This window comes from Patiria miniata, unplaced genomic scaffold (genome assembly GCF_015706575.1).
Source record: "Patiria miniata isolate m_02_andy unplaced genomic scaffold, ASM1570657v1 HiC_scaffold_22, whole genome shotgun sequence".
Lineage (NCBI taxonomy): Eukaryota > Metazoa > Echinodermata > Asteroidea > Valvatida > Asterinidae > Patiria > Patiria miniata.
In genome coordinates this window covers 4,412,243-4,552,167 of record NW_024037061.1, presented here as the reverse complement: position 1 = coordinate 4,552,167, position 139,925 = coordinate 4,412,243, and the positions used below count along the sequence as shown (strand labels likewise).

At 40.3% G+C, this 139,925-nt stretch overlaps 6 protein-coding genes across 8 annotated transcripts in view; 4 read left to right on the top strand and 2 right to left on the bottom strand.

Annotated features, from left to right (window-relative positions):
• Positions 1–21,341: 21,341 nt before the first annotated feature.
• Positions 21,342–22,574, top strand: LOC119730644 (fibrinogen-like protein A). The gene has a single exon (XM_038203634.1). The coding sequence runs from the start codon at positions 21,546–21,548 to the stop codon at positions 22,572–22,574; it is 1,029 nt and encodes a 342-aa protein (XP_038059562.1). The 5' UTR covers positions 21,342–21,545.
• A 6,436-nt stretch (positions 22,575–29,010) lies between these two features.
• Positions 29,011–30,234, bottom strand: LOC119730217 (galanin receptor 2a-like). Its single transcript, XM_038203008.1, has one exon. The coding sequence runs from the start codon at positions 30,000–30,002 to the stop codon at positions 29,535–29,537; it is 468 nt and encodes a 155-aa protein (XP_038058936.1). The 5' UTR covers positions 30,003–30,234; the 3' UTR covers positions 29,011–29,534.
• Positions 30,235–32,093: 1,859 nt separating this feature from the next.
• LOC119730476 (dual specificity protein kinase TTK-like) lies at positions 32,094–63,619 on the top strand. Of its 3 annotated transcripts, XM_038203403.1 has the most exons (20): positions 32,096–32,248; positions 35,512–35,556; positions 35,655–35,880; positions 36,794–36,900; positions 38,525–38,729; positions 39,738–39,998; positions 41,318–41,536; positions 42,456–42,896; positions 43,376–43,496; positions 44,386–44,493; positions 45,150–45,307; positions 46,393–46,544; positions 48,662–48,882; positions 51,486–51,607; positions 53,067–53,212; positions 55,328–55,434; positions 56,171–56,269; positions 57,351–57,557; positions 59,171–59,264; positions 62,532–63,619. In XM_038203403.1, exons 1-20 carry the CDS (start codon positions 32,245–32,247, stop codon positions 62,561–62,563), a joined length of 3,075 nt encoding a protein of 1,024 aa, XP_038059331.1. In that variant the 5' UTR covers positions 32,096–32,244; the 3' UTR covers positions 62,564–63,619. The 3 variants fall into 3 exon arrangements, with proteins under 3 accessions (XP_038059332.1, XP_038059331.1, XP_038059333.1); XM_038203404.1 differs by lacking the exon at positions 35,512–35,556 and having other exon boundaries at positions 32,094–32,248; XM_038203405.1 differs by lacking the exon at positions 59,171–59,264.
• A 3,547-nt stretch (positions 63,620–67,166) lies between these two features.
• Positions 67,167–94,171, top strand: LOC119730755. The gene is made up of 12 exons (XM_038203780.1): positions 67,167–67,615; positions 75,334–76,960; positions 78,755–79,416; positions 80,852–80,944; positions 82,495–82,643; positions 83,939–84,059; positions 84,822–84,971; positions 86,661–86,796; positions 88,805–88,936; positions 91,128–91,285; positions 92,215–92,346; positions 93,873–94,171. The coding sequence occupies exons 2-12, from the start codon at positions 75,514–75,516 to the stop codon at positions 94,041–94,043; spliced, it is 3,351 nt and encodes a 1,116-aa protein (XP_038059708.1). The 5' UTR covers positions 67,167–67,615; positions 75,334–75,513; the 3' UTR covers positions 94,044–94,171.
• A 5,379-nt stretch (positions 94,172–99,550) lies between these two features.
• On the top strand, positions 99,551–114,954 carry LOC119730554 (serine/threonine-protein kinase MARK2-like). Its single transcript, XM_038203529.1, has 8 exons — positions 99,551–100,075; positions 102,768–102,923; positions 103,387–103,526; positions 103,653–103,708; positions 104,523–104,661; positions 108,922–109,049; positions 110,608–111,005; positions 112,031–114,954. Exons 1-8 carry the CDS (start codon positions 99,815–99,817, stop codon positions 113,354–113,356), a joined length of 2,604 nt encoding a protein of 867 aa, XP_038059457.1. The 5' UTR covers positions 99,551–99,814; the 3' UTR covers positions 113,357–114,954.
• A 24,338-nt stretch (positions 114,955–139,292) lies between these two features.
• Positions 139,293–139,925, bottom strand: part of LOC119730855 (cholecystokinin receptor type A-like) — a 1,718-nt gene continuing 1,085 nt past the window's right edge. The window contains exon 1 of the mRNA XM_038203909.1: positions 139,293–139,925. This exon is cut by the window's right edge and continues 1,085 nt beyond it. Within this exon, the coding sequence (XP_038059837.1) occupies positions 139,525–139,925 (401 nt within the window). The 3' untranslated portion in view covers positions 139,293–139,524.

The following is a 139,925-nucleotide window of genomic DNA, read 5'->3' as shown; positions in this document are numbered from 1 at the left end:
CCAGCACTGGAACCGGTGTTAGCGACCATAGGGGCACGATCACTTGAACCATCACTTTCTTGGTCGTTTGGCTCGTCAGTAAGATTAGATAGTTCTGCACTTTGCGATCCGGCACTTGAACCGGATTCTGCATCTTTATCAGGGACACAGGGCGAGTCGCAGTTCTTTTCTGTTCTCACTGAGTCAGGAGAGTTTTTAGCACGTTTTGGTCGTGTTGCCCGAATGGCGGCGGACGTGGGGTGTCCGGGAGTTTCTCCAATAGGGATGGCTGTGTGCGTAAAACGACTATTGAACTGTCCATCGTCAAAGACGCCGGTACACTCACTGCACGAGCGCAAAATGAGTTTACCTAAGCTGCACACAGGAACCAGTAGGAGGGTTACCATCGTTGCCATCAGCACGAGGACTGTCGCAAAGGATACGGGCTTGACCGTGTCGGAGATGACGTCACTGCACGGGGGCGGAACGTCAGTCGGCTAGGTCGGAGGGGTTTGAACTTCAGCAGAGTCAGTTTTGATGGTTCGGGTTGATAGGGGGATTACGTTGTCGACTCGGAAGGACATGGTCCGCCGTAGAGCACTATGGGCGGTGCGTACTCCCCGGTGACACGCCGGTTGACGACTGGGGTGTTCCTGGCGATGGCATAGAGGGTGTGCTTGCCTTAAGCAGTGATGCTGTCCATTGCTCTGCCTCAACAGCACGCTTTTCTGCCTTCTTAAGTTCTCGTTTCAGAGTGTCCAGCTGGTCTGCTTCATCAGGCCGCAACGATACGGAGCCGAATGACAGCTCAAGGTCATCTGCTTCTGCAGAGGCATTAAGCCTACGCGACTTACGAATTTTTTTTGGCATGGTGTATACAGGGGTATGGTATGGCACCACGAAGATAACGTGTAAAACCTCGGTCGAGCTGTAATGGCTGGCTGAGTCGAAGTTACTAAAGGTGTAACTCAGAGTTCAGTGTTCAAAGGTTTGAAAAATATCAGATAGACGATTTTTCATAAATTGGCAGAGTGTATAAGTCTGTATCCCACCGCTAGCCACCAGTGTTGCGTTCCCTAATAGCAGTTCATGAAACATTTATTAGAGTCAACAATAATTCAATAAGTTGGAGGGAAACAGAGCATTGGGATGACGGTCACACATGTCAATACACTGATTTATTCATCTCTTCACTTTACATAACTTTGTTAGATTTCATCAACCTATAGGGTTTCTCCTTTTGGTAGTCTTTGGTAGCGTTATAGAGAATAGAGATAACAGGTTGGTGTCTACAAAGTCTATACATGTACTATGTACTATGGCAAAACCATGTCAACCAATACGAACTGAGTGGGCACCAACACGGTACGGGTTATCGACGGTCAGACCGAAGCGGGAGCGGTCCGCTACGGTGACCGGGGAGGCAACGGCAACTGGACGGGGCCAGCAAGTGTACCAGGCCGCACTACAGTTCGAACAAAGTGTGCATGTGGTGTATCGGGTATCCAAGGTCAATCGAGCCACTATGCACCAAGGATAGTGTTTATGACAAGACCGGGCTAGCATAGCTGAACTACGGGGGGAATGGCTACGGGGAGCCGGCTGGCCACAGCGGGAGCGGTCCGCTGTGGTGACGGGGATGAACTAGCTCTGGCTGGGCTAGAACACCAGACAACCGCACAACATGTTCAAGCTAAGACTAGCAGTCCAATGGCCATTCGAAACCGCACAGCACCATTGGGACTAGTGTATTACTATTTCACCAGCTTCTACACACTCCTCGAGGGATCTAGGAGAAGGATGCTTCATAATAACACTAGTACTAGTGATTGCACTATTACTTCACCGCGCCTCAACCACCGAGGGAGGCTGATGCTTCGTAGTGACTAGAGTCGCACAACAATCGGTCTGTCAGAGTCGAGTTCGTCGCACACGAGTTACCGCACAACATATAAGTTCGCCGCACAACTTTGGGTTTAGGGTTCGTTCGCAATACATTGGTTTCGTGGTTCGCCGCACTGCCGAAAGTGAGGAAAAGCTCCGGTATTTATAGGCAGTAGAAGTCTCGGGATTAAATAATGCAGGAGCACTGATTTAGGAATTAACCAATAGTAATCTTCCATGTCTAAGGGTCACATGACTAGTCACATGATTTACTAAGAGTGCCTAGTGCAAGAGACTAGAAACGTGTGCATTTACATGAGGGAAAACATGGAGAGAGAAGTGTGCAAATACAGATAGAGATGTGTGCAAATAGTTAGATCAGAGTGCAAAAGTGTTTACACAACATCTCGAGCAACCTTGATGGAGTGAGTGACAAGCTAAAAGGTTACTGTGTCACAGGTTATTGACACCGCAGGATGTCTTACCACGCCCAGCTACGTGACCACTCAACGGTAACATTCCATTCCCTCGAGCTAAGTACAGGACTAGAAAACTGGACCGAGAACTCCAGTTAGTGTTCATGGGTAACACACGGGGTAGAGAAATGCTCCGTGCCACTGAGCAGTCTCTCGGAGAACGCCAAAGCACGCATGCTATGGGGAAAGGAACTTAGCTCGCTGGGGCGAAGGGAGGTGTGGTCAGTCGCGCACATGTACATCGCTACATGAATAATGCATATAGTAGCGCGCGTGGTATTGCATCATGCGCTGTGCTTGGTAAGAGACCCTGGGAATAAAAGTGCAAGTTGGCAATTTACGATAAATGGGTAAAAATACAGGAACTATAAAAGACAACAAGAAGATTGTGTACTTCATGGACAGAGTGAATCCAGAGGGCGCTAGATTTCCATAATCAAGCATTCTGGGTTCATAACAGTATATATTTGCGACCACGCCTAATCTCTACGTTTGTGGGGATTGAGGGATAGAGGAGACAGTATTCAAAGAATGCAACCACAGTATGATTTAAATCTTACTTTGACCTTTGACCCCAAACCAGCATGAACTTGTGCACTCTGCGTGGATTTAATAACGCAACACATAAATGCGTATTTACTGCGCGTATTGTACAGCATTTACACGCGATGTTGCGATCAATCGGACATGCAATGACATGCACCGTTTAAGAAATTATTGTGGTGACAATAATAATTCTACATCCTACCCTGCACACATGTAATGTGTTAGGGCCTAAAAATGTTTCCGTTTTAATTTGTCGAGTTCAATTTATTGTGAAAGTCCTTTAAACTAAAACAAATAAGCATAATGTGCTAACCTTGTGTCAAGGCCATCATGTCAAGTCTGCTGGTCATGAACTGGTCTTCAGTTATAGATCGATAACAGGGGCTGCCGTTGCCGAGTTTGCAGGCACATGTGAAGTGCTGAACTTTCTGTCGCTCACTCTCTATAAAATTAACAGCATCAGGCCCTTCTGCATCTGGCATTTCTGGGTAGGGATGGGGCTGATTTGGAACTTGTTCGCCGTATGCATGTTCGCCATCTTCGCCATCGCTCTCGTCATGCCCGTCGCTTTCGATGTCGATAGGGACACTGTTGTTTGAATCACCAGATGCATCCACTTCTGGTGCATTGTCACGATCATTGTCATTGTCTTCTTCCTCTTCCCAATCGCTATCAGTATCACTGTCATTTCCGTTGGCCGGCTCAGTAAAATAGTCATTTATAAGGTCTTGGAATTCATTTCCAACTACATGTATATCGTTGTCAAAACCTAGCAAAACTGCCACAATTTCCCCTGGCGAATATGCCATGTCGCACTAGTCTCGCGGGGCGATCTCCGCTTCCACGCATCGCGAGTTGTTTACTAGTGTACTGAGTTTGCGCAGTAGTCATGTGATCAATATTGACGAATCAAAAGCAGGATTGATCTTTTTCTGATCCTTCGGGTACACCGTGGATCACAATGTTGCTTCTCCTGCTCCGGTTCTGTAGATCAAGTTGGTCCTCCAGTTTGCTGATTTCTAAGTGGTGTGCGATGGAATGGTTGTTGAGGGTCGATGTTAGTGTTCTATCTTTATTCTCAAGCATTTCGATGGCTGTTTTCAGGTCATCTATGTCCTTGGAGTTACCACTGACACAATGATCGGTGTCACGAAGACTGACTTCCAGTCTGGACAGCCTGGCATCCATGGTCTCGATGGCACTCAGGATTTTGTCCAGCTTGGTATTGACAGTGGTCAGGACGCAACATATTTCCATAGTATTCATATTTAATCCTTGTGAAACAAATTTGTCGTTCGTGTTAACTCATTCACCAATTTTCGCCTGTGTAACTCGTGTCACTTGTCGTTTCTGTTGTTAATGCCTTCTGAAAACTTCATTGAAGGTTATACATTTGTTTGAAAGCTGATTTTTATGTGTGTGTAAAAACAGTAACAACTGCAAACAAAGCCACTGACAAGATGGTGGGTTTAAAATCTTTAAATTAGTCGTGAAAAGAAAAGACAAAATCATTGATCATTTACAGTGAGGCATTGTCAATCCGCATGGAAACCGTAAACTGTTGATTCCCCATATTCCGTCTCAGTCAAACCATGCTTTAACTTTCAAGGGATTTGTTACTTTCGATTTGTTTCACTTATTAAAATTATACTCCAAGCAAAACTTCATCGAACTGAGGTAACGTAAGTTTTAATGGGAGTAACGTATGTTTCTCTTTTGAAGATCAAATTTTCGTTCGATAAATTGTCATTTTGTTACCTTTAGTGTGAACATGCCAGCATATTTAACATAGTTCTTCTGTAAACTTGCTAAAGTGACCAGAGAACAAAGCACCAAACACGTTAATGGAGGCAGTTATCACTTCCTAGCCCAAAATGGCGCAATATTTAGTTTGTACACATAACATTAAAAGCCAGATTTCAATTAAAGTGTTTTCAAGAGTAACCTTGCAGTAACTAAAGATGCTTAACATTCACCAACAAGCTGTGTAATAGATTTATGTCTTAGGCCTGTTAACCATTTGGAACATTATTGCATAACAATGGTAACGTATGTTTCAATGTGATGTCTACACAACACCTACTATACTCTCATTTAGTTTTTGTGGCTTTGCACTGGTCATACATTTCCACAATCCTTTTCCTGTCCTGATCCGATAACCGAAATAAGCGCTTCGACATCGTGTTACACCCGTGTAATTGCCAGAGATGGCACTTACGACAGTTACATTAAAATGATGAAGTTGGTGACCCTGTAAGAAATAATGGAGAGTTGTCAGCCAAAGATACAGAAATACATCAGGACAACTTTATTACAGATGTTGGCAGGGTCATTGCTTGTAAGAATAATGAAGCCAACTTCCTGTCCCTTGCTTGTTGTGCACTGCTAAGTGTTATTGAGGCTTCACATTGGGAGGTTGTGGAGCCTCTGTCCAAACAGGAATATGCATCCCGGTGTTCTTCTGCTGTTGCACCTTTGGTAGGGATTGTACACCCGACCACAAAGTCATCAAGTTGACCTGGAATTTGTGTTTCGCGAGTGGGTCTCTGATTGTCGATGGGAATTGACTCAGCTGTGTGCAGAAGGATGGTCAATGTTCTCTTGCTCCATTCCGTAGGTCACTGTGTGATATCCGGTTGATGCAACAGTCTGGTGGTGTGCTCAAAACATCATCTCATAAGGGACAGCTTTCCCTCCACCAGGGCAAACTTTTTGACTTCTCCTCGGATGGTAATTGTATCACTTGCAGACATCTTGACTTGCGGCATGCAACTTGCAGCATGTTTAACAAAAACTGCTCCCCCTAAGTCCCCAAGCTGCAAGTCCACCACCCGCTAATTGGAGTATCCCACTTCTGACACTTGTGAGGGCCGGCTGGAGTGTGATGTGTGAAGCAGACTTGTATGGCTTATGACTCGGACTCCAATTTCGATATATATGAATTTCGTCACCAACACGTCCTTACACATTTGTCAATGGAATCAAGCCCCAAACCACCTTACCGTCCTCCACGCCATGATCAAGGCCAAACCTTTTTCAGCTATGGCAATCGCCATTACTGCGTTATCCCGATACAGAACTGCCAAACCAATGTATGGGCTATTCCAATTTTTTCCTTGACAGCTACGCTAACATCTATACCCAGAATTAGTGGAGCAGACAAATCTGTACTGAGGCCAGGCACTACCAAGCCATGGGTGTTTTTGTAATACGTGATATGACACTATTAACCCCAGCAGAATCAATGGTATCACTAATCTGACTGACATTTGTCTGATTAGTCTAGTGCCTCCAAAATCCAGTGTGTGGAGTAGGTCGCTCCTTGTCCTTATTGTCTTGAGATCATTCTTGGCTTGCTGGCGCAGCCAAGCCAGCCAAGAAACCTTGTAAGATTGGGGTGTTCTATCCTGCCCCTTGGTAAACAGTCTGAGGTCCACCGCAGTCATCTGGTTTTTGGTTGGAGATAGGCACGCTGCAAATTGTTTTCCTCCATTGGGGTGTCCTGTTGCATGGGGCGTTGGCTTGCCTCCACCTTGAGAAGGGGGAAGTCGATGACTTGGCATCAAAGTTAATGCCACAAAGTTTATACGACGGGGTCACAGCCGGGACACATCAGCGGACAACAACAAAACACCGTGAGGTATGTGAGCATGGTTTGCTTCACCGTGTCACTGAAACCAAAGTCTCAATCATGTCTTGAAAAGATACCATCATAATTCTTCAAGAGCCCCTCAAACTTCACTTTTTCCTCGGCTGTGAACCTGTCTCAAAGTCGCTTGCCTGTGGACCCGCAGGATTTGGGGTCATCGTGCAATGAGCAAAAGGCGGTTTGGGTGCAAGGGGGTCAGGCTGATTCTGTCGCTCTCTGCCTGATAGGATCAACTCTCCATGATACAAGGTTCCTATGCAAGTGTGACTAGGCCGCGACTAGTTGCGATAAATAGTCACGACACGTGGACTAGTCGCGACTAGTAACACATTATTTATTTATCAAGAAATACCTGTATCAGTGGAGCAGTACACATGTACATCTAACATATGGGTCTGCGCATGTGCAATGAATATGTGGGGCAGAAAAAACATCAAGGAGGTCAGTTTGTCATGAGGCAGTTTCATATTGTTTAGGGGTATTTTGACAGAATTGATTATTATAATTACCTATCGTGTAAAGTAAAGGTCTGCGTACTACAAAAGCATAAATCCTTTGATACGCTTGCAAAGTAATGACAGAATGACATGTGTCATGTGAGTGCTACATCATTCATTGTAGGGATAACCCCGATTTACTCAGTTGAGAGTGATCACATTAGAAAATATACACTGCCTCTGAAATTGGCATTCATGCTCTGTCATTGTTACTATTAAATCTTTCTTCCTTAAAACATCTTTATTGGGCCGTTTTTTAATTACTTGGATCATTAATTTTCAGGTGTTGGTGACTAGTGAATTTCAATAGTCACGCCTAATTTCAGTAGTCGCGACTAGTCACGTCACACGACTAGTCGACTATTCAGAAACTGATAGTCCCGACTACCAATACGTTTTAGTATTGGCGACTAGTCGACTAGTCACACTAGTCGCACAGGCCTAATGTGACTAGAGACGAGAGCGTCCTGCTCACTGTCATATGTCAAAGCTACCGGCACAGTGCCGTTTGATACTGAAACCAAACACCGCCCAATTTGCAGTGAGGAAGGTAAGTTTTACTTCTCATCTGATTCCAGGACCACCTCGTACTTCATACCATTAGGTCCTGGTCGAGCATTTCCTTGAAGCGTGACTGCCTCATGTTGGGGAACGTATGCACGACTTTATATATCATCCCATTGATTGCTGAAAATTTGACTCTCTTCTCTGTTGCTGTCAAAGGTCTCTTCCACGCTGGCCCTCCTCTGTCAGTATGAAGCTGCTTCATGTACCCTTGACCTCAGTCTCGAACCCCAAGACTCCAACACTCCCCCAAAACATTCATTTCTAAAATGCCTGGTGGGCTAGCAGTTGTTGGTGTTGTTTCTCAACAGTTGAGATGCAACACAAAATTTGTTGGTGTTGTAGGACCTCAATCACTTGTTGGAGCTTCCCTACCTTCATTTCTAGTTGGGTAAGGGAATTATCTTCTATGGTGCATGGATGCCATTGCCCCTTGCTTAGGCATCTGCAGTCCAGTGCCCCCTCCCTTTCAGCATTCTTGAGCGCCAAGTTTTTAAGCTCCGTGAACATCATAGCTGGACAGTGATCTTGGAGGTCATGACATGAGCGTCGTAACCCCTCCCCCTCGAGGCCTTCAACAAATTGCTCTTTCAACATCTGGTCCGGATCCTGATAGGTCTTCTCCTTCTTTTGAAACTGCAGGAAGCGACGTTGAAGGGCTACAGAAAACTCACGCACACTTTCCCCGGGTTGTTGCTGGCGGGCAAGCAGTTGGTATTGGAGTTCGCCACTGGTCAGTCCTTCCCTATAAGAGTCTTTTAGGTAGGCAATTAAGCACCTTCTTGGCTGACATTCTGCTATTGAGCAGTGCCTTGGCCTCCACCCTCGGGCTGCCCTTGAAAAAGTCCAAGAGGAACTGCCCCCTCTGACGCAGTTGCACTGCATATTGGTGGAATGACTGGATGCAGGATTGTTATTTGGTATTTTGTGCCCTGGGGCCAGCACCACATGAGCTTGACTGGGCAGTACTGTCATTCCCTGCGACGATGTCGTCTCCCCAGTCAACTTGAACTCTATTCTCCACCCATCCTTTGAACGGGATAATCGTTCCATTTTTTGCTGCAAGATTGAATTGCTTGCCTGTTTCCAACAGCTCCTCTATAGCACTTAACTGCAGGTCTGGAAGATTCCGTTCCATCCATCCATCCTAGGGGTACAATTGAAACCCAGTGTCCCATAACACTCCTTGGAGGCAGCAAGTTACTGTATATCTCCTACCGACAAGTCTGACGACTTTGTGACGTTGCTTTGGTGTCAGATGACAGACTCACACCTGGTTTCTGGACAAAAGCACAATTTTGGCTTTTCTGTACCGTACCCTTACAGAAATGCCTACAAGCTTGCGGCAAACTTGCCCACAAGCTTGCGTGCAAGCTTGCCCGCAATATCTTGCAAGCGGCAAGCATGCGGGCAAGCATGCGGGCAAGCTTGCGGGCAAGTTGGCGGGTAAGCTTGCCGCAAACTTGCTGGTGAGCTTGCCTGCAAGCTTGCCTTAATTTAAATGTACATATTTGGGCCCTTGCAGGCTTGCTGGCAGACAAGCTTGCAGACAGACAAGCTTGTGGCAAGCTTGCAGGCAGGCAAGCTTGCAGGAAGGCAGGCAAGCAGGCAAGCTTGCAGGGAGCAGCAAGCTTGCCTTACATTGTAGCAATATAATGCAGCTGTTATATCCTTGCAGCAAGCTTGCCGACTGCAAGCTTGCAGTCAGCTTCCTGGCAGGCTCACAGAATGCTTACTGGAATCTTGCGGCATGCTTCTTTCTGACTTGCGGCTTATGGACATTCTGGAAAGCTAGTTTAAAAGGTGACATACCTTGAAGGGTTGCTAAGCTGAAGAAAATGCATGCCACATATTTAACACTGTAATGAAACTACATAAATGCAATTTTGTCAAAATTATATTTCTAAAAAATGATTTATTGATTTCCAGTTAATGTTCACCTTTTTTATGAGCTGTATTTAAAACCATTCACACATATTAGAAAAAAAGTTGTGCTTACATGTTTTCCCATCAATTAAAGCCAAAATGTTATGGTAAGATTGTTCTATCAAAAGCTATAAGACATTATCATGAAACTCTAAACAAAAACACAACACTTAGTTTCAAGGATTTTCTTTAAACTCTAACTCCCTAGACCCTACTGTCTTTTACTAAGTACTGAACCAACTCTGCCAAAATCCATCAATCACACTGCTTCCAACTAACGCTTTGCTTCAGGCCTCCAGGCCCAAGTCCATCATACTTCATGAATATTTAGTTTATCCAGGCCTGCACGACCGAGTCTCCCAAAAACCACCGAAAGGGGGGATGGGTTTTGATGGAGTTGGCGAGGTTATATTAGGGTTAACAGTAAACAGTGCCTATAACAATTAATTTTGATTTGCCTGGGTTTTTTTCAATGCACGTCTAGCAGTGGCACACTTCTGATTGATTTTGTCGTTAAACTCCCTTGGTGAAAAACATGGCTGTCCACTTGAAAGTCTGAATCGACGAAGCACACATTCTGAATGACAAAAAAAAGAAAGAAAGGATGTCATCAGTTTTTGACTCCGTTTCAATCACTGACAGTGAGTAGAGATGGGTCATAACACAAAAAGGGCAGTCTCCACTGTCCTGACTTTGGTTTTAAAATCACAGGCATGTGAAAAAAGGCACACTTGGATTTTTCTTGTCGTGTGAATCTGTGGTTCAAACTGGGGCTGGACAATGAGGTATCTTTTTATGATAGTCATCTCAGTTAACAGTTAACCCATTTCAAGATCTCACAAAAGTATAATTATGCCATAAATGTATGTGGAGTTCTGCTGTACAGAGGGATTCAGGCGTGCGATTATTCACACTTCTGGGAAGCTTTTATGCATGTGATCGCACACCTCAAATCAGAAAGACTATCATCAACACCAAAAAAAATTTTAAAATTAAATAGAAAAAAACATAAAAACGAAAAAAATACCTTTGATTGCATTCAGCATGTCAGCATCAAGGGGTACGGTTGCTTCCTCGCTTTTAATATTGTGGGCTTGCCGAAGCCCACATGCCTTGCCCTTTGCGAGGCGCTCCTCCCCAAACACCACAGTCAGCAGGGAGAACAAGAGGGCCTCCTTGTTCGTGCCTTTGGTAGGTGAAGGGGGCCCTCTTCTCCCGCTCCGTTAGAACAAGGAGTCCACTGGGGTAAAGTGGAGTTAACGACTGTCAAAAATGAAAGAGAAGGATAGACAATAAGTTTTTTTGGCATGTCTAAATACCCCTGCTTCAACCTTTCCTTCCTTTTTTTTACCTGCCCCTCCCCCCCCCCCCCAAAGTTATTGACAAAATGTCCAAGAAAATCCATTGCTATGATTTATAGTCTTGTTTAAATCTCAGCGTAAAGGTATTATTTTAAAGACACCAATTTCAGTAAATGGAAATCAGTGAAATTTCTATCAGTTGGATAACACATGTTGGTTTATCCATGGATAATTGTAATTGCATAATGTACATACCAAGATCAATGATAAATGTTCGGTTTTTGGACAAATTGCATGTACTTGAGAACAGTTAGACAAGTTCACATATGTTAACGTTGCAAAAATTAGCAAAGGAAATAATAGAAAAAAGAGACTGTAAAAAGCAGCTCTGAGTCTAGAATGTCTAAGATCTAACACATATTTGAATGTCTTACCTCGTCTGTGAGGGAGACATTTTGGCTTGTGCTGGCTGTGGTGTTTGATGGCGACGTGGGCGTGGCACTGGTTTCCCTAGCTGCCAGCTGCGGTGGTGTTGGAATTAACCTTGTGTTGTGGGAGGTTGGCGGGCTATCTGCAGCAGCACAGTTACCTCCTGCATCAGCTTAATTTTCTTTGGTGTTATTGCTGCGAAACATGAAACACATGTACATGTAGCATTGGTGAGTTAAATTTAGATTCTATTTTCTAGAAGAAAGGTAAGTATATTTTTACATCAACATGGAAACAAATTAGATTTCATGTTTTTTCCTCTCATTTTTGATAACTATGCTGCAACCTTTAAGTACAAGTTTGTGATATGAGCTCTGAAAAGATTCAATTTTTATATTTGAGATGCACATATACTTATGTACAGCATTTTGCTTCAATGTAAATTAACTATTTTCATTTGTTTCTCTTCAGTAACCATTGATTTTTAATCATTTAGCTGATTCCTGTTCTCAATTTCTTAATGATGCTTCATATCTGTCCTTGATTTACACCATAAACAGATGCAAACATGCACGTGTATGGGTAATGAGTGCCTTGAATCTCCTCAGAAGCATTACCACTATTTCAGTCAAGCAAGCTGTTTTGATAAGAATTAAGCTTCTATGCATGGACTTTGACAAGAAAGGAAACAAAACATTCGTACAACTTACCAACACTGAAAGGGTGCGGTGCAATCCACTGCGGCAGTGGATCGGAGGCGTAGAATCTCCTGGTCTCTTTTCTGCAGTTTATTCTGAAGCTCCGTTATCTTGCCTTTCAGGGATGAAATTTCACCCTCTAAAGCCTCAGTCTGGGGACAGGAATGAGGAGTTCAGCTCCTCAGACAAGTCGTCCATGAGCACATCACTGTCCCAATTGGTGATGTCTTCATTTGAAGACTGTGCTGGCGTCGGCCGTTAAAAAAATAATTAAAAAATATGTATACTTTACACAAATGCTAATCAGTAAAAAAAAAAAAGGCAGAACAAATAAGATAAGGCCTTTCTTTAATTTTTATTACAAGCTATAAACAAGGAAAAACCCAGCACATTTCAGTGACATACCTTACAGGTGAGCATTTCTCTGCACATGGCTTGCTGCACCTTGGCCTCGTCGGCCACTTCCTTCAGCTTTGTGGCCCGGCTGTCGGCCTTCTTGACCTTCTTTTTGGCAGGCATGGCAGGTTTGGAAGACTGTGCTGAAGCTACCATCTTGGATGTCCCCGGCTCCTCCTCTGGTTCACTGACAAAGTCCACAAGTTTAGAAGGTTTTTTCTGCTTCTTTTGCCATGTTTGCTTGGATGATCGTCTTGTACATCTCCAGAATGGTTTTCGAAGGACTCCACCACTTCGTTCCGTTCCTCCTGGAGCTTCTTCTTGTCTTCTGCAAATTTTTAAGAAAACATGTCTATGATAAGTATGAATGAATGAATACACAAAAAAAATCCTCCTAATCCTATCAACATGATACAACTGTAATTGGAAAGAACTCCATATATACGTACGTCACTAGTTCCCTGCAATGATCCATCAGCAAACAGAAAGCAATAACATGTTCAAAAAAGTTAAATTTAGCAGGGAAAATATTATTATTGAAGCAATTTTTTAGACGTAAGACCCCTGAACTTCTTTGACAACTGCTTGTCCCGCAGCAGTAGTCCACTGTTATTTCCCGGATGTGCTGTCCTCTGGAGGCACCCCCTTGCGAAGTGCTCTGATGAGCCACACTTTAAACTGTGTGAGCAGGATGGCTCATTACTACTCTGCCTACACGGCAGGCATCACGGTAGGGTTGGGGTGGAGGGCTGGGACGGCTTGGGGCTTGACTGGGTTTCGGACTCATCGCAGCCTCCCGTATCTCTGCAATCTGGACCTTAAGCAGATTTATGTCAGCTGCACTGTCCTGGACCTCCTGGACAAGGGGATAAGACTTCTTGGGGGAACTCTTCTTTTCACTTTCTACTTCAACAGCATCGACACGGGCATCCTGAGAAACACTTTCTTTGCAGAGTTTCGACTGGCTTTCTTCCTCGTTTGTAGCTGCAATGTGAAGACGCTGGAACAGGTCCTCATCGGAGATGCTCTTGTCAGCAAGATGAGGACGCATCTTTGCCTTAACACTGCTATCCTGCAGGCCTGAAAGCACGGAGTGGAGAAAAACACCCAGAACCAGTGCTGGCGCGTTGGACAAACCCGCTTCTTGAGAGGTAAATACATGTATCACTCTTTAGCGCAGCTGCAGAGCGTGAATCAAAAAGTCTAGGTCCAGACTCCCTTTACTCCTGTGCCAGGCGACACAGCTGGTTAAAGAGCTCTGTCGCCTCCTTTTCCTTGAAGTGGGCCCTCAGCAGCCGACAGCGAGTGGGGAGAGTCCGATCAGACTTTCCCTCCAGGTAGCTCCGAAGCTTGGCTCCTGGAACAATACTCTTAATAAGTGCTGCAAAGATTTCCTTCCGCAGGTACTTCTTCTCAACGCCGACTTGAGTCTGATGAATTAAACTCAGGAAAGACAGTTTATCTCTCTAGCCGGGTTCCCCAATCTGATCGGCAATCTTGAACTCCCGGCGCTGCCTCATGGCATCCAATACAACCCTTCCAGCTCGTTGCCTTCTCCTCAAGTAGCCATCAGTTTTGTCACTCTCCTCAGAAGCTTTCGACCTGTCTGTCTCGAGCATTCTCCTGTTTCCTGTTTACCTCAATAGGCATTGCAGGCTCTGTCGAATTTGCAGAACTAGACTGCTCTCTCTCCAGTTGCTTGTCTTGGCCTTCATTTTCCTCAAATTCCACTGCCGCTATTTGCATGCAGCCAATCTGCTGGTGGGTGTTCTCCGATCCGCAGTAGTGTTTTAACCTGTTGCTGTGTATCATTTTCGGCTTTGATGTACTGGTCATCTGTATTCGGTAGGTGACATCACTCAATTGTTTTGTGATGAGGTGTGGGCCTTCCCATAGCCTTGGTCAAGGCGCTAGTTGTTATTCATCCCGGCCGTAGCGCGGTAAACGATATCTTCGCTAGCGCTATGCATGCAATGCATTAAAAATACAGTGCGAACAGCGACCTCACGCGGCCACCATTTCTATGCAAATCAGTTGGACCCAATCTAGCGCCTTGGTTCAATCATCTGCAAAAGCTTATGTTTTTCTTTATTTTGCGCTGGATTTCTAGCGCACGACCTCGTATGCGAAAACAGATAAGTGTAGGCGGGGCTAATATGTGGAGTGTCCAATCACACCTTGGTAAATCCAGACGTCATCAAATTATTCGAAGCTATTCGCCTTTTGCGGACGTGACAGGAACCACAGTTTTTGTGCATTGGTGCCGTGTGCAGAGACACACAACGTACGCGTATGTGTATGGATTATGTACGGTGCCACGTTTCACTATGCAAGTTTCCACGCAACGATCGACCAATAAGAAAACGACATTTAAGGTCAGCTAGGGCTATTAACATAATGAGCACCACCCCCAAAACCTCACATGGACGATTGAACCAAGGCGCTAGATTGGGTCTAACTGATTTGCATAAAAATAGTGGCCGCGTGAGGTCGCTGTTCGCGCTGTATTTTTAATGCACTGCATGCATAGACATATGACTGCATGCATAGCGCTAGCGAAGATATCGTTTACCGCGCTACGGCCGGATGAATAACAACTAGCGCCTTGACCAAGGCTAGCCTTCCCATGGCCGTTGTAACTTCGGACTTACTCCTTTCTTCTTTTTCGGGCTGTAAAGCCATACTGCATCTCCTCGTTGGAATCCTCCTTGTTTGGCTTACTGGTCATAATTCTTTTTCTGTCTTGAGATGGTCATGGGCAAATCTGTGTACTTGCTCTAGCCTTTTCTTCAGTTCGAAGGTGAAATCTTGAGATCTTGAATCTGGGTCGCAGTAAGTGTGCACGTTCTCTTAGGCTAAGAGTGCGCATATATAGCAGTCTTTTTATGCAAAATGAGTCACAAACCCTGATGATGAAATCACAGCTGCATTATTCATAAGATGGAATTTGCGTTGGGGTGATGTTATATCAATATTAGGTTTTGCCCTTCACTGATCTATAAACACAGTCATCGTCGATATGTTGGGCAAAACCTATTGATTTACAGCTGCATTAGTAAAGTACATCATTAACTTGTGTAAAAAGTCAGTAACAGTCAAACAATGGGTGCATTCAGTAACATTGTGTGCATGTTACGTCAGATGCCTTGAATATTATGAAAATTGGCCATAAGTACCTGAAAGAAACAACGGTGTAGAGCATTTGCAAAAAAAGTTAATGTCTTCTTCACATCATTATGGAATTATTGTATAAATACTACAAATCTTTGGTAAGTCTAGTCAGTGAATAGAGTTTGATTTGAGAATTGCAAATTGCCTAAAATCAACAAGTTTCATTTCCATTCTGTCGTACGAGAGACATGATCAGGAAGCCAGACTACTCTCTAGTACAGAAAATTATTCACAAGAAAAAGGTGATATTTTGTCACATTATTATTATTTTTTTGCTGAAGAGTTAATTTTACAGTCAATTAAAAGAATTGATAAAAGCATTTTATACTTTCTACTCTTTATTTTTGAGACTTTGCAATAATAATGACTATCAGGAGTTCTTTGTAAGTACTTGACTTTGTACTAATTAATGAGGAAATGTAATATAAATATCAAATAGATATTTTAAACTAAAATACTTCCACAAAGAATTTCAATATATGAGTTTAAAGGCCAAAGTAAAATACTTTCATGGAAAATTTGTTTCTAGGAAAAGTCAAACATTATAAAACCTTAAGGAAGGCCCCGAAGATTATTATGTAACTTCATAAGCATAATTTTTAAATGCCATCAATTCTAAAGGTGGTATGTCAGGTATATTAACCTGTATCCTGTCTGCAATTTGCCCATTTTTTTTAACAACGGCAGGATTAGTTTTTATGATTTATAGTAACAACACTATGGACTTTTCAGTTGTGAACTGCAAAAAAGGGTGAATTATCAATTGAATAAAATTATAAATAAAAAAATAAAATTACAGTGCATATTTTGTGAATTTTTATTTTGTAACACATGGCGTTTGCAATATCTGTCAGCTTTCCAAGCCTCATGAATATTAATAAGGTTCCTATCCATTATGAATTGTAGTCTGAGCATCACCCGTTATGCACGGAGCCCACTCCTGTATAACGGTCTGATGTCTAGAAATGCAGATATATGCAAGCCGCGCGCCAGCCAATCAGAGTCGACTTTACAAATCGTGACGTCATTTCATTCCCAAATCAGGACTAAAACTGTGATTGGTCAATTTGAATGCAGTGTTTTGTAATTCAACAACAGCCGAACGCGCATTCGCGTAACATGATACAGACCGCCGTGACACAGTTTTTTTTATCTATGTCTAGACACGCAGCGGGTGACTGACCGAAGACCCGACATAGAAAGCGCCCGCTGATTGGTCAAAATCTAGGAGGTCAAGAGGCGGGGTCTTGCCTAATTAATCAGCAAATCTGTTCACGCATAAAAGACCATGGCTTTCGCCATGGTATTGTAGCGTGATCCTACTGGGCTCTTGTCCGCCAAATCCGGCCAAACGCAAGAAAAGGGGACAGACAGACGGGATTTCTAACTCTGAAGGAAGATCTCATTTATTTCGCCAAGCGGAGTCTGCGGGCAACTTGCCGCACCGCTACCAGAACTGCAACTGATCAATTCCCAGCATAGACATGCACACAGTTAATGTATACAATTGTAGCAACTTTATACCCAACCCTGGAATCAAGCCAAGCCATACCCGCGAAAGTGAACAAAAGAACCCCAATTAGCCAACCTATTTGTAGAGCCTATTTCCGGAGCGCGCGCTAGCCAGACCCTAAACCAGGTCAGGTGCGCGCCGCCGGAGCCCCTCCGCCGGAGCACTAGTGGTTAAAAGCAATGACAACAAAAGTGTGCATAGACTGTCCGTTACAGTATATTACATAGACTATCCATTATGGTGTGCAGGCTGCAGTAAAAGTTTTCAATAAGCCCTCTTCCACTCCAAGAGTTATTAATTAATTAATAAATATCACCATTTTTGACATGCCGGCTTCAATTCATTTGGTCGATACCGAGACCCACGCCAAGTCACGCAGAGTGACGCTAATGAATATGCCAATAATTATGCGCTTCGTCTTTGTGCGCCGAAATCGGATAACGCGTTCGCTCTTACCCCCCGCCCGGCAAACAGGACGCTGGGATACTCTGATGAATTCACGCTCAGATTGGTTGGATTCTGCGTGACCTGTGACCTGTGACCTGCGCGTCATCACGGTCATGACTCTGCAAGGTTTGAAACGGCCGTTAAGACTGATTCATTACTCTGTTATTCAGGTTTAGAGATTTTTTTTCATTGAAAAACGTAATAATGTAGGGAATTTTGTAAAACTTATCTGTGTTGTAAATTTACAATTCCCGTCACTTGCTCAGGCTCCGTTTCGAATCACGAACGGTCGGATTGCATTATGCGACGCTCAAAATTTTGTCCACATGGTCCGCAATGAAACAGAAATCACATCTGGTATGGAACGTGTGCATTTCTATGGGACGTTTTCGGATAGCATTTGCGCACATTGTCTAACTGCGGTCTTGAACAGCTGCAGCCAGATGCTTTATACATAGGTCATAGGCCATTTCCTTCACAAGATTCTGTGAAGCTCAGAGTATCCCAGCGTCCTGTTTGCAGGGCGGGGGTTACGAGCGAACCAACCACGGCGCTAAGATCTTTGCTGAAAACCTAGTCTTCGCCAAGTTCATCGTGGCTGAACTTGCCGGTGTCATATGAAAATCGGACTCGTATGAAAATCGGACTCTTTTTCCCTTATATTGGTTAAATCCTCTCATGTGACCAGTCCCCTCCTAATTATCTATGTAAGAGCATGCGCAATATCACCAATGAGTCCATATTTAATAAAACCTAAATTTATGCTACACCGGCATTAGACAAAGTGGCGAAACCGCGAAGCGACTGGAGCGGGAGACTGACACACGCGAGTGGCGAACCACGAGGCTTTTTCCAACTTGTCAAAAATTTCTTACGTATTTCTTTATAATCTCCATTTTTGCTACCCTAAAACTAAAAGGGGTAGCAAAATTCCAACCAATCATTAGCCTTCGGTGCGCGTGGCTTCTACCCGGACGGACGCGGGCACCCCGGTGCTGGCACAAAATAAAAAAACAATTAAAAAATGCGAGTCTAGTTCTAATTCACCACGAGATCGTGATTGCGTAATTGTCCTTTTTTTTAATCTTATTATAATTTTACTAAGAAAATATTTGAGTGTATGAACTTCTCTTTTTATCTGAACTAAAGCCCGGTTCATACTTCACGCGAAAGCGAAAGCGAAGCGAAATTCGTGACGTCAACAATACGTTAGAAGCGCGTCCACCATTGTTGACGACATGAATTTCGCTTCGCACTTGCTTTCGCGTGAAGTATGAACCGGGCTTTACAGTTATTTCCTCTGTTGTTTTCCATAACTCACCCTTCTTTCACAAATGGACGCAACTATGCAACATCCGCGTTAACCCTTCGTCAGCACTCTACTTATTTGTTATTTGCATAAAAAATATGAATAATTCAACAAAATCAAGTTAGAAAAGGTCTCGTGGATTCGCCACTCGTTCGCGCTGAGTTAGTCTTCGCTCTAGTCGCTCGCAGCTTTGCAGCTATAACCCAACGATGGCCTTGGCGGAAGGCTACTGAAAACAATGCACGTGGGTTTGGTCGGCAAGAGAATCCTCGTCGAAATGTTCCTTGTAGGGTGATGAGCACATGGGCGTCAATCCACACTTTTTGAAGGGTGGGGGACACAATATCAAATGTCCCCCCCCCCCCCAATTTTTTAACTCGTGCCTCATTTACAGGGCCCTATTATGTACTACAATGTATGTTTTGCTAAGAAAATATTGGTTAAAGTGGTCAGAAATTGCCTCAGATCGCACCACAGAGCATTTAGAATCCAAAAATTTTCGCCCCACGCCTTAGCTTAGAATATAATAGCTTATTCAATGACTTCAAGCTCAGAAAATGATTTTCAAAATATTATCTTATGCTGGGAAAATATTGGTTAAAGTGGTCAGAAATTGCCTCAGATCACACGACATGAGCATCTAGAATCCGAATTTTTAAGGGCTTCGCACTTCGCACTTGCATTATTTCTGATCAAGGTATGTCCCCCCCCCCCACTTTTGAGACGCGATTGACGCCCCTGCTTGAGCACCGTGTTTGTAACAACAGATTAATCTGAAATTTGGAATATACTTAGATGATATAAGTGCTCAACTCGTGAAGTAACAACTTTCAGAAATTCCTAGAAATGGATATAAATACACGTGTACACATAGATTTGGAGACGTCGAACGATTTTTTTCCGTTTTAAAGGTCATGCTTTACCAGTAAGCAGTATTGAGCTAGTTTTGGCATCGATGACGGCGATTTTTTTCACTGACATATGAAGCTTAGATAATTTCTTCTTTCGTTCAAATTTCAATCACAGTGAGCATATTTTCTGAGAAACAACACGTTCAAATGCCATGTTTTTGGGGTGCATGAATTTCACTGCAGCACTGCTCTGAGTACAGCGTCTAAGTTACGTAATCGGATTAAATTTGCATATCAACGGGTCACGGTTCGCCCTAACGGCTGTTTATGTAAACGCTCGATGATTTGGGACATTAGAACAACATCCATATAATAGAAGTAAGATATTCCGATGGGTACACGCATCAGTCATTCCTATTAACTTTTGCCCATAATGATAAAAATGTGCGTTTTCCAAAGGAAGGTTATTATTGCGCCCTGTATTGCTTGCGCCGTACATTACGGTGATTTGGCCGGCGTAGGCAATTTCGGACCGATTTACTGGTCTGCACCCTTAAACATGACTCATAAATTCTCACTTTTTTGCAGAAACCAAAATGACTTTTCATTCTGGCCTATACTGTCACTTCCGTTTGATTTTGTAAAGTTTTACTTCACCGTTTTTACCAAGATATTGGGTAAATTTACATACCTATTTTCAAAGTAAAACCTTACCAAACAGTTGTGATAAACCTTACCCAACACCTGTTATGTAAAATTTTACCTAACTATAGCAGGTTCGTATAGCACATTGCAATTATGTAAAATTTTACACAACTGTGTATTTTTTTCTGTGTGTGATGCACGTGCCGCCCTAATGAAAAGTTTTGGACATTTGCTCATCGCAACACTGCGTGTACACGCTCAGTATGTGTGCGCGTGCGTTGTTGAGACACCAAAACAGGCATATCTTTAAAACTGGGCAACGTACAAATCTGGGGTGATCAGAACATGAAAGAAGACATCTTCAGCTTTCTATAGGGATGAAATTTGTCAATGACAATGCTTGGCACATAACGACCATTTTAGTTTGAAAAGACACATCCACGCTTTGTGCTCCCATTCAATAGTGCACATCCACGAAGCGTATAGTTTTTTAGCACGCATGTCCTTGTGTTTTTTACCACAGCGTCAAAACGAAAAGTTCAACAACCTTGGGGTGACGACATTCATAAAGTTGATAAAATTCTCTAAATGCTGATATAAGAAACATGCTAATTGGACAATAAATTCCGACGACCATTTTGGCTTGAAAAAAAATAGCCCGTCAGTGTTTTGATTAGTTAGCCCATGGTTAGCCCACAGTTTAGCCACCCACACACGCGCGCGCGCGTATTATATACATTACTAATGCACGTGCCTATTGTGTAACGTGTGTTCTGTAGTGTGTGTATGCAGCACCCCGCGTATTTGAGCTTACAGGTGTATGTCCGTTTGCCTATATCAACTTTTCATTATATTGCAATTTCTCGTCAAGTACGCCTGATAAGCGAGGCTCAGGAGAATAGTGCACCGACCGGCCTCCCTCTATGATGCAACTATATACAGTTGCAACTTATCAGGCGTACTTGACGAGAAATTGCAATCACGTGCATCGAATTTATTCTTCCTTTAGAAAAAAGACAGATTCTGTCTAGGGCTAAGCAATCGAAAGTAATTTACCAGATATGTTGCTCATTTGTGGACAAAAACAAAATGAGATTTCATTCTGGCATACTGTCACTTCAGTGGAGCTCCAGCAATCGCGAGCAGGCGGTCGTTCCACTGTTTTACGATTTGATCAGTATCACCACTTCGGTTGACGTTTGGCTGAGACTGTCACAGTTTTCACACAAGACAGAAATTTGAAGAAAGCATCTTACTAGCAAAAATGGCTACGTTTGCTCCACAACTGCAAGTCCCTTGCTTTCTTCAATGTGTGATTCTTGCCTTTGCTGCTGTAGCGGTCACTACCATATCTGCAATTGGGACATTGTCTTGTAGTCATCAGGTGAAAAAAGAATTCCTACCAGCGGTTAACAGACGCCTGCATGTAGCTCCATACCGACAAACTCTTGCAAAATCTCACGTGTTGTGTGTGAGAGATTGCCATGCTGATTCTGGCTGCTTGTCGGTCAATTATCTCCCAATCCGTCACATCTGTCACCTCAATAACAGCTCTAGAGAGGAGCATCCAGGAAGCTTTGGCATCTCGTGCGACAGCGTGCACTTCGATGCGGATGCACTAACACCTTCCTTCTCTGTGTGGAGGTGTTACTGTAGCTGCAAGGAGTTTCTTCAAGCGGGCCATGATGCGAGCGGTATCTACACCATATTCCCGGCTAGTGTCCGCAATGATGGCTTACAGGTCTACTGTGACATGGAGACTGACGCTGGAGGATGGATCGTCATCCAGAGGCGTCAAGATGGCAGCGTTAACTTCTACCGCGACTGGGCTGACTACCAGGTAGGCTTTGGCAACTTCTCTGGTGAGTTCTGGATCGGAAACGACATCTTACGCAATTTGACGGCCTTGGGAACATGGCAGCTTCGGGTCGATCTGGTGGACTGGGACAATGTAATGACGTACGCGGAATATGGACAGTTTGGAGTTTCTGGAACCAACTATCAGCTCACGGTCGGCTCTTATAATGACATCAGCACGGCAAAAGACGCACTGACAAGCAAGCACAATGGCATGTTGTTCTCAACCTGGGATAAGGACAATGACAATTATCAAGCCGGTAGCTGTGCCCAAGACAACTACGGGGCGTGGTGGTATGACTATTGCTACCTGTCAAATCTTAATGGTAAGTTTTATGCTAAGCGTGCTCCGTTCAGTGGTCTCCCATGGAATGACCAGCAGGGGCAATATGAATGGTTCAAAAAAGCGAGCATGAAAATTCGTCAATATCCATAAAGGCAAAACAAAATTAAAATCGAACCATACGCCATTTATTATAGTCTGCATCAGTTATTGAATCATTTCGAATTATGTAATTAATTTTTCAACGATCATTTTGATGCTCGAAAGTACTTGGCGAAGATAGTTTACATTGTTCGTACATAATCACGTTGCAGTCACATGCGCACTGCACGAACAACTTATTTCATTCCTAAAACTATCAAATTTGCATTTCAGAAAATTTGCATTTGCATTTCAGTATTTTTGAAGGTTACATGCGGTTACTTTTAAAGGCACGTAGGTGCATTTGTATTACTCTGAAACGTACCTACCGATTTAACGAGAAAAAAATCGCTCCCTCAAATTGAAGATAGGACTGGTACCAAATACGATGTGAAATTATTCCACATGAACTGGTATCATTCGGAAGAAAACAACTATTTAACTGGTTTAAGAAAATGTGCTCGCGGGCACATGTTTTTACATGCATTTGCAACGAAATGTAGTTGCCATACCCCAATAATTGTGAATTCTTTTTCTCTGATTTCTCAAATTGTTAAGTATCCACTAACAAGTTAGTGGCAATGCACCCGTCTTAAGATTTTGAGAGATTTTGTTGCTTCAAATGAAACAAAAAATTCCACCAAAAGCAAATGTACTATAATTTTAAATCTTTAATTTTGTTGGAGTAATCGCTGATGGATGAATGTTAAAGTTAAAATGGTATCGCGTACTGAAACGTACAAAAATGCTGAATTTCAGCACTAAGGATTCGGACAAATTTGAGAATATTTAAGATTAATTATCATTATCATAACTTTTAAATAAGAGATTTACTGGAGCGGGGTTTGAACCTGCGACCTCCGGATAGCCGTTCCGGTGCTCTACCAACTGAGCTATCCATGCAGCCCTATGTCGGCGGCTCCTCATTTTATCATATGTCTTTGTTCATAATTTATTAGTTGAACAAATGAAGTTAGCGCGGAGTTGGATTTGAACCTCTACCAGTTAATCGACCGGTCGCAAGTTCTAATTCCGCTACAGTCAATGTATTTGGTCAGCGTTATAATGACTCTATGATGGCTTCTTACGCACCTAGTTAGTGTCCCTTTTTTCTTTTTTCTTTTAAAATTTTAACTAACCTAATTGTTTGATTTTGGTACACTTTTTTGAAACCGCAACATTAGCGTTGATTTGGCCGGTGTGAAATTGTGTCAGCTGGTTTTTTTAAATTTCATAATCTTATTATTATTTAAACACTTTATGCACTTTGTGTGAAATAATTAAGCTCACCATTTGTCGAGATCAGTGATAGATTAATGCCATACATTGTTGAAATTATAACGCGCACTGAAAGTTAGAAAAATAATGCTAAATATCTTTTACCAACAGAGTTTAGGGAACGATAACAACAAAGACACTAACTTAGTTATTATTATAGCTATTATTGAACGATTAGGGCGACACACCTTTTGCTCTAATAGGGCGACACACCTTATTAGGGCAACACATAATGTGTCGCCCTATAAACCGCAAAACTTATTTTTGACCGCAAAACTAGCGTTGATTTGACCGGTGTGAAATGTGTCAGCTGTAATTTTTCATAATCTTTTATTATTATTAAAACACTTTATGCACTTTGTGTGAAATCATTAAGCTCACCTTTTGTCGAAATCAGTGATATATTAATGTCATATATAGTTAAAGTTGTAACGCGCACTAAAAGTCAAGAAAATAATGCTAAAAATCTTTTATCAACAGAGTTTAGAGAACGATATCAACAAGGACACTATAAACCTAGTTATTATTATAGTTATTATTGAACGAAGAAACTGATAGGAGCGTGAATCGAACCTGTAACCGCCGGAATTTAGCACTCCGAATTACCGGTAAGGTAATGTGGAGGTTGCGGATTCAACTCCCTCTCATGTCAATCTTTTCGCCCCACTTTATAGCTATATTATGCATGCACCTAGTCGGACGCCCTTTATGGCATATCTGATTATCACTTTGAAACTTTCTATTAGCGTTTATATGTTCGGTGTAAAGAGCTTGCATGTCAGCTTTAATTCAACTTTGCAGTCATTTTCAATATTTACGTTATGCACCTATGTGCTACCAAAAGAGGCACTTATCTATTTAAGCGTTGATTTGTTGATGCGACAGCTCTAATTTTATTCTCATTATCGTATTAATGAAACCCTTCGTGTGTTGTTTTGTAAACAATTCAGCTTACCTTTCAGTTACAGAGAAAAACCAAGTGTGGTGTAGCCTTCACCAAGGCTGTCAAGCTTGTTCTCCAAGTAACTTGTTCCCAATACTGTACAGCTTAGGCTGATTAATTTTGTCCGGTATCCCTGTACATGTAGTTGTACTATTGGCACACCGCCACGCACACTAATGGTACTAGCGCCAGCCTTAACGATCAGGCATGTACTTGTGTACTACATGTACTTGTGCAGGCAAAGCACAAGCAGAAGAATTTCAGGGGACCGTTGAGGCTAGTGTGCGCTGCGTTGAGCCTTGGACTTGTACAGGTACGGTGTGCGGTAGCGGGAACAAGCTCGTCCGGGGAACAAGCTTGACAGCCTTGGTCAAGGCTACGTGTGGTGTCACGATTATTCGGTTTTTGTTAGATTTACAAAAGGGCGTGTCCGAACTACCGGGCTGCGGCTTGAAATTACACCTGTCCATGGTTGTAATTTGCAGCCGCAGCCACGTATAATTCGGCACGACCTATTTATCATATCATGCACATTATCTGTCTACATTTATCTTTTTTTTAATATATATAATAAGCCTATTGCTTCATCTGGAAAGATGAAGTGAACGATGAAAATGTCATTTGGTGTGTTGACGAAAATGATACATACTTGCTCGCTGCTTGACGTAATGCGCCTGTCAAATGTCCCCCCCCCCCCCCACACTGCCCCACGGTCCTATGTTGGGACTTGGTCACGTTTTTCAAGACCCAGGGTGAGGATTTTGGTCACTCAAAATACATTGTTACCATTGGCGTGCTACATGGTAAGGCAGTCACTACTGCTCCCCACGTATGTATGTCGGAGCACGGTCGGAGATTGTCACATACATTTTGCCCGAGGGGTGTTGATTTTGTAACTTCAAAAGTGACAGTCCCCACGTCTTGGGTGTGGCAGTCCCTGGTGGGGGAGCAGTGGGGTAAACAACGTCACCGTCACCACGAAGCGACTTTAATCCCCGCTAAGTGGAAAATATGTGTTTTTCGAGATACTAGTGATTTCAGTTGACGATGTTTTGAAACGGTGATCTAAATATCGTTTTAGCCTCAAGTCATATTTTGTTGCATTGTCTGAAAGCTTGGATCTGGAATGGCACGTTTATGTGTGATTTTTATTGAACAAAATGTTATTAATGAGTAATCAAACTAATTAACCATAAGTACTCTTCGTGTAAACTCCAAAATCGATCACGCTGTATTGGAGTTTTCGCGAAATGACGCCAAGCATGTGTATTTTCTATGGGCTTAGCGTTACTTCGTGAAAACGCCCAAATTGGGTTGGGCATATCGCGTGGCATTTATGTTACTTCGTGAAAACGCAAAACCCGTTTTTGACACGTAGTGTGCAGGCAGTTTGCACGCGAAAGACTGGTACTATAGTACACTTCGTAAAAACGCATTTTCTGGTTTTTACCTGTTAAGTTACAAACGTTAATTAATGTCAATTAATATTTTGACAAAACTAATTAACTCTGTGTATAGTAACTTCTTAAAAGGTGATACATTATGTGTCAGTAATCACAAATTAGGAAAATATCAAAATCGCAAAATATCGATTTTTCGATGTTAGTGTCACTTCGTGGTGACGGTGACGAATTGACAGTCGCATATTGTATGGGTTTTTTTCCGGATGATCAGATTTACGAAAAATTAAAGTAACTGGATGGAAACACTATTCGCTTTTAATTGCTAATAAAACAGTTTAGTTGATGTCACATAGTGAAGCAGTCTCAGTAATTAACTTTGAATCCCCTTTAAAAGGTGTAGCTCCACTGATCTTCATGTGTAAAAACGTGGATAGCTCATCGACCATTGCGCGCTGTACATGCATTTGAAGCTACGCGCTGGTTCCAAATCTCTCCATTTGGATATGCTACGGGAACCAGTACGAACCACTCCCATCGAACATTGATGGAAAAAAAATTGTATAGTCAAACATTATTTTTAACTATTTAAAATATGACTACATTTCCCGACTGAAAAAAAAAAACATTTTTCATTCATATTCATTAAATTTAACATTCAATTTTGTCCGAGAAAAATTCCACACGCTTTTAACAAACCCAATTTAGTCATTTACCATTCAATTTCAAAATGTGGTCACCCTCTTTAAAATAAGTCACAGGGTCGCGAATATTCGTCATTACAGATTTAATTCAGTAAGCTGTTGACAAATGGCAGCATTCAGGGATCGAACTCGTCTTATATAAATCAATAAGACGAATTTGATTTCTGAATAACAAGTTTTGGCATTGACGAGACCATGGGCGTCGCAAGGATTTTTTCTAGAGGGGGGCAAAAAAAATTTTTGCCAAAAAATGCTTGTATTTCTCAACACTTTCTCGATTTATCAGTTTAAGAGGGGGGCAGGGACATTTTGCCCCCCCCCCCAACTCATTAAATTTACACCACTTTGTCTTCGCGCCTCTTTTTCTTTTCTTTTTTTCTTTTTTTATCTTCCTTTTTTTTTTTTTTTTTTTTTGTTGCTTTTCCAGGGGGGGGGGGGGGGCAAGTGCCCCCCCTTGCCCCCCCCCCTCGCGACGCCCATGGACGAGACGAAATCGAATACCCAAGTATAGGAAAACGTGTGCTCATTGTTTGAATATGCTTGAAATGAATTTGAAATTGTCTGACAAAAGATGAAATAAACATCTGAAGTGGACTAAATCGATGTTCATGGACGAATTTGAATATAAGGAATGGTGAATTCGAATGATAAACGTTTTAAAATAGCCGGGAAAGCCTAACAAAAAAAGATGAAGAATTTAAGATGTTATATTATAATAGATTTCTTTGCACGTTTATTGTTATGGGAGTTGTAATATGGTGGCCTGTGACTGCCCTTCTAACAGCTAATGGGTTATCCAGAGTTATAGGTTGGCGCGGACATCAAGGAACTTCTGAGAACTGCTGATCGCGTTCCTAGACCCATTTTCGTAAAACTGAATGGTTCTTGAGTCGAGTCTGGTCTGGAGTGCTGAATGGTAACATTAGCTACCGACGAAAACTCACGTGCTAGTGCAACGATGTTTTCATTGGCTCGACTGAATGCCGCACCGCCCTGTGGGCGTGGGAGGTATTACGTCATGGTCAGCTGAACCTAGGCTAAAACCTCTTTTCATTAGCACGTGCTTTTTCGTCGGTTTCTATGTGTTACAATCAAGCACTTCTGACTTAAGAATCATTCAGTTTTAAGTAAATACGTCTGGGAACTAGACTAAGGCAATGTAAAAAATTCTCCCGACGACGGGCAGAGCTTACTGTTCGAAACGTTGAGTCCCTCCAGTTCTTTTCAGAACCACACATACTCACAATAGAGATTTATTCACATGGTGTCACCGCAAACTTATCTTGTCTTAGTATTTTTGCACCATGCAAACCTTCAAATCTTAAAAATATCCCCTATTAATGCTTGGTCTCTCACAGCATGTACGGTTTGATTGATAATTTCCAAAACTAGCCTTTACAAAAAGCTAGTCTTCGAATTCTACCTATGTATTTCCAATATTTAAGTATAATTCGCATCAGTCACGTAGCTGATATTTCAAACGTGAATAAAACGGTGCCGTGCTTGCGATTGGCATTTGTGCTTCATCAAGTTTGACCTCACATTACGTTGACAACAACACTCCAAATCAATAGGCCTTGGAGATTGGCACGAAGCGATATAATAGAACGAGACTCTCTTTTATGAATCCCAAGCGTATAATTAACAACTGAAGAAGCTTTAATAGAGCCCATTCATCGAATCAAACGGCATTTGGCTTCAGAATTCACCACTACAGGTCGCTATTTCCAGCCTTTTAGGAATAAATCTTCAGTGTTTATCTCGGAATCCCTCTTAAAATTTAGGCCGGTCCATGACGTCTGCTCAAGTAACAAGTTGCGTAAAGTACATTGTATACGTTCTTTTAAAGGGGAATACAGAGGTGACGTGGATGTTCATGGCATAATTTTATGGTTTATCTGTTGTCCCAACGTTGTCCTGACAACAGCGTTGTAATCAGCTGGCCTCGGCAATTGACACGACGCGATGTAATTAACAAAACGAGTCACTCTTTTGTGATAGTACTCCCAAGCGTACAATCGTTACTCAAGAAGCTTCCTTTGTATTTTAAAGGCTTCGAGGGAGCTTGGTAGTCAGCGGCATCTTGCAAAACTGTGTTCGCACTTCCTTTGCGATATTTTGACATTTGTGAAAACTGAAACAGCGCAAGCTATAAACTACAGACAATTTAATTTTTCATATTTCAAATAACTGCATAAGTGTACAATAAATTGCTCAATGTTATGCTATCTAGTCGAATAAAAATATAATTAACTTTATTTATTGGTCGACAGTGGTGATAGTTATGGTGATTCCAGATGCTTCTTATGGTACACACCTTATGTAGATTGTTACACAAATGAATACTGACGTAGCAGCGATATAAATACACAATTACTTGTATATTCAAGAAATCGTGATTAGACAAAAGTACTGCACAGGCCCTTTAAAAAGCGATTGCGTGGTTTTCATTGTGCACAAAGTACTGTGCAAAGCAAGTTTCAAATCACAAGTGCATGTTCATGATGTTTCGACTTTAAATATAAAAATAAAAACACTTCAGTTTTTCCAATGTGGTCTTTTGCGCTAGCTCTGCTTCTTTACGGTGTATCATACAGGCGAACCAAGCTCCATGTGGTTTGTCAGCCACAAATGATTATTAATTGTTTCACCTGGGCCTGATGTAGTCCTCCGGCCGTTGGTCTTCCGGACAGCCTCTTATCTCTGCGGTACCACCAAAAGTTGTGATGCTACATAACATATTTGCGCGAGCCCCGACTTTGTTTCTACAGCCAAGTGCCTTCTTGAGCGCTCCACGATATTGCTTGCTCTTAAATCCATAAATGATCGGGTTCATGCACGAGTTACCGTACGCAAGCAGTACGCTGGCGTGGTAATACCAGGCAGAGAAGTTCAGGTTCCAGCCGCACATGTAGGCGAAGAACATGAACTGGTTTAGAGCCCAGCAGACGGCGAAAGTCACCACGACCGTGAGCAGCATCTTGACGACTTTCTTGCGCGCGGTGAGGAGATCCCTCGACAGCTGGTTCTCTGTACCATTTGACGACGTTGATTGGCGCATATTCATGATGCTCTTATGCAAATTACGCATGATCCGCCAATAGGAGAAGCCCATCAGGCTCAGCGGGAAGATGTAAATGACCGAGAAGTTGGCCGCGCCCACAGACGTCCGCCAGGCCGTGCTCTGCCACTAGATGATGCATCGGCCGCCGTCGCTGTAAAATATGTAGAAGAAATAACTATTCATGAGCACGGCCATGGCCCATATGCAAATGATCATGCCGATGGCTTTCCGGGGGGTGAAGAGCGCCTCGTAGCGGAAGGGGTGCACGATGCTTGAGTACCTCTCTAAGGGGCCATTCAGAATTTTCAATTGTGCGGGTTGCGTGTCCTTTCGGAAAAAATCCATTGCTGCTGAGTGCTGGGCGGAGGCAAAAGTTGTCTCTTTGCAACTTTTCGACAACAAACAAAAGTCAAAAGACTTGGATCTTTTTTTCCATGAAGAGTGAATTTCGATTTTCAATTATTTAGCTTGACCCACCCACCCACAATTTGGAAAAATAGTCGAAATTTTAAAACATTGAAAATTCTGAATGGCCCTTAATATATATATTACAATGTACATCCTTATTTCCCCGGTATGTTATTGCATGGCGTTTCTTACGTCAATTGGAAATAGAGCCATGAATAATGGTATAGTCATAGTGATCGAACGAAACTTCGTTTTGATTAGGCCAATAGTCAATTGCTAAATATTTATTGATTGATGACACAGACCTTGGTTTAGTTTTTGATACTACCGTAGACCTGCCGAGCGGCTGTAAATATCAAACTAAACCAAAGTTGAAAAAAAAATAGAGGATAAAAAAAATCAAAAAGTTATGTGCTAGCCAAGCTTTCAGGGGTCGGTCTGAGCCATAACAATGCCCCAGCCCGCCCCTTAGTTCTCTTCTGGGCTCTCGGGTGTCCCGGCCAATACACACCTTCCATGTCCATCCATATAACCCCGGAGGGCCAGGCACCATGTAAAAGCGAAGAGCTAAGGGAGGAACAGGGCGGCCCCTAAGCCCTGATCCTCCGAGTGGACCACATGCCCTGAACCTGTACGAAGGCGCCAACCTGGAGCTCACGGACAGTACCAGCCGCAGAGCTTACCGATTAAGCTAAGGTACCGTTGGTATTTTACGACGGGAAATTAAACATCTTATAATGACTGAATAGAACGCGTGCGTTGAAAAGCAAAAAGACACCGACGGGATTCGATAACGGGCTCGGCGATTCGTGGACGACGAATCTAACCACTCGGCCATCAGGCTTCCTTGGAATTCTCCTCAAAAACAATTTGTCTGAATAATAGGCGGAGAAACCCGGAGCATATGCTGTGTGCATCTGTTTTGGCTCCATGGGCGAACAGAATCGAAGTCGATATTTCGGGCAATAATGAATCAACTGTTTTGTTTGGAAAATTGTATACGGCAGCCTCATTAGCCGTAGGCCGTGTGCTAAACATGTATTGTCGTTACGCGACAATGAACACTATTATTATGTAGCCTGAAACAGGTATTAGGGGCGGATCAAGAAATTTTGGCGGACGGGGGGGGGGGGGGGGGGGGGTCAGGCCCGTTAGATGTTTATATCTGATCTTATCATTTTTCATAATTGTATAGCCTATACATTATTCTGTGTGTGTCAGACCCACCCACCCACAATTTGGAAAAATAGTCGAAATTTTAAAACATTGAAAATTCTGAATGGCCCCTAAGGTGAAGCAGGTCAAAGTGAGCACCGAGGCGATGAAGCTGGTCCAGAGGGGGAACTTGGACAGAAGTAGACGGCACAGCAGGTCGCCTGCAAGACCTGGTGGCACAGAAATTGCGAATCCTATGGAGGATAAAAAGAAAAGCAAGTTATGAATCTGATATTAATCTTCAGAATATTATTAATCGAATCGCAAAAATAACCAAAGAGGTTAATAAATTTAGCTTATATAGGACAAAATTCCTGACTAAGTTTCAGGGCGAAATGGTCAGTCTGCACATTTTGTGTACCCCTCCCCCACACCTCAGCAAATTGGTCTGGCCACGCCCGTGAATCGGTGATTGAAAGAAAAAGTATAGTCCGTTAATTGGACTTGCGCCCTCTATTGACAAAAAAATATTTCGCCATCCATAGATTGTGACATGCGCCCTCTATAGACTAACGAAATTTGGGTAACACTGTCCAATCAAAACACGAAGCAAGGTCATGTGACTAGCGGGGCTTTTAAAGCTCGTTTGACGGCCAAAACACCGACAAAACTGACAGTTATTTTGGCATCATATTCTTAAGTTTTGAAAGGGCTCTGTGTTTGTTTCACAATGGGTAAGTATTACAGAATAGTTATGAAAAAATTAAAGAAGGAGTGAATCGCGATTATTTGGTATAGGCCTAACTATAATTATAAAATAAAATATCGGAGTAAAAAAAAACAACGAAAACGATCGTTCACTTTTCACTGTCATGACTGTTGCACGGACATGACGGAACGTACACTCGTCACGGGTGTCGGTCACTTCGCCCCGTTTCCACTTCGCCCCATATCATCACTTCGCCCCTAACCACTTTGCCCGGCCCCATCCTCACTTCGCCCCATTCGCCCCGTCGCCACTTTGCCCCGTCCCCACTTTGCCCCATCATGCCCATCCCAACTTTGCCCCATCCAACTTACTTCGCCCTACATGCATAACATGCCCTAGCCCCATAAATGTGGCCTATTTACTGGACTGCCTCCGTAAACATAGGCCACACATCCACATGTACAAAAATCGTGTCGACGGAGCCAAATTTTGATTTTCACATTTAGGCTTAGTTTGTAGGTTTTTTTTGCTTTAGAAGCATACTCACCCTCTTTATAGGCTAATCAGAAAGTGCTGCCTTTTTCAGATGTATATTTTTCGTGAAATTTCCAGATTCATTTTTACACGTTTGCGTATCAAAATTTCAACATAAAATTTCACAAAAATTAGACATCTGAAAAAGGCAGCACTTTCTGATTAGCCTGTAAAGAGGGTGAGTATGCTTCTTAAGCAAAAAAATCCTACAAACTAAGCCTAAATGTGAAAATCAAAATTTGGCTCCGTCGACACGATTTTTGTACATGTGGATGTGTGGCCTATGTTTACGGAGGCAGTCCAGTAAATAGGCCACATTTATGGGGCTAAACATGCCCTATCCTACCCTAGCCCCATAAATGTGGCGATCGTGTACAGTGTACATGGTGTAGGGCCCGGAACAAAATCCACTTTAAAATTATCGACATACCAAACTAGTTAGTTGGTGTGTTTTCAATAAACAGGTATGTCATAGATAGAAGGCAAGGTTTTGATTTTTTTAAGGGAAATTTGGGGGTAAAATGATGATGACAGCGCAGCGAAAACACGCAACCCGAAAATAAACAACATGATAAAGGTGGCGATCACCGCGCAATGAACCATGAGCATGCATGGTGCGCTGAATCGCAAGGCACAAACCGTGCAAGAAAATTGTGATTTCTACCCCAAGAATCTGTCATGTCTGTTCACAAAATTTTGCAAAACGGGTGTCATTAGAATTGAGAAAAGTATGCTTTTGATTGTAAACATGGTGAAGGTGATTTTTGATAAATAAAAAACATTGGTGACTCTAATTTGATCTAAACAAAACAGGGGCCCTACACTTCACGATCGCCATAAATGTGGCCAATTTACTGGACTACCTCCATAAATTAAGGCCACACTTCCACCATCATGACCATACTGTACAAAAACATGTCGAACTTTGTCAAATTTTGACATGTTTGATTTTCACATTTGGGCTTAGTTTGTTGTTTATTTTTGCTTTTGAAGCATACTCACCGTCTTTATAGGCTAATCAGAAAGTGCTGTCTTTTTCAGATGTCTAATTTTCGTGAAATTTCATGTTGAAATTTTGATACGCAAACGTGTGCAAACGAATCTGGAAATTTCACGAAAAATAGACATCTGAAAAAGGCAGCACTTTCTGATTATTAGCCTATATTTATAAAGAGGGTGAGTATGCTTCTAAAGCAAAAATAAACTACAAACTAAGCCTAAATGTGAAAATCAAAATTTGACAAAGTTCGACATGTTTTTGTACATGGTGGAAGTGTGGCCTTTATTTACGGAGGTAGTCCAGTAAATTGGCCACATTGGGCTAACTTTGCCCCATTTCCACTTCGCCCCGATACAAAGTTACTGTTTATTTAGACTAGTTTTTAATATTTAGGAAATTCCTAATTGATTATTTAATTCGAATCAGTCCAGCTCCTCTTCTTTAAAGATTCAAACTGATTTTATAATAATGGGCACAAGGAATATGTGAACGAGATTTCAGCTTCCTTCCTCTGTCAGGTAAAAATATTTTTAAAATGGTTTATAATTTTTTTCGCTATGGCAACAGACATTCGTACCCTGAACTCTGTTGTGTACCCAACAGAGTCAGAGTCCATCCTGAGCTACTACAGGCTCGGATTCCCATTTCCTTTTGGAACAAAATCCACTTTTAAAAATTATGGAAGTCGGAACACCAAGAGATGTGATGAAGTGGTCCTATTTTGGCTTGTATCTCCAAATGAAAATTCCCGGCAAACGACTCATTCGTGCAGCTTGATCGCATCACATATTTAGACCTAGGATACCAAATTGAGACTTTAATACCGAGAGAATGTGTGTTATAACTGTTGGGTTGTAAATAGAAAATGCATTGAATAATTTTGAATAAGCGCAAAGTTAAAGCATGGGTTCGGGGTTCAAATCCCCATGGAACTCCGTAAAGTAAGTAACTAATTAATAAAGAGGACTGGAGGAAAGGAAAGGGTGAGCCTCTAGGAAGAAAATGGAGGAAATAATCGTACAGGGGCTAGAAATTATTGAACAGAAGTGGAGTTCGAATACCAAGTCCAGTACCAAAGTAACTTTTGCAGGCTAAAGCAGTCTTATTTCTTCAGATAACTCATGTTTGTTGTAATTTTGAAATGCACTTTCAAATAAAATACCTTCCTTTTTTTTGCAGTCAGAGGCGTGAGACCTGAGTTCTCACAACATGCATGAAAGCCAGTCAAAATGAAAGCCTGATGCTGATTGGCTGGTAGAAAAAATATTTTTACTTTTGTTATCAGCCAATCAGCATCAAGCTTTCATTGCATCCAGCTTTCAAAGTTGCCATCTTGGTTTTTGAGCCTGTTTTGGGGTTGTCCTTGTCGTCTTTTACCCCATAATTTCCCTCATAAATCAAAGCCCTGCCCTCTTCACACAAAATTAAAACTGCTGATGTTCAAGAAGGTGTCATAACCAGCTGTTCAGACATGTCAAGAAATATCAGAATGTCACTTTTGAGTTTCATTCAGTCCGCTGTTTGCACAACTCAAAAAAGCACACAAAGCACTGTTTGAAGGAGAACAGGGCACTACATATATATTTGCCTTTTCTGTTCCCAAAATGGCCCACTTGTCACCCATCATGCAAATTCACTCAAACAGTATTTGCAATGAGGCTTTTTGTCCTAGACGCTTGCATACTTAACGGTATAACATGTTTAGGAATTTGTTTTTATCTTGTGGGAACAAACCTTTTCTCGTTTTATTTTAGGTTCATCGTGTCACCAAGCATCTCATTTATTCACTCCTTTTAAAGGTACAAAACGAAATATGTGATCAAACAATTTACCTGAATCAAACTTAAGTGCAGGGACAACAAATGAATGAGAATGGTTTTCCTTTCCCATATGGCAGATTTCACAGTGCAAGTCCAACGGATAATGGAGGCTGGTTGCCGGCCAGAAGACTGGCTTGGCTACCTACGACGTCTGGAGACGGACCCTCACTTTTCAGACACAACCAACAGATATCGGTCACTCTGCAGCATGTACAACAGCGCCCTCAAACACATCGCTCTTGACAAGAACAAAACAAATCCAGCCTACGCTCAGATCTGCATCAACTTTGCCAAACTTAAAATGTAAGTGAGATTGTGCAAACAGTAACGTGGCCTCCGGATGCGGACAGATTTTTTAAAGTGTTTTTATGCCAATGTAAATTTCCATATTTGTTACCACAGCAGTAGCCTTGGTCAATGCTCTCGTCGTTATTCGTCCCGTACGCAGTCAATCGTCGGCATATATCCTCACGCGCTATGCACATGCATGAAAAAATACAGCGCGAACAGCGACCTCACACGGCCACTATTTTTATGCAAATCAGTTGGAGACGATCTCGAGCCTTGGTTCAATCGTCGGCAAAAGCTTATGTTTTTCTTTATTTTGCTCTGGATTTCTAGCGCACGACCTCGTATGCGAATACAGATAAGTGTAGGCGGGGCTAATATGTGGAGTGTCCAATCACACCTTGGTAAATCCGGACGTCATCAAATTATTTGCAGCTATTCGCCTTTTGCGGACGTGACAGGAACCACAGTTTTTGTGCATTGGTGCCGTGTGCAGAGACACACAACGTGTGCGTGTATGGATTATGTACGGTGCCACGTTTCACTATGCAAGTTTCCACGCAACGATCAACCAATAAGAAAACGACATTTAAGGTCAGCTAAGGCTATTAACATAATGAGCACCACCCCCAAAACCTCACATGGACGATTGAACCAAGGCTCTCGATCGTCCCCAACCGATTTGCATATAAAAATAGTGGCCGCGTGAGGTTGCTGTTCGCGCTGTATTTTTACATGCATGTGCATAGCGCGTGAGGATATATGCCGACGATTGACTGCGTATGCGACGAATAATGACCGAGAGCATTGACCAAGGCTACCACAGCAGTGATGCCACCACAGAGAAAAAGTGTCATTATTTTAAGTCAAAGTACACTTGCCCTTTTGCTCTAACAAGTTATTATTATTTTTTGTGTGACAATTGCAGGACCCATGATCCCGATGATGCCCGCATGTTTTTCAAGTATGCTAGAGCCAACATAAAGACGTTAGCCATAGTCCATGTTGAGGCTGCGCAATTTGAGCTTGACCAAGGTATGTGTGCACAAAGTATACTCGGAAAATTGATGATTTGATGGCTGAGCCAAGATATGGAGACGTGTTGTTGGTCACTAGGTATACTGCACGGATGTGGAATATGTAACACACCAGTTGTTAATTTGTGCATGAAGGTTATCTCTTCCTTCAGTCCTTACAAAACCCAACATGATGCCATTCAGATTTATTCATAAATATCTAAGACAGTTTACCCATTTCTATTGGTTGAGAGCCCGCCACATGGGTGGTTTTAAACCACTGAGAAACCACAGGCTGGTTTTAAACACTTGACACAGTGGAGTGACACAGTGGAGTGTCATGGCCTAGCGGTTAAGAGCACCGGACTCATGTTCTGGTGTTTCAGAGGCAACAGTGACGTGGGTTTGAGCCCGCCGGCGGACACTTGTGCTCTTAAGCAAGGCACTTAACTATTATTGCTTCGTCCTACGGATGGGACGTTAAGCCATAGGTCCCGTGTGTTGTATAATGCACGTAAAAGAGCCCAGTAAACACTTATCGCTAAGAGAAGGGGTTTGCCCCGGTGTTTCTGGCCTCCTGTATAAACTCCCACGTGGAGTATTTAGGAGAAGAACCAACCAAGAACCAAGAACTTTATTCCTATCCTGCAACGCTGCTCTCTGCATCACATCACGCAATACGTGATGTGCCAAGCTCAATGATATGAGATATTTAGTACTACGCACGCAAGGCACGTACCATAAGCATGGTCAGAGGGATGTTTAACAAAACAGGTAAAATTGTTGAACAAAATCGTTGTGAATGTAAGAATTGTTTTGAGTTTTTGACCGAAAGGTATTTATGAATGGGAATGAATCTGTGCTTGGCCAGTATTAACCCTAATCTTCCCAAACCCTCCAAAATCCTCTTTGCAAAATGGAGAGTTTTGCAGGATTGAGGCTATGTGGAAAAAGGTGTGGCTGATTTTGGAGGATGCACTATGTCAAGGTCTTGGGCCGGATCTTGTGTTGTTGATGCTCAGCCGTGCATAAGTTTAGGCCTATATACTTGAAATCCTCCGCACTGCTCCAGGATGTCACTGGCTCTGCCTCAGCCTATTGACAGTCATAGCCGGAGGATTTTGCAAGGATTCAGGCAGTGGTCACCCCTCCATGGACCATATTCAAGAAATAGCGGAGGAGTTTGCAGGATTGAAGCTTTATACAATGTTTACATGGAGGCAGTTGGAGGATTTTGCAGGATTGAGGTTGCATCCGAGCAAAAATACCTAGGGAGTTAGGGTTAAACAAGTACACAGTGTTTAAAACCGGCTAGGCCGGGGCCTGGTTGCCGATAATGTCCCGTGCCTTCAGCTCAGGCCATTTTCAGTCGCTTTTAAACATACTTATTTAAAACCGGCCAAGCACATATTTATTCTTTAATTTAATACAATACTTCACTTTAAGATACAGTGTACCCCATGGCAAACAAGTGGAATGACAGCTACATGTATAGCATTTGACAAACAGTGAGTGGTTGATAGATCATTCCACTTTGGGCATCCTGTGTATCATTGTTACAGCGATTTAGCGGGGGCTGCTTTGACTGTACCATTTCAACGAACTCCAATATTGATTTTCCCACTCAATTCTACATGGTCTAGGAAACAGAGACAAATGCCTGGACATCTTGAAGAAAGCTAAGAATCTGAAGGTGGAACCCCAGCAGATGATAGCCACAGCCGTACAACGATTCAACATGGCTATGACTTCTCTACACAGTGATGAGAATGGTGATTCTAGGACGACAGGGGATCAGGGACAATGGATCAGTGCTGGCTCAAAACCACCTGTTGGACCAAATTCAAGGTAAGTCCATTTGTCATAGTCATTAGGGCATAGTCATTAAGTCTTGGTAGTCTTAACAAGCCTATTGCTTTTGGGGCCGACAGGTCAAAGGTCAAGGTCACTATATTGCTAAAACAATAGTAATCTTGTCAACGTGGTAACTTCAGAAATACTTTACTTCGGAACTTGAAATTTGGTTTTTAGGTTGTTATTGATAGTCTTAAGAAGCATGTTGCTTTTGGGGCCGACAGGTCAAAGGTCAAGGTCACTCTTGCTAAAACAATAGAAATTTTCCATTTTGGTTAGGGACACTGACTTTATAACAAACTGCCAGCATGCCAGGGGGGATTGCGCAAGTCTCACTTGCAGTATTTTTAATAATTTAGTATGCGCCAGTAAAAAGTTGCACGAAGATCGTGCCATTTAAAATTTGCCTGCAGCGATCTATATGGGCCCTAAAATCAGATCATATTTCAAATATCAAACAGTCAGATCATATTTCATGCAAGCACTGTGACTAGTCAAATCCAGTCAACAGACAAAAGCAGGAAACTGTAGCACAGCTGGCTTATCAATCACCTACTGTCAAAGCATGTTTGTATCAAGTTACATAAACAGTCACAGCCAGTCAATCCTGCTTTATGTAGGCTGGGACCTCTCAACTGTTGAAAACAAGTGAAAGGACTACTTGGAACAGAAGGTTTAGCAAGTGTTTCCATTTGAAATGCTTACTAATGCTGGGTTCACACATTCCCGATTTTTAAGCTGAATTGCTGTGAATACCAATTCTTGAGTAAATTGGGGAATGGTTCTTAGCAGCCTCGGGATGATTCTGTTAGTTCAGTGAAAGATCGTTAAAAGATCGGGAAGCGCCCTGACAAATTTGAACATGTTGAAAACTGTCGGGGTGATTTGGGAACCAGTTTCAATTCTTGGTTTATTCTTGTTGTATTCATAACTAATTCGGAAATGTGTAAACCTAGCATTAGAAATGATTTGTAATCCTCTGAACATATTCTTTCTCATCAGAGTTACAGCCACCAGATCTACTTCTCTTGAGAACACTAAGCCCCAGATTGCAGCCCTGCAACCACTCTCCAAACACTTGACGCCATCTCACACCAATGGTCCACCTTGCAGCCAGGCTACAAACAGACAACACAATCAAGCAATGCTATCTGCTCAGTCTCAGCCTCAAGCCAAACCAGACACTGCGGCTGCTCACGGTGAAACGCCGGTCTTCCAGGAATATGTGGACTCAACTGTCAGCTTTGGTCGATCAGGAGGCAGGTAATGACAGCAAAAGATGTAGTAGAATCCAGCTTTCTTCCCTGTACCCTTGAAAACGCGCCGTGGGCCTGTGTTCGCTATGTTGGTGGGTGGGTGGGTTGGTGGACAGTTTACTCGGCCAATTTTATCCGGGTGTACTCCCTAGGCCTTTTTGCTAGGATGTAGCCTCAATCCAGCAAAATCTTCCAATTGACTGCATGGAAAAGTAGCATATAGCCTCAATCCTGCAAATTCCTCCTTTATTTCTGGAATATGGTCCACGCGTAGGGGTGACCACTGCCTGAATCCTGCAAAATCCTCCGGCTATGACTGTCAATAGGCTGAGGCAGAGGCAGTGACATCCTGGAGCAGTGTGGAGGATGTCGAGTATAATCAAGGACTAAGTTTATGCACGGCTGTGCATAAGTAATACAAGGTCCAGCCCAAGACCATGACACACTGCGTACTCCGAAATCAGCAACGCACTTTGGCCATGTAACCTCAATCCTGCAAATTCCTCCAATTTGCAAAAAGGATTTTGGAGGATTCAGGGCGGTTAGGGTTAAACTGTTTCCATGCTACGCGTGTAATGTATCACGGCTTTGCAAGTGACTTTGTTTGGAATAACTGTTTTGATGACACTAATGCGCATGTGTCTAATTTGCATATTAAATCACGCCCCATTGCAATGCAAAATTTGCGATTGTCAGTTCAGTTGTATGGTACGTCGTGAAGGCTGTGATTTCATGTACACCGAGTGACAAGTCTCAAAACAAGGTACAAAATAACTGTTTTATTGACTTTGGGACAAACAGCGCCATGTGGATTGTCACTGGAAGTAATAGTCATGATTGTTTTTGCATAGTTTCAAAACCTTTCTGAACTCGTCGCTATGCAAATGTGACTTGTCGCTGTGACTCGTCGTGATGTCCAACGCTATTTTCTATGCCTGCATTGATTGGAACGTGAAAATTATTTTTGTGTTCATGACAAAGACTGTTCGTTATGCACAGGCGTGCGTGCACAGTTTTCATTTTCTTTACTCTTGAGGTGCCGTTACCGTCTTAACGTGTTACCCGCCATGGGTTGTACCACTTGGTACTTGTTTTTTTAAGTGATCTTGAAATCATTGTTGAACATTGTTTGTTGACGTTGAAAAGAGAATAAAGTATGCCTTTTTACTTTGTGGTATTTATGCTACTTTATTTGACAATAACTCTTCTCCATGTGTCTTGGTACAAATATTTTAAGTTATCTGTCAAGAGATTAAATTGACCTATATTACATTAATTTACAGTTGTTTCATTTAATGAATATTCATTTGTTTCTTATTTCATTAGGAAACGGCAGTCAAGTGGAGCAAGCAGCTCAGATGATGGAGACACCATTCCCTGGCTGTTCAATAAGCCGTGGGAGGTAGCATCCCGTCCTGTTGCACCCGCTGGGAATGTAACGTCGCAGAGTGCATCCAAGCTGAAGAGAGGGAATATCTACACGCCTGACTGTAAAAGTCTGCCTGTGTGTTACAGTGTAGGCGAAGCATCACGTAGAAAGAACAGGTAATGCCATGTCTTCATTAGATGCATTTGTATGCCTGGAAAAGGGAGATTGTTTCTGAGCTGGAGTGGATGTAATCATTAACATTGAACATTAAAATACCCAATACACGTTGGAAATAACACCACCAAGTACACGATATGAATCCATGACTTGCTTTTGCTGTATAATATGAGGACAAAGGCAGCTATGTTCCCACCCAGGGGTTACTATTGGAAACATATGACACGAAGAACTTTTGAAATACGCTTAACAAGTAGGTGAAAATTAAATTAGGTTTTGCCCTTCACCGACGTTTAAACACTGTATACTCAGTGTGTTACCTCCAGAGTGAAAGTTGGAAAACATCACTCGGGTGGGACTCGAACCCACGACCTCCTGCTTTCTAGTGCAGATGTCTTACCACTCGACCACTGAGCTAACAGGATCAGTTGGCTGGTTGGAATCTGATGTACATAGCAGCGAGTACCGCATAAACTATTATAAGATGGAATGAAGAAGGGCAAAACCTGGTGAAGGGCAAAACCTAATTTGATTTACATCACCCCGACGCAAAAATTCCATCTTATAATAGTTTATGCAGTACCTGCTGCTATGTACATCAGATTCGAACCAGCCAACTGATCCTGTTAGCTCGGTGGTCGAGTGGTAAGACATCTGCACTAGAAAGCAGGAGTTCGTGGGTTCGAGTCCCACCCGAGTGATTTTTTCCAACTTTCACTCGGGAGGTAACACACTGAGTATACAGTATTTAAACATCGGTGAAGGGCAAAACCTAATTTGATTTATATCACCCCGACGCAAAAATTCCATTTTATAATAGGTAAAAATTGCTGTCAAAAGTGGGTTTCCTTCTTTTTGCACCACCCTGTACAATGTATATCAAAATTTTATTGTAATAATTTTTTTTTCTTTCTAAAGACCTATTTATGGCACAGCACAGCGAGTGAAACGTTCCTCACTGATACTTCAAGAAGTCCCCCCATCCAACCCTGACGATAGTGACGATGACTTCCCTTTCCCAGACATCAAACCTTTAGAGAAGACCGTCTCACCCGGAGAGGACAAGAGTGACTCAAGAAACGAAAGACTGACGGCAATCATTGAATCGCCACAGCAGACGAGCAATGATTCAGGTGTCGCTATGATGACCACCCCATCTACAGAACAACCACGACCTCCTACACTGTCCAGAAACTACAGTAATGTAGACACCTTACGCCTACACACCCCTTCTCAACATGATGGAAAGCCCCAGGCCAGTCAGCAAAGAATGCAAAGTGGACTGTACCAAATGCAAGATAAGGGGATATCGCAAGATGCATCATCTGTGAGCCAGGAAACACCAAATGTACCACATAGGTAATTGTTCCAACCCGATTTGAAACTTACACAGATTTTTTTTTCTTTGCCAAATTGCCAACCTCAATTTTTGTATTGCCACATTTGTCCAAAAATTTAAAATAAGCTATTGAAAATAAACAAGTCTTCCATATGCAACTTTTGTGTGTTATTGGTTAATTAAACAATAAAACAGGCTGATTAAACAGAATACCGTTAAAGATATCCAAAAGAAAATAACACAAGTATAAAAGACCTACAGACAAACATAAAAAAGTTACAGAAAAAATTGTTTTCCTTCCAACATGATCAACCTACATTGATAATGTTAAGGTCGTTACTGTAAACGCAATGTTTCTTCTTTTTCTTGACCTGAATATTGATCAAGTTGAGATTTGCCTTTGCAGCTGACGAAACACAACTTTAATATCCAATTATTGTCTACATTCTTGGCGGTGTGCCATACATTAATGTTGTTGTTGCTTTTTTTTTATCCACAGTGTCAAGCCTGAACCTCCGGTGTCCCGTCCTACATATCAACCCCCGCTGATAGAAAATGGGGCAAGCCATCAAAAACCCATCCATTACTATGGAAACAACCAACATTACAGTCAGCAAATGGTAAGAAACATTGTCTATCGCCTTCAAAAGATCCTTTGCAGAAAAAATATCCTGAATAGCTTTACCTTTCCAGTTATTGTTTTGATAAGATATGTAATTGGGAACATGCATACAGATGTCATCTCTAAAAAAAAAAAAGTTATAATATAGGTTTTCCCGGCCAATTTTCTGAAACGTTCATTCACTTCTGAAAATCGGTCATTCGTTTTCGTCTGAATTTGAATAAACATTTCATCCCATTTCATCTCAACGAAAGTTCAATCGTTTTCATTGTCCGTGTATTCGGTTTTGAGAAACAGACGGCCAATTACGTTACATGTGCATTCATTGACGCAAGCATACTTTTTCTAAATTGATTTCAGGTACAGCTAATTTGATTGAGGGTTAATGAAAAAGAAACCCCTAATTATTTCTGGTGCCGAATGCATTAAACTAAAAGTGAAATAGAATGGTGAATGTTTGAAATCGCCCTCTAAAAGCGAAAAAGAAATCTTGTAAACGAATCTGAATGGACATAAACGAAAAGTGCTGCTCAATCACTTAATTGATTGAACTGAAATGGAATCCAATGCTCTGGTAGCGAAAATGAAACGCGTTTTCAGAGCGATTCTCAAATTCCGACGAAAATGAATGACTGATTTTCAGAAGTGAATGAACATTTTTGGAAATTGGCCGGGAAAACCTATATATATACAGCTGGTTATAATTTAACCCCAAAAAGTATTGATGTTGATGTATTTTGGCCATACAAAACTGTGCAAACAGTTCACAATGAGAGAAGAAGATGCAACCTGTACCCAAATGAGAAATCACAGGTGGTTTAAAAACTTACTCTTTTTTTATTGATCATAATGTAATATTGTCCGTGAATCGCTTATTTCTTTGCAAGATGGCGCCAATGCCCGTACCCCAACCTGTACAGAGGAAGGATGTCATCACTGTCAATAAAGTCACATATACTATCCTACGAATCATCGGGAAAGGCGGTTCATCAAAGGTAAGGATTCTACGAAAGCACGGCAAAGTGAAATTAAGCGATCGCTTTTCAAGTTAACCCTAAAAGGGCCGGGGGCGGGGGGCGGAATCCACCCCCACCCCTCAACATTTTCTGCAATAGCCTATAAAAAAAAATGTTTTCGCAACCCAAGCTGTTATGACTTTTTAGCCTCGAGCTTTGCGCATCTTTTGATACCAAAAACATAAAAATCGGACCACATAAGAATCGAAAACTGAATTTTCCCATATACGTCATGTACACAGAGCAGAATTGCCATTCGTACATATGAAAAATTATTTAGCCATAATTCCAAAACCTATTAACCTATAGTCATGAAATTATTTGGGTATGTTTAGGAAGAGTTGTTCTATGCATGTACTGAGTTTCAAAAATTTTCGTCACTCGATGGCCGAGATCTTGGGGGGGGGGGGCAGAACAAACATGACGTTATAAGCGAAGGCTGCATTTCGGCAGACATTTTAATTCTGTTTTCCTAAAAGTTGCTAATCTTACTGCATTTCAGCAAATTATGACGCTTTCAACTTGGTGCGTAAGTAAGCTTTCAGTAATATTAAAGACACATAAAACAGACATTTGAACCAAATTTTTGTTTTTCAACTAGTAAAAGAATATTGTCTTAAACCTTTGTTTTGCAGGTGTACCAAGTGTTCAGTGAGAATAAGAAGAAAGTTCTAGCCATTAAATATGTCAAGTTGGACTGCGCTGACGACATGACCGTACAGGGCTATATCAATGAGATCACACTGCTCCAAAAACTGCGTAATAGTGAAAACATCATACATCTCTATGACTTGTAAGTACACTTGTACGTTCAGCTAGAGTTATAACAAAGCAGTGCGGGCATATTGTGTGACCTCCTTACTGTAGCTCCTAAGAGTGGTGACATTATCAACTACTGTTCATACACACTAGGGTGAAACACTGCATAGGTGCTGTACATATTCAAGAAAGTTGCCTCGAGAAAGTTATGTCTGAAGATGTGACTTTGCATTTAAGTTTGTAAACGTGAGGCAAATATTAGGGTAATTTTAGAATTGTGGTCACCCGCCATTCCCCACACTCACCGACACGGATTTATGCCACTGTGACTAAATCAACAATGATTGACAATTACTAAAAAAGTAAAACTTGACTACTGGTACCTCTAAAGTCTATTGTTATACCTCTGTCTTGAATACTGTACTTTCATTGGCCTAGAGCGATCACGTGTTATATAAAAAGTCATAGCACACTCCCTGTGGTACGTGATATCCCACAGGGAGTGTGCTATGAAATTTGTACGTACATGTACAGTACGTACGGTGAGAAACGCTTGTATCGTTGGTACCCACGCTGTTTTCACACATGAGTGGGAGCAGTGAACTAGCAGACGATCAGCTGTTTCGAGCACGCGACATGCATGTGAGTTGCCGTTAGATTGTTATGATTGTTGTGTTTACTGCTGTTTGTTTGCGTGACTTTTACATCAAAATCCAAAGAATCCAAGACAGAGGTATAACAAAACAATTGTTGACTGCTGTGATGTGGGATATGACGTTTTGAACATCATTATGCGCCCCTCGGGTGTTCAAAGTGTTATATCCCACACCACAGCAGTCAACAATTGTAACTCAAGTGCTGCGATGCCTCTAAGTTTTTGTAAATTAAGTAGTTTTGAAAAAATCCTTAATGATTTGTGCTATGAATGTTTAACTCAAAAGGAAGATCGCGTGAACCTGGGTCCCTTTTTTGTAATTCGAGTTTCGTTTAAACATTTTGGAAAATTTGTTATAAAATGTTTACATGTGTACACGTTACATGCTTAGTTGTTTACCCAGATGGCCAATAGTATCCCTCTTTATTCAGTTTATTCAACCTTGATAACTTGGTTTCCTTCAGTGAGATCACCGATTCCCACATCTATCTGGTCATGGAGTGCGGATCCATCGACTTGGCCACCTTCTTGAGTAAACATAAGAAGATTGACCCTCAAGACATGAAGTTCTACTGGCGAGGGATGTTGGATGCGGTGGATGTAGTCCACCAAGCAGGTATGACCATGGCAACTCACTCATGATCTGTGTAACTGTGTAACCCATAATTAACACGCATGCATTGTAGTACAAAAATGTATGTTGTATTGTTTTGTATTTATTCATTGATGAATCTATAAAAACCATAAGGGCAATTCCATGGTAACTCACGTTACATTTGGATGGGATATTCCGTCAACTCGGTGCTGTTAATAGTTAAAGCATTGAGGATGGATTTTTTTTTCACAGAAGATACTTTGAAGTTAAGGCCCAAAAAAAGTCTCCGGTTTCTGGTATGGAGCTTGCCCAAAAAGTGGTGCGGCGACGCGGCTTTTTTTTTTTTTTTTTACCTGATTTTTTTGCTTCAAATGTCGGCTGATGACTGCAAATGGTGCCCGACTAAACTTAGTGCAAATATATGGGAGTCTAAGTGGCTAAAGTATAAAAAAGACAACAAAAGAATTAAACTTGTGGTATTTAGGTAATAAGTTTTTTATTGGTAACTCAAGAAAAGGACGTGGCAACAATTGAAATACCCTGCATTTGGAGGTTTCCTCAAACTGTACGCTGATGGACAAATCTTTTAGGGCCCTTACATCATTAGAGTGAAGGTCGTATGCTATAATTTCAATTATCAAAAAGCCGGATATATTTTGGTAACTGACGTTACGATAACGCGCGTGACAGTTTGTCTGCTCATCTTTGGTACAAGTTAAACAAGGAACTAAAAATCTTACGATCACGTAAGCTCGGTGGTCGAGTGGTAAGACATCTGCACTAGAAAGCAGGAGGTTGTGGGTTCGAGTCCCACCGGAGTGATTTTTTTCAACTTTCACTCAGGAGGTAACACACTGAGTAAACAGTGTTTATACGTCGGGGAAGGGCAAAACTAATATTGATTTACATCGCCCCGACGCAAAATTCCATCTTATGAATAGAAAATCTCTTATCGCATAAAATATGAAACTTTCTCTCTACCTTAAAAACAAAAACTTACAATTAAACTTGCATTTTGCATGTAAATACAAGGTGCCAAAAGGACTAGCTAAAATCAATAATTTTAGCCAAAAAGATTTTTTGACCAAAAAATACATTTGACCATAATCCATCTCAATGTCACATCACTCAAATGAAAGGTCTTGTTGTCCCATTTAATCTGATACCACATTTGAATTTGTGATGCTTGCAGTTTTTTAAGATTTCATAAATTCTCCATTTTTTAGCCATATGTCCACATTCTCATGGAATTGCCCATAAAATGTTTCCAGGTGTTACAGGGAGTAACATGCAGGGCTGAGTTGGGGTACTACAAGGACCAATGCCCATGAACTTTCTTGAATTTGTGGTGTTGTCAATAATTGTTTTTTTCCCACCCACTGTTGTTAACCAGGGTGAATCCATAATGCAGAGATGCCACTTTTCCAATTTTTTTTCTTTAAATCCGTTTTTTTTTTCTGGCCGTCAAAAACAAAACTGGAAAAAGAACTGGAAAATCATTAATGGTTAAAGGGAATATACAACATTTGTTTTTGCTGTAATTTTCAGAAATGGATGGATTGGGGGGGTTATATTTTATAGCAAACATTGTAACACTGACTTGTTTTACAGTTTGGGTTCGTTAGATGCTGGAAAAACCAAGAAAAACAATCATGTTCTTGTAGTCTGGTTCCCTGACCCCACTGAAGATGAAACAGAGCAATTTATAGACGTCGGGGAATTGCAAGGTCAGGGAATCAGTCCAGCTGGTTTTGTACCCTTTCACAGGTGTGTAATCGATTGAAAAGATAATAATAAATAGGGAGCAGTATTTGAAAAAAAGCCATTTTTTTTCCCCAATGCTGGTCGGGCGACCAGCATTGGAAATTGATACAAAACTACCACTTTTCTTCAAAATGACAGCACACGGGTGCCATGATTTTACAGGATGCTTAAGACTGTCATTCACTGACAGTCCAGTAAGGTACGTTTTTCATGACAATTTGGTAGTATTGTTTTTTGATGTTTGCAAATGTTGTATATTCCCGTTAAGTTTAAAAGTGTTTATCTAATTTTCTAGTGACTCGAAATAAACATATTCTGGGATATTCTGAGATACACCGCTGAGAAAGTATTGGTTGTACCATTCTCTTTGCCAGGCATCGTCCACAGTGACCTGAAGCCAGCCAACTTCTTATTTGTGGAGGGCACACTGAAGCTGATTGACTTTGGCATTGCTAATGCCATTCAGAGTGACAAGACCAGCGTGGTCAGAGAGTCTCAAGTAGGGACGTTGAATTACATGTCACCTGAAGCCATTCAGGACACGTCACCGTCACCCCAGGTGGACGCCAATGGACACAGGAGACCGAAACTCAAGGTGAACATTAGAGAGATTCTTCACATTTCGCAAACTGAAATCTTTTTATCGACCAATGAGGAGTATCCCGATATCAGAGAAGATTGTGACACACTCTCAGTTTTTTAACCCTAACCCCTAGGCCCTTTTGCTAGGAACCATCCTCAATCCTCCAAAATCCTCCAAAAATTTGGCACTTATGTTAAAATGAAGGATACCCTGCGCCTCAATCCTTCAAAATCCCCAACAGCCCTGCCTCGCAAAATGCATTGAGCCTCAATCCTCCAAAATCCATCTCTTCTTCAAACACCATTCAGCCTCAATCCTCCAAAATCAACCAGTACTTAATGTCCATGTGCCCTCAATCCTACACAATCCTCCAAAAATTGTATGTTGCATTCAGCCTCGCAATCCTCCAAAATCCTCCAAAACGGCCTAGAGGACTTTGGAGGATTGCGGAAGGTCATTTGAAATCAATTTTTAAAAAAGCAACATTCTTTTCAAACCATGAGCTGTTCACCATTTGTTTCATTGCTATTAAAACGCTTACTTTAATCACTCACTTCAGGAGTTGATCCAGGGAGGAGGGGTGGAAAAACAAATCACAGCTATGTCAAAAAAAGAAAAATTCATTGAAATTTCTTTTAAAATAATGCGAAACCCCCCTGCTCTGACACCCAAAAAACCATTATACTGGTACATGTAACAGTGTCTGCCTGTGCACAAAATACGGGCAGAGCCCGCTTGGTTATCGTTATGTGGGGTATGTATTGTACACAATTTTGTGATATAGTGTTAATAATCGTCAGATTTGAACAGCACCCCCATTGAAAGTATGGTACGAGGCCTCCCCCCCCCCCCCCCCCCCCCCCATTGATTTTATGGAGGCCAAGTGTCCGTACAAAAAAACTGTGTACATTTCAGCAATGGTTTGCTGATGAAAATAAATACAACCCCCCCCCCCCCCCCCCCCCCCCCCCGCAAAAATTCCACCCCTGCACTTGATTTGAACCAATGTGTGAAGTTTTAAAGAAAAACTTCTTTTTGCCCTCAGCAAATCCATGCTCGTGCATATTCAGAATTTCAAGTTCTTAGGCCAAAAAAAAAAAGTCTCCGGTTTCTGGTATGGAGTTTGTCAAAAAAGTGGTGCGGCGACGCGGCTTTTTTTTTTTTTTTTTTTACCCGACTTTTTTGCTTCAAATGTCGGCTGATGACTGCAAATGGTGCCCGACTAAACTTAGTGCAAATATATGGGAGTCCAGAGAGGCCACATAAAGCTTATTCTCGATCATAACTCCATCTAAAAACACGTTGAAATTGCGCAGCAGCAGAATTCCAGTCAAACCAGTGAGTTTGGCGGTTTTGAGACATCATCTTTCATTGAAAAAAAAACTTTTTCATTTTGCCGACGCGCATGGCTACGGCAACGCGCGCGCATACCAGAAACCGGAGACTTTTTTGGGGGGCCTTATTTGTTGCTTTTTCCTCTTTGACAATAGTCCGGTCCCATAGAAGTACAAGCTTTACATAGCCAATTGAGTTCTCCATTGTCCCAATTGTGTGGAATTGTTTTCTGATCAAACACATATTGTCCCAAAAGCAACCAAGATGCAGTCACTAATAAGCCTGCCAGTATTCTATTGATGGCCTCCATCATTCACTTGAAAGGTAGCATTTCATCATTCTACCCCTACTTTGCTGACATTTACCCCAGGGATATTAAGTTCTGTTAAATGTCCAATTTATTGTTTGGCTCTTTTGTGCATGTTAATTGAAACTTAGAGCCAGTCTTTCGTTACACACGCATAGGACGATTTCGCGTAATATGATATCATGCTCATAAGATTGCAAGACCAAGTCAACAAACACCCATATTGAAGTCTGGAGCCAGCAAGCTTCATGTGGAGTCGTACCGTAAAAGTGCTGTTTGTCTTGCTTCCAATAAACTTCACAAAACCGTTCAAATAACTATAAGTCTCCAGTGTTATCGCAGACGGTAGTTGACAAAACATTTCCTGTAGTATAAAAAGTGAATCAATTTTCGTCATCCGCTCTTTTTTCATCTGAAAAAGATCGTATTGGCTGAGAAGGAAATTTAACTTGAGCTCCAGTTTCAGTAAGATATATATCGAGCGTCTAAGCAATAACTCTCGGTATAGATTGGTGAAGGGTTCGGTGTGAAATCTAACCGCACGCTGCATTTGTGTCCGGAAAGCTGTTGTCAGTGCAATAACAAAATCGTTCGCCCTTTTTTCTGTTTTGAAAAGGTTAGACCGGGTTTCAGAAAATATTTGTGGAAAATTTGCCGAGCGATCAATTTACTGTTTGTCCCAGACCACTGTTTAGGGAGTTTTAAGGTTTCAAGCTGAACATCGATGCAAACAAATTTCAAGGAATCGTCCCCCGGGAAATATCGTCTTTCATCCGGCTTATCACAAAACAGACATTCGGCCGTTAATCTTATTATTCTCGCAGCCTTTTGATTGGTCATTCAGAAATCATTCAGAAAGAGGGGCACCACTCTCGTAAAAACGTTGGGAGATTGCATGAATTTGATGTTAAACAAACCAGTGATGAAGGTGTCACAGAATTCCGGACGTGAGCATTGTTTTGTTTTTTTTCAGATTAATTGTAAGAGTGATGTGTGGTCCCTTGGCTGTATCTTCTACTACATGGTTTATGGCAAGACACCGTTTCAGCATATCACTCTCAGCCTAATGAAACTCCAAGCCATCTGTGATCCAAGGTATGTACATGTAGGCCTACTCTTGGGCCAAGCCTTCTAAGTCCATGCGTCAAGAAAGAGTGAAAACAGCAAATGTCACAAAGTCAGCAACTGTAATTAGCAGAATAACAGAGTGGTATAGAGCAGTTTGAAAAAGTCCACAACATGGATTCTACTTTGGAATATACTTTTTGTGTTCAACTTTCTACTCCTTTTAAATGTATGAAAACTATTTGACATCCCTTTCTGGTTAATTTTGTTGAAAAGTGCACTTCTTTAAACATTAAAAATATTATCCTGTTTTGCCTAACAACTGAGGGCGCTGTTACTGCGATGTCATTTCAGGAAGATACTGTTCAGTTTAGGGGTTTTCTGTTCAAATTGTGAACCCAAAAATTTGCTCAATGAAAACATTTGTGAGAAAAGTTTGTTCATTGGCTTACTGCCTTGTACTGACACAACAACGAATCACCAAAGAAAAGAACAAGTTTACCACAGCAAAATATCCAACTTATTCTGGCAACTTTTGGTACTGAAATAGCTGTAACATTAAGGTTTCTGCCTAAAATGACATCACATTTTTTTGCTCATGAATATGAAAATTTACATCAGCACAAAAACCTAAAAGGCACCAAAATATCCTTGAAAATGGCAAAATGAAAATTGAACATAAGGTTAAATGGGATACAAAGGTGCAATTTCAAGGATAGTATTAAAACATTACATTACATGGGCCCTTTAAGGTTCTGGTTTCAAAACAAAAAATCGGGTTAGGGTCCTGGTTGCCGATACTGGCTCGATTCGCATGCATGTGTGTGTTCCTCCATTTAGAAGATGAATTTAAGGCCAAAAAAAGTCTTAGGTTTCTGGTATGGAGCTTGCCCCAAAAGTGGTGCGGCGACACAGCTTTTTTTTTTTTTTTTTTTTTTTTTTTTTTTTACTTTTTTTTCTTCAAATGTCGGCTGATGACTGCAAATGGTGCCCGACTAAATTTAGTGCAAAATGTATGGGAGCCCAGAGAGGCCACATAAAGCTTATACTCGATCGTAACCCCATCTAAAAACACTTTAAAATTGTGCAGCAGCAGGATTCCAGTCAAATCAGTGAATTTGGCGGTTTTGAGACATCATCTTACATTGAAAAAAAACTTTTGAATTTTGCCGACGCGTATGGCTATTGCGACGCGCGCCCAGACTAGAAACCGGAGCCTTTTTTTTGCCCTAAAGAAAACTTATCTGAAATAAACTATCAAATTACTCACTCGTTTTCCCCAAACTTCAAAACTTTACAAACATTGAAGAATAAATTATACTCTTTCATTAAAAATAAAATTCAAAGACGAAAGCACAAATGTATCATCCTGATTCAGGGACCACCTTTATTGCTGGCAAACTTGAAGAAACACTTCTACGCTGTGTTTAAACAGTGGTTTAAACATCCCCTGAATTGAATTTTTACTTTTCTTTTTGTCTATATATAGGCATGTGATCGAGTTCCCAGCTGTTGACAATCCACATCTCCTTGACCTTCTCAAGAAATGTTTGATCAGAGACCCTCGGGAAAGACCTTCCATTCCTGAACTCAGAAAGCATCCGTATTTCCTGTCAGAAGCAGCCCCTGTGCAGGGTGAGTCTTGCCTACTAGTTAATGGTTTACAGAAATTTCCCTGTGCATTGAAGTCAACGTTTGTACCTACCGGTAGACTTGAATTAGTCCTGTGCTTGGAACCCAAGAATCAACCATGACATTGGTTTCTATTTTATCTGTTCCTTAACTCCAAACCGACCTTGTGAATTCCTATCCACAATTTCTCAATCAATCAAAGGTCAACTGACTGCGAGTATATTTTCAAGTCCCACTGACCATTTTAAGTTAATTCAGATGTTTGGTTTTCAGATTATTGTCGTTTGTTCAATTTTGATGGCTCTCCTGTTTGCTTTAACTAGTGCAGTGCCCGTCTAAAATGTGCATGTTCAGGAAGCGCAAATTGCTTTGCCGCTGGTATTGGTTGCATGCTTGCAGAGTTTTTGAGAACTGCTCGTGCAAACAACGCACACGATTCAATGGTGTTGTTTTCACAGGTTGAACGCACACGTTCACTCACAGGTTGAACGCACATTTTTTAAACTGTGTTATTGTTTATCCCAGCCCCCCCCCCCCCCCCCCCAGTGAAGTACCCATTGTTGATAGTGGAATATCCCCCCAGTGAAGGTCAGCTAGCTCTATGGCTAGCTCTTTGCACGTACGTACACGCATGCAGTGTTAATTGTGACAACACAGTCCACAACTCGGTGCGCCATACGCACGCGTGGTGTTGCGTCATATTGAGCATGCGCGCTTTAGCTTTACATGACATAAACAATTGAAAAGAACTTCAGCGCGTGCGGGTGTTATGTTCTAAGCTATATATACTGCCACATTTGCCTCAGAAAATACTGCTTTTTTGTAGCTTTTTCGAGAACCGCTGGTCCAAACAACTTCAAACTTTGCACTGCACATTCTGTTGTCCCGAAAAATATACCCGCCGATTTTCAACTTCATACGGTGCCCGGTTCTGGAGATAATCGACGGACAAACAGATAGACAGAGATTCCTGGAATTATAGTAAAATGTAAGGAAACATTTAACTTTTAAACGTGTGAGGCTTTCTGGCAAAATGGGACAGAACTGGACACAGGCATGACAGGTGGTAGTGGAGAAATATGCCGAAAAAAAACCTAGATTTATGTATGTGGACAAACACATGGCTGTTTCGGTAATATGTTGTTGTATTTCTATATCATGTTATAGATTGATGGGACAGAGATCAGCAGAAAGTTGCAAATCGATCAGTGCCAATGGTTCCGTAGATATATGCTTATAAAATGCACCTTTAATGTGACGTCACATTTTATGGGATGACATCATCATGACATCTCTTCAATTTTTAACAATAACACATCCCGGCTTAGATACATACCAAGATACAACCAAATCGGACCTATAGTTCTGCAGATATAGGCCACAGAAAAATGCACTTTTAAATTGACGTCACGTGACACGTGATGATATCATGATGACGTCACTTCAATTTTCATCTATAACACATCCTGGTCTTGGTACATGCCAACTTTCAACCCAATTGGACCTTTGGTTCTGTAGATATAAACCTTCAAGATATGCACCTTTATTCATGTTATTGTGATGTCACGTGACACGTGATGATGTCATGATGACGTCGCTTCAATTTTCATCTATAACACATCCAAGTGCCGGTTACAAAAAACGTGTACAAATGCTATGGGCTGATCACTGAAAAGAAAAAGAGAAAAGAAAAAGAAACAAATCTTTAATAGCGAAAACAAAGGCTGTTTCAGCCCCAAAAAAAATTAAAAATTGAGGTTATTTTGTTTTCATGTTTTTTGATATTTTTAATCTTTGATAAAAATCGTGGAATAAAAGTGTTTTTAAAGAAAAACAATTGGCGTCTTTCATTTTCATGACAACAAAACAGTCGAGACTTTAAAGACCTTTTTCCCAGTATTTGATTTTATTGACATATTGATAAATGCAATCTTTTAACAGCCATAACAGAATGTGCAACAATTGAAGTGCATCAAACAGTATTGTAAGGAGAATTGTATTCTCTTTCCTAATACCCACAAACCCTCATTTCAACCTCTGCCCAGTTCTGTCTCATTTTGCCATAACGCCTCACATATATCCAATTTAATAGTTTGACATTTGTCTTTCTTCATAAAGAGGAAGCAAGCAAGCCTAACTTGACAGAGGAGCACCTGAAGAGTTTAATATCCCAGCTGAGTCACGCACAGATCAATTCACCAACCAGCATCACGGCAGTGACTAGGGTAAGGCAGTCAATCATAACTGCAAGCGTCAATTGTCATACAATTTAGCCTGAATCAAAATTATGTTGCCCAACATACAGGGTCAGTCAAAAAAGCAGAACCCCAAAATTATATTTCATATTTAACAAAATATGTAGCACCAAAAATAATAATGACTGGAAAGCCAATTTCATTAGCTACTTTTAGATGAAAAAATTACTGAAATTGCTCAATTCGTTCAAAGAATATCACCATTTAAACGCAATGACCCTAAAACCTCTTTCGTCCAAAAATATGATTTCAAGAATGGTTGTCACAATTGTCTTCTAACATCACCAGCGGTAAAACCTCGGTTTAAAAGTTAAAAATATTCAACAAAGTCATTTTGAAGGCCCGTCTTTTTAAAAAGGTGCATTTTATAAATCATACCGTTTGCCTAACCGGGGTTGTTAATAAAGATATTGTGCACTACAGTTGTCAGTTGTTAAAACAAGTATTCTGTGTCATTTTCTTTGTTCCAAACAATGAAATATATATTTTTGGATTTGGGTTCTGCTTTTTTTGACTCGCCCTGTATTTCAATCCCTTCGTTGCCAAGTTATTTATTTAATCCAAATAATTGCTATGGTAAAACCCATTATAGCTTGTTATCAAATAAAGCTGATGCATTCATCATAATATCTGTGCAGTCATGTGGTCTGAATTCAATCAAGTATCATATGATCTTGTCATCTTTGCAATGAATGTTTATCTTCAGACTCTCATGGAGCAGTTGCAGTCCGGTCAGCAGTTCGACATTTCTACAGCCCTAGGGTCAAAGGTCAGATCCAGACCATTCCAGCAGGTTGCTCAACAGGTGAGATATGGTCAACTAGGCCAGGCAGTAGTCCTAGTTGAAATAATCTTAATAAATAGTCCTGTGTTGAAATAATCTTGAGGGATTACATTTTAAGGCTTCCTACTTTTTTTCCTTTTTTTTTTTTTTAGGTTACCTTGCTCCTACTTTTCGTAATTTTTCTTGAACTGCCTACTTTTTCCTACTTTTTTCCACTTTTTTTGTCCCACAACTCCGAAAAAAATGAAATCTCATTGGATATTTTTCATAAAAGAGTTGCACACTGTCATATGTAAATCACACAATGAAGGGCTTGGGCGCAGGAGTACTGCAACTGTACTTCCAAGAGCTTAGTTAAGGATGGAGCACAAGTGTTGTGGGTACAGAACATGCCAAATGAGGCTTATGATGCTGTGGACATGGGTGAATATCAACGAAAACTACTCCTGAAAGCCCGCCAAAGTTCTACTTTTATTTTGATTTTGTCCTTTAAAGTCCTACTTTCGTCCTGTTTTTTTGTTGTTGAAAATTATGATGCTAGTGGTCTCCTACTTTTTCACCTGGGTCTGCTTGAAAAGCCTGCATTTTGATTCCATTAAAAACCTGTCTGGTCAGTTCAAATAGTTTGAATGGAACTTGGTCATATTCAATGGGCCTTATTCACGAGTCGGCCATATTGAATTGAAAGTTTGGTAAAATCTTAATTTTTGGAACTTGCGACGAGAAATGAAAGCAAGTTAATTTATAATAAACTCCAGTTTGCTTCAATGAATAATTGAAATTTATAATTAAACATTCCCTAATGTTTAAAGCCATATTTAACAAAAAAATGAGAGTAAAATAAGGCTGCATTGTGTCAGCATAAATAGTCTGGCGCCATCCCATTCAACAGATAACAATTGATAAAATACATTCAGGGAATAAGACAAAAATGGCCAACTCGTGAATAAGGCCCATTTCAACCACTATTTGGCAGTTTTATAGCCGAGTCAATCGCAAGTCTGGTCACAACTAAATCACAAATGCACTTGTCCTCTACTTGTGAGTACTTGTGATGGACTCGAGTGTAACCCTGATACTGTGGATACTTTTGCCCTGCTAGCCTCCTACCCAGCCACCAGCACCACCTCCACACCAACCATCATTTGATATGCCTCAACAACCGCCTCAGTTGGCTCAGCCTAGGCAAGCAAACAGAGTACCCCTACAGGTTGTGCAGCGGGAAGCACTGCAACAGGCTCAGTCAGCTCTCAAACCACTGTGCAGATCACAGAGCAACAAGTACATGAGACAAGAAAGCCATGAAAAGGTAGGTTGCTGACTACAAACTTTCATATCAATTTGGTTCCTTGTGAATGATTGTGTCTGTCATCTCACAGCATTGTGTACGTGTTCATCTTTTCAAACCGTGGATAAAAAATACCAGAGAACAAAAGAGAACAATATCGTCCACGATTCCCAGCATACGTCCGCGATTGGGGTCGTGTACAAAACCTAAGGGAGTCTTCCTAAAACTAAATAGTACAAACAAAAGAGGGACAATTTGACGTCCACGATCGACGGTGAACACACGTTTCTGAGTACAGGCTCCGTGTACAAGTACTCCTTCAACGGTCAGAAAAGAAGAGTTGGGGGAGACCTAGACTGGTTCCCAGTCCATCCACTGCGTATTTCGAATGATCCAAAGTTATTGGGGGCGGGAATTAGTCTGGGAGACCATCACAAGTTAAATTTGAATGAATTTGCACGCGAACGACACCTGACGCTCACGTGAAGACGTTGTTGGTAATAACTTAAGCACATTCAGGAAGTCATGCGTACTTTGCGCGCGAACAAGTACAGTACAGTACGCACATGCTGTGTGTCCTGTCCACGGTGCTCTCAAAAGTGGTAAAAACGCGCCCTCTTTTGTTGGCGCACGGAGCCCAAAGAAAAAAATAGGGGTTGTTCATGTTTTTGTGTATTTCTTCAATTTTGTTTTAATTAATTCATGTGTTCCTTTCATTTTTAATTGGCAAACTTTCCTTCGTTCATGATTTCTAACATGAGAAATTGGTTTCATTTTTATTAGAATTTGGTGCCATTTTTGTTGTCATTATTTTTCTCAAAAAATTTCTGACATGTTTGTTAGTTGACCAAGAGATAAGATTTATACTTTTCATCATCTTCAAATTTGTAAAATAACCTTGTATTTTCTTTCTACTAGTTACTACAGGGCGAGTAAAAAAAAACTGAACCCAAACCCCATGTTTAAAAAAAAGATGTAGCATCAAAAATAATGACTGAAAGGCCAATTTCGTAAGCTACTTTTAGATGAAAAAACAGAACTTGCTCAATCCGTTCAAAGAATATTACCATTTAAACAGAATGACCCTAAAACCCCTTTCGTCCAAAAATACGATTTCAAGAATCACCGTCACAATTGTCTTCAAAAATCACCAGCGATAAAACCACATTTTAAAGTTAAACGTATTCAACAAAGTCCTTTCGAAGGCCCGTCTCTTCCAATAAGTGTATTTTCTAAATCATTTTGTTTGCCTGACCAGGGTTGTTATTAAAGACATTGTGTACTTCAGTTGTTGACATATGTTGAAACAAGTATTCTGTGTCATTTTCTTTGTCATGTTTGTTGTTCGAAACAGTAAGAATACACAATAAATCGCTTTTTTTTTTTTTGTTGGATGAAACAGGTTTTAGGGTCATTGCGTTTAAATGGTGATATTCTTTGAACGCTTTGAGCAATTTCATCTGAAAGTAGGTTAGAAAATTGGCTTTCCAAGCATTATTTTTTGTGCTACATAATTTTTTTAAAATATAAAATATAATTTCGGGGATTTGGGTTCTGCTTTTTTTTATTCACCCTGTACTAAATGTACTTTCATTTTGCATGCTTGTTGCACCTTATAACTCACCAATCATTAGGAGAACCGTGATTTGGAAGCCGTGTTGAGAGGTCAGTTAGCTCACAAATACCAGAACGCACTTCCTACTCAAGTCACAGAAGAGCAGACGTATGGTGAGTCTACCAAAGTTAAATGGATAAAATGGCCTAATCCCATATAGCTTAGGTAGTGTATTATTTGGTTTTATAGGAGTTAAAGGGAATGTGCATCATTGGCTCTTGCTGTAATTTTCAGAAATGAAGTATTTGAGGGGTTAGTATAATAGATCAAATATTGTTACACTGACATTTTTTACGTTTTGTGTTCAAAAAGGTTGGAAAAACCAAGAAAAACAAAAATGTTCATGTAGTCTGGTTCCCTGACTCCACAAAAGATAAATGGATCAATTTATAGATGATGGAAAATTGTAAGGCAAGGGAACCAGTCTAGCTGGCCTGCACCCGTTCATGAACATGTAACCAATAGCAAACAAAGTTTGAACTGAAAAATGGTAAATTTGGAGCAGTAGTTGAAAAATAGTTAGGTTTTTCCAACGCTGGTCGGCCGACCACCGTTGAAAATGTATACAAAAATACCATTTTCTTGAAAACGACGTCACACCAGGTGCCATAATGTTACAAGATGCTTGAGACTGTCATTTACCAACATCCTAGTAAGGTATTTCGTAAAAACTTGGTAGTTTTATTTTGCGATGTTTGCAAATGTTGTATATTCCCTTTAAAACTAGTGTGATCAAAGAGTAAGATTTATGACTAGGTCTAAATACTCTAAGAATTAATGTACATACATGTAGATTTGATAGTTCAGTCAACCTAAATTTCAGTGGATACTTTTGCTCCTTAGGCCCCCCCCCCCCCCAAAAAAATACTGGGTTTCTGGTCAGCACGCGCGTCAGTTTTAATCATGCGCGTCAACCTTTTTTTTTTCAAAATTAACACGGAAGCTTCAACAGCGCCCTCTATTGCCGCACTTCCTCAAATATTTGTACCAAGGAGCACCAAGGAATGGGAAAATTGCACCAAGGCAAATGATAATGGGCACCAAGGCAAATTATGGAGGACACCAATGTATAATGAGGACACAAAAAAGTAAAATAGTACTCACCTTGTCTGTACAATTCAAGCTTGAAAAAAAAACAGCCACCCCAAAAAAAAAAAAATCGCGTCACCGCATCAGTTCCAGAACTTCGGTCTGACCAGAGACCGACTATTTTTTTTGTTTGGACTTGACCTCCACATCACTTCAACTCCATCATTACTTATTCAAATTATAACTTACTAGCTTTAGGAGTCACTATGGGTAACTACAGCAGAGGTCACAAATTTTAACACAATTTAAAGGGAAAATACAACATTTGCAAACATCAAAAAATTAAAACTACCAAATCATTTTGAAATACCTTGCTGGACTGTTAGTGAATGACAGTGTAAAGCATCCTGTAAAATCATGGCACCTGGTATACTGTCATTTTCAAGAAAAGTGCTATTTTTGTATCAATTTCCAACGCTGATCGGCCGATCAGCGTTGGAAAAAACTGGCTTTTTTTCAAATACTGGCCCCAATTGACCATCGCACTTGTTTGCAATCGATTACACACCTATGAACGGGTACAAGCCAGCTAGACTGGTTCCCTGACCTTACAATTCCCCAATGTATGTAAAACTGCTCTGTTTCTTCTTATATGGAGTCAGGGAACCAGACTACAGGAAAATGATTGTTTTTCTTGGTTTTTATAGCATTTTTGAACCCAAAACCTCAAAAAAGTCAGTGTAACTATATTTGCTATATATTTCCAACCCCCCAATTCCATCCATTTCTGAAAATTACAGCAAAAGCAAATGAATTACTAAACAAACGTAAAACAATAAGTGTTTCTAAGAATTATTTTCTTCTTTATAGTTCGTATTATACCTTCACCTAACACAGACAGTGTTTCGTATTTGAAACAAATTGAATCGGAGAATTTGTGAGGCATTCTGGCAAAAATGAGACGGAACTGGGTACAGGCTGTAGGGTAGAAATATACACACACAAAAACTTCAATGGATTGATTAGGCCAAAAACAATCATTCTGCTTCCGGTTTCCCTACCTACCCTATTCTGACAGCCCCTACCCCAATGTTTTTATTGGAAAAATTAGAAGGAAAAAAAACACCCAAAACCATCAATTTCTACCTTGACAACATGCAGACGCCTCCATATGGTCGTACACAAACAAAATTTGCAAAAGAAAAAAAAAAAATTCCCTACCTACCTACCCTATTTTCAAATGCCATGTAATCGGAGAAGCAGAACTATTTTTTTATTTTTTATTTTTTTTTGCCTTATTTTGGACTTTCAGATTAATTGATATATTAGTAATCTTTGATATGTCTACTACACATGATACAGAAATAGAATACAAATCGTGGAATAAAAATGTTTTTAAAGGTAAAACAGTTGGCATATTTCATTTTCACGACGACAAAACTCGAAAGTTGGTTTGGTTTTTTTTCTCTGTATTTTACTTTTTTGACGTTGGTAAATTGGAATTTAATCAGCCATAATATTGAGCCATATTAAACTTGTCCACAAACAGTATTGTAAGGAGAATATTATTCTCTTTCCTAATGCCCACAAACTCTCATTTCGACCTCTGCCTAGTTCTGTCTCACTTTGCTGGAACGCCTCACATGTATGGTGGGCTGCTCAAATGTCATCCAGTCCTGTGAGATGTTAGTCATCCTGGAACTGAAGTTGACAAGTACATGTCCATAAAATGCATTCACATTTTTTTTCTTCAGAATGCATCCCTGTTATACAGGATGAGTCAATAAAAACGGAATCCAAATGTTGGGACCATTGTTTTACTGAAGTTCTGCATGTACCACTTTCTAAATCTGGGATATAAAAGCTCAATTCATAAGCTTTCTTTTATTGCAAGAATCATTCAAATCGGTCATGTAATTTTCAAGTTACGGAATTTTAAACACAACCACTGTTTAAATAAAAGTTCTGTCCACGGATCACAAAAAAAAGGTGTGCGTTCTTTCAGCAAAACGAAAACAATTCACACACATCCCTATGTGATTTGTTTTCGTTTTGCTGAAAGAACACTGAACTTTTTGTGATCCGTGGACAGAAGTTTTAAACGGTGGTTGTGTTTAAAATTCCGTAACTTAAAAATTACATGAGTGATTTGAATGATTCTTGTACTAAAAGAAAGCTTATGACTTGCACTTGCATACCCTAGATTTTGAAAGTGCTACATGCAGAAATGACTTCAGTAAAACAATAGTCCTGACATTTGGGATTCGTTTTGTTTTTTGTTTTTTACTCATCCTGTATTTCAATACCAATGTAAATGCTTAGTCCATTCTTCAATATTTTCTCTTTTACAGAGCAAACTTGGGGAACAGAAACTATGAAATGAGCGGCAGAATACTCCGAGTGATCACTCTCAAGTTCTGCATACATTTAGCAGTGCAACCGGTCAGCCTGTCGAGTACTCTAATGTTGGTGCAGTCCACAAACCGATGACAGCAACTTTTTTGTACAAACCTCAGTTCTTGTGCCAGTAATCAGGGCTCTCTGTCTCATTGGAGAAGTATCTAACAATTAATGAACTTGAACATTTTGTTTATTTACTTTGTATACAAATTCTACACTTTACTTTTGTGTGCCTGGGTCAACATGCATAAAACTAATTCCAGTTAGTTAAAAGAATGCAATAAGTTAGAGCTTTTCTTTACTCAAGTAGTTTGTTTCTTTTATCCGTTGTATAATAGCACTAATCTCTATCATGTAATCCATAGAATACAGTTGAGCTCCAATTTGGAAAAGCCATTTTCCCAAATGGAAAACCACATGAATGTGTTTACATACATACCTGTGACAAATTAACTTTCAGACACTAAAAAGTTGTGACTCTTTAGACATCTTTGCCTTGTGTTTTATTTTGTTTCTTTGTTGTTTTTGCTCTTCATTTATTATGCAATCTGTAACATTAAACGTGTTATTTTATTCAACTGTAAATATAGACACTGGCATAAAAGCTTAATTCCATCGTAAACTAATGCTTGAACTTAACAAATATAGTAAAAAGGAACAGCCGTGATCATGTGGGATATAATTGAAATGAATCTCCATTTGAAGTATGAAATGAGTATATGTTGCTGGTGACTTTCTGGTTGTTCGGCACTTTGTTGCATATTACTGTATGTTGATAAATGAAATGGAACATGATCAACTTGTCCGCTTTGTAGTATAGCAGTGCTAACAATTCGCGTGGCTTTTTTATATAACGTTCGTTTGCTGTATATGATTTTTTGCCAGTGTTGCAAACATCTTTTACATTGAAGGATAAAGATGTATTTGATTCCTGCAATAATTGAACACAAAAATGGGCTTTGATAGTAAATGTAAATAGGCAACAAAGAGAGAAATCACAAGAGTCATAATAATAAAAAAGAAACATTTATTATGAAAAGCATGTCAAGGTGTAGTTCATTAATAACCATGTTGTGTATTTACCTAAATTAAAAAGTAAACAATTATTCAGGGAAAGAATGTAGTCTCCAGACGGCACTAACTGTCTATGGAGAGTTGAGTGCATTTTCAAAGTATTTTCTAACAAAATTGGAAATGTTTCTCAGTCCCAAATGCTTGTCTCTTCTGTATTTTTGCAATGATTCTTGTCTTTTCTGTATTTTTGCAATGATTGACCGCCAATGCGATACAGTATGAAAAAAGTGGCACTCGCGGGATGCAACATTCTTACCTTATTCAGACTTAATTTGAAGGAGCAAAGATGAGCTATATCTGAACTGGAAAGGTCACGGTTGTGTTGTCGCCCATTAGCATGAGAAGCAGGCAAACTAAATCTAGAAAAAAAAGCCTTAGACCCCTCCCCCAGGACGGCGATCCGTATCCACCTAAGTGCCCCCCCCCCCCATCAAATGCTGGTGCCCCCCCTGTGCCCCCCCAGACTGAAAAGTCTGGTGACGCCACTGGTCCCGAGTCTAGGCACACGCAGGTCGAGTCCAATTAGTCCGAGTCCGCATGGTCGAGTCCGAGTTAGAGGCCGAGTCATTCGTCATCGTCCGAGTCACGGAAATGGGAGTCGAGAGTGACAAGTCACTGAAGTCTGCTCTCTGGTTATTTACTGATAGCTAAATCATGTTATTAAAGGCATAATTAAAGAATCATTTGCTTTAATCTCCAAACTAACCTACCAAAGAATTGTCCAAAAGCCAATTTAGATTTAGGCTATCAGCTTTGGTCCAAAAATTGAGCTACCGTTATTCAATGATCGAAAGCAGCAACGCTCATATAGCGATTTTTGGCAAGATATGCACATCTAGAGTTGGAAAATGTCTGATAGCTTTGCAGTGAGCCGGGTGGCAATTTTGTGAGTGTTATCACTTTTAATTTTTTTTTCTCAAAATGGCCGCCAATATACTTGTTACTGGATTAATTATGGTAACAAGCAAGTTATGGCCGCCATGTTTTTTTTTTAAGTGAAACTAAAAAAGTACACAAAAGCTGCTATCTGCAAAGCTATCACATAGTTTCCAACTACAGGGGTGCATACCTTGCCAAAAATCACAATGAGCATTATTCCCCTCATTTGATACCGACCAAACCCCCAGGCTGATGGCCTAATGGAAGATCGTACAATGAAATCGTTCCGTCTGGCTTGCTGTCATTTAAAAGAAATGTAGGTAATTTCCAACGATCAGTCAATTGACTGATTTTTGGAAATGAAGAAGTTATAGTAGAAACTGGGTATCGTGATCAAAAGGCTGTGCATCGACGGTTATTCACTGTTTTCTCGAAAAGTGTAGGCTAAATATCCACTGAGCTGAAACTTCAACGGGTTAGATTTTGAACATTCGTCTTTGGGTTTTGAGTGGTGATATCATCGAAAACAAACAACATGCGTTAAAAGGGAGGAATCTACCCGCCTCAATGCACCCACCCCCTCCTATGTGACAGGTGTCACATTTTATCAAAAATCAAATCTTTACAATGATAAAACTCGCTTGTACTCGAGTGGTTCACATCAAACTGAAATGAAACCACTGGCGTTCCATTGCTCCCTTAAAAGACTTTGTCTTATTGTTTGATTCTTTCATGGATTTTGGAAATAGTAAATATGTATTTTATTATCCACACAATGTCCTCGTTCTCAAGCCGACCCCACACACGCCAAGATAACGAGCTTATCCGGCAGGAAAATGTTGCTCAGAATTCTGTCCTTTATAGTTTCGTTTTCGTTTTGGACTATTCGGAGTTCCCCAGGCTTTAATATAAGCCAGTCTCCCTCTTATAAATTATTCTTACTTTATGTCGTCACTGTCCAGGCATTTGATGCATCAGACGCGTATACAATATAGTTTCGTTTTTCACATTGCATCAAATTTCCCGTGTGAGAAAAAATACAATAATTAGCAAAACTGTTATAATTGTAATGCCTATTTAAATCATGTGATTAAGGAATGATGCATGTTTCTCCAAATAGTTTGGCGGGGTTCAACGGCGGGGGATCGGGGGGGGGGGGGGGGGGGGGGGGGGGGGGCAATGGCATGGCACTCCCCCCCCCCTCCTCCCCCCCCCCCCCCAAAAAAAAAGATGAACCCATTTTTGTTTAAGTAACGCCGCATAAAAAGGCAGCCACTGTGAACACCAACAAAAGCGATACATTTTTTTTTTTTTTTTACCGATACTTAATTACATTGGGGCGGAAAAGTTTTGGACCTACTTTTTTGGGGAACAAACATCCCCCCTCCCGAGAACATTGTGTTCTGGATCCGACCTTGGCGGGGTTCCGTAGAAAGCTTCCCGTGGTTTAAACTGTGCCGGTGTTTCAAAAAGGAATCTGATTGTTTTAAAATAAGTTTCGAATGTTTGGTTTCAGATTTTAAACAAATCGTTGAAACATCTTGCATGCTCCGAGTGTAATTATGTCCGTGGATTTCGTACCTTCATTTTAAAGATGGTTTCCCGTGTTATTTTTGAGTTTCACCTCAATTTAAAATAGATTTGGTATTTTTCAATAGCAGCTATTTTCCTAGACGTTTAAACTTTGGAATAATGATTTTTTGTATATCCTTGAAACAAAATATACAAATTGAAAATTCCTTAGGAAGAGCACGGGGTTAATGCAACTGTAATTTTGTCGTCTAGGGGATGGAATAGGCTGGTCTACGAGGGGCGAGGTTAAACCTCCTCTTGGGTCGCAAACATAGGAATATCTTGCAGAAAAAAAAACAGAAACAAATGTCATGATAAAACCTCTTGGCAGGTTAACATCTCAAGACACCAAACCTGGAATTTATAACCAAAAAATTGGAACAAGGAATATCGGAATTTTGTTGCGGTCTCTAAATAAAATTTCTTGGAGCCGCAAATTGTGATTTACATTATTATGTATTTCTCATCATCTGAATTTCCCACAGCCAAAATTAAGTGGAAGTGCAGTCGCTTTTTTATTGTAATAAAATAAGGTTGCATTGTCTGCATTCAGCACAAACAATGCTGCCGCGGGGGCCGGGGCGATCAAGATTTTCTGTATCTTTATTTGTCGGCTACTCTGAATTTACACTAGACAGCTTTGTTTTCTAGAAATAGTTTGAGGTTTCCCCCTCTCTCGAAATAAAGTTAAATTGGGGTACCGCATTTTCTTCTGTGAAAATGTGGAAAAAAGGAATTTCCGCCGAAAGTTTCCCATGGTTTGTTACCAGGTCACGGTTACGTGAATGCCTGCGTTTCCGGACTCCCCAGGCCAGTGGCTACTAGACTCGCCTAGTCCACGCACGTTATATTCCCTTCATATAATACCCCGATTTCGATACATTTTCTGTCTGAAACAACTTTTAGTGCACCTTAACACATGATTTCGCATTTCAGAAATGTATAAAAATCCTAATTTGCTGTGGAAAGTGTTACTAAAGTTGATTTTCACACCGTATGAAACAGTAACGAATAATTTGCCGATGATTGACCGACTAGACGAGTCTATGGTGTTTCGTGCTCCGGGAATTCCCAGGCAGCACGCAAGCTCCGGGTCGGCCGTGTGGGGACCGCGAATTGTACTTGAAGTTCCAGATAATGCTTCACAATTGAATTTTGAACCATCCACAGTGGATTATAGTATTCTGTGAATTGAAGGTCACTAAATGGAAGTCATGAATAGCCCCATTCAAGTGTCACATGCCGTGTAGGAGTTTAAAAAGGAGCGGTTTGTTCGAGCAGCTCACTGGTTCAAGGACTAGGAACGCCTGACGGACGCGGACCGGCTTGGTTGGGATTTGGCTGCCGTGCATAACCACGTCCACACGGTTGACTCTAGTCGCATCGCGCTGGTCACAACTCCCCTTCTTCCACTGCCTTGCTGCCTTGTGCGATTGTTGGTTAGCACTAGCAGTTGCATCAGTTGCAAAGCCTGCTTAGTCACACAAGTAAATCACTTCGGAACTTTAATGTAAGTACTGATATTTTCATTCATTTTTTTTTTAAGATTTATTTCAAGTCCAATTACATGAATTATAATCTGCATGTTTCTGTGTTAATTTAAAAAAAAAAAAATTATTTATTTATTTAGAAATCATGGCATCTGATGTGCTGTCATTTTTTTTAAAGTGAAATTTTGTATCAATTTCTAACGATGGTAAGCCAACCATAAAATATTGGAATAAACTGACTGTTTTTAAATTTTAATAATACTAACAGTACTCTCGTACTGTCCCCCAAGTTATTAAATTAGTCCACATTTTGTTGTCAATCTGTTACATGTCCATGAACAAGTGCAAGCTAGTGTGGTTCCCTGAGCTGACAATTTGTAAACTGTATTTTAAATACTAACCCCCAAATCCATCCATTTCTGGAAATTAGAACAACTTAAAGGGAATATACAACATTTGCAAACATCGAAAAACAAATCTATCAAATTTTTACAAAATACCTTACTAGGATGTTGGTAAACGACAGTCTAAAACATCCTGTCAAATTATGGCACCTGGTGTGAAGTCATTTCCAAGAAAAATGGGATTTTTGTATAAATTTCCAACGGTGGTCGGCCGACCACCGTTGGAAAAACCTAACTATTCTTCAACTACTGCTCCAAATTTACCATTTTTTCAGTCCAAATTTTGATTGCTATTGGTTACATGTTCATGCACGGATGCAGGCCAGCTAGACTGGTTTCCTTACCTTACAATTTTCCAGCATCTATAAATTGATCCATTTCATCTTCAATGGAGTCAGGGAACCAGACAAATTGAACATTTTTGTTTTTCTTGGTTTTTCCAGCATTTTCGAACACAAAACTTCAAACATGTCGGTGTAACAAAATTTGATTTACTATAGGCCTACTATTACTAACCTCTCAAATAGTTCATTTCTGAAAATTACAGCAAAAGCCAATGATGTAGGCCTACATTCCCTTTAAGCAAATGTTGTATATTCCTGTATCACCGACACCTGCTGATTCAGACATTTGTCATGTTTTTGATGTAACTCCATGTATGGTTTAATTGATCAACAGGTGGCATACTGGATGGCGTATATCGTTACTATAGTTACTGTTACCATAGAAACAAGGTGCTCTTGGGTGCTAATTATAATTGCCCAGAGACGTGTAGGGCATTTTTGTGCATGCAGTCTTTCATATTTAAAGGGAAAATACAACATTTGCAAACATCGAAAAATAAAACTACCAAGTTGTTACGAAATACCTTACTAGGATGTTGGTAAATGACATGCTAAAGCATCCTGTAAAATTATGGCACCTGGTGTGAAGCCATTTTCATGAAAATTGTATATTTGTATACATTTCCAACGCTGGTCGGCCGACCATCGTTGGAAAAACCTAACTATTTTTCAATTACTGCTCCAAATTTACCATTTTTTTTAGTTTAAATTTTGTTTTGCTAGCTATTGGTTCCATGTTCATGAACAGGTGCAGGCCAGCTAGACTGGTTCCCTTACCTTACAATTTTCCGGTATTTTTGATCCATTTCATCTTTAGTGGAGTCAGGGAACCAGACTACTTGAATATTTTTGTTTTTCTTGGTTTTTCCAGCATTTTCGAACACAAAACGTCAAACATGTCAGTGCAACAATATTTGATCTATTATACTAACCCCAAATAGTTCATTTCTGAAAATTACAGCAAAAGCCAATGATGTACATTCCCTTTAATACCTTAGTTTAGCATTTATTTCTTGTACATGTACACGTATGATCCAGTTTTTGTTTGTGTAGCAGTTCGTCGGTCGCACCACAAACCAGCGTGTCTCGATTTCTTGCCATATTGAGTTTTTGTCATTAACATTATTATTTCATCAAAGTTCTCATTCTCAGAAAGTTTTATTCCGATCGGAGTTCTAATTAAATAAGAACGCTAATTAGACTGTGCGGCGTATCTCTAAAAAATGACAAATGCTGCACGACGAAGTGGCGTATCCCGATACGACGCTTTACACGCTAATTCCCATAGTACTATGACGTCACAAAGGAGCGTCGACATGAAATTGGAATTTAGCGTTTCACAAACCGATGTACAGTATCTGGCACACAGCCACTATTACACACGTTGTGTGACATACGATAAACATGATGACGAGTAACTTTGTAGCTAAATTTCTCAAAAACGTAGCAACTCAGATGCACACGGATTGCATACAATAAAGTTCAATCTATGATGCTAGCAAAAACGAAACAGCTTGAATTCTTACACAGGCACAAAATAAGCCTACAAAATAATGACCAACTTAAGGGCCCTGTCACACTTCTGCAAATCCAAATTCCTGACGAGTTGCGCATTGACATTTTTTTCGTACGCACAATACGCACCTCCTATGCATCTCTATCGTTTTGTGTAAGTTTTATGTACGCAGGCATACGCATGGTACGGCCCAGTACGCAGGATAGTTTTGGGCATGCACAAAACTACGCTGCGTACGCTGTTACGCAGGTCATAAGTTATAAATATGCAGCGCATCGGTCGAGCGCGGTACGAGTACGGTATGTGTTCATGGGGTATAAGCCGTTCATACGCGGTAATACGCTGACCTCCTATATTGGACGTATACATAGCGTACTTGCAGCGCAGATACAACGCACGCTTGAACGAACTCATATCGAATGCCGACGTATTGCTCGTCTTGCGAGCGGGCAACGCATTGTACTTATTCGTAACTTACGAGAAACGCACAGATAGCGAACTTGCGCACTGCATACGCAACTCATACGCATCTCATACGCAGTGGATGCCCTGAATTCGTTACTTGTTCGCTAGATGTGCGTCGCACAAAGTCAAAGTAATCAAAAAATTTCGACGTTTTTGATTGTACGGCTGCGTATTAAAAATGTTTGATAAGGAACTCATAAGGAATTGGGATATGCAAAAGTGTGACAGGGGCTTTAAATCTGTTTTTCTCGAAACACAAAAAAAGCGATACGTCGGTTCGTGGTGCAACCAACGAGTTATGTTCCACCTGTTGCATACAAATTGTCATTATGGCGACATTCAAATTATTTGGCTGGAAATTACACACAAGCCTATGGAAGCACTGCAGCCATAAACCCATGTATTAAATTCCAGCCATTTAAGTAATTCAGACGTGACCAAAGTTCTATCAAAAAGGTTAAAGGTTAATGTTTTATTAACCCATCAATCAATCTTGTGTATTCAATACAATCAGTAAATTATGCAACAGATATGGTTATATGTCAAATAAATAGGGCCTACTGAGATAATGGTAGGGTAGTCATGTGAACATTTATGATGGGCCTATAAAAGTTTCGCTCGTACCCCCCGCCCTGCAAACAGGACGCTGGGATACTCTGATGAATTCACACTCTGATAGGTTGGATTTTGCGTGACCTGTGACCTACGCGTCATCATGGTCATGACTCTGCAAGGTTTGAAACGGCCGTTAAGACTGATTCATTACTCTTTTATTCCAGTTTAGAGATGTTTTATTTTTGTTGAAAAGCGTAATAATGTAGGAAATTCCGTAATAACTTATCTATGTTGTAAATTTACAATTCCCGTCACTTGCTCAGGCTCCGTTTCGAATCACAAACGGTCGGATTACATTATGCGATCGATGCTCAAAATTTTGTCCACATGTTCCGCAATGAAACAGTAATCACATCCGGTATGGAATGCGCGCATTTCTATAGGAAGTTTTCGGATAGCATTTGCGCACATTGTCTTACTGCGGTTTTGAACAGCTGCAGCCAGATGCTTTATACATAGGTCATAGGCCACTTCCTTCACAAGATTCTGTGAAGCTCATCAGAGTATCCCAGCGCCCTGTTTGCAGGGCGGGGGGTACGAGCGAACCTAAAAGTATGATGAATGCGGTGCAGCCATCTAGAAAACAAACCCCTAATTTCTAATTTTCATATGTGCATATGATTATGAGAAAGCTTCTGGCAGCCCTCAATCTTTCAGTGTAAATAAAGCCAAACAAATAAACGGTGTGTTTACGGTAACGGCCTCAAAAATATCCAGGTAGGAAAATAGGGAAATAGTTTTATTTTGTCTTTTTTTCATCTCTGTTAATGCATTTGTGTGTTCTTTTGCAATGTTTGAGACTCGTTAACCATGTACGTGTGCTAATTTTTTGGCAAAATGGTAATAAAAAGTTTGAGGTCGGCGAGTTGGCCACAAAAATTCCAGGTAGGTTGTAAGCACACAATTTTTAAGGTTTGACCCAAGGCCAAAAAAAAACAAGTCTCCGGTTTCTGGTATGGAGCTTGCCCAAAAAGTGGTGCGGCGACGCGGCTTTTTTTTTTTTTTTTACCTGATTTTTTTTCCCTTAAATGTCGGCTGATGACTGCAAATGGTGCCCCACTTAACTTAGGGCAAATATATATGGGAGTCCAGAGAGGCCACATAAAGCTCTTTCTTGATCATAACCCCATCCAAAAATTAGTTAAAATTGTGCCGCAGCAGGATTCCAGTCAAACCAGTGAGTTTGGCGGTTTTGAGACATCATCTTTCATTGAAAAAAAAAACTTTTTCATTTTGCCGACGCGCATGGCTACGGCGACGCGCGCGCATACCAGAAACCGGAGACTTTTTTTTTTGGCCTAAGAGGGGTATATTTTCCCTTGTCATGTTTTGGGAGAAAGATTTTGCTATAATTCTATTTTAGTGGGGAAGGATCCACAAGGGAATGGGCTTCTTTTTTTTTTAGTTCCCCTTTTTGTGATATTATTTCCGGTTCCTTGAATTTCCAAGTTTTACTTCCCTTGAGTTGTATTTGTGAAGGTTATAGGAATTACAAATTTCTATCAGCCCATTCCCTTGTGGTAAAATCTAAACACTTGTAGCAATGAATTAATGCATTACTCAAATTGTGTCAAATTTGCTAAGTTCCATGTTGGAATTTGAGAATAACTGACATTGACACACATTTTGTTACCCCTTATTCCATTCGTTATAAAAATTGTGACTGACACACCTTCCATTGAAATGTACCACTTGATTTGTCAATCATAAAAGGACTGTTTTCAGTTCGCTTCCAGCTAACGTTAAGGTCCTGTTCACCTATTGTGCTGATGTATTGTTTGAATACATTCACCATTGCCCTGTGTAAGTGACGCATGTGTGGTATCGATTGTAGCTATTTTTGTACTTTGTGTCGATGAACAGACCTTGTACATGGGTCAGTTTTCAGGAATCTAGGCACAAGTGATCTGGTCATTGTCAACATTTCTCTGAACCAAAATGCACAGAAAACGCATTTTCCTCTTTTTTTTTTTTAGTTCCCCTTTTTGTGATATTATTTCCGGTTCCTTGAATTTACAAGTTTTACTTCCCTCGAGTTTTACTTCCCACCAAAATTCAGACAAAAAGTTTGAATTAAAGGGAATATACATCATTTGCTTTTGCTGTAATTTTCAGAAATGGATGGAATTGGGGGGTTGGAAATATATAGCAAATATAGTTACACTGACTTTTTTGAGGTTTTGGGTTCGAAAATGCTATAAAAACCAAGAAAAACAATCATTTTCCTGTAGTCTGGTTCCCTGACTCCATATAAGAAGAAACAGAGCAGTTTACATACATTGGGGAATTGTAAGGTCAGGGAACCAGTCTAGCTGGCTCGTACCCGTTCATAGGTTTGTAATCGATTGCAAACAAGTGCGATGGTCAATTGGGGCCAGTATTTGAAAAAAAGCCAGTTTTTTTCCAACGCTCATCAGCCGATCAGCGTTGGAAATTGATACAAAAATACCACTTTTCTTGAAAATGACAGTATACCAGGTGCCATGATTTTACAGGATGCTTTACACTGTCATTCACTAACAGTCCAGCAAGGTATTTCAAAATGATTTGTAGTTTTATTTTTTGATGTTTGCAAATGTTGTATTTTCCCTTTAACCTGATAATTCCACTGATATTCATTCCACAATTGGATTTCTAAAAGTTTCAGTTCATTTTTTAAGAATTTTTTTGTTTGCTCTTTTCACCGTGCACAATTCCAGGAGTCTTATTTTTCTGATACAGTAGGCCTAATAGGTTTTTGTATGAACTGTTTGTTAAAATGTTTGAACCAGGAAAATGCGTGCAGTAAAAAGAATAAAATCGCACTGTGAAGGCTGCTATGATCCTTCCCTATTCTCTTCAAACAATGAAAGTTTCATTCAGGCACAGCTTTTGTGTATTTTCTGGTTCATCAGTCTATACATTTGTCAGTGATTCATCGAAGGGTACTCCCAAAAATGATGAGAAATCACTTTCGTTTTTGTCTCGCCTGAACTTTGTTCAGGAAAGAGGCTACGCAGTCACTAAGGCACCTGGTAGGTATGTAGTACATGTACAAGCTGATTTACCAGATCATCATGTAGTATGTATGTGTACAGGTGTACGTGTTTAGACACGTTTGTTTATGGTGTAATTAATCGGGGCCGTATCATAAGTCCGACGCCTCATAAGTCCAAAATTTCAGACTTATGAGGCGTCGGATTTATGAGGCATACAATTTATTTATTCCGCCTCATAGGTCCAACACCTCATAAGTCCGACGCCTTATAAGTCCGACGTCAGAAAAACGAGGTATTTAATTTACTTATGAGGCGTCGGACTTTTGAGCGCACCCCAATTAATCAAGGATTTTCTATTGTTCCTCTTCCCTTTTCCTTTGTACATACCAACTTTTTGGCAATAGCTCTCATTGGTTTTGTACACGTTTTCTAATCAAGGTCGTCCGTGATTTGGTTCCTGTTCTCAATTCATCGAAGATGTTGCACTTGTGTGTCCTTGATTTACATACATCATAAACACACACTATATACCCGAGGACCGACACACAAAGGGAGAACAACAGATCCTTTCAGTCCTCGGGTGTTGGGTCTTTCGTAAAACGTACGGTCCTCTGTAGTAGGTTCATGTGCTTAGTCTATGGGAGAGTGTTATATTACAGGGACATAGGGAAACACAAAGCATTGTCCTCGGGAGTATGGTAAAACAAAAGTGTGTGTTGGTATGTCTGTGGTATTTTGGTTGAAGTTTCGTAAAATTGGTCTCATTTCAAAAGTTAAAGTCCAATTGGAACCAAACTTGGGTCATGGATGCAACATGGGAACCTTTAAATGATAATGATGTCAGAGGTCACATACCAAGGTCAAAGGTCACCCTTTACAGATAATCGCGAATGCAGGCGAGACGCATGGTTTGAGAACCATCTTGTTGAGTTCACTGCCAGTTTCTTTTCTCTTGTAATGCTTCATATTAAAATGAATTCAATTCAAAGTTATAACTTCAATTTAAAGTAAATAACTTTCAATTTAAAGTAATGACGTATATAAGAACATGCTGATTGTTAGAATGTTCACTGGACTTCTTTCATGTTCATTTTTCACATGGAATTGGAGTGCAAATAGTCCTCAATAGCAGCTTGATAAAAACAAAATTTGTTAATATAGATAATGAAAGGAAGTCCAATCTTTATGTGACCTTTTCAACTGTGACGTACTGATAGCAGCGTGTTCCGGAAGTTCATTAGTTTCATTTATATTATCTCTCCTGTTCTACCATCAGTAAACATTGTGTTGCTCTATACTTTGTGATTAGCTGTTCAGTTTCACCGGAAATTAGAAATTGTTTTATGAAATATGTGACGGCACTTTAGTGATGTGGCTTAATTACTGAAAGTTCTTTATTTGTCCTTTCCGTTTCAGCGTGGTTTGGCTGCAGATGTTTAACTGATGACTACATGTACCTTACTTCATCGTCACGTGTACAACTGAGGCCTCTGTTTGAATTTGTCTGAGTTACTTAGTAAACCATTTCTCCAGCACGTTCTTCTGCAACTGACTTCTCAAAGAAATTAGTTTGACATTGACACCTCTGATTCCAAGATGGATGTCCAATCATCAAGTCCTATGTCTCCAGGACGTAGGCCATTTTGCAGGCAGACGGCAGTCACAGAAAACTGTGACGTTGCCGATGGTCCCGTAGATGCAACTCTGAATGGCAACATTGCACCAACAGGACACTCAGGATTTCCAAGAGTCCAGCTTGTCCACGAATCCAGCAAAGAAAGTTTGGTCCACACTTTGCCAAACTCCATTGCAAGACAGAAAAAGTCCTTACAGAAAAATCCACCTTTACAAAAAAATCAAAGTGAAAATTGTCCCCATTCCCGTAATGAAAATGTTTCCAAAATGAAACAGCTTTTTGCCAAGTATGTTTACAGCGCGCAGTTGGCAGCTTTTGATCGGCGTCTCTTCAAGCAAAGAAACAGTGAGACAATCCGCTATCGTCAAAATACTTCATCTGAAGAGATTGCACGTCAAAAACCAGAAGCTAAAAAGCCGTCTAGAAAGAAAGATGTTTCAGATGGACTTCCCTTCTCATCCGGAGTGCTGGCTGATTTTAAACGAGAGAAGATAGTTTTGGCTCATCAGAAAGATTTTTCTGATGTTCTTCCGAGGGAGACGGACACTCCTAGTCAACAACTACCAGCCGGTTATTGTGGAGGAGTTAGTGAAGTTCGAAGTCGTCAAGAATCAAGGAGCGGCTTGGAGCCATCTGGTGGTGAAAGATTCCAAAACGGAGACATCCCAACGATTAAAGTAAATAGTGAAGAGGAAAAATGCATTTCTGATACGGGAAGAGAGAAAGGCGAAAGGTTTCGCCAGTCCAAGAAGTCCAGCGGGTATGGAACTGGTGGAAGTGATGACATCCCTGAAGGAGAATTCCTCTCAAGTGTGTTCTTGTCTTCTGAAACTTCAGTGGACAAGGAGGTTCATCGGGAGGGTCTCAGAGATGATCACCAAATGCTCAGGTCACCTTTCCCAAATAAAGAAGTTCTTCTCTGTGCACCAAATGGAGAATATCTCGCTGAACAACCTAAGGCAGTTGCTTTGGGCAAAGGGGAGAGACAACTTCAATGCAGAAATACAGATTTACCCTCAGATGCAATGGTCTGGCAGTTTTCCGGCACCAACATCATGAACATGATCATTCCGTCACACATCGACGACAATGGCGTTGATAATGCCACACGCTCTGAGCTTGTGAGGTATTTCAATGAGATTGTCCTTGCCAATCCAAACATACCGTTACCTAAATGTGAACTCCCAAAATTTGATTGGAACGATTTGGAGGCAGCTAGGATCGCTGATCTGATCTCTACAGAAGAGAAAAAGGATGAACAATTCCTTGAGTGCGTAGAAACAATGGCATCATTAAGCTCTCAACCATGGGCTCTAGAGCCGATGGAGGTAAGACAACAAAGTCCTGATCACTTGTCAGATGACAGTTCTGCGGAGCGATTCGAGTTGGATATCTCAAAGGAGTCAGGTGAGAAATTAGCTCAAACTGATGAATATTGTAAGATCTCGTCCTTAGTTGATAGTCAACATATTCCATTGCTGTCGTCACTATCACTATTTATTACTTTAGAACAGACTAACACCGTCAATATCAGAATTTGCAATAATTGATACATGTGTATTGGAAATAAAATATCAGAGAATTTACAGTAAACTCCGGCTAAGTCGGCACTCTCGGGACCCGAGAATTTGTGATGACTTACGCGAATGCCGACATATGCTGTAAGCCGTCATTTTGCCGACTTACATGAATGGTATGCACACATGATTCATTGCACTAATTGGCTTCGATTTACCCTGGATTATCTCCTTAATGCTTGAGTTGAATCCGGCAAATTAATCCTCGAATTGTATCATCACGTTTGGGGTATTGACAGTGGAGACCACGACACATATGTACGTACACAGTAACGAATTAAATGCGTGCGTATACCACACACGCATTGACTGCAACAGTAGTCATTCAATAAGAAGACCCCCAAAATGACAGAGCACATGCGTACAGCTGAGAGGGGGTACTGGTATTGACTTTCCAACTGCAGTACAGGAAGTCGATGCCAATGTGTGACTTGTTGAATGCCGATTTACAGGATTTTGTAATGCTTTTTTTGGAAAGGGGACCGAGAGTAACACAACGACTTGAGCGAAATGGCGACTTAGAAAGGCCGACTTAGAAATAAAAAATTCAATGGAAATGCATTACGGACAATCGGGACTTAAGTCAGACGGCCGACTTGAGCGATTTGACAAGTTGTACAATGTCGGTTTAGCCGGAGTTTACTGTATCAATTATGTAAAAGTTAAAGACCATAAAGATGACACTTGATTCCAAAAACCAAAAACTCAGCACTGAGAGTTTGTCCAGAACAGGGAAGACTTGTTTTGAGTTTTTACACTAGGGACTGAATAGCGAATTGCAGTGAACACAGCCTTGACCAACGCTATCAGCTTGTTCCCTTACAAGCTTGTTCCCGCTACCGCACACAGCGCGCGCGAGGCTAACGGTATAGTAATAGTGTCGCGGCGCACGCTGTGTGCGGAAGCGGGAACAAGCTAATAGCCTTGGTCAAGACTACAGTGAACACAGAGCACGCAGTGTCGCCGCTTGGCATGTCACGATGTTGTTATTTTCAGTCACAAGCACAAGATAGCGCCAATTAGTTTTATTTCATTATACAGCAAACTTTGAACACAAAGTCACAAGCTTTATTTTGACAATAATCTGAAGCATTGTCCATATTTTGAGATCATTCCCCAGTGTTCAGGTGTTTAAATGTTCGGTACTTCGATATGATTAAAAATGTCTATCGGCAGTATTGATATAAAAATAATATCGAATAACCAAGTAATATTGATGTATTGACGGTGATAAGAACACACTAATAATAATTTTGTGTATATCTTTTGTTCATTTCAGACTGTTTCACTAACCCTATAGTAGCTGTAGCACCATACAATTGCCAGAGCACTCTAGTTTTATTGATTCTATCAGTGAATAAACACAATGTAATACAATGTCGCACAGGTGCTTATGGGTTAATTATAAAAATTCTGGAAACACCCGTGATCTTAAATTACCTGCTCCGTAATTATCTGCTTTTTAAAAATGTTATATACACACATGTGAATCAGGACATTTGCATCCAATAATTGGACTCATCTTTAACACCTGTGTTGTCTAAAGTCTCCCCGTGCTCCTTATTATTCTAACTGCTATGTGCCAAAATGCTTTGTATTTGATCATACTTCTTATTTATTCTAGTGGCAGAGCCCTCTCTGTACCTTGGTACTTTCTCGAGCCAGGATCCAGACAGTGGCATCAGAGGTTGGGGTAGCTTGGATGATGTCGATGGAAAGATGGACCCACCTGTTTACCCCTCAACAGGTGCAGCAGCTAGGCCAACCCCATCCCAACAGCTCCATGATGTTGCCTCAGCAAACCATTTAGCTGCTCTCCGCATTGGCCATTCATCTGCATCTGCTAGAGCAGCTGCATATGACTTGAACAATGAGTTTGACACTTGTGGAATTAGCGATAGAAAATACCCACAAAGAAACCCGTCGAGTGTGACAGGCAGCGAGATTCATCATCAGCTTAACGGTTACTTGACCACTCCAAATCAGGATCAGTCTCAGCCGATGACTAATGGCGTGGTTACCAGAGGAGCAGCTGGCTTCACCGACCAAGGAGCCAGATCAACCAAAAGAGGTTCAACTCCTCAAGAGTGGAAAACTCCATGCAATGGGCCTCTTGCAAATGGCTTCGCTGGACCGTGTCACAGAAAGAAATCAACGGGCTACCAGTATGACAGGGAGAGTGACACCAGGTCTGCAGTTGTGGACAGCGGCAGACAGTTTTATACAACTACAGGGATGGCTCCAACTCAGCCATTGGGTTGTGGAAGTACAGGCCCAAATTACAAGGTAAACATTCTTAATCTTTGAACTGATCACCTGGGGCCAATTTCATAGAGCTGCTTCAGCACAAAATTTGCTTAAGCACAAAAATGTCTCGCTTAATAAAATCAGGTTACCGGCCAAAACTCCATGCGATTGTTATGCTCAGTAAACAACAGCTAAATACCGGTCACAAGCAATGTACATCAAATGGAGTTTTGGCCGGTAACCTAATTTTACTAAGCAATGTTTTTTCGTGCTTAAGCAAATTTTGTGCTTAAGCAGCTCTATGAAATTGGGCCCTGATATGTAGCCACGAAGCCCCGATGTTCACATCGACCATGGCAGGATGGTCGATGTCCACATTGAGGCTTCATGACTACACCGACAAGCCTAACAAGCCGCTCGGATGTCACCTATCCAGAGCAGCTTGGTGCAGATTGAACAGATGCCATAGTGATCATTGATTCCTGGCCAACATGTTCCGGATGGGCCTCACAAGTCCAGCTTGTTAGTGCAGAGCTGCCCTCCAAACGGCCGCTCACATCACCAGCAACTGCCTGCTTCACAACTGCCCGAACGAGGAGTCCTTAAAAAAAACTAGATAATCCAGGCATATGATGGCTAACAACAATGCTGATAAGACTATTTAATCATAGATTAATTCAAGACATGCGCATTCACAATAACTATGAACCAGAAATGTCGGGAACGTAAGTTTGTTCCTGACAAAATGTTTGAAACGTAATCAATAGTAATTACACAGTGAGTATACAGTGTTTAAAAAACGTCGGTGAAGGGCAAAACCTAATTTGATTTATATCACCCCGACGCAAAATTCCATCTTATAATAGTTTATGCGGTACCCGCTGCTATGTACATCAGATTCAAACCGGCCACCCGATCCCGTAAGCTCGGTGGTCGAGTGGTAAGACATCTGCACTAGAAAGCAGGAGGTCGTGGGTTTGAGTCCCACCCGAGTGATTTTTTCCAACTTTCACTCGGGAGGTAACACACTGAGTATACAGTGTTTAAAAAACGTTGGTGAAGGGCAAAACCTAATTTGAATCAATAAAATAATTACATTAAAATCCGAAACATAAACCTAAAACCAGTTATTTGACGTTGACAGAATGTCTGAAATGTACGTGGTGCTACAGGTTTATGATTTGGACATTCTGATTCAGGGATTATGTATGTCTGAAAAAATGAACAAATGTCTGAAATATAATTGCCATTGTTCAAGTTTCAGACGTTTTCTCCAGAACAAAAGCATTTCAGACATTCCTGGTTTAAAGTGATATACATACCTGTAAAGAAAATAATGGATTTTTTTTCACATCGCAATGCAATAAACCACATCACTCCTCTGCTTAGAAGTCTGAGATGGCTCTGGCAAAGACGAAATTAGCATTACCATGTTACCAATGGAATTACTCTTATTTCTTCAACTCTGAAATAGGATCAAAGACCTTCGCTGAGTCAGCTGGAGCGTTCTGTATACTGCTTGAAGAGATTTCCTCACGGCAACTGTTCTGACTGTAGTTGTTTACAGGTAATTTAATGGCTTATTTTATATTTTGTTTTTGAGTTTTTGTCTTAAGAGTATCAAAGCCTGTCTGCGAATCGTCAACAAAACATTCAAGTTTAGGGAATCATACAGTGCACAGTTTTAAGTATGCTTTAGTTAAGTATGCTTTAGTTAAAAGGGGAAACAATGTTGCAACCCGATGCCACTTCAGCATATTTCCTAACAAAATTGGAAATGTTTCTCAGTCCCAAATTCATGTCTTTATCATCATTTTTGCAATGACCTTCATTGAGATGATATATGAAGAAAAAGGTGGTGTCAGGTTGCAAAATGTTTTTCCCTTAAAGGGGCACCAAGCCCTGAAATTCCCAAAAATTGCCTGTTTAGGATCGTTTACTTATCCTATTTCAAACATCTGGTTTAAAGGAATCCAACCTAATTATGTCTTGCCGTTCGTGAGAAAAGACAAGAAACAATTTTTTTTTACATCTTCGGACACAACGGAGTATGCATTTTTCCTGTCGTTTTCAGTCAATGTACGATACACATTGTGTATGTCACATACCTGTAAATTACACACATCACCAACGCCGTACTGTGGTTTCTTACACGTCCGCAGACGGTGAACACTTTATGGCTAGCATGGCTAAAATCACACTACCACTGAACAGCCCAAATTTATGGGGTTGCAAAAGTGGACTCAAAAATTTGTTCTCCCACGAAAAACACAGGAATAACACAAACACGGCCAGTTTTTATAGAATAGTTGTGTGGATGTTTATATTCGACTTTTAAATGTCCTTTCCGATTAAAGGGAATGTACATCATTGGCTTTTGCAGTAATTTTCAGAAATGAACTATTTGAGGTGTTAGCATAATAGATGAAATATTGTTAAACTGACATGTTTGAAGTTTTGTGTTCGAAAATGCTGGAAAAACCAAGAAAAACTAAAATTTTCAAATGGTCTGGTTCCCTGACTCCACTAAAGATAAAATGGATCAATTTATAGATGGCGGAAAATTGAAAGGTAAGGAAACCAGTCTAGCTGGCCTGCCTGCACCCGTTCATGAACATGTAACCAATAGCAAACAAAATTTGGACTGGAAAAAAGGTACATTTGGAGCAGTAGTTGAAAAATAGTTAGGTTTTTTCAGCGGTGGTCGGCCGACCACCGTTGGAAATTTATACAAAAATACCACTTTTCTTGAAAATGACTTCACACCAGGTGCCATAGTTTTACAGGATGCTTTAGACTGTCATTTACCAACATCCTAGTAAGGTATTTCGTACAAACTTGGTAGTTTTGTTTTTCGATGTTTGCAAATGTTGTATATTCCCTTTAAAATCATTTTGTTCAAAGTGCGTTTTGCAGCACAATTGGGCGTATTCCAGTACGTAGCATTCCTTTCAGTTGTCATGGTTGTGCAAATTTCATTTCTAAACTGCTAATACAATTGTGCCGTATTTGCCCATTCATTGCCCTATGAGCTGCAAAGGGTTTGAAGTGGACCCTAAACTAAATATTAAAAACTTATCAAAGTTGAACCCAAATATGATATGTTTATATACACAGGGAAAGAAGCAGGTCCTGCAACTGAAGCACAGTTTTCTGAACGACAAGATTAAAGATAGGGAAGACATCCTGAGATGTTTGTGGCATCATAGTAGGCAATGCAGGGAGATACAATGCATTGTACCATTCTGTGATGTTTACCGAAGCGGGTGAGTGTTTGAATCATGCTCCATAATGACTGTACGTGTTGAATTTGTGGTCTGAATCTGTGACTAAGGCAGTTGTATGTTGTAATTTTTAATTTTTGTTGTTGTGATTTTTACAGATTTAGTGCGTTCGATTACTTCCCCCGCACTTACTCGTGCAAGCACGACAGCGTTTGATTAATTCACGTGACTTTCGCTTACTCGAGCCTGGCCCAAGTAACCGACTCGCCGAGCCGGTTACTTGGGTAAGTATCCCATAAGGCCAGGCAATAAATATGGCTGCCAATGTGACGTCCGGCAGGCGCCTCAGGCCATGTCCGAAATGGGCGGAAAAAATATTGCAACCTGACGCCACTTTTTTTCTTCATATATCATCTCAAAGGTCATTCATTGCAAAAATGACGATAAGCATGAATCTGGGACTGAGAAACATTTCCAATTTTGTAAGGAAATACTTTAAAAAAATTCTTGACTCTCCATAGACTTTGTACACAAACCCGCAGAAGTGGCGTCAGGTTGCAACATTTTTTCCGAAACGGGCTTCCAGAGCTACGGCTACGTCTATTGTCAGCGCGTTCCCGCGTATTTTCAATGGGCGTGGACCTAGACCTAGCTCTTGACAGTTGATTCGGATGCAGCCTGTGTCATGTCAAAGTTCAACTTGCCAGCTCTTTGCACGAAACTTTACCCGAAATCGTTCGTTTATTTAGCTCCACTGCGCATGTCTGTCATCACGAGAGGAGCCAGGCGCGAGTAAGCTGGGAGAAGTAATCGAACGCACTCATTAGCACTCTGCTTAGCGACGTGAAGTGGATATTAGATTAACGGGGCTGAGCAAAGTTTGTCTCTCCCCCCCCCCCCCCCCCCTTAGGTTGATAAATTAAATTGCCTCCAGTTAGATAAACCAAACTGTTAATTTAATTTCAAAACCTAATAATCCCTTCCTGATCCTAATTTCTTCACACGGCTGCATGCTTCTCTCACCCGCAATCTTATATTTCATGATTGTATGGGTTAGGGTTATCAATAAGCAATGAAATACATATGTAATTGTGTTGTAGTGATAGAATAAAAAACATAATCAAAATAAATAAATGGGGGGAGGTGCCTGGCAAGCAACTGCCCCCTCCCCTTTATGGGCAAAAACCATAAACGTAAAAATTAAGAACAGTTGTGTTATTTCTCTTGGTGTGCCCCCTAGCTGATACTGCCCCTACCCTCCGCCCTAAATGTCTGGAGCTGGCGATGGTACTGGCAGTGCCTTCAGCTTATGTATTTTCCGCTGTTATATATTGCAGGCAACCTCTTTCATTTGAGGAGCAGTTTGCTCAAATGTGCCACAATTCACTGAAGGTGGACCTTCAGCTGGAACTGGTACACGCCATGCACAAGCAGGTCAGGTCGGAAAATTTCCTCCAGGTAAGACACATTATTTTTTCTATCTTTAACAAAATGTTTCTCCTGATAATTACTCGTATATTTTACCATTGTGCATAATTAATTGCCATTCATAAATAGTTAATACAGTTTACCCATTCCTGTTGGTCGAGAGCCCGTCATGTGGCCGGTCTTAAACGGATGATAAAGACATGGCTAGCTGGTCTTAAACACTTTTCCAGTGTCACATGAAATTTGGACTCCTGTGAAATCAATTGCCTTTTAACGTTTCGTTGGTTGAACGTTCACATTCCTCAATACCACCAGTGAATCAGTATTTCATAGTCCGAAATTCACACTACGCCATCCCAGTTGCATTTTGCGCAACATCGCGCAGTACGCGCGACGCGCACGCCAATCTAGGAGTTGTAGAAGGACATTCCATATTATAGTCAGAGGGGTGTTTGAAACAATATGAAGTAAACTTGTTGAACAAAATGGTTAGCAGTGTTTAGTTTTTTACTTGTTTTGGTTTTTGGACGGAAAAGGTATTTATGAATGGGAATAAATATGTGCTTGGTCGGTATTAAACACTCTGTTTAAGACCGTTTGGAGTCTGGAATGCTGATAAGTACCCATCCAGACTCCAACTGGTCTTAAACAGAGTGTTATAATACCTCCGAAACACACATTTATTCCCTTATTAACAAATGGAGTGTCTGAATCTGAAAGTGAATTGTAGAACAGACTTCCAGCATTTTGAAGACTGCTTACCGGTAGGAAATTGTTGTACTTTCCTTCCAGCTTGACCCCAGCAATCCAATCAGTCACGAGGCATGGACGAGAGCTCAGGTCAGAGAGGGGCAGTTCTTGGGAGACTTTGGTGATTTCAACATCCTGCGAGCTGGTGTGGAATTCCAAGACAAGCAAACTTTGAACGTTGTTATCAAAAAGGTAGTTTGCATTTTATATTTGCATTCCTACTGTAACACCTTTTACATAGTAGGGGACTCAAAGATCTGGACCCGATTTCATCAAACTCTTCGTAACTTACGATGCATCGCAGCGATGCGACGCGTCGTATCTCAACGATGCGTCGCAGCTGCGACGCGTCCTGCGATCCATTTCACGAAACACGTCATAGGTGCGACGCGTCGTAGATGTATTTATAGCACAACTCGGTGACTGTTTTATGTATTTAGTCGGCGTACAGTAAATAGTCATCTGATATTCAACAAAGAGTTGTTGGATCTCAGCTCGAAATTTGTTAAAACGTAAAACAAAATGGCGATCGTGCGAAGCAATTGTGAAGGAAAACTAGCTCTCAGTGGACTGTAAACCTACTTTGAAATTTCAACTGCAATATTCCAGTCTTATTCATAATTATTCAATGAATTTTCTATTTACAACTTTACACACATTGCCTCGGTATTATAATCTCATTTATGTAATGTGTATGGCATTAAACTGGCTTAGAAAGGGACTCTTCGTATTTTGCGATGACCACTAGACACGTTGTAACTTGCGATGTGTTTTAAGCCATTGTCAAGGAACTTACGACGCGTTCAATACATCGCAACTTTCGTGAAATGGATGATACGACGCGTTGCGAGTTGCGACGTATTACATGTCGTAACTCGAGTTGCGCCGCGTCGCAGCGCTTCGTGAAATCGGGTGCTGGTATGAGCACTAACATTTGTAACGTAGATGACATTTATTTGAAACGGATGTCATTTTTTTTTTTCATTTGAGAGGCGGGAATAAACCTCTTGTACATATGAATTATTTGGCCTTGCCAGAGGAGACGTAACCTTGTCGGATTTGACTCACTGGTTATGGAGACACAGCTTTTCTATCGTCCCTTGCTGATAAACTCTCTTCTATGAAGCCCGGGAAGGGACAGGGTGGAAAAGTTTTTTGTAATTTGCTAATTCGTTCCCTCGAATTGCTAACTCGTTCCCACGAATTACTAATTCGTTCACACGAATTGCTAACTCGTTTGCACGAATTGCAATTTCGTTTGCACAAATCGCTATTTGGTTCGCACGAATTGCTATTTCATTCACACGAATTGCTATTTCGTTCCCACGATTTTCTAATTCGTGGGAACGAATTGCTAACTCGTGGATCCGGGAACGCGGAACGAGTTGGTAATTCGTGCGAAAGAAATAGCAATTCGTGCGAACAAAATAGCAATTCGTGCGAACGAGTTAGCAATTAGATGTTGTTATTATATGATACTCGATAACCCACCGCCGCGACAACCGGCCGCCGCGAGAAGGCACAATCACAACCAACCAATAATGCAGCAAGACTTTTGTGCAATTTCACTGGTCAGCTCTTTTGTTGTGTGTAGTATGTGTGGGACTAAAAATGGACCGTCAGTGCCTGCAGAAGTCGCGCATGCCCACTATAGTTTCCCCCATTTTTTGGGGGGGGGGGGGAGATTTTAGGAATTGGCCTAGACGTTGTTCTGACGGGTTCATGGGTGATATTGATTGGTCTTGATAGCACCCTCTCGCTGCAGTGGGTTATCGCGTATCAAACAATAACAACGTCTAGCCCCTAGACTACTAGCCTTCCTATCCTGGCCATGAGAATCTAGTTTTCTCTTGACAGTAAGTTGTCACTTTTTTATTTCAGGCCGTGTGTCACCCAGACTCGAAGAACGTGTACTTTAGGATCAACAGGAAATCGTCACCGTACATCACACAGGACTTCTGGTGCAGTGATTTGTGTAAGGAGAACCGCCTACTTGTCTGCTCTGCATATTACCCAGGTAATGATAAAGATATCCATGTAGTACTTAACTACAAAACTTGCGTTTTTCTGATAAAGTTATATTTTGAAAATTAAATACAAGTCAAGTTGTATCATCGTATACTATACAGAGATGCCACTTTTCCGTTTTTAACCGGAATTCCGGTGTTTTTTTTTAAATATCACAAAAAAATCTGTCAAAAAAACCCCGGAAAAAAACAGAAAAATATTGAGTGATTTTTTTTTAAACTCCGTTCTTTTTTCCGGCCTTTAAAAAAGAAGCCTGGAAAAAGAGAAGAAAAAATGTGGAAATGCGTTCATTTTTTTCTCGTAAGGGACTTGAGTTATGTCGGCCTACTTGCGCACGCACAGCACAACGTTGTTCGTTGAAGTAGTCTTAAAAAACAAGTCTTTGTTGTTGCCGAATCTGCATGCGATACAGGCGGCCAACGTACTTGCACATAGTATACAACCGTGCCTCATGCGCATGCACAGCGTGCGGGCGTGTTGTATGCTGAGCACGTAGCATTCAGCCTGGAAATCAAGTCTTATCATTTCAATTATCGGTGGTTCCCGCTGATCGCAGTGATATGTGAATACAAAAAAATGCCCGGTACCGACCATGTTTTTGTCGCTTGCATCGTGTAGTGCAAAGGTCATGTACACCGACAGTGTTGTGGAAACACGCATGTTTCGTGTAGAAAATGTTGAAAATTCGGAATGGGAAGGCGGAATAAAAAATAGGAAAATGAACAATTTAAATTGATTGAACGAACCGACAGCTAAAAGGCCATAGAAGCAAAAATAAGCGGAACTGGGCTTGGCAACAAGAGAAAGATGACAACGGGGACTTTGTCTTTGTGTCGGAGTGGCTTTTTCACACACAAAAAGTTCCGTTTTTTTCAAGCAGCTGTTCCGGGTTTTTTTCAAGCAGACCCTGAGTTTCGGTTTTTTCAAGCAGACCCTGTGGCATCTCTGACTATAGCAAGTCCATGTACATGTACATGTGTTCATGAGTTGTGTACGAGTTGATTGTGCGCGAGTTGATTTATCACCAGTAAATCATCTGCAAAGTGGGTGATGTTGATGGCCTATGCCGCCTGCGAAGTCGGCGACTTGTCAGGCCCTGATGAAGCCCCCTCCACCTCATAAAAAAGACAATTAAAACCTTACTACCATGCCATGTTAACCTTTATTTACCTTCATACAACACCTGCATAAATCCCTGTCATCTTATTGGTGGATTGTTGATCACATGTCATTGAATTATTCGTCCCAACGCATGCGCGGCCGCACCGCGAAAATAGAAGTTCTATTGCACGGTGAATAGAACTTCCGTTGCACAGTTTCATTACTGCCGGTGGTGGCGCTGTAACACGAATCTGATTCACAGAATGGCAAATTGCCAGACAAAACGCGATTGTTCTCCTAACAGAAGACTAAATATCGGAACTCATGGGTTATGCTGACACTGCTAACACCAAGCTTGATGCCAAACGATTTAACAAATTTGAATATTGTAGTTCTGAACTTGTCGAGAACACTTTTTGAAATACATAAATTGGATATGAAAGTTTTGAACTTAGTTGTGGAACAGTTTTAAACCGAGATAGATTGAATATGCTGGTTATAGCTCTGAACTTGTCGAACTGTTTTGAAAATTCGGTATTGGAAGTGAACCACCAGTTGCCATCTGAAAAAGTAGAACATTGATGTCAGAACCAGTTTACAAGTCAACCAATCAGATAACAAGGATTTAAGTCAGGTGTTATATAAAACAAATAATGAATGTTTCACGTTCGTGCAATGGTAAGAATAATTTCATTTGGTGACAGATGGAATGTTCCATTCCACTTGGCTTTGCCTCGTGGAATGGAACATTCCAACTGTCACCTCATGAAATTATTCTTACCATTGCACTCACAAACATTCATAATTTGTATAGTATGAAAAATTGCCGACAGTTTGTTTTAGTTTCCCCAAATGAAGTAGTATTTGATAATTCTTTTCATGATTAATATTACTAGAAATGAAGAGTCTGCACACAGTCATGATGTTTGGAAATTTGACCCTTGACCTGTGCTTGACATTGCTTCAACAAGTCATTGCTGCTGCCATACACCTTCACTCTATTGAGATTGTCTACCTCAACTGGAAATGTGAGTAATCTACTACAACATGCACAGTTAATAATAATGCTCAAGCAATAAATGCACAATAATAAAAATGCACAGTTGATAAAAAATTGCTCAAGTATATGAAGCCCGGGAAGGGACAGGGTGGAAATTCTTTTTGGAATTTCCTAATTCGTTCGCACGAATTACTAATTCGTTCGCACGAATTGCTAATTCGTTCGCACGAATTCCTATTTCGTTAGCACGAATTCCTAATTCGTGGGAACAAATTGCTAACTCGTGCATCCGGGAACGTGCCAGTAATTTGTGGGAACAAATTAGCAATTCGTGCGAACGAGTTAGCAATTTGTGCGAACGAATTAGTAATTCGTGCAAACGAATTAGCAATTCGTGGGAACGAATAAGTAATTCGTGCGAACGAATTACTAATTCGTGCGCACGAATTAGTTAATTCGTGGGAACGAATTAGTAATTTGTGCGCACGAATTAGTAATTCGTGGGAACAAATTACTAATTCGTGCAAACGAATTACTAATTCATGCGAACGAATTAGTAATTCGTGCAAACGAATTAGCAAACTCCCAAAAAAAATTTCCACCCTGTCCCTTCCCGGGCTTCATACTCAAGCCAAAAAAATGTAACGAAAACCAAGGCTGTTTCAGCAAGTTGCCGAAACAGCCAATAAATAAAAAACATTGAATCAATCTATTTATTATAATGAAGAAATAGCATTCTTCATTATAATAAATAGATTGATTCAATGTTTTTTATTTATTGGCTGTTTCGGCAACTTGCCGAAACAGCCTTTGTTTTCATTACATTTTTTTGGGGCTTGTGGATTTTTTTTTGCCTATATGTGCTACAACCACTGAGCTATCGGCACTGATCACTATGCAACTTTCTACTGCACATCTATGTCCCATCAGTCTATAAGATAACAGAAAAATACAACAAGAAATTGCCGAAACAGCCATGTGTTTGTCCACAAACATCTAGTTCAACAGTTTTGTATCGTCTTTTTGATTGGAAAATATGTAGGGAAAAATTCATGAAATATAATTCATCAACATAAACTATTATAAATTACTAAACAAGGTGTGTTCAGTTCCATCTTGAAGCAAATGCTTTTTAAAGGGAAAATACAACATTTGCAAATATCGAAAAACAAAACTACCAATTTTTTACGAAATACCTTACTAGGATGCTGGTAAATGACAGTCTAAAGCATCCTGTAAAATTATGGCACCATGTGTGAAGTCCTTTTCAAGAAAAGTGGTATTTTGTATAAATTTCCAACGGTGGTCGGCCGACCACCGTTGGAAAAACCTAACTATTTTCAACTACTGCTCCAAATGTACCTTTTTTTCAGTCCAAATTTTGTTTGCTATTGGGTTACATGTTCTTAAACGGGTGCAGGCCAGTTAGACTGTTTCCATTACCTTACAATTTTCCGGCATCTATAAATTGATCCATTTCATCTTTAGTGGAGTCAGGGAACCAGACTACTTGAACATTTTTGGTTTTCTTGGTTTTTAAAAGTATTTTTAAACACAAAACTTCAAACATGTCAGTGTAACAATATTTGATCTGTTATACTAACCCCTCAAAATAGTTCATTTCCGAAAATTACAGCAAAAGCCAATGATGTACATTCCCTTTAATACACATGTGCTGTTCTCATGAAATAATTATAATAATAATAATAATGTGCTTATATAGCGCTTTATACCAACAGTCTCAAAGCACTTCACAATTATTACCCCTGTTCATCAGGCCATGAGACCATTTTTTGCAGCAGCTTGAGATCAGCGCAATCTGGTCTCTACCTTCACAGATGCCCATTTATACCCCTGGGTGGAGAGAGGCAATTGTAGTAAAGTGTCTTGCCCAAGAACACAAGCACCACGTTCCCAGTCAAGTTCGAACCCACGTACCACGGCACGTGAGTCGAACACCGTAACCTTTGGACCACAGCGTAACCATAAACATTGAAAGCAGTCTGCACACCCTGTACATGTGTTCCCAAGTTTAATAACCGAAAACTACCCTTACACTTGAAACGGATTGTTCAAACAAAGAGCACCACTGCAACTCCAATCATTCCAAGACGATTTCTAGCGAAAGCGAATGTGTTTCATTAGTCCATGATGCATACTGGTACCCTGTTTGACATCTTCAGACGTTCCTTTTCTTTTCTTTCATTTTTTGTGCCAAGGTTCCAATGTGCTCTTGTATTGCAGCACCACCGATCGTAACCATGTGAACATCAAACTGTGTAACTTCAGTAGAGCAGTTCAAGTCAAGCCAGGCAGTGTGGTCACATGTCCTGCTGACATCAGAGAGACGTACGATCCCTGCTTCACTGCACCAGAGGTATGCATTCAGATAGCATTGTCTAGTCAGTCGAACCGTTATTGCCGGATCCAGATTCACCTGTGTCAACTGTGTGTGGGTCTTTATTATAAGTGTCTTTTTTAAGCCAGTTTTTAAAGACATAACAATGAAGGTTGCTCTTTTAGATTTATGCAGAGGATTCTCCATGCAGAGAAATGGAAGACGTTTAGAAATGAACAATATTATTGCTATTATCAGATGGAATGTTTGCGTCAGAGTGATATATATCAAATTAGGTTTTGCCCTTCACCGACGTTTAAACACTGTATACTCAGTGTGTTGCCTCCCGAGTGAAAGTTGGAAAAAATCACTCGGGTGGGACTCGAACCCACGACCTCCTGCTTTCTAGTGCAGATGTCTTACCACTTGACCACCGAGCTAACGGGATTGGTTGGCTGGTTCAAATCTGATGTGCATATAGCAGCAAGTATCGCATAAGATGGACATTTTGCGTTGGGGTGATGTAAATCAAATTAGGTTTTGCCCTTCACCGACGTTTAAACACTGTCTACTCAGTGTTACAGTGTATTACCTCTCGAGTGAAAGTTGGAGTCCCACCCGAGTGATTTTTTTCCAACTTTCACTCAGGAGGTAGTACACTGAGTATACAGTGTTTAAACGTTGGTGAAGGGCAAAACCCAGTTTGAATGTTATTGCTTGAAGCACTTCAACTAAGACTTATAAATACCCCCCAAAAATGACGAAACTGACTGGAGGGGGTTTGAACCTGTGACCTCCGGAGCTCTTGCAACTAAGCTATCCAGCCCTATGTTTGCAGTTCCCCACTTTGTCAGTGTCTGTGTTCAGGGGCGCCCGTCAGGAGCCAGACTTTTTATAGACGCACCTGTTTTCCTCTTGTGGTTTGTTTAACGACTCATAAAGGCTGAATTGTTATTTCATGATTTCAGGTTTTGTGCGGTGAAGCACTGTCTTACAACTCAGATGTTTGGGGTATTGGGTGTCTCTTATACGAGATGCTTTACAAGAAACCTCCTTACTCGGACTACTGCCACCAATCGCCAGCACAGATGAGAGAAATGGTAAGACCGTAACATGGACATTCTTTCCAAAAAATGCTTGCGTGTTCAAGCCACTGATCTCTATATTATAAAGACTGGATAGCTAATAAAGAGCCGCACAATGAATGAATTTGACGCCATATTGGTGAGACCGGCTGGTGATCTACAAAGGACAAGTTGCCGTCTTTATAGACAGCATGATTTCTTTTGTAACGTCAAGGTTCACTTGACTTATATTTTGACCACCCCCACTGACCAAGGTTTACTACAATTTTTCTAACGTCGTGGTTACTTTTTAAAATGCCGCAAATCACTTTTTCGGCGTTTTTGAAATAATAATCACTACGGAAATGTGTCCCTTTTAGAACATCATAATATGTGTACGTGACCAAAATGCGCGTAAACTGTTGATACAACGCGCGCGTATTTACGCGTAGAACGTTCGTATTATACGCGGCCATCTTCGTGAGACCGGGGGCGAATTGGTCAATATGCAAAGTCTACTGTGTGAATGTTGTATGCATATCCGCTATCCAGTCTTTATATAGAGATCAGTGGTTCAAGCCCACGCTGCATCATTCAAAGTGAATTTTGAAGTTTTTGTGCTGACTATAAAAGTTGGGCATTTGAATGACGTCTAGAACTTAAATTTTGTAGTATATGGCATTGATTTTTTAATTACATAGAATTTTAACATTGTGCAGTGACATTGGAGCTCATATATCAGTTTTTCATCTGTAAATCTCCTTCGCTCGTACCCCTGCCCTGCAAACAGGATGCTGGGAAGGGCTGATGAGCTTCACAAAATCTTGTGAAGGAAGAGGGGATGGCATTCTGGGTAATTTATCATGACCTGTGTATAAAGACATCTGGCTGCAGCTGTTTAACACCGCAGTTAGCCAATGCGCGCAAAACTTTCTCATAGATGCGCACAGTCCATACTGGATGTGATTTCTTTTTCATTGCGGACAATGCGTCGCATAATATGCAATTTGACCCTCCATGAATTCAAAACGGAGCCTGAGCAAGTGACGAGAATTGAAAAGTTACAAAACAGATAAGTTTTACAGATTTTCCTACATTACTACATTTTTCAACGAAAAAAAAAGCATTTATGAATGGGAATAAAAGGGTGATGACTCAGTCTTAACGGCCATTTAAAACCTTGCAGGGTCGTAGCCGTGACGACTTGCAGGTCACAGGTCATGCAAAATCTATAGAATCAGAGCGTAAATTCATCAGCCCTTCCCAGCGTCCTGTTTGCAGGAAGGGGGGTACGAGCGAATCGATCTCAATGTTAGGGGGCGGTATATACAGCCATTTAAAGAAGTCATAAACAAAGTTGAAATGCTTTCTTAATAAACATTGTGCAAGATATACAAGATATGTCATTTAGTATTTTTGGACCCATTTTACTGTGGGCACAACAGTCAGCAGCTGAATGGGGGGCTTGCAACCCCAAACCCCCCTCTTGATCCGCCACCGTGATTGATCACTGTTTCATATTTCTCTGTAATGTATCGGTCCCTTTCACTGTCTGTCTGCAGGTGCGTCGTAATCAGCTGGAGCACAACTTCTCCGCTGATCATGCCCAGCTCCTGCCTTTACTGTGTGAATGCTGGGAGAGACTTGCAGGCGATCGCTGCACAACGGAGGCACTGCTAGTATTAGTGGCAGAGGCTTTGTTGTTGCACAAGATGGCTCAAGCAGAAAGATGAGGGTTGGAGGGACGGATCTAGCTTTCAGGAAAGGGGGGTTGATATGAAGGAAATAGGGTTGAGTGGAGGCATGTTGAAATGTTGAATGCCCCTACATTTCTCCTGCATTCTAAGGCAATTGGAGAATATATTAAAGGGAATATACAACATTTGCAAACATCGAAAAATAAAACTACCAAGTTTTTACGAAATACCTTACTAGGATGTTGGTAAATGACAGTCTAAAGCATCCTGTAAAATTATGGCACCTGGTGTGAAGTCATTTTCAAGAAAATGGTATTTTTGTATACGTTTCCAGCGGTGGTCGGCTGACCGCCGCTGGAAAAACCTAACTATTTTGCAACTACTGCTCAAAATTTACCATTTTTTATTCAGTTCAAATTTTGTTTGCTATTGGTTACATATTCATGAATGGGTGTAGGCCAGCTAGACTTGTTCCCTTACCTTGCAATTTTCCGGCATCTGGAAATTGATCCATTTTATCTTTAGTGGAGTCAGGGAACCAGACTACTTGAACATTTTTGTTTTTCTTGGTTTTTCAAGCAGTGTCGAACAAAAAACTTCAAACATGTCAGTGTAACAAAATGTGATCTATTATACTAACCCCTCAAATAGTTCATTTCTGAAAATTACAGCAAAAGCCAATGGTGTACATTCCCTTTAAGGAACTTTAGAATTCCATTTATTGTGTCACCTAAACAAAGTTTTGAGAGGCACTAACCAGTCCCAAATTCTGTATGACCGTAGCCCTGTATCCCTGTATGTATGTTAAAGTTGTGAAAGAAATGTATAACTTTTACATGCTTTCATGCAGTGTCCAATTGGGTGGGATCGACACAATTCTTTATCGGATTGCTGAGGTCAAAGGTCATGTAGGGGTCATTACAGGACATTTTCAAATATGCTTCAAATGTTTCTTTGTCTGCCGAGTTTGAAAGATTTTAATGTAACTTTGATGGAGTGATCCTTGGGTAGGTTCTCTTCCGAAATTGGAGGTCATCTAGGGGTCATTTGAGGTTGTTTAAAAATGCACCACGGAAAAAGGCGACACGTGTGATCTGCGGACCAGGGACCACTTGTACTAGTATCGTAACATGGTGGGTTGTAGTGTCAATTTTTTAATTTTGCGGGTGCACTTTCAAATAAGTTTCCGCTATGAAGAGGTGTGATTGAGAGTATGTACAGGGTGAGTCAAAAAAAGCGGAACCCAAACCCCCAAAAATATATTTCACATTTTAAAAAATATGTAGCACCAAAAATAATAATGACTGAAAAGCCAATTTCATATGCTACTTTTTGATGAAAAAATACTGAAATTGCTCAATCCCTTCAAAGAATATCACCATTTAAACGCAATGACCCTAAAATCTGTCTCGTCCAAAAAAAAGCAATTTATTGTGTGTTTGGACTGTTTGGAACAACAAAGAAAATGACACAGAATACTTGTTTCAACAACTGTAGTACACAATATCTTTATAAACAACCCTGGTTAGGCAAACAATATGATTTATAAAATCACTTTTTTTTTAAAGACGGGCCTTCAAAAAGACTTTGTTGAATATGTTTAAACTTTTAAATTGAGGTTTTCTGGTGACGTTTGAAGACAATTGTGACGACGATTCTTGAAATCGCATTTTTGGACGAGACAGGTTTTAGGGTTACTGTGTTTAAATGTTGATATTCTTTGAACGGATTGAGCAATTTCAGTAATTTTGTCGTCTAAAAGTAGCTTATGAAATTGGCTTTCCAGTCATTATTATTTTTGGTGCTACATATTTTTTTTAATATGAAATACAATTTTTGGGGTTTGGGTTCCGCTTTTTTTGACTCGCCCTGTACATTGAAACTACAATCACTACACTACTTGGGGACAAAGTCCTGGAACTTTTAGGAGATAATTTTCCCTGTCAATCTGGCTTGGAATTTTATGTAGTAGATGTTCCATCCAGCTGGAGAAAAAAAAAGTGAAAACAAAACATATTTAAAGTACTGTTCAAGTTTTTTATTTCTGAAAAGACCTAGGAGCATAGATTCTCAAACAGTCCAGACAATGTTGAAATTGCTTATTTCGTAAAAAATAAATTCTGGAAATGCTTAAAACTGGAATTATGTGAGATAAAAGTCAGGGCCTGATGACGTTACGATCCAAGCAGAATCTTTCTAAAGGGTTGGACTTTTTGAGAATTTACAAAAATTGTACATATCGCCAAATTTGATGGCTTATCAGTACAAATGAAATTGTACACAATTGCTTGTCGAGAACCAGTATCTGGAGTGATTCCAAACATATGTGGGAGACAGTTTTAAATATGGTGTTTAAATTCAGTACTGGAATATTATTGTTAGTGTGAAACACTTGAAAAAATGTGTAAAATAATGTTATAAATACAGAAATATTGCAACGAGGTGAGAATTGTGAAGTTAACAAAAAAAAGGTTTACTTTTAGATTGCATTTACATATTTAACAAAAGTTCAGAATATTATGGATTATATTATATTTTTATGTACACATGTATCAACTGTGGTGTTTTCTTGTGTTTTCTTCATGGAGTGTCGACTCTAGAATCCGTATACATAATTCTTTGTGTATATATTATTTGTATTTATTAGTTTGGGGTTAAGGGTTACATTGAAGGTGTGATATATGTAATGGTTTACATGCATTGTCAAGTTGTCTTTTCGTCAGAAATTGGTGTGATAAAAGTCAAAGCAGAAGATATTTATACAACACCTGAATAAATCCCCGTCATCTGATTGGTGAATTGTAGATCACGTGACATATTATTATTCGGTATAATGCACGGTGCGACCATGCGTTATACCCATGCGTTATACCGTTTAACTTTGCGCTTGTTCCATGACGCGTATTTGCGTGCAAAATGCATGCTGGTGTGCGCGTTCAGCGTAGCGCGTATTGTTCCAAAGAGCCAGCGCTACAGCGTTGGGTTCAAACATTTTCGTGAAGGGGTAGTTCAACATCTTTAAAATCAAAATAAATTGTAGTTTATAATTTACCAATCAAATGACGAGAATTTATTCACGTGTTGTATAAAACAAATAACGAATGTTTTACGTTCGTGCGATGGAAAGAATAATTTCATTCGGTGACAGATTGAATGTTCTATTCCACTCAGCTTCGCCTCGTGGAATAGAACATTCAATCTGTCACCTCATGAAATTATTCTTACCATCGCACTCACAAACATTCGTTATTTGTATACTGTAGCAGGTTGCCGTGTGTGTAAAAATAGTTGGCACTGTTGGTAATAACCAAGTTTTGTTGTCAAATTTAATTTGTACAGAACATGGGGATTCTACTAACGCTTCTTTTGTTTATCAAAAGCTGTGTAAAAATTGGCATTTTCCAGCCTAGTCGGTTGTACCAGGATCGATGAGTCATGATGATGTTAGAGGTTTGATCAATAAAATAGAGCACGACTTTCCGGCTCCTTTGTCTCAAAAAAGTATCCGTTATTTTGACTACAGTTTTTTAAATCTTACTTTGTGAATTGTTCAAGCGACTTTGACAACTCCAGTTTAGCCACAACTGTACAAGTGACGTGTAGTATTCATGAAAAAAAATCCTGACAACTGCATAATTTCTATAGCCCGTTGTATGAGAGCCGTAAAAAAGCTAATGCTACCTGTCTATACACTTGTAACGCCTTGACTGATTTCATTGTTTCTATGGTAACCGATGGCTCGTGATACTGAGCCTTTCTAGTTACCCAATATTCGTCTTGCTTACTTAACCAAGCAGACGCTGTTGATGCAATGCAATGTTCGCCTTTCTTCTGGGTGAGAGGCGATTTTTAACACCTATCCTGGCAGACAGGCCTAGCCGATTCTTTGCGAAAAATCTATAAATTCAAAATCATCCATCTCTCTGTTACTCGCCCTATAATCAGAATATTTAATATTAATGTTTCCGTTCATCAAAAGTAATATTCCATGTAATGTTTACAATAACTGTCCCGTCTTATGACCCTCTTTTTCCTCGGGGCTAAACCCATCGCATATTCCGGCTCGCAAGACATGGTCTCAGTAAACCGACCCTCTTGTTGGTCAACACTCGCCCACATTGCCGCCTCACCTCAGTAACCCAACCCATTCACCGGGCTTGTACCAAGCCATATTGGTCACTATGACCATTGTCCGTGCCTCTTGTCGACCTATCAAGTTCGTAATCTCTGACAATAGGCCATAAGGGCCTTGTATTCATTGGTAATTGTTTCTTTATCGTGTGTTTATCTTGTTAGTGAGATGTAAGTTGATGTTCGCGCGTCGGGAGATCGTTTATTGGGGGATAAGTTACAAGGTGTAACCATGGTGTAACCATGACGGCGACTGTTCCCTTACACGTTAGGGCCAGCCAAATTTACCAACATTTTTATGATGCAATGTACCTAAAAAATTAGAGGGAAGCATTTGAAACACCACTTTCACCTTCTGAAGTTAAATTTTCAAGGAAACATTTGCCACAACATCCGAAACATTTTTGTTGCCCCTACCTAAACGAAGACACATTTTTTTTTATGGCGGACTGTTTTAGAAAAAAAAAAAGTTTTGTATGTAGCCCGCGGTTAGTAACACTCGTGGACTGAGACGGGGCAATTTTCATTCGAAAAGAATGATTAATGTTTATTGAAATCATGAAGAAATCAAAGCGATGTTTTGGGAAGATCATGCACAGCTAACTGTTCTATGAAATATTTCTTGCAAAGAGGAGTAAGAAATAAAATTCAAAGTCTTTGAACAGCCGTCGTGTTTCTTGAGTTGCCAGGGCGCGGGGAGCTTTTATCAAGTTACGGGATCAATACGAAGACATTGTAAACTCGTCAGGTTATGATAAGCACAGTGTTCATGGACTGAGCAACCCAAAGATGTTACTATGGAGAACTCCACATTATCAGTTTTTCCTTCTTCAAAGGATAGAGTCGTAACATGTAACTGTTAAGTTGAGCAAATATATGTGATAATGACGGCGGAATTTATGAGGCTTCCTCTGTATTAAAGGCGTGAGTTTATGACGAGTTGGATAACGCTGGCGCGGCGTATCGTGATGCGGTGGATGTTTGTTTTTAGCCAAAGAAGCAATATGTTGCTTTGTATGCTTGTGTTTCCAACTGTCGTGGATACCAGATGATTCTACCGCTATTTTGCTTGGAGCTTTTGCCACCGTGAAGGTGAAGGTGTCTGTCACCTCGGTATGGAGAACCAGTGAAATAATTAAACATTACATTAACACCTTGGACTTATTAAGAACACCAAACATTGGAACAAAGCCACTTAAAAAATAAGCCGATTTTCAAAGTGACATGACGACTCATGAACTATGCTTCAGCTTCGTGGAAACCCAAGCTACGTCTGCGCCAACTGGAATCAACCACAAACACTATATTTAGACCTTGGGTCTGGTTGCTGGATGGTTATAGTACTTCTTCAAACAGACTTTACAAGAAGCAGCCTTATTACCCCATTCATGTCTTAACGACTCTAGGGATTATTCCTTGAGCGCTAAAATCTGTTGGATTTCGCCAACTTGAATTTGACGGAAAGAAAAAAGCTGTCCAGCGGAAGTAGTTGAGTGAAGCCCGCCACCTGAATCACACGACTTTCTCAATTCCTAAAATGCTGTATCAAACTTTAAATGTTTTTTTCAGAATGTGATATAAAAAATTCCCCAATACTTAGAGGGATTGTATAGCATTATCCCGCGAGAGCAACGAATTTTCTTTTGCGGAGTCTTTGCCTGAAACCAAGTTCCATCATGCCTCCACCGAGTGAAACTCTGGTTCAACTACCGCATATGTCGCATGTCCACCCCGGACTCCGTTACCTGTACGAGCGGGCCGAGTCGGGAGTATTGCCGACCATCACCACCAAGACGGCCCTCAGCCGCTCCACCCAGGAGAAAACGGCACGATACCCGCATGTCAAGAGGGTAGGACCCTACCTACTCGGAAAGACCGTCGGAGAAGGAAGCTTTGCTAAGGTGAAAGAAGCACTTCATAATGTGGTGGGAGAAAAGGTGAGACCAAGCTAGCTTTAAAACTAAGAGACGCCGTGGAATTCCACCACCTGTTAAATTCAGTAGATGTGATGTTGGAAACAGTACAGGGTGAGTAAAAAAAAACGAAACCCAAATGTCGGGACTATTGTTTCAGTGAAGTTATGCATGTAGCACTTTCAAAATCTAGGATATGAAAGTCCAATTCATAAGCTTTCTTTTAGTTTAAAAATCATTCAAATCACTCATGTACTTTTCAAGTTACGGAATTTTAAACACAACCACCGTTTAAGGTTCTGTCCATGGATCACAAAAAAAGTTCAGTGTTATGTAGAACTTCACTAAAACAATAGTTCAGTGTTCTTTCAGCAAAACGAAACAAATCACGTAGGGCAGGGATGTGTGTGAATTGTTTTCGTTTCGCTGAAAGAACGCACACCTTTTTTGTGATCCGTGGACAGAACTTTAAAACGGTGGTTGTGTTCAAAATTTCGTAACTTGAAAAGTACATGAGTGATTTGAATGATTCTTAAACTAAAAAAAAGCTTATGAATTGGACTTTCATATCCTAGATTTTCAAAGTGCTATGTAGAACTTCACTAAAACAATAGTCCCGACATTTGGGTTTCGGGTTTTTTTTTACTTACCCTGTATAGTAAAATGATGTCCTCAAATCTGTACCCTGCTCTGCTGAAAAAAACTGTTTTAATAGTCCCCCCCCCCCCTTTTCATGTAGCAGAACAAAACAGTATGTTAGTTTTGAACGAGAAAGCACTCATTCAACATTGCTTATAATGTTTTTTATTGTTAACATAGGCCTACTGTTAAAATGGGCAATACCTAAAAACGGTTCAATTTCAGGGTGTAATTTGTACTACCCCTGAGCTCTAAATCCTATAGTCTAGATGCAGTAACTATAAATACGTGTATGCAATGATAGCAAATGAACGATTCTGGGGTCCTTTACTGCGGGTATATTTTGACTGAGAGTCCCGTTAAAATTCCAGGGATTGAGCGGTCGTATTGTTCCCTATATTTTGCTCACCAAAAGTGTTTTGTTTTCAGGTGTCACTTTCCACATTTGGAATTTGGCCCAGACAAAACATTATTTTTTGTTTCGAATTTATTTCCAAGACTTGGCACCGCAAGAAAAAGAAATCTCTCTTGTGATCAAAACAATTCAACGCGATAGGAGGTGAATTTATAATAAAAGTGTTGAATAGCCTGCAGGGTATACTGCGGAGCTGTAAAATCTATGAACAATCTTTGTTTGCGTGTTTGTAAATGTCAAGCCAAGCCGATCAAATTCTTTTTATGAGAAATATATTTTATGTTTAACGTGCGGTTTTACAAATTACTAGATTGTTATTACTTCTTGTACTATGTTTTTGATTTACTTTTTTGCTTGGTAGCCATGGTTGGACTATTTATTTTTGCTTTCTTGGAATATTTTGTTTTATTATTTTTTTTAAGTAGGCCTTCATGTAAATAGCTAAAACCATACATCAATCCTATATGGTATTATTAGCAGGAGGCTCAGTTTACCCGTTGGTTTTTTTTTTTTGGTTTTTTTAGTATATATTCTTGAACAAATTGGGGAAGTTTCAACAAACAGCCGCAAACTCCGAGATGTGTTTACAAGAACAGATCCATTAATAATAATTTTTATGATGAATTCCAATGGATATGGCTTTAAATGCCAGATTTTTTTTTAAATAAGATTTTAGGATTTTGCATGGTGGAGTATCGATATAGCTTCGGTTTTTGCCGTTACACCATGTGGTTAATCGTGTCCGACTTTCGCTCAGTATTTAGTTCCGATGAGAACTGTCCTGCTAGTTCAAAAAAGGAACGTGTGCTGCTTATTATCCTACTGTTGCTAAGTACATTGGAAGGTGGACTTCGCAATTATCGTCACTGTGGCTGAGTAATAAGTTTCGACGTTTCGACTATCGTGCTCCCGGCCCCTCTAGTCATCGTCAGGAGAATGCCCACCGCCCTCAATGTTCTTTGCGACAGGGTGACCGTAAGGTCAGAGCCAAATTTTGCTAAATGCACATAAAAAAATCTGTCAGATTTGTCAAAAATCTGCCAAATTCCCCAGAATTACTCGAAATACACTATGAACACTTAAAATCACATGCAGAATGGTAATATTGACTTAATTAAGGTTCAAATTACATTATAAACAATCTATAGTCACGTAAAGATGTTATGAAATTATCGCGTAAATTTCGGGCAAAACGCAGATCCGGCCATGACGATTGATGAAGTCCATTTCCCAGTTAACCTCAGCACCTAGACCAACCAACCTGTCCCATTATGCAAGGGTTTGTTGAAAGGATTAAAGCTTTTTTAAAAAAAGGTACCATTTTTTGTTCAAATTTGCTGTTTTCCTGTCAAATTACCATTTTTGCAGAATTCTGGCAGAAATCGGCCCAAAAAAATCATTCTGTCAAATTTTCTGTCAAACTCATTTTTTACAAAAATTCTGTCAAAGTAAGCCGAAAATCGGCTAAAACGGTCACCCTGCTTTGCGAAAGTAGATAATAAGCAGGACAAGTTCCCTGTTTTTGAACTAGCAGGACTGTTCTTATTGGAACTAAATACTGAGCGAAAGTAGACACAATTAACCACATGGTATTACCGCAAAAACCGAAGCTATATAAAAACATATTGTTATGAATTTACGGTAAAATATCTCGTTCAACAGGTTGCTGTCAAAATCATCGATAAGAAAGTAGTCCGAGAGGACCCATACCTGCGTAAGAATATGCGACGGGAGGCGAGTTTGCTCCAATCGTTACGTCATCACCCAAACATCATCACACTGTACGAAGTCATGGAGACGGATAACAACTTCTACATGGTAACCTTCCGCATCATATTCTTTTTATGGTATTATGTCATAGACTTCACACATACAGTAACAACAAAATCATGTACGTTGCGAAGCATTAAAAGCGAACCGAACTCTACATGTCGTGAAAGAATTGAACATGGGCGTTGCCAGGATTTTTCTGGGGGGGGGGGGGCAAAGCACACCCCCCCCCCCAGAAATCCCTGTACTTTTCGAACATTACATTTACAGCAATATGACATCGCGCCTTTTTTCTTTCTTTTTTCCCTCCCCCCTTTTTTTTTGAGGGGGGGGGGCTTTTCGGGGGGGGGGAAGCGCCCCCTTGCCCCCCCCCCCTTGCGACGCCAATGAAATGGGGTGAACAGTTCCATTACCTGGTCATTTTCATATTTCCTTTTAAATTTTGAGTAAGTTGTACTCCATCCAATAAAAAGTTCTAATTTTTTTGACTGCTCGATGTCTTTGTTTTCAGATATTAGAACTTTGTACTGGTGGCGCTCTTCTTGATCGCATTTGTAGTGAGAAATGTCTCCTGGAGAAAGAGGCTAGGCGGTACGTGAGGCAGATAGTGTCTGCCGTGGATCACATGCATCAAGCGGGCATCCTCCACAGGTAGGTACCGGTAAAAGACGCAACAATCGTGTTTGTTTAGCCTTTGTTCAAGTCTGTCAGTGTCTGTCACTGATCGTACTATACCAAATAATTTTATTGTAATGTTTGTTCTTTGTACCCAAACAGGGACTTGAAAGTAGAAAACTTACTCCTGGATGGAAACGACAATATCAAGATTATTGGTAATTATTTACACTTTCCATTTCAATCAATTACCACCCCATTGGGCCCGGCTGTTTTTACGGGCCCAAAAGTAAAATATCGCCCCCTTACGGTTTGCCAAGTTTCCAACCATTTGAATGGAAACTCTGACTTGAAATGAGGATAAAATACTGTGTTGACTAAAACTTGTGAGAAAAGAAGGATAAAGCGCCCTCTTGTGGTGGCTGGAGCGCAATCAAAGGAATTCATGTTTTTTGACCAATTGTTGCAGGCTGCGCGAAAAAAACAGAACCAGTCTATTGTGTAGCGCCCTCATGATCTTCAACAATTATAATGCAAGAAGTAAGCGGAGTTAGGCAACACGCTGCCTTTGAAAACTTTTTAAAAAAAAAAGAATCCTTAAGGCCAAAAAAAAAAGTCTCTGGTTTCTGGTCTGCGCGTGCGTCGAAGTAGCCATGCGCGTCGGCAAAATGAAAAAAGTTTTTTTTCAATGAAAGATGATGTCTCAAAACCGCCAAACTCACTGATTTGACTGGAATCCTGCTGCTGCACAATTTTAACGTGTTTTTAGATGGGGTTATGATCGAGAATAAGCTTTATGTGGCCTCTCTGGTCTCCCATAATATTTGCACTGAGTTTAGTCGGGCACCATTTGCAGTCATCAGCCGACATTTGAAGCAAAAACAACAGGTAAAAAAAAAAAAAGCCGCGTCGCCGCACCACTTTTTGTGCAAGCTCCATACCAGAAACCAGAGACTTTTTTTGGCCTAAAGGGATCACCAGAGTTTTTTTTAGATAAACAAAAATTAACAATAATGTTCCTTCCTTGCACAGATTTTGGACTAAGCAACCTGGTTGGAAATGGCCAAGTGAGGGCGGAGTTCCGAGCCACCCAGTGTGGCAGTCCCGCTTACGCTGCGCCAGAGATAATCGCGAATAAAAGATACGGAGCTAAAGTGGATGTATGGAGCATGTATGTACATATAGGCAACATCATTACTGATTTGTCACTTCTTTACTTTTTTATGTTTCGTTTGAATTTTTGTTTTGTGTAGGTTTGAATGTCGATTGATGTGATCGTTGTATATTTTTGAGGTCGGTGCTGCTACATGTTCCATCTATCATATTTTCATTTGGATAATTATCTTGTTTTATACATCTGTTGATTGAGTATTTCTCTGTGTGTTACATGTGTTGGCCGCTTGCCTTTTTGTCCCATTACTAAATGGTCACTTTAGTTCATTGCTCGATTTACCAGTCTGTTTATGATCACTTAGTTAAGTTTCCAGAGCAAACTGATAATTTGCCTGCAGTGTAGGCTTACTGCAGGCCGTGATTAAATCAGTCCGGGAGATGTTAAACGTGGCTGTACGTGATCCACTGTTTACCCTTAAAAAAAAAACTTTTTTGCAGTGTTATTCAGTTATGGGCATTACCTTGGGATTCCAAAGAACCGTCATTGTATTTCCACAAGGCGTATTCTTATTTACATACTGAATCCTTTAAAAACACTACGGGCTTTTAAAGCGAGTGACAATTTACAGTGACTGTCCATTAGAATTCAGTCTTAATGCTGGACTCTCCCCGTGTATTCCTGCTGTGCTAGCTCTGACAGCTTCTCTGCAAGATCTATTTATTGAATGAATTCAGTGGAGAATGTCTCTTTGGCGGGATGCAGATCGCCGCTGAGACAACACTCTTAAGACCCAGATAGATGCGGCAGCCGTGAGATAAAAGAATAAACAGTGTCGCCACCTTTACTGTCATTATATGGCATGGCAACCGCGGTTTGTGTTTACCGAGTAGGAGATAAGACTGAAAATTAATCAGAAAGCCTCATTTGGGAGTTTTGAAGCCCTTAATGAAATAGTCTAAAGTGCTGCATGTTTCACAGACAGAGCCAATATCACATTTGATTCGTGATTCTTGGAGAAATTTCGCAGCGATGTCTTTTTTTATATGCATGTAGTTGATGTTTATTTAGACACGAATATGATTTTACATGCCATGGTGGTATATGGGATCACATGTGAAATATTGAATTCATCGGAAAATGGCAGTCGATCATACTAAGAGAATATGAGGATTTTTTAATACGTTAAAATTACTGGGAATATTTTAAAGTCACGTTCCGGTTAACTTAATTTATTCATGCAAAAAAAAAGATCACACAATAAAGATAATAATACTAAGTTACCCCTTTCAGCCCATTTGATTATGGCAAAAACTGTTCTAACATTTTTTTTATCATCCTCAGTTTCTATAATTGTCAAAAAAACATCCGATAGCTATTAAGTTTGCACGCACATTATTTGATTATCAGAACGAATATTAATTTTGACAATGCTTAGCATGTCCGCTCTAAAACCACTATGCACCGAAGCGTATAAACTCCAAGCCCCGCGTGTACGTCATAATCAAATACCAGCAGCATTGAAGATGTCTCGTACTTCGCTCGTACGTGACGTGTGGACCGAACCTCTTTAGTACCTAGCAATGATTAATTCACGTAGAGTAAACATCGTTATCACCATAATTGCCCCGCATGTGGCACTTGTTTGCAAGTAATCCGGAAATGTGGCCCATCAGATATGCAATCATAGCATACTTGGTATCTCAATGGTTCTCATCAGAACTTCATTACACTTAATCCTATACATGACCTACATCAAATATCCTACACGTTCTAGCTCTCGTATTACAAAATATACGGGTATCGCTATCATTTGCCCTATGGCAATTAAAGTTTTTTTTATGTGTTTCCATAATGACAAAAAAAACCACAACATTAAAACCTGATACACGACACAAACAAACCTATGGGCTTGTGTCTTTTGGCAGACAACTCAAAACGTGCAGTGCAATGTATTATCCCGAAAGTGGATCTGCTGTAAACATTATATTGTATTATTCGATAACAATTTTCCAGGCTTTTGCTGCGATACAAAAGTCCCTTTAAAGCTGCTGTCAGAGGTTCTATATGCAAATAATTATTTAGACGTATCACAAAAATATCAAAAATATGTCACTAATGAAGAGTATCAAATTGCGATTATACCAATCGGTTTAACAAATTATTGATGAAACTTAACATCTGCAGGGCCCAATTTCATAGCGCTGCTTAACAGCCGACTTTGTGCTTACTGAGCCTCCATCTATTTCATAGGGACCGTTAAGCAGTAAGCAGAGCAAAAGCACGCTTAACCCCAGAAGAAAACTTTGCTTAAATCAGTGACGTAACAATAGAAATCTCCATGTGCGCGCATCTGTTAGCATGAAATAGTGCTTAAGCAGCAGCATGATTTTCTGCTATAGTAAGCACAACTTTTTTGCTTACTGTTAAGCAGTGCTATGAAATTGGGCCCTGCAGGTGAATCATTATTAGAAAAGAGACTAATAATTTGTCACATATAGATACATTTGAAAATGCATTTCATTATATCCACATGAATGAAACATAAAAAGCAAATGAGTTGTAAAATTAATTTGTAACCGCTGTTGGTTGTGCGCTTTGCATTACCGTATAACTGCAGCTGTTTGTAATGACGTCATCACGCACGTAAGACGGATGACTGCATCGCGTGGTATATTTTTGGTCACACTTCACGCACACTTCGTCAGTCTCATTACAAGGCTTAATTACATATTTTGTGTCAATCAACTTACACATTTCATCAGCCAGAGTGCCGGCTCGGCATGATGTGACGTCATTGAAACATAGATCATGTTAGATGTCACTGATGCTACATTTGTGTTGAAGTAAATAATCCTGAGCAACACTGTATCACGTCTGCCTAACGTAAAAACGATATCATAAGCTAGTCCAAAAAGGAACGAAATATACAGGTGGTGCAAAGAGAAGGAAACCCACTTTTGACAGCAATTTTCACCTACTTGTTGAGCATATTTCAAAAATTCAATTGAATAGTATTGAAATATTGATCTTGAAACATAAGTGACGAAAAAATATTGCACATGCACATTTTGTCTTTAAAAATTTCATGTGCCAAACCCGTTTGTTTTGAAGAAAAATTTGAAAGCTTTATTTGAAGAAAAAACTACACTAGACTTACACGTGGACAACAGTGATTTTGGTGACTTGTATTAGCATAAATACACTATTTTGCGATATTTCTTTAATTTTTTTTCACCATGTACGTAGGGTTGCGGAGCTATACTTCACTACCTGCGCATTAATTGAAAAAAAAAATCACACAGTTAAAATAAGTTAAGTAGGCCTATTATGTTAAAATTCCTGTCAAAGTGGGTTTCTTTCTTTTGCACCATCCTGTATATTATGTTTTAGTACATTTATGACATTATAATTGTTGCGCAAGAACCAATTGTTGAAATAATAGAGATTTTTGTAGTTTGTCCATCAACATTGCTTTTCTGTGTAGACATAAAAATCGCTAAATTATTAAATGTTGCGATTGAGATCAGCATTTTGTTCCGACTGTTTTATAAGAGGCTATTCGTTAGACTTGATTTGGGATGATCGTCTGAAGACTGTTGCGTATGTTCCTGTAATGCCCCAAGAAGAGAGTGTCTTATCATAGAGCCCATCTAGTCCGTGGCTGTACACGATTTCGCATAATTCCAAGATAACAAGGTTTTATTTTACCGGGGCAAAAGTGAAAGAAAAGTCTTGCTCCTGATAAAAAAAACGCGAGTAGAATCACGTACTGATGTCTTCCCCTCCTTGACTGGGGAAAAATCACTGTTTCCCCCGGCAACATGACGCTGGCGGTGGCGTCTTTAGCGGACCACGATGTTTACGGGAATTCCAGACTATTATTTTTTCTCTATTATTTTGCACCCTCCCGCTCTGAGATTTTTTTTTTTATTAAAGTTCAAAGACTGGGGGTGTTTGCTGGAAATTGGCGCCAAACTTATTGCAGAAAGCACTGTACCATGATGAACCGATAATCCCGCCTTTGAACAGTCTGTTTTTGCTCGGGGGATGATTCTGTTATTTCACATCAGAAAGAAGTCGATGTACTATGCAACATATTATTTGGAAAAGAAATATCATTATTAAATTCAAAATTAGGTGACTTTTTACGGTTTTAAATTGCATTGCCTTCGAAAGCAGTATTAAGTGATAACATCGTTTCCATGACTGTTAGCTCAGTTATGAACTGTTTTAAATGTGGACGTTCTGCCTCATATCACACACCCCTCGGGACAATTTTTCTAATTTTTCTTATATTTTTCTGCCCATCTTTTCCAGTGGAGTGAACACGTTCGCCATGCTAGCTGGATGCCTTCCTTTCACTGTGGAACCGTTTAATATTAAACTTCTCCTGAAGAAAATCAACAGCCGGGAGATGGCAGAGATACCAACACATCTCTCAAATGGTGAGGAATTAGGCTCAAGGAATTGGACGCTTTTAATCTCACCCCCCCCCCCCCCCGCCAAAAAAAAAGTGACGTAAGAAAAACAAAAACTCATAGATGTTAGATAGAGACAATTAAAACCTTAGCCTTGTCCGAATGATCGAGTACTGGACCTTAGCATGCAATCTTTATTTTCAGCTACAGTCCATCATTTGTAATTTGTGCATTTTGTTCGTTTGAAGCAACAAAAGAGTTCAAAATCTAATGAAGGATACTGAGCAACTAACCTGATGAAGTTTCAGCTAAGCTTCAGCTGTACATTCCGAGAAAAACATCATTCTAAGATCTCAATTTCAAATCAAAAGTTACTGAATCATGTTTTGAATTGTTTTGAATTGCAGCTATACGCGACGTCGCGCACTGATCCGACGAATTACAACAACCGCGCGCGCGTGTGCGTCGTTCCAATACTTGTGCGCGCTGCGCTGAATAACAAAACGAACTACTAATTTAAATTTTCCTACGGTGCTTCTTAAGAATCACCGTTGGAAATGCCTTCTTTCGTTGATTACTTCAAAATGACAGCTTCCCAGAAAGAATAATTTCACAGGGAGTTTAGTTCCCTTACTATCTTTCAATAGTTTTTCAACAATAATTACGCCAGTTACTTTTCGGATGGCTGCAAATGATGGACTATAGCTTTAACAGTCTTTGAATGCGGCTAATGGCTTCTGACTAGCGGCCCTTGAACACAGATGTTTACAAATTGGGGAACCGCCAACATAGGGCTGGAGAGCGGATAGCTCAGTTGGTAGAGCACCGGAACGTTAATCCGAAGGTTGCAGGTTCAAGCCCCGCTCCAGTCAATTTCTTTGTTCAACTTTTCAAAAAATCGTAAAAACGAACTGGAAACAAATATAAACTCGAAAAAAAATCTGTTTTCCTTCCAAAAATAGATCTCTTAAAAAAATGTTTCACGAAATAGGCCTATTTCTCGTAAAAACAAACTTGGAAAAAATACATCTCATTAAAACGAATTTAGAAAAAAATGTACCTCACTTTTTCAAAATGTATACTTGATGGCACAATTGGGCGTTCGTACTAGTGAGCTATCGTATAACCGCTTGGAGGTTGGTTAATTCATGCGTGCTGGTCAGTTGCGTCATCGGGTACAGAAACATGTCACAATAACTCTGACAAGCGGACACGCAGGCACTGACCCGTGATGGGATGTGAAGATATTACCCGACAGATATATAAGTTGTCCATCACCCGATAATATCTTTCATCCTGAATTATTTTGGATAGATTTTGACCTGAGATTTTTCACACTTGGTCAATGCACTTTTATTATTTTCTTGTGACATTCTTGCTTCATATATGATAATCAATCAAAGTTTAATGCGTGTTATTAAGTTATTAAGTGCTTCTTATTTGTACATGTATAAACTGAATAATCACTCTCACTGTTGCGTTGTGGAATCTTCATCGATATAGGCCTAAGTTTTTTCCTGTAAAAATTCGTTATGCGAAACAGGAGAAACAGTCCCTTAATTTAGCTCTTTTTTCTCTTCCAAAGATTGTAAGGATTTCATCCGAAGGCTTCTCCACCCAGATCCACGGATGCGATACTCCGTCATTGATACAATGAACCACAGGTGGCTCGCCGAGGACAGGGGCGCCCTCCACCGACCTCGCACTGCGAGCCCGCCCCCTAGCGGCCGCGTGAGTCGCATGGAACTTGAGACCGACATCCTGGAGTACATATGGAGCAACATGGGCTACAACATCAACCACGTGACCAACTCCGTCATCAGTAAGCGAGCTGATGAATATTCAGCCATATACTACCTTCTACTGCGCAAGCGCGACCGACAGCATCGGAAGATGTTGAAGAAACTTGAAGCCGTCGACGAGGGAGCAGGAAGAGACGCAAAGGACTCTGGGATTAGTGGTCCAAAGTTGTATGATGAAGCCGTGAGTAAAGTGCAGTATGAATCATTTACGGGAAAGGAGACATCATAAATCATTCTACATGTATTTGCAGTATACTATCATCTTGCATTTAGTATACGTTATAAGTGGTTCAAGTGCCTGAAGGCACGAAGAAAAAAAACATAATTTATCTTCAAAAGCACCCGCTGAGCCTGCTTAAAGATGTTATTCCCGTGCTAATGTCGAGTTTCATCTCGAATTTGTTTTTTTCAATTACTATTTTCCTAGCAATATAAAGTTATTCACTTCGTAAGTCGAACGAAAAAAAAATCCACCGACGTTTAGTTATCAAATTATGTCTTTACAACATTCGAATTATTTGCTGCAAGACACTAATTTGGATCTTGCAGAGCGGGTTCATTTGTGCGCAGAACGAAAGCCCTTTTCAGAGGGTTGCAGACGCCAAAAATTAAAATAAAGTAGTTATTTTTGTTAAAACTAAATGTATACAAATTGAAAATTCGTTAGGGAAAAATTATTTGTTTGAAGAGAACGGGGAATGCAACTTTAATTTCTGGAGCCTTGGAATTGTGATAATCATTGCCAAGCCATCAGTGACTTGTCAGGCTCTTTGTAACCTGCACCTATCATAACTTGTTTGAGATCGATGGATCAAGACGTGACGTGTGCTGTGCCATATTAAATCGTGACTTTTTAAGTACAGTGACTCGACAATGCATTACGTGCATTGTAGATTCGCAGAGCATTATTTTTCAAGAAGTTTACTAGTTGACGGGAATATTCACTCCCTCGTGGATTTCTTTGTGGTTGTCACATCAATGTGACATTCGATACTTGATTATAATCTCCGACTCGGGATGCTTTTACCGCATCAGATCAGGCGGTCATTCAACGTTCACTATATCGGCCCCCGCCAGCAATTACATTGAAATCAGATTTTATTAAGATGAATGTAACGATTGCATAAAGTGACATACAATTGCGTGACATATGAAATGCTAGGGGGAAAAACGTGGTTTCTTTTTTCTTATCTTTTCCATGTGCAGACGGCTATGGAGCTTGCCGGTCGAAAAAACGGCAGTCTTCATTTCAAAATGGCGCTGTTACTAGAGCAGGAAACAGAAGAGGGCGCCCTCAAGGACCAGAGCAGCACCAAAGGTCAACCTGATGAGGAAACAAATCAGAACGATTTAAAATCCTCTGATGAACCCATGATTACTGAGAAAAACTTGACGTCATCACCAGAAAAGAACAAGGAGAGCACTGTTACGTCATCCAAAGAAGGAATCAACCCAACACACGCCTTACATCGCCAATCTAGAAATACGACACATTATAACATGGAGCAAAAGAGATCCAACTTTCAGTCAAACATGGATGCACTGAAATTGACCAATACAAGAAGCAAAACAACGGAAAAGATTCAAGACGACTGGAGAGATGCATCCAAGAAAGTTACGACAAACACTTCAGATATGCATGTGAACTCCAGAACTGCAGGCAACGGTCGTAGATTTTCCACCGCACACACAGTCAATTTGACATTCAAACAGTCAGATACCCCATCCGAAAACTTTGCTGGTCACTTCAACTACCGCAGTGGGGAGTCGGGAAACCGTAAGAGATTAGTTTTGGCGCCAACGCGTATCACAAAATACGCGCCTATCAGTAAAGTCGTCACCATCCCAACATGGAGACAAGCTGATTCCATTGATTCAGTCAATCTGAACCATTTCATGGATGGCTTGCACATCTCCCCAAGAAACGAGAATTCACGAGGCAAGGACAAAGACCAACCAGATGAAGGCGGCATCAGGACGTCTACACAAACTCACAAAGACGCCAAGAACACCAGGAACACTCGGCAGCCTATGCCGAAAGACTGTGAGATTCTGTCCAAGAGACGTCAACTGAAGATATCTAAACGAAAGAGCATCGATAACCCCTCCCTGAGCCCAAGACGGCCCACCAAGACTCGAAAGCGAACCTCAAGTGACACCAAGCTAGTGGCAAGGCTTCCAGGCAGACCCAAGACTCCAGTAGCATCAGAATCCAAAGCACAAACCAAAAGACAAGGAGCTTTAACGGATCCCAAGCGAAGAGAGTCCCAAGACAAAAACAGGGGTTGCAAACGTAAGAAATCCATCACTAAGAAAGCCAGTACCCCAAGTGACAGCGATGGAGGTTATGTGAAGTGTGAGGAAGATCCTGAGGGCAGAGATGATTCGCAACCTGCTCCGCCCACGCAAGCAGAACTTAAGGCCGCTTCACCTCTGATGAAGAAGGCGTTAGAGAAAACACCGCTACCCAAGGCCCGTTTGACGAACAAAAGAATTGTCTGTAACGCGGTTACAGCTGAAACACTTGTTTGATCTGATTCCTCTTTGATCTCCCTAATAAAAACCGCCTCTATATTGTCATTTACAAAGCTGTATTCAATAAGAATCGCCCGGGCCGATATTAGCTCTTAGAGTTGTTAATTGCATTAGATCGACTGGAGGTGCCTTTGCTGTGCCGATTGCAGTGTTTTAAAATTGACTTATTACCAATTGAAATGCAGTGTGCGTGCGAGTTCTCTTGGCTTCGACGCTTGGTGTGCAATCTCCAGATCAAATTAGCAGTTGACTGTTGTGATAAGGCCTATGTCCTGGCCTATTAAAACTCAAGTACACCCTATGCCATGGGGTTTCACCCAAGTTTTATTATTCGAACGTGTCTTGGTTGGGTTATTGTACAGACCTCTGGCACGGCATCAGTTTTCGTCCTGACGAGTGAGGTATTCTAGCAACCTATCACCAGTAGTACTGTGCTAATAATCAACTCTCTACCGTTTCAATGCCGAGTTTCCTGTTCAAGATTTCCCCGCTTATGACGGCGAGGGCCAAATTCCCGCCCAACCACGAGTAACTAAACCCGTTTCTGTTTTTCCGCGTTTGCCAGGTTTCTCGTCGGTCGGCGTTGTGTTTGTTTTCCATGTGTGTTTAGTTACCGTACAATAATACACCGTAGGCACTCCTATTCAGTGCATTTCATATCCCAAGACAAAGTGTACTTTGTGCAAGTTCATCTTTTTCTTGAGTTACAGATTTAATCATCGCTCCCGCGCGGGCCATTTATATGATGACTGGCGAGGCTACATAAACATCTGTGGTTATTTTAATCATTGTATCCAAGCACGGGGGAAACAGATCTTTGAAAGTGTCGTGAAAACATCTTGGAACTTGCAGATTTGGTATTTGTAAAAAGACATTCAGTAATGCGAAAACTATTTTCATATTCAATGTAACTTTATCCCGGTTTGGTTATCGGGAAACTTTGTTTTATTCAATCCGAACCGTCTTAATATAAGTTTCAGATTAAGTGATGTACCTGCTGAAGTTTTGGGACCTCGGGTACCCAAACCTCTCTGAAATTTAAATTTCAGTGGATTTTAAAATCCTGTAGAAACCGGCTTTGGAATCCACTACCCTTGCTCTCAGCGCGCTGGATATCTTTGTGCGTTCACAGCTGAGGACATCTTGGGTCGAGGTTGAGGTAAAAACTCTGATAACGATCTTGTTATAATCCGCTCTCCTTGTTTTCTGTCGTCATTGAGAAAAAACGGATTAAGGTCAGGGTGCCGGTGGTGGACTGTTCTACTGAAAAGCCTCCTTTGCAAAAAAAAAACATTTTTAAAGTGTGGCTTTTGATATACGCAAGTTGCTTATATAAAGGCATTCTGAGAACAATGGCTACTATTAAGTTATGAACACTGTTTGTGTGGATGCGTCAGAAAAGTTAATTTTCGGATTTCATTATTTCGAATTTTTTGTGAATAAAATTTTTCAGAGATTAACATTTATAAGTGCTATTTTAAACCACAGGTTGGGAAAAAGTTCAAGTTGGCGCACTAAAGGTTGGAGATTTTGTTATGAAATCAGTGTTGACCAAAGAAACAAATAAAGAAATGTCTGCATGTAAAAGATTACAAGATTAATCTTATTCTTGTATTTCTTCATGGTTTATGTTATACTGCTCGTCGCCTGAATTCACATTACTGTAACATTCTAGATCGCGATAAGCCATCTAACATCTTCATCTCACGAGTCTGTCTGTGTGGTGATGTCATTCTCCTATACCTGGCTTGAAGTGTATCTCGCACGCACTGTACTTTCCGCCAGAGTGCAACGTTCTCAAAATCGTGCAGCTGGATTCGCTGACTTTCTTGCTTTCCCTTCTTAGGAGAATTTAAGTGGATTCATCTCCCAGTCCTGGTCGTTATGGTTGCTATGGCAATGGTAGGTCATTTTTTTATGAAAACTAAGTCATTTAGTTTCCTGATAAAAAAAAACGTTGAAAGCTGCAAGACGCCGGTTGAGAATACCTCAGAACTCGCTTAAGTCTTTTTAAATTGTTCGATCATTTTCGAGATTTAAAAAGGCACTCTAGTTCTAACTGTAATTTCAAACTGCTTGAATTTCGAGTTGGTACTCTGATGGGTAAGATTTCAATGTTCATTGGATGATATATTGTATCTCATTCCGAATGCATGTTGTATGTTTGACACTACTTCAGTACATAGTCATGGTATATCTAGCCTCCTTACTGCCAAAGTGAAGTGGCCATGTTCTTATGGCAATGCCAAGGTATTATTTCAGCTGCCAAGTTGCCGTCCATGACGTCATGATGAGATTGAGATGGCCATATATGGCCAAGGTAAAACCGACACATATTGGGAGAGTGAATCAATACGATCTATGGCAGACACAGTTTTCCTCTCCAAAAACCCTGGGGGAGAAAAATGGCTGGCATTATAATGGGAACAAACATACATTAGGTGGCGTATTGTTACTACGTGACCATGCCCCGTTTCAGAAAGGAAGCGGGCAAATATCGCGATATATTACCTAATCTCGAAGACAATAAATTCCGAATTCGGGAGGAATATGGGAGGTGCTGCCATTGCGAGTGCGAGCACGAATTGTCAAGAAGAGAGTAGGAGAGGAAATCAGTCATTAATCTGGCCAACAAACACGTAGGGTAGAGGTAAACATAATTAAGTTTCCAACGAACGGGGCCGGGAAGACAGGGCAAAATCATGACAAATTCGATAGTCGCTATGTGGCGATGACGAACACTGTACGAGAATGCATGCGCGAGAACAGAGGAGACCGAGTCGACGCTGAATTGGGGTACTGGTGGCTGCGGGAAATAGGCGAAGAGCCAAGGGGAAAATGGATGAGTTAATTAAGACGAAAATGCAGAAGTCACTTAAAAAAAGTAGCAGTGATTGGCATAAAGATATTGACGATTGCATGAAAAGAGCAAGCGGTAAAGAATAGAAATCAATGAAATGCACTTAACACAAAAACTAGGTAAAAGATTGCAAAAGAGTACCTCATTCAAAGTTACGGTGTATCAAGTTGGTTATACAGTCCGGGGCTTAGTAAGACACGAATGTTTTTATCATTCTCAAGACGTATCTAAAGGTAAAGATTTTATCATCATACATGTATCGCGTGACAATGCCAAATGAAAAACCGTTAATGATGAAAGGGAAAATCGTTTTGTTTTTAGGAAATAATATCCATCTGATTTCAACGTTGGCAAATGAAGCTTTTATTGAATAGCGTATATATTTTGCCGCGCGTTGCGCCATTTGCGCGCTGTCACTTCGCAAATGGTGTTCATTTCTAGAAATGTGTTGACATCGCTCCCGGACAAAACCAGCAAATCAAGTCCGTGACTTATAAGGCACGTATAGAGATATCTAACTGCACTTGAAAAATATGACATGTCAGTTTTGTCAGGTTTGATGCTAATTTCAGCTAAACCTTTCAACACTCTAAGTTGGCTTCTGCACTTCCAACCCGGGGTCTGTCGGCGTCGTTCAAGGGTCGATTACCAACACGACTTGCAACCGAGACAAGGTACTTTAGTACGACTTATTATTTTTGCGCCTTGGGGATGCATATTATACAATGATATGACCTCTCATCTTCATTTTCTTTCTCAGGTTTTCCAGAGTGTAAGCCTTTAGGCAGGATGGGAATTTAGAATTACAGATAAAGCAGGCCATAAATGAAGATGATGTGACATAATCAGCTTATCATTAAAATAGTTCACATTAAAATACGATTATGACTTTTCCTCATAGCGTCTTGTATCGCTTGGTTTATACGCTCTCAAAAACTGTCGCCGACTGGACTAAGCTATACATACTAGTCTCGGCATAGTCTCATCTGTTGCTAGAATACAGACCAAGGAAGGAAGAACCGATACAATCACTAATTAAAGGCTGATATATTGACAAGTTTGATATATTGATAAGAATATTGAGAGTCTCTCAAAAATGTCTAGTGTATAGAACGACGCAAACATTGGCACTAAAGCGAAAGGTTTGAGCATGGCTGCAAATACGAATTGTACAACTTTAATCTTCGTATCAAACCACTCAGGCTACAGGGGAAAGCGGCTTCATTCTCTTTCAATTAATATGAGGTTGAATAAGAAAACGGGCGGGGGGGGGGGGGGGAGGGATTGGAGTCTGTCACATCCGGAACACCGTAACGGGGCTCTACCAACGAATTACGCTCAATCTTCATGATACAAGAACGATATACAGAGTGATTAAAAAAGTGTCTGAACCATTTTTTAAAATGAGGTTCTGTATGTAGCACTTTCAAAATCGAGGATATGAAAGCCCAATTAATAAGCTTTCTTTTAGTACAAGGAACATTTAAATCACTCATGTACTTTTCAAGTTAACATACATCCCTATGAGAATTGTTTTCGTTTTGCTGATCCGTGGACAGAAAATTAAAACGGTGGTTGTGTTTAAACTTCCGTAACTTGAAAAGTACATGAGTGGTGTGAATGATTATAGTACTAAAAGAAAGCTTATTAATATGGCTTTCATATCCTAGATTTTAAAAGTGCTACATGCACAGATACTTGGTCCTGCCATATGGGTATTGTTTTTCTTTACTGACCCTGTAGACGTAAGACGATACATGCATTTCTATCCCATTTTATGAACGCTTGGATATTATAAGCTTTTAGTGTCAACAAAACGACATGTTGTGACAAAGAATTCGTATCCACGGTTCAAACATGAAAGTGGGGCACGGTGAATACAAGCGGAACCAAAGAAGGATATCTATTTGGACAAAAAAATAGCCAAAATATTTTTGAAAAACAGTCTGCTGAATTTATCACCCGAACTCGCTGCAAGAGAAAACAACGGACAAGGAGTTTTTCAAGATCTCTCTATTCATGAATTATTGAGGTCTGCAGCTAGGCCTCTCGAAATGTCGCCTTTGGTACGAATGATTACCGTTAGTCAACATTCGCGACCGAGCCCCGCTGCTATATTTATTACAAAATGACACTTCTTGCACTTAAGGCGTTCTTGGAGACTTCACGTGGAGCTGAAGTAGGGCAAGTCAACACAATGTTCGCGCCAAAATGCACTTATGCGATTTTCTTCTGTTTACTAAAATAATTGTCGGTATACCAGCGACTCCCTAGATCCGGTATATGCTTTCTCCTCAGCGTAACGGATTACAATGCTTTGCAAATCGAATTGTATAAATCTAAGAAACCAATACGAGAATATAGTGAATTATTGGGATTTTTGGGGCTTACCCCGGAAGCTTAAACAGCGAATGCAATCGATTTTCCCTGGAGCAAATATCCATTCCTCTGAACTGTACAGGGTAAGTAAAAAAAAAAAAAATGTCGGGACCATTGTTTTAGGAAAGTTCTGCACGTAGCACTTTCAAAATCTAGGATATGGAAGCCCAATTCATAAGCTTTTTTTTAAGTACAAGAATCATTCAAATCACTTTCAAACACAACTTCACCGTTTTCAAGTTCTGTCCACGGATCACAAAAAAAAGTGTGCGTTCTTTCAGCAAAACGCAACAATTCACACACATCCTTATGTGATTTGTTTTCGTTTTGCTGAAAGAACACTGAACTTTTTTGTGATCCGTGGGCAGAACCTTAAAACGGCGGTTGTGTTTAAAACTCCGTAACCTAAAAAGTACATGAGTGATTTGAATGATTCTTATGCTAAAAGAAAGCTTATGAATTGGGCTTTCATGTCCTAGATTTTGAAAGTGTTACATGCAGAACTTCACTGAAACAATGGTCCCGACATTTGGGTTTCGTGGGTTTTTTTTTACTCACCCTGTATATTTCCTAATTAATTATACACCCTTTTTATTTAAAATATCCATTTCCTTTTAACAAAGTCCATGCTACTCCTGGTAAATGTGAGTGACGTTGATGTGATGTCTACTCGCGCACATTTACCAGTTAAGGGATTTTCTCTACATGTATAATAACCCAAAATCTAGCTCATTGAAAAAAATCTGCCTAAAAATTGCTCTCTGTCCATTATTAACGAAGTAATAATGGTCACGTTGATCTATTTTGAGCACATATCAAGCTGGTATGGTAATGTCCAGTAAAGTAAATTATCCTCGCTTGAGCTTCCTTTCATAAAAAAAAGTGCATACACAATAACTGCCATCTGAGTAGAGGAGAGATGTTTTTATCAACCAGATTTGCAAGGCAGGTGAACTGAGTATCGACCCAACGTGCAGTGCCGTACACGACTGTAAACCCTTCTCCGATACTTTTTTTATCATCGATAAGCCTGCAGTATATCAGTGTGACCTATTTCCGTTTTGGCTATTTTTTTCTTTTTAAATTTCCTCTCAATCTTCGGAGGTGTGAACGACCTGCAGCATTCCTATAGCTGTGACCTGTGGATAGACAACCGAGAAGGAACTTTCTCCGAAGCTGAGATCTTTTTTTCCTCGGCGTAAAGAGAGAGGTTTGGTGTAGCTGGAGGTACCGACACGGCATGCAGTTTATACAATTCAGAAATTCACCCATGCAGAATAGTGACATGAGGGTATGGACGTGCTGCCAACGCGACAGCTTCAGAGTGATATTAAATTGAGTGTTGTAGCCTTACGAAGCTCGTTTGACCAGGAGAAAAAAGAAGCACACTAAAATCCACACTAGTGCTTTGGGGATAAACTTTTTTATTGGTTAACTTCACGTAAAAGGTGGTAAGGTACTTCTGTAAATATCTTTTAAAAATAAGAATTGTGAAATGAAATGTGTCCCCATTGATATGTTTTGTATGTTTCCTACATTTAACTACACAAAGGCGACGGAGGAAGCATAAAATAGGTGTAAAGCAGAAACACGCTGAAATGTCTTACAATCTTGAGTTTGACAGGGACTCGATTGGCTGGCGTCTAATCACGTGTCCGTGCCTAAACTACCAATGAAAGACCCACCTCTTGAAAACAGGACGTATCTACATAACGTGGTGCACAGTCTCACAATAATTGGCCAGTTTGATTATTGTGGTGAATCATGGAGGCTTCCTCCAAAAACGGTGAACCCAGGAGAGAATGGTTGGCCACAGAAGCCCTTTATGATGCTGCCTGAGGATATTAAACTTGTATTTACAGAAGTAAACCTTGTTTGGTGAAAAATAAGAATCATATAAATCAAACTAGGTTTTGCCCTTCACCGACGTCAAACCACTGTATACTCAGTGTGTTACCTCCCGAGTGAAAGTTGGGACAAATCGCTCGGGTGGGACTCGAGCCCACGACCTCCTGCTTCCTAGTGCAGATCTTACCACTCGACCACTGAGTTTGCGGGATCGGTTGGCTGGTTCGAATCTGACGTACATAGCAGGGGGTACCGCATTAACTATTCATTAGAAGATACAGTGTTCATACGTTGGTGAAGGGCAGCCTAATTTGATTTACATCACCCCGACGCAGAAATTCCTCATATAGAAACAAGTTTGTTACGCTCTTTGGCTGACGGGATAAGACACTAGAAAAATTGTCTCACAGGAGCAGCCAGCAGTCAGGTACAAAATGAAGATTAAACAAGCAAATGAACCATCTCCACCTGTCACTGCAACCTTGGATGTGACTCAAATCAATTCGATTATCCCCCCATCTGAGCGCTGTGACGAGCAAAATAACCTGCAAGTTCTAACTCGTGCTATATGGCCGGGCCAGTCATGTGTGTCACAGGTGGAGCTAGCTAACTAGATAGATGTTTGCACGGGTTGGTTCACGTTGAATCAGCCGTTATACAACCGGTGCCTTAAAAAACAGTGACCCGCCTGGCATGCACAGGTCTATACTATCACATAATTTAACCTATATAAACAATTGCACGTAAAGAGGACAATACTTCTGAGGGGCATTATTGACCGAGTAAGCAAATGTAACCTTATTTTGTAAATAAGTTCAATGTCAGTTAAGTTCTTTGCTGACGTCACAGTCAGACGCTAACGTCCGCGATACGTAGAACGTAGATAGCCGGCTGGCATCAAAACCACTTTCTCTTGACTTTGCATGCAAAGGATATTAATTTGAAGTGAAGATTTTTAATACATCACGGTGGGAAATGTTGGTTTATGTAGTCGCCCTCTTTGCACACAATATTTTAAAACAAATAATGTTAAAACAGGTTATTTTAATGGGTTTTACCAACCACAAAGCCGAAGGCCACTCGATGTGGCCGCTGTATAGAAAACAAGACACATGAATAAAAAAAAGAAGAAATCCGTTGACAATTCAATATATATAAGCAAAGGGGAAAGCAGGATTCTGGCATGGTGTACCACAGAGAGGCTCATCGGAAAATAGTCCTAACCAAGGATATTCCCCAAGGATATATCGCTAAGAGAAGAGCAGATCAAGTGATGCCGAGATTTTTTCCAGGAAATTATATAGTTTCGCCCACAGGCAGCCAATTTTTAGACTATAAGAGTCATTCAAGTTCTACAGTTTCAATCCTATTTTCAATACGATTTGCATCGGATATCAACTAATGATGAAACGAGTGCCAATGAAACTGTAATGAGATAACCTTGGACATGCTAATGTGTAATATTCATGCGAGACGTCAATGCTAAACGCATAACAACCCTTTTATGCGGTGCTGTTAATGTAATTAACTTAAAATGGAAGTTGGTACATCCATGTGTGACTTATTTTTCACAATGTGATTAGTAGCATTTTAATTGCGTTATTGTTCCTATCAATATCGATTGTTAAATTAACAAAGATGATATTGGTTAATAATAATAATAATATAACAAAGTTCTTACGCTTCACACGGACGCCCCTGATCGCTTTACACAAAAAGAACAAAACATTTATGAGCATAAACTTGATCAAGTAATAGAAAGTACTTTAAGGACAAACAAGTCTTCAACATGCATTGAAAGTCAGTTTCAGTTAATGCTGCCCTGATGTGTTGCGGGAAAGAGTTCCAGAGTTCCTGGTTCATGTCTTTTTTGTTGTTGTTACTTCATCTGATATACGGTTTCAGGGATGTTTTCGAATTAGTTGAGGTTTCATGCGTAAGTCATAACCTCTTAGAGCAACACGTCACAACAATGAAAACAATATGTCCAAAGTAACTAAGTAAGATATTAAGTTGAGTCGAGATGAGTGGAAATGTCGCATGTCATCAACGTGAGTACAATGCTAGGGGCTGATCTAATACTAAAAGCGATTGGTTTTCTACCAAGGGAAAAAATAAATTTGGTTTCTGAAACAAACAGCTTTATTTCTTAGTTTCCTGAGATGTCAAACTTGTTTGATCGAGTTTGATAGGCTTTTACCCCTCGTCATCCAATACTTAGTGGCGGGTACTTTGCCCGGCATTGAACCCGGCTTGGTTAAGCTGTGTTACCTTAGGGATCTGAAAGCTGTCTCTCAGACAGTCGTCATCTAAAGATGAAAAACGTGTCTGAAATCAATCAAAGGGCATCTTCACAGACAGACCAGCAGAAAATGGGGGAGGGAGTCAGACCGAAGATATTCCCAATCAACAAATGGCGGATCCACCTGACATCCCTGTAGAGATCTAAGTAATTGGAATGAATTTGAGAAATTCAGGCGGTTCCAATGCGGAGAATTCAGGATACTATTTCCCCCACGAGATACCACAGCTTGAATGGTCAGAAATGAATCAAATGTACTTCAAAATTGATGGAATTTACCAGAAATCTCCGCGGTAGCTCCATTTTTTTGGCCGTCCCCTTCAGCAGTTCTGGCGGGTCAGAGAGGAAGAACTGTAAAAGCAGCTAGAGAGCAACTGGTCGAATTACATCCAAATTAGTCGGTGTCCTCTCCAATGTTGGCCCCAGGCAACCCCTTCAATTCATAATACATTTACTGTGATGAATCGACGCTTCGGGGAGAACATTAAATAGCTCTACATAGAACAGAATAGGCACAGCCTCATTCCGTATGCAATCAGGCTAAGTAGCAATCAAAGGTACTTCATGTCAGCCTACGTGCATGTGCGGATAGATTATCCATTTTCGCTCCTTGCTGGCAGTGTACACACTCAGGGCAATTTGTACTTTTTCAAAGCTAGCGTCTCCGTCTACATAGACATATTCTGAGGCATTCGTCGTTACATTGTTGCATTTCATGGTAAATTTCGTCTAGCCTAACTCCTAATCTATTCTGTGGGTTGTCAAACCCTAGAAGTAGGGAACAAGATTCGTTTGTTGAAGAAACGTTATCTACTTAAACTCCAGGTGTTTTTTTTTTTTGCCGAATTGCGACTTTATTTTCCTGGCACGTTTGCTGTTGACTTCACCAATTAAGAACCCTCAACTTACGCCTCCAGCACCGCCCTTCAGTAATGCATTTATCATGTCATCGAATCGTTGAAAGGAACGTGATCTACAAATTAACACCAATGCGTTGGTTTCTGCGCTCTGTAAATATGAGGCGTTACGAAACAACTACATGTATTCTACTTCAGGCACGTCCGACCGTGTGTAGGCAAAATCAGATTTCACTGTGGCTCAAGAAAGCCCCGAATGTAAGGCTTATAATCAGATTTTAATCATTTTAGATACGTGCAATGCAGCAGGTGGATTTGGGTATTTGTCAACGACGCAAAATGTAGCTTTTTCAAAAATGCCCATCCAAAATGAATGGAGGCTGTGAATATTGAGTCTGCGTGTCTGTAATTCACCTGTCAATGAGAGATAACGTCGGTAAATTACCTCACCGAAGAAAGTTGAATGCGGCCTTTCGTAGCGTCCCTCTTGATGGATTTGTCCTCAAATCCCTCTTTCCTCAGTCCATCTAAGCCCGGCAGCAAGCTGGGCACCCCGAACACACAGCAATGCAATGGTCCTTCAAGTCTTCTGCTTCCCTACAAGCGGAGACAACCCCGATCATTCTCGCTTTTACATCTGATAAGATTGTAAGCTGACAATGAGTGATACTTTGCAATCTTGGCCTACTTTCGGTCGTTTTGACTTCATTCTTGAGAGAAATCGCGCGCGAGCACGAGCAAGATGTTTCGTTTTAACGTAAGAACGTCATTGCTCTGTCTCCTTGTTATTTTGGCTTTGCGTGTTTATCGAGTATTATGCGTTGCTAACGGCCGTGTATCAGGGTAATTCAAATTACATTTTAAATAATTCTCAGCCCGTGTCATATATCCAAAGAGTCGCTGTTAGTTTCTGAGATGAAACACACGTTGTGAATCAAAATTTCAAGTTTATTGATCGTCGCAGTCCCCCATCATCTTTAAACACATCCCTATTACGGTGACCGTACGTTCGCGTCTCCCCACTTGCAAACGATGACATTTAAGTTAGAAGTAGGAGTTGAATCGTGATGGCATCCTTTCAGTAATCGTTTCTACAGGCGATCCCCATCTGATTCTTACCTTCTCGATACTTTCTAGTAACCTTACCCGGGAGGTGTATAGCGGTCTATGACCGTTCGCTAATCACCTGACGTCGACGGAGAGATGGAGGTTTAACGTACAACACCAAGCAGACTAGGGCAATGAAGGCTTGGCTTAGGCTCGAAGCATCATCTTTTCCCTTCGCTATTTTTTCAAACTTTCTCGAGTCACATGTAGGTAACTGAGTGATAACCATGCCCAACTTAAATAATTTCAACGGCAGATCCGCACAAGAACTCAAACAGAGGGAACGAACGAGTTTACCTAAACACACCAATGGCAAAGCCAATTTAGAATATTTAGTGTGATTCCTGAACTAATTTAAAATCTAAAGTCCTAACCATCTCTTAAGGTGTTAAACGGAAAATGTCACAGTCTCGAATGACTTTACTGAGCCATCTACTCGATTTCCATCACAAACAAATGCTTTGATTGAATGGCGGGCAAAATGAACATTTTATCCTTAAATTAAGATGTCTCTATCTTTAATAGAGATATCTCTATTAGAAATAGAGATATTTCTACTTCCGAACGTGCCACGGTTACATTCGATCAAGGAATAGAGATATCTCGATTTCAAATAGAGACAGGCCTATTTCGATTTCAAATAAAGATAAAGATATGTCTATTTCAAATAGAAAAATACTTATCTCGATTTCAAATAGAGTATCTCTATTTCAAATAGAGAAAGACCTATCTCGATTTTAAATAGAATATCCCTATTTCAAATAGAGATATAATCTATATTTCTAACTATTTCTAACAATTTTAAATAGAGGTATCTCTAAATATAATAGAGATATCTCTATTTTCAAATACAGATATCAATATTTCAAATAGTGATATCTCTTTTTCTAATACATATCTTTATCTTAAATAGAGATACCTATATTTTTAACTATTTCTAACTGTGAAAAAAAGTAAGACTGCTGCAAACTGCTAACTGACTGGATGGACCTGAAATATATAAATCTAAAAATTAATGTGGCCTGACGTTGCGAACTTAGCAAGTTCTTCTTCAGAGGCTAAAACAGAAATGACAGAGGTACATACATTAACATGGGGGTGCACCCCTTGCTAAGTTCGCAACGTCAGGCCACATTAATTTTTAGATTTATTTCTAACTGTTTTAAATAAATATACCTCTATTTCCAATAGAGATGTTCCTATCTTCAAATAGAGATATCTCTTTTTCAAATAGAGATTTATCTTTTTCTAATACAGATATAAGGATATCTCTATTTCAAATAGAAATACATCTTTTTCTAATACAGATATAGAGATATCTCTATTTGAAATAGAGAAATCTCTATCAAAATAAAGATATCTCTATTTCGGGATTACATGTTCAGTTTACAAGAACATGTTCAGACATTAACTACGCATTCATACATGAAGAGTCTCTCACACACGGACGGTATTCACTCGATACTCATCAATCCCTCCTGTCGCAGTTGCAATGATTTCAATACTTTGTATACAATTGATATTCGATTCAATAAAACAGCTGACGACTTCATCAATGCGTCAGCACGTAACTCCTCAAGCGTTCTGTGTTTAAAATCTGTTAGCCTATGCGTAATTTAGTGGGGTTTTTTTTTTCATTCCATTTGAGAACTTTTCTACAAAACACTGTGGCAGCGGCTACTGACACCCGTGTGCACTTTACTAGAAAAGTATAAATCAATAATACATCAGTAGGTCTAATTAATGGGCCTTTTATGGTCAAAACATCTGCAGGGGCCAATTTCATAGAGCTACTTAAGCACAAAATTTGCTTAAGCACAAAAACGTCTTGCTTGATAAAAAATCAGGTTACCGGCCAAAAGTCCATGCGATTGTTATGCTAAGTAAACAACAGCTAAATACCGGTCACAAGCAATGTACATCATATGGAGTTTTGGCCGTTAACCTAGTTTTACTAAGCAATGTTTTTTCGTGCTTAAGCACATTTTCTGCTTAAGCAGCTCTATGAAATTGGGCCCTGACGTGTTCAACTGAACCGGTTTTCCTTTGTGATTTTTGTTGACTCTGTGAATGACGAATGCTTTCTATACTTTGTTAACATTTTGAAGAGTTTACGAGTTGTTAGCACACAAAAATAATTATGTCAAGCAGCTGTGTCATGTCATTTCTTGAATTGTTGACTTTCCATTGGCGCTGGGATCAAATCATTAACAAAGAAAGCACAAGAGGTCTAGGTCTACTCGTGCGTGTATCTGCTTATTTTTTTATTTTTTTATTCCATTTCTTTACCCAGGGCATGCCCAAACAGTTTAAAACTGGTTTCCATTGGGGCCCTGCATACAATAAATAATGACTATAAACATGTATAATTATACAATACATTACAAATACAATAAAATTCAGTACAGTGAGATAAAACATTATTTGAATTATGCATAGGTGTTAAGCAAATATTATAAATACAATATATTTTAAAACTATTATAACTACATGTGCAGTGTGAATGCTTTACTATAAAGTTGATTCAGTGAACACGACAAATTTGGATCTATCTTGTAACATCAAGAAAAAAAGATATTGCTGTAACTATATTCGCTGATTACGGGAGGGGCGAAAACCCCGCGAAAACCCTTTTGGGAGAAAACACGGGGAAATTCCCATCCGGCTCCTTATTATCTTCTTATTATTATGGCACCCAAGTTTGTTAACTCCGTAGATCAGCACATATCTAGATTTGTATAATCAGAGAAGACAGCGGCAAATACACAAATAATTATTTGCAGAAATATTATTACTGACTGAACGTTTTACGTAGTTCAGATTTGAATGAGGCTATAGTGAAGTCATGGTTCTCAACTGCACATGTAAATTCCAGATGATTGTACCAGTTACAGCAAAGCTTGAGGCATAACATTGTTTTTTTTTTTGCAAAAGGAATCCTCAATGCCATATCAGTGGGTTGTCTCGTTTCACGAATCTGAATAAGTGGTGTAAACATATTTGTCATATACAAAGGAGTAATTTTTTTCATACATTTGAAAACAAGAATAGCCTTTTTATACTCTAAAAAGGCTATTCTGCTGAACGATTAATAAGGCACACACCTTAAAGACGGCTGCAGTGCACACGATCTATCCGTGAAAAGCTCCATGGTTTTCTTGCTCTATGATTGAACAATGGAAGTATATGCACGTGGTAATTTAGCAAATGTCAGATTTATAGTAGGCCTACACAGAGCACTTGCAGAACATACCAAGACGCGTGCGTATACCATGCTGTTATTGTATATCCTGCTTGCAGTATATGCAATAGTTCTCGGTATTAAATGTTTACACTATATTCTGCCTGTGATGATGTCACATGTTATTGCTAATACTGTCGTTCTCTCACCCTGCTACTAATCACAAAGGACAAGGGCTTCTTTGTACCTCTCGTTGTCACTATTTTCTTAATTTATCCACGTTAAATCCCAGTCGAAAACTGATTTCTCCCATGACTTAAAAACACTCTTCAATTTTCGTTTGATATTAAAAAAAAAAGTGAGCAGAAATGAAGTTGGATCGTGGTGATTAAAGACAGATCTCTTCCCTTTGAGCGTAAGCCATTAACGAGATTACAAGAAATTACTCAAACAATCCGCTGGGACTCAGACGTTCGGATTCATTTGAATTATTAGGTCTTAAGATTTTTCATTAGTGGATTAAAATACATCAGAATAACACTTTTTCTTGACTCAATTTCAGTAGACTAAGATCTGGGACCTGGACTCAATTAAACTCACGCTTTTGCGTCGAGTCACTTTCATATTCCAATAATCAATCGGTGCAAACGTGCAGCGGCAAACCGAATTTCATCCAACCTCGAAACTTGAGAGTGCGTGTCATTACTAAGTTTGGGCGGGTTGAAAGTCTCGTCGCAACATCCTAATAGTAGTCCTCAAATACGACAGAGATATCGATTATTGGTTAGACGCTTATGGTTGGCCTTCGTTTGCGCCATGGCCTTAATGCTTATATCTATTTCAAAAACGTGTTAATTTTCTCGCTATAAATGTAAAGGACATGTCTCTGGCGGCACGTGTGCATTGACAGGGTTTTGTAAATCCTGTTTTCAAATTTATGTGGGTTTCAAGAATCAATTATCACTTCTCCTTCCATTTCTGGCACGCAGCTTGTCACAAGAGAAAAGCATTTTGTCGTAATGGACTTGCATATTGACAGTAAGCTAGAGTGGAGCAGTGGCGTAGCCAGGAACTTTTCAGTGTGTGGGGGGGGGGCGCTGAGGGGGGGGGGCTGGAACATTTCATGGGGGGTGGGCGTCATGTAGATCAATGATAATTTTTTTAGAAACTCAAAATCTCAGTGGGGGGCGACTGGAGGGGCGACAAGGCGACTGGGGGCGACAAGGTTTCTGGGGGGGGGGGCGACAAGGCGACTGGGGGGGGGGGCGACAAGGTTTCATGGGGGGGGGGCTGTCACACGAACCTGTTACACGAACCTGCAGGAATTTCGAGGGGGGGGGGGAAGAAGATATTCCAATTTTATTTCTTTACTCAATTGAACTGTAATATGAACAGCTGTTATTTTGACGGCGCTTGCAAAGTACAATGACTCAACGTTCTGTTACGACACGACCTCTCTACGCACCTGTTAACATCCACCGATTCACACTTTATTTAAATAGATTTTTTTTTTTTGAGAACGATTTTCATCACCAACTTAATACGTTGAATTGGCGTGCAAATTTGTCGAGGGTACACGACACGACTGTGGTTTGCTTTCTCGTGTAGTTGACAGGTTTTTAATATGTACTTGAACTTTCACACGTTCTCTTGCTCGCCCCGTGTTTGGTGAGATGTGTCGGTACGGCGCCTGCAATCACACTACGCACATGGGCCGGGGCATTTCCATCAGAGCACGGAAGGCGAACCTCACTGCAACAAGATATTTCTGTATATTCGTCAGATATTCCCGTGATGTCGCGCGTTCCTTGGTACTTATTTTGGTTGGTTCGGTCTTGATTGGATCTAAAGCCTACCTGAGTAATTATGAATCGTTGTGTGTAATATTTGTCTTTCCCTGTTCATAACAAAATATCAAAAGCTTATATCGACATCTTTCTATGCATTACATCGCTTATATAGCTCGATTTACTAAGGATTTGTACGGGTAGCCTTGTCTTGAAGACATCACCAAAAAAATCCACTTCTCGTAAAAATTGGTTATTCTCAAACCCTAAAGCCTTAGAATAATATTCCACGAAAAGCAGACAACGACTGATGGATCTTTATAGACAGCGAGGGGGGGGGGGGGGGGGGGGAAATGACGTACATTCAAAGATTGAGTAAAATGAGGATTGTCTATAAGAGTGTCCTTAATGCAATCTTTTTATACGTCAATAATCGTTGCATTTCAAATTGAAACTTCAAATTCAATGCATACTTGGTCAACAACCTAAATCTTCTGGCAACTGCAGTCACTTCATCTACATTTCATGGGCGTCGCGAGGGGGGAGGGGGGCAAAGGGGGCACTTGCCCCCCCCCCCCGGAAAAGCAAAAAAAAAAAAAAAAAAAAAGAGGCGCGAAGACAAAGTGGTGTAAATTTAATGAGTTGGGGGGGGGGCAAAATGTCCCTGCCCCCCTCTAAAATGATAAATCGAGAATGTGTTGAGAAATACAAGCATTTTTTGGCAAAACGAATTTTTGCCCCCCCTCTAGAAAAAATCCTGGCGACGCCCATGTACACAGCTTGTTACATGAAACTTGAAATTGTGGCCGGGTTCCAGTGTGGCGTCAAAGTCACCTTGCGTTATTAAAGGGACACTCAAATACTTACTTGATTTTATTTCCATCCAAGATAGGTACATATATACAATATTTAGCCACTTTATTGTTATTATATAAAACTATGACAATTTTCGTGGTGTTAAGAGATATGAAGCAGGGATGGAGGGGACCCGCAAGAAGCAAGGCTTGTCGAGTGCGAGTCCCTGTAAAACATTAACAAGGAATGAAATGGTAAACGAATACATTATACAAGGACAAGACAAACATAAAACGACCGATAAACTGGTGAACTAAGGGTGAACTTTCAAATTTACAGTAACCCAAATGCTATAGGTTCTTAAAAATATATGAACAACCAACCACAACAATTCGTTAAAATGATTGATAAGCACATGAGCTACGGCAATGAATTGTTAATAAATTGTTAATGAATTATAAATCATAAAAATCTGAAGAGAATCAAAAAAGATATTCTTTTTTTATGAACAAGAGTACTTTTTGAGAATGAACTGTTTGAATTTAGGCTTAAAGTTTGAAACAGACGCTAAACCGTGTAATGATTTATCTAACGAATTCCCAAAACTTGGTCCTTCAAATTTAATACTTTTTTGGCAAGGGAAGTTCGGACAATTGGTAAGTGAAACTGAGATGATTGACGGGTTAAATATGCATGAACATCATTATTTCTGTGTCCTAGAATAAGCCCATTTGGACAACAAAACACACTTCGAACGAAATGATGTTAATCGGAAAGAACATTTAAAAGTAGCATATAAACATCCACACAACTATCCTTTAAAAAAATGGGCGTTTTCGTGTTGTTCTTGTGTTATTTGTGCGAAAACGAATTTTGGGGTCCCCTTTTGCGACCCCGTAAATTCGGGCTTTCTGCGGACGTGTAAGAAGCCACATTTGTACTTGGTGCTGTGTGTAACTTATGTAACACACACAACGTGTATCGTACATTGACTGAAAACGACGGGGAAAACGTATGCTACTCCGTCGTGTCCGATGTAAACAACCGGTTTCTTCCGTCTTTTCTCTGGAACGGTAAGACATTTGGTTGGTTTCCTTTCAACCACATGTTTGAAATAGGACAAGACAGTAAACAATCCAAAACATGAACTCTCGGAGATTTCAAGACTTATCCCCCTTAAACCTTGCTGCACATAAAAATAATAAGGGTCAGCACCAGTTTATGAAAGGCAAAATCAGCGTGGGTCAGTATTTTAATTAATTCTTGATACGTTAATTCAACTTTAGGAAAGAGACCAACAAAAAAATGTGAGATTTGAATACGTGAAGGTTGAACGTAAATCTTCACAAGACTCTAGCATGCCAAGTTTAAGTTAAAAAGCGCTGGTTGGATGGGCCAAAATGAAAGCGCCCGCGGCGCAAAAACTAATTTTTTTAATATTTCATGTCAGGCTTGTTTTCCAAACTGCCCGCGTATTGTATTCCTATATTAAAGCAAACAAGTCTTGGTCAGATATCAAGTTAGTGTATTTAGGATTATGAAACATTTTCCATCGCTGGGCAACCCGAGGCACTCAAGATGTAGTTATCTTTGGCTCAGTCAACAATCTTGTGGACGTAGGGAGACGGTTCGACGCAGAACGTCAACTCAAGTGGGCCTGGTAAATGCCTTGAAAATACTTGATGCTTCTTAAGAATTGGGGCGGTGAGTTATCGACAGAGAAATGTTTATTTCATTCCATGCAGTCAGTATCTCGACCTAAGCTGAGATGTATTTATGCATGATGCATGAAATAGTCGCAGGCAGTTGTCATTTTTGTTTGTGCTTAAATTATTTGTTCAACGGCATGTCAAGTTTAAGCTATCGACATTGTAACTGGATCTTTTTCCCTGTGAAAACAACGTTTTAAAAACATTGATTAAAAACATAACTCTGACTTTAAATCAATTTTAGATTGAACTGAAAAGTATCGTGATGTTTGTGTGTTTTACTTGGTAATTCATTTTGCTTTTTTGTATTGTCATTTAGAGAGTAGGCCTATCATTTTTGCTTGGAAAAGTCCATTACTGAGCTGTTATCAAAACACGAGCGGGCCTGCTCGAAGGACGCATCATGTCAATAATCAGTCTACTGCCTCGTGTATCTCGATGTGTGTTGTCTTATTGATTGATTGGTGCCTTCAGTTTGATGCCGTTTGGAGAATTATTGATCACCCAACGGCCATAGCGACATACGGAGACTGACCTGGTCTTGCCTCGGTTTGCAAAACCGCTTTTATGTTTGCCTCTTCGTCTCTCTGTCTCTCCGAGGAATGAAACGAGGCTGCTGCCTCAAGACATAAGACTACAAGCGTGGATGCTGCTCGTCTTAATGATAAGGACGGAGATAAGATGCGGGAAACCAAACCGCCTGGCGTCATACCCCGGTGACTAGCGGTGAGCCAAAATAGGCCGTGAAAGGAGCAATCTCCCGCCCTCTTCGCTGCTTTCCCCTGACGACAAAAGCCTTGGAGCTGTAAAAAAGGGAAGTTTTCGCCCGGTGAAACCAATCTGCGGTCTGCGACCTTTTGCCGACGCAAACAGTGACAGAGAGCCAATACCTACCGAGGATGTTGCCCTTTTGCTAGTTTGTAAATCATCACGTACTGGGATCTCTGAAATTAATGTGAGTGACCTACGAAGATGTAAATTCACGTTGAATCTTGCGACAAGTTTCAAACCGTGAAACACGGTAAAGGATTGTCAAAAAAGTCCCAAAACGAAAACGTCATGCAAAGTAGGTCAATGTATGTAATAAATATAGGACCTACCCAGTATACCACGGAAAATGAACTGATAAATTCTCTTATAGAATGCTCAACTGATTGTTTCATTGAAAAACAGTAGATAATTCCACTGATTTACCACGAATCCAAAAATGTTCCTCTATGTGTACACCCTTTCCGTTCATCAGAAATCCAGACAGTTAACGATGTCTTCATCTTCTTCAGGAAAAAAAGGCTTCGCTGGAGATCGATATCGAGACAGATTTTTTTTCCTAATCAGGAGAGTACCGGTTGAGAAGATTTCAGAACACGCGGACAGCAAATGCTTCGGTTGCAAACGCGTCTGACAATTCGGCTGAGTGATGAAGTAGATTCGGACAAAGCCATATCACGCCGCGCTGGCCTGTTCACATTTCCTTTAATATCATCCCCTTAACTGAGATGGGGGAAAGGGGCAGTCCTGGGGGAGGGGAGATGGGTGGAAACTTCGAGGTCGCGACAAAATGAAAACGGTCATGAACACGATCACGCCAGGGATCAACAACCTGAGAGCCACTCTTAAACCATCTCCATCTTCCCTTTAAACCTGAATTCCCTCCAGCTATTCATCTTGTATAAAAGCTTTCCCTCATCCACTTGCTCTGTTATTTCCACTGTCATTCATCCTTCTTTGTTTCTCGTCAACATCTTCCTGTTTTGCGGTTTGTTTTTTCCTGTTGAGTCTGTCGCCTGAAGTAGGAATGCTCATCTTCAACAAGCATACCCAGTTATAGTTCAACTTGTATCTTCAACTCTTGATAACCCCTTTTAAACTCATTAAACAAACATTATTTTAATCGAGAGCCACTAAAAAAACATCTCCGCCCATTTCGCTTCTAGCCCCGCCTATCATAATGACCCCCCCCCCCAGAATTTCGTTTATGATTTCATCTAAAATAACACTCCAACTCTGCAAGACCGCACTGTTTCAGTTTCACATAATGAAAATCACGGAATGCAAAATTCAATCTTCTCTTCTTTACCCCCCTCCCTTCAATTTGATGAAACCTAGCTCGCTCATTCTGATTAATTATGCACCTTCGGCATCCCAAAATCTCATTTGAAAAACCTTGAATCTTCAATACGCCAATAAGCTTTGAAATCCAATGATGCAGCAACGGGTATGTTGGTCATGCTCCACCCCACACCCCTCCCCTCTAAAAAGACGGAAGGAGAACCATGGAACTATAAAAGTAGATAGGCCCATTCATGATATATTTTGACTAGGCAGTTGCATATACACTGTTATTTCGGTTGTGTAAAAATCAAACGGTTGTGTACTAAATGAACCTAGCAACCCGTTGTGTAAACTGTTGTTTACACAACTTGTGTAAAATATAACACAACTTGTTCAGTTTTTTTTTACACAACTGGTTGCTAGGTTCATATAGTACACAACCGAAAGCACTTGCATCTTGACTGACCGCGGAGCCCTCATCCAAGGGAGGAACATGTGTAAAATTTGCTCATGTAAAAGGCAACCTTCAATTGATAGGTCTATATGGGTTTTATAATTATCATATTTTCCAGTTAGTGTGGGGAGCCGGGGGGGGGGGGGGACTCGAGGCTTGTGCATCCCCTCTCCTTACCCCATGCTCTTCCAGCTAGGGAATTTATGGAATATTTTCTTTATCGGTTGAGGCCCATTTAATGATCCCTCAAGAAAATTATCCCCGGATGGCCGCCCGAAAGTGCCCCTTTGGAATTCCAATAATCGGATTTCCACTTATTACACGCATAATTTACATCTGTGCATCTTCACGAGCGCGAAATGCATGGGAGAACCATTCAAAAAATGATCTCAAAGCAGACGACGTACTTGCGTTTAATTATCGGGCGAGTTCAGAAGCCACCGCAGTATGATCTTGCCTCGCAGGGTTTACAGCAGCATCCGGCGCCGGCTTCACAGCTCAAGCCTCTGAGGAAGACAGGTGTTTCCAAGATAACACTGCAGTAAACCAGAGTAGGAGCTCAATGTACCCCCTCCAGACCTACAAACTTCTTCAAATACCTCCCTTTCCTCCCCAACCATCCCTTGGCACAAAGGGAGTCTCCCCTGGATGAACTGCTAAATCCCAGAAGCGAATCGTGACTGTGCATAAGTTCAATTGACAAAACCATGCAGTACAAAGTTTACACACCACTTAGCTTTTCTCATCGTGGTTTATTAACAAAATGTATACTTTTTCACAATCATGCCACTGCTTCGTCTAGAATGCATATACGGATATCATAATAGATAGCTGCATCAAACATGATAACGACATACATTAGCACTGTATCTACCAATAGTATCTACAAAAGAGGTTTATGTCTTTATTTATTAAACAGTTAGGTCAAACTGAGAGTAGCATTATACAGGGTGAATAAAAAAAAAAACGAAACCCAAATGTCGGGACTATTGTTTTAATGAAGTTCTGCATATAGCACTTTTAAAATCTAGGATATGAAAGCCCAATTCGTAAGCTTTCTTTTAGCAAAAATCTGTCAAGTCACTCAAGTACTTTTCAAGTTACGGAATTTTGAACACAGCCACCGTTTTAAAGTTCTGTCCACGGATCACAAAAACGGTGTTCCTCTTTCAGCATAACAGAAACAATTCACACACATCCCTACGTGATTTGTTTTCGATTTGCTGAAAGAACACTTACCTTTTTGTGATCCGTGGACAGAACTTTAAAACGGTGGTTGTGTTTAAAATTCCGTAACCTGAATATTACATAAGGGATTTGAATGATTCTTGTACTAAAAGAAAGCGTATGAATTGGGCTTTCATGTCCTAGATTTTGAAAAAGTGCTACATGCAGAACTTCACTAAAACAATGGTCCCGACATTTCGGTTTCGTTTTTTTTTTACTCAGCCTGTATATAGACGTGATTTATCGATGACATTAAATAGCTTATCGATTATGACAAAGTCACGTGTCTCATACCTATAACACCGTCTCGAAATTAAATGCAATATTTCTGCACTCATTTACAGGCAATATTATTCAAGACAAGCACAATGTAAGCAAGGTTAAGCCAAAAATCACAAAAGTACCAGCGTGCCATACCACAGTTATAATGACTATTTGCATTTCTGTATTGGCCTAAGTGTTTGTTTTATATCCGTTCCGTCTGTCCGTTTGTAAATGCATTTTGATGGATTTGCCAATCATTCTTATAACTTGCGAGCAAAATATACGGGCTTCATTAAAATATATATCAATATATATCTTTGGCTATGAATTAAACCGTCCGAAGGGTTTGTCAGTAAAAAGTCGTATATAGTCGAACGTCAGTCGAGGGACAGTTGTCCTTGAATTGTATCTGTATAAAGGCAAACAGTTAGGGCACACATACTTTCGAAATATCACGAAATGTGGATTATAATTGCATTGACGGATGAAAGTGCGTTTTTATAAGTAATGTCAGTCATTTTTGATATATGTCTTTTTGACAGGTCTGTTCGTTAATCGTCGATAGTTTTGTTCGTCAGTCGGAGTCGTCTCCTTCGCAGGATTCTCTAGTCATGCATGTCTGTCGTCAGATTTTAGTCTGTCAGTCGCCATTACACACTTTTAAAACGGCCTGCAAATGTTCTCCATTTGTAAGGGAGAAATATTGAATTATTTTTCTTTCAATTTTGACTATTCTAGTTTTATGGCTTTGATCATCACTAAAATTGTGCCCAATACATGTAGGGGTATACGCAATCTATCATTCGAGACAGATGTACAACAGGGATAGTTGGCTTTGAATATAACATTTTCAGAAAATTGTAACACAATGAGTATACAGTGTTTAAACGTCGGTGAAGGGCAAAACCTAATTTGACAGAAAATTGTAGTATGGAAGCTATAATTATTCTTGTATTTACAACGATGCTTTTTGGGGTTTTTTTCAATCAAAATGTCAACTGCCTCTACTGAAAAAAAAATTCGTTTCTAAAAAAAAAAAACCGTTAAGTTGAGGACGCTAGTCACTGCGGATCAGTATCTAAAATCGCGTACAACAAATCAGTATTGGGGTCGTTCGAAGCTGCATTTCGACATGAAATTCCAGCATATAGCGTGCTAAACGGGATATAGTCATATATGTATATATATATATATATTTTTTACAAGGAGAAATATATCATATCTGTCTTAACATCAAGGACGAATGTCGTTAATAGTACAGACAAGCTTGTTTGAGTCTATTTGCATATTGAAAACATCATTTTAAGGTAAAATAATTACCGGTTTACATTATAACCGTTAAAACGGTTAGTGTATTAAGGAAAACGTTTTACGGCAATAGTAATTAGGCTACAATTCACATTATATTGCACCGGTACATCACATAACAAAGCATTATTTTCAGCGTATTAAATAAAGGCTGTATTGTGCACAGCCTATAACTGTAGATTCCATGGCAAGACAATTGTTTTGCACAATTTGGTGTTTCTGTGGCTTTTCTGATCTAAAGGTAATCAGAAAAGCCACAATACCAAAAAGCACGACTGATGCTACCTACAATGCACTTTCATCAAGTTTACAATCGTTAATTCCCGTTACTTCCTTCTCCATGATACCATCAATTCCAAGCAAGCGTTGGGTTCCCCCCCCCCCATCTTTTCCTGCTTCCATTATCTTTAGATCTCTTCCTATCCCGGTACTTCAACCAGCCCGTGAGACGCTGCCGCCCACGATACAAGCCACAACGCGACCCCATAAGAGCATTACCAAGCCTACTCTACGCAGCCTTGGCATTTTCGCGTTCCTCCCTCGGCCTTTTCTTGAACCGGCCTTTGCCGGAGAATCCCATAATGAAATAATCCCAAGGTTCTCCCTTTGTGTACGGAGGTAAAAATTCCAAATTCAATTTGTGGTTGGATTCGGAAAATCAAGTTTATTCTGATCGTGTCCCTCACAATGTCCATCTGTGAGTCTGTTTGTTTTGAATTCCCCTCCGATGTCGATTTTAAGCGCATTATAACAAACAACTACCATGTGAATCATAAGCTGCATCATCGCATCGTAAGTTTCACAATCATCCTCGGCTATGTACAGCTTCACTAATAAGTATTATTTTCTTCGATCTACAAAGGAAGTGATATTTCTTTGCAGCCGATTGTCCAGATTGACTAGTTTTATGTAAGCACAGGAGAATTGTTCAAATAACTGTCATAATGTATTGTTACATTCTTTTCTCCGTGTATATCTCACATGGATTTCCACCGGGTTTTCAATCTTTGAAGTCCCGAAAGACCTAGCTCACGACTTAACACAGCCGTCGTGGAATGATCTTGGATAAGCAGCGTAGGATTTGATACTATCGCTTCTTCTTGGAACCTTTAAGACTTGCATCCATGATCCACGCGGCCCTAGATTTGTATTTATCAAACCCTCACAGACATCTTCCCCACATTGCATCCCAAGCAGCTTTTCCGCTTGGACTTGATATCAAGACCACATGAGATTCGTGGCCGTGGTTATTAGCCTTAATTCAAGTCTCGGATGCCGTATCTCATCCACTTTCTCCAATGAACCCCTTAAGATGTATACCAGAATACATGTTGTAATTTTAAGAGACTTGAATCTACGATTATTATGCAAAGTGTACAAAGCTCAATAAGAGGTTTCACAACTAGATCATGAACGGTACAGTGTCGTTAATTGTAACTCTACAGGTTTAAGTTAAAACAATTTTTTTGATCCCATGGATAACATTTCTCTTCAGTGCAAGCTGAAAAAGATGACGTTGGACAAATTGAAAACATAATTAACATTTGTGGCTTTTGATTATGTATGACTGATAACAGAAATCGTTTGCCTTGTTTAACACCCACTTCTTGAACTGAAATGTTTTGGCATTTTTCTTGCTGCTTATGACACGGCTTTCAAACCGTCAACTTAGCAATCTTATTAAAATAGAAATATGATAGTGCGCCTTTCTTTGTCTTCTCACAAGATGAATATTAAATTTAATCAAGTTATTAACCTCCTGGTGACTTTGTTTCTAATTCGATTAATTCGAGTCCGTCATAGGAAATTCTGCCATCACGGTTTCAGTTTTGCCTTTTGTCATATAGGCCTAGTGCAGTGCGCCTCAGCGCGAATTATTTACAAGCATTTAGAAGCAGATGGCGTTTGTTAGCTAACAACTTGGGTATTTTAAAAGGTTTGCACGCATACTGGAAATGATCCAGCCCCAAATGAAATCGATAAAAAAATTGGAATGTTAACTTCAAGCGTACAAACGGCTTCAATGTTTAACTTATTAGCGTCTAGAGCAAGATCGCATTAACTTACGGACCTCTCGTTTACAGTCATTCCTGAACTGCCTGTTTGCGAGAACATAGATGAAAGGGTTTGCAGCATTGTTGACGAACAACAAATGCGATGCGGTGTTCAAGACATCCCCCACTTCTTGTCTTATGTTTTCGTTTGTGATCGTGAAATAGGTGTTCAATACAGACAAGCACATGTAGGGAATCCACGTGACGAAAAAGACGATAGTAGTCAGCAGGAGCATTCTTGTTGTCTTATTCTGCATCCTTGCAGCCACCGTCTTTGAAGACTTCCCTCTCTCACTTGGTGTTCTGTTTCTCCCTGTGGATCCAGTCCTCTCAGGAAAATTGCTGCTTGTTGGAATCCGTGAGTTGTTTGGTACGGCTAGGT

Bases quoted from the DNA above. Each gene is read 5' to 3' on its own strand.
- LOC119730476 (XM_038203403.1), top strand. The intron at 43,497-44,385 runs GTAAGAAACATT...TTTCTTTGCAAG, and splicing joins AACATTACAGTCAGCAAATG to ATGGCGCCAATGCCCGTACC. The intron at 59,265-62,531 runs GTGAGTCTACCA...TCTCTTTTACAG, and splicing joins CACAGAAGAGCAGACGTATG to AGCAAACTTGGGGAACAGAA.
- LOC119730755 (XM_038203780.1), top strand. From the start codon at position 75,514: ATGGATGTCCAATCATCAAGTCCTATGTCTCCAGGACGTAGGCCATTT. The intron at 76,961-78,754 runs GTGAGAAATTAG...TATTTATTCTAG, and splicing joins GGATATCTCAAAGGAGTCAG to TGGCAGAGCCCTCTCTGTAC. The intron at 91,286-92,214 runs GTATGCATTCAG...TCATGATTTCAG, and splicing joins CCTGCTTCACTGCACCAGAG to GTTTTGTGCGGTGAAGCACT.
- LOC119730554 (XM_038203529.1), top strand. From the start codon at position 99,815: ATGCCTCCACCGAGTGAAACTCTGGTTCAACTACCGCATATGTCGCAT. The intron at 100,076-102,767 runs GTGAGACCAAGC...CTCGTTCAACAG, and splicing joins ATAATGTGGTGGGAGAAAAG to GTTGCTGTCAAAATCATCGA. The intron at 109,050-110,607 runs GTGAGGAATTAG...TCTCTTCCAAAG, and splicing joins ACCAACACATCTCTCAAATG to ATTGTAAGGATTTCATCCGA.
- LOC119730217 (XM_038203008.1), bottom strand. From the start codon at position 30,002: ATGGGCTTCTCCTATTGGCGGATCATGCGTAATTTGCATAAGAGCATC.
- LOC119730644 (XM_038203634.1), top strand. From the start codon at position 21,546: ATGGCTACGTTTGCTCCACAACTGCAAGTCCCTTGCTTTCTTCAATGT.